Here is a 144,179-nt window from a genome sequence, read left to right on the forward strand (position 1 = left end):
AATGTGAGATTCTAATTTATCTCTCCAGGCATTAGTTTGTGGTCACTTCTCTGAATGTAAATGTTGCATGCTGTATACTGGAAAACACCAAAGCATGGTAATATTTTGGGGCGCAACTTTGAGATGGCATGCTTTAAAATGCGCTTGGAGAAATGGATGGATGCCATAATTGTAGGGCTTAATGGACTTTTCCATGGCTTCCTTTCCTGTAGCTTGGCCTCATAGAATCTGCCAATCCTCTGCTGCAGCTCTCTAGTTGCATTGATCTGTGTGGTAGAGAGTGAGCCCCAGTTTTACAGTACCTTCCCAGCCGATCAATCAGCCCTGCCCCATCATTCCCACACTCGGTGGGTTTCATAGAGAGACAGGGTGACATTGCGTGCTATCATAGACTCCATCCAGTGTGCACGTGTTTGTGTGAGTACATGCCGAGCGTTGTCTTTCAGAGTTACATTTCATGAAGAGAATATCATTTAGAAGCAGCCTTTACTGTATGGAAAAACTTACTGTTTTTGCCATGGATCCTAATGTGAAATGTGAAAATTCAAGTAGTTCATAAAACCCATTTCACTTTTAGTTTGCACATGCCAGGCAGACAGTTTATAACAAGGAAAGATTGTGTTAGCAGACTTGCCGCTTAGTATATTAGCATTAGCTCCACTGAGGCTACTTTTGTTCAGTTTTTACTTCAACTTACCAAATCCCCAGAGTGCAGATGGGTAAAAAAAGTGGCTTTCTGCCATTCTCTCTCTCTCTCTCTCTCTCTCACTCACACACACACACACACACACACACACACACACACACACACACACACACACACACCCTCTCTCTCTCTCTCTCTCTCCTGCTGAAACAGATGGCGATTTATGCTGAGCACAATCAGGACTATTCAGCGTGGGGCTGGCAGGCCCTCCCCACAGGAGCAGGGCCCAATCACAGCCCTAATGAACACATTGGGAGCTGTCAGATCCAAATGAGTCCCAGTAGGAGCTTGCCCACAGGTACCCCCTGCCCAATGGCACCGCCACCTGCAAACATACATACTCCACACACACACCCTGGCAGTGGTCTTTCCACCACTACCTAATTCAATCAAGATTTCTATCTCTATCCGTCAGCATTCCATCAATAGATAGTATAACAAAAAGCCTGTAAGTTACTCGCAGTAAGATATAGATTGACAGGCACGTGCAGGGTTCCGTGTGTGACTGAGACCGTATGTGCATTTAATGTAAGAACAGGTTTCATGTGGTGATGGGCGCTGTGTGTGTGTGATTGTGGTCCTTATTGACTTTGTGCGTATAAACCTCTTATTTGTCCATGGGTTCTGAAGCCTGGTTTTCTCAGTGACTTCTGACTTAGAAACAGCTGCCCTCAACTTAAACATTCTGGGTGATTTATTAGAACCCTGTTTATAACATTCCTCGCCTTAGCCTTACTGACATTGATATTACACTGAATGGTAAGACATTTCTTAATGTTGTTAATTTGTTATTTTTGATAATAGAAATGGTCCAAAAATACTTACATTAAAAAACTTGCATTAGAGCTATTACATGATGAAAATAATTTGTGATTACATTTGTCTTATTTGATTCATTTTAAAAGCAATGCATTTTGTTATAGCTTTATGAATCAAGGATGGATTACTGACTCGACAAATGGAGCTAGGGCACAGGGCCTCTGATAGCTTTGGGGGCTCTCAGAATACAGGGCCAGGGTTGCTCAAAGACTCAGGACATCTCAGCTAAAAATTTCTAAATAAATAATGAAATAAATACACAAAGTAAACATATATAAAACATACAATCACATCCAAAAGTTTGAACATTCTCCATTAAATAAGATGTTTTATTGATTTTAATAACACATTTTCTAGCTTAAGGGAGCAAACTTAAATATGGCTTTTTCTGCAGTTTTAATGCACAGTTTATATTTGTTTTCTCAAGTGTATTTTCACTTGGGAAAGGAACAAAACATGTCATTTGACAGAGATGCCCAAACTTTTGCATATGGCTGTATATATACAGTAATTTACAAAAGATGTTGAGGTTTACGCTCCTAAACACATTGTTTAAAATCTTTTATCTTGACAATATTAGAATAGATGTGAATAAACATAAATATAATAAACAGAAATAAGAATTATTTTTTGAAAAATGAGCTAGTTTATGTTGTTTAAATTTGCAGATATATTATTGTTATAGTGGGTGGGGGGCCTTGTAAGACTATCCTTAATATAAGTAGAAAAAATAAGCTGCATCTGACCTGAAAGACAAATATGTGGTTTTTATATGAAGAACAAGTTTCCAATCTTTATTGTCAGTGTGCAGTGACCACAGCAGCTGCTACATGTTCCAATGAATGAGGATATATCATATAAATAATTAATAATATAACCTATATCTTAGCACTGGTTCTAACTTTTCTACGAATATAGTCTTTCACTCTCACGCTCATTTAGGCAACTCTTGGATTCTTGTTACAGTAGAGGCCTTCGAGGGAACTTAGTAGTTGCCTACTTTGCTGTTGCTTTCAGCACTTCCCACAGTTTTGAAATACTTTGGTGCCTAGCCTGCGTTCATGTAGCAGTCAAAAGTGTGTGTTTTTTTTGTTGTTGTTGTTTTTTTTTTTGAAAACAGACTAATAAATAGGTCAAAAATGTGCTTGGTTGGGCTTCTAAAGTATAGCCTATATTGAGGTCTAAAGGCCTGAAAATCTGTGATATTTAGACCAGAAAGAGGGGTGTATTTTGAAAATGAAGAAAGGTTATGACAGTTAAATGAAATAAGAAATATTCAAGATTCTGCCATATTTCAAGATTGCTATTCATCCATCCATCCATCCATCCATTTTCCAAGCCGCTTCTCTGTCAGGTTCGCGGGGGGGGGGTGCTGTAGCCTATCCCAGCAATCATCGGGCCGAAGGCAGGATACACCCTGGACAGGTCACCAGTCCATGGCAGGGCAGATTGCTATTCAAATTTAAGCAAAATTGACATTGACAATGTTAAGGCTTTGTTCAAAATGCCTGTTTTTTTTTTTTAAGTGTTATCTGTTCCATTGAACCCCACGACCCTGAGGGAGAAGAGACTTAGAAAATGTGTGTGTGTGTGTGTTTGTGTTCCATTGAAGCTTGGGTTCAAATCACAGGTGGATTTCATCTACTGTTGAAAGGCTTGACTGGAATCCATGCTTGCTTAACTGCACACCGTCATTAAGGCAAATAGTAGACATACGAAATACTAAGAAATTATTCAATTGATGTAAACATTTCAAGATTATACTTTTTGTTCAAATTTTTCTGATATTTCGAGTACAGTGGTATAATAACCAGAATTGAATCAGAAACTTTGTATTACCAAAGAAAGCAAAATACAAGCCCTGGTGGTCTTAGACTTTTAGACCCCAGTGTATGTATGGGAATCACTGACGTTTGTTAGTTTGCTGCTTGCTCATTTTTGTAGGTCTTCTGCGAGCATCATGAAGCGTAGTCCACTGAAGGTATTGCCTTAGAAGCCATTTAAGAGCTGTATTTGAATGAGAGGGTTACAGTCAGTGAAGGAGTCAATGAGAGGGCTACAGTCAACACTTGCACAACAATGCTTCAGCCTCATGTTAATGGAGAACAAAACATTAGTGGCATTAATAACTTGTCATATTAATACATTATTAATGTGTTAACTTTGATAGGCCTAATTAACATACATTAAGGTTTCAAAGTTTTTCCTTTGCCTATTGTAGCACCGCTTGTGCTACCCCAGGCTCGAGGAGGACACTGGAGGCAGGGTTCAGGGTTGCAGCAGCCATTACTTTCACGTTCAAACAATACAAAACGAACCTAACCAAAGGTATGCTGGCTGCTTTTCCGTGGCTTAATTTCAACTAAACTTCTGTTCCCTCTCAGCTCTTTTTAAACAGCACCCAAGCTGAGAAGTAATGAGAGCTCACCGCTCCGCCTCCTCGTCACCGCCCCCAGCTGGCAGCTCAGCTGCCTGGGTCGAATGTGAGGTGTAGTGAAGCAGCCTCGCTGCATAACCAGGGGCGGGGACCAAACGGTGGAGCTCAGGACTCACTCCTTGTTCTGGTGCCGCTCATGGCCAGCACCAGTGTCCTCGTCCTCCTTCTCCCGTCGTCACTCCCGTGACTCGCGTCCGTCGGGGAAGCTTTGGCTTTGCTCTCAGCCCCTTCCACACTCATGGCTCTCTCCCTGCTATCCTCGCCAAGGTTCGTCGCCGGTAGGTGTTTTGGGCCCCACCTTCCTGCCGTCATCGTTGGTGCCCGGGGGGCGGGCGCGTGCCACACCTATGAAGTTACCTTTTTAAAGATGCCAAGTTTTTATTGCCACAGCAATGGTATACAAGAACACTGCGTAATGCACACAGTTCTCCTGGTGCTGTATTCAGATTCATGTATCGAGACTCCAGTTCCAACACATTTTTCCCATCTGTCAGTCTGTCTGTGTATGTGTGTGTCGACAGCTCATTCAACTGGCTAGTCAGTCGCCTTGTGCAGACAAAGCCCAACACATAGCAGCTCCCTCTAAACAACCTTGGTCACAAAGGTAGAAACCCCCTCACCCTTGCCTTGTCGGCAGCTCCCCCGCCTCTCCCTTCATTCCATCCGTTCATCAGAGAGCCTGACAGGAGCACAGCCCCTCATTCGCCCTAAAATCTGCACCTCAAGAGCTGGTGGCCAAAGTCCAGGGTCCTTCTGCTGCATGTCAAAAACCCACCCGGGCCAGTGGCCTCTGAGGAAGTGCAAATATCCTCTAATGGCCTGGATGCAGATGGATGCGCACATGACAATAGCCCCCGTGCCGGCACTTTTTGTCAGCGGCCAGCAGAAAAGGCCATCACAATTACTCAGCAGAATTATGCATGCAGGCAGGAGCCATTCTCATGCTAAGGGACTTTCTGATAATGGATGTGTGGCCCATTCCAGAGAAGTGGAGGGCCTTTTTTTGTTTTCCTTCGTAAGATGTTCTTAAAGGACAGACTTGGAAGGCCATAAGGTCTGCTCTAAGACAATGGAGGTGGGGGACATAATTAGATAGAGGGAACATCTTTCAGGACCTTCTTACCCATTGCATTAACATTAACATAGGTCATATATCTCCCCAGAGGCTGTGACAGACTGTGTGTTTGATGAAGTGTGCCACAAGTTCTTGCCCCTTGCTCTCCTTGCTTGAGATTGACAGTGTGCCACTAGAGAGCAGGACAGGTCAGGCAGGCTGGCGACTGCCTGTGTGTGGTATCTAGAGCATTCTCTAGCTCCCTGTGTTGTCCTTTGAAGTCAGGCAAATGTGAAGGTTTTTTGTGACCAAAGGTTATGGAATGAAAATCACACCTGCCTTCGTATGAGTCTTTTTGTCAAATAGCAGCGCAAATGGGTTCCTCCTGGATTCCCAGTTGAGTTTGAATGCTTGTGTCTTTGGCCAGCCTGGTCTTCTTAGTGTTTGGTGGAGAATGATCACAGTGAGCTGCATGTTTTCCCAGTAATCTAAAACCAGGAAGTCTTTGAAACCTAATGAAAGTCTCTGGAGGATGATGCTGGAGTTCTGCGTTGTTAAGACACTCAAAGCCTTCTGTTCGGGCACCCTGGGGCAGGCCACAGCCATGGCTTCTTGGTCCTTCTGCAGCTGCAGTTCTGATCTGACCACTGAAGACACTTACACCAGCCATCAAAAGTTTGGACACACTGAGCTTTACAGTGTTTCAATACATTACCAGTCAAAAAGAATTGCTCACATGAACATGTCATTTGGCAACTGTGTTTATCCTGTCTGTTCACTTAAAGGAGTAGGAAATCACAAAAATAAAGAAAAAATAGAATAAATAAAGATAAATTAAGACAACATGATGTGATACAGTACATTGTGAAATTCAGGCACGATTTAAAACCCATTAAGATTTTATGCGGCTACATGTGCTAAATGTGTGGAAAAGAAAACGCAGCATTTTGTAAGTCATCTAGTTTTGAACTACATCACACTGCTTTATCTTTCTCTATATGATTTAAAGGAACTACTTCCCACATATTTTTCGCTGTTGTCTACAGACCGTCCCTGGTGGGTTTTGCTCTCCACACATTTCTCTACAAAGCCCCATAAGGTGCCAGTGGATTTCAGATTGTGGCTGAAATTTATTTGGTTAACTGTGTGGCATCTTGTATTCTCTTGCTGGAATATGTCATTTGTTGTCATTTTTATTCTGTAATTGAACTGACAGGATAAAGACAACAAAACAGCTGCACATTTAACTCAACATATTGAATTAATTGATTTTCTAAGTGAAAGATTAGTGCTACTTCTAAAGAGAACAAACTTAATCTTGAATGTCTTTACAAATTTCAATGCACAATTTCTGTTTTTGCTGATTTTTACATGTTGAAATATAAACAATAACTTTTGCAAAGGCTACGTTGTATGTTTAGTTTTTTCCCAGTACATTTCAGCAAATAAACAGTAATTGTACATTGCATTATGAGAAATGTGCTCTCTTTAGCAGATGGGTAGCTTTTTTCACTTATAAGTTCAGTAAAAACAATTTATAGTGCCCCAACTTTTGCATACACATCTGTTCCAAGGGAGACACTTTGATGTACAAGCTAAGTTGCCAAAAATATTACTTTACTGTTTAACTTATTTAAATAAAAAGTAACAATGAAAATTACTTTCATAAAAGAAAACATTTTTGGAACATTTTTAAAACGTCTGAGTTTCCCCAAATGTTTGACAGCCAGAAGTTTCTAAAAAGTGTCTACAAAACCAAGGTCAGTTAATGAATTACATAATCAACAACCTAATATTTTTTTTTCCTGATGCACAGTATATCTTAAATTAACTGTATCATGAATTGCTGCAATTGCAGTGATATAAACACATAATTGAATCTGTAAAGATGAAAATTCCAGTCATCACTGCCTTTCATAGTAGGCACAGTCACAGCATTCTCCAGTACTTACTGTCTGGTTAGATGTAGCGGCCTGTTCTGATTCTGATTAGAGCTCCTGTTGTATAAAGCAGCTGTGGCAGACATAGCAGGAAGGAAAAATCCCAAAGTGCGGCAACAGCATTTTTAGATGGGCTCTTAGCATTTACGAGTTAACAAGATGGCTCTTACCACGGTGGCCACACTTGTAATTAGGATGCTGTTGTATTTGTCATAAAAATGTGAAGGGTGGGGATGTTGTGGAGGCAATTTTGACTTTGAACAGTGGAAAATCCAATCTGTCAAAACCTCAATGTGTTATTTTGACATAATTCCAAAGTTTATGGATTTTTCCTGTGTGTGGCAAAATTGGGTATAAAAGGTTTAAGTGCTGTATGTGTAGAGGAACAAAGGTTGCAATGTTTGCACAATGTAGATTTCCTCCTGGGAGGTCTGGCCTCAGGTGATAATTCAAGCAGACCACGTTGTTAAACCGCTGTAAATTAGAACCTGACTATTCTCCTTCCTGAATTAGTGTTTTTTTATTAAGACAAAATAATTTGTGAATGGACTTAATAATTCCCTTAAATAAAGGATTGCCTGATCTGTTTGCAATGACTAAATATTTGTTGACATGCAGCAGGATTGCAAATATACATCTATCAATAGTATAGAGACTCTAAAATGCTAGAATGATATCACATTTCAACAGAAACACATTTGCATCAACTCAAGGGTCAATATCATCATATGTAAGTAAATATGTATGGAAACCAAGCATAGTTTTTTAAGAGTTCGAATACCATACTCTCAGTACTCTGAGAGACCACAATCTCTTTGTTTCAAATCAATTATTCTGGGTGGGACATCTGTGTGTGCTCTATTTAACCATTTAAGAATCAATTTTTTGTCTGCAGAGCAACCATCCTACAGCTTTCCATAGTTATCTCTGCTCAACTCCAAACAATGGCCAGCTGCAGGCCCACAGGTATCTATGGAGATGAGGGATAATTCTGGTGATAGTCTGCTGGCTCTCTCCAGGTGTCCCCTCATCTCCCCATATCTATGCAGATATAGAGGTCAGCAGGTTGGTCGGTCGTCCAGCCTCGCTTATCTTACCATCTTATCATGCTCGGCGTGTGAGCATGGTTGGCAGCTGATGCCAGTCTCCTCCATTTTCTCCTGCCTCTTATCAGTCTCCTGCTGCTAACTTGTGGTCTCTCTTTTACTTCTTGCTCTCTTTCTCCTCCCCATCACCTAAAACACACATCTAAACGTGTTTTTAAAAGTACTCAGTAAGAAATTATTTTGGTGGCGAACTGAAGATGCTTTGTAGATGGACGCAATATCTGTTAAATTCATCTTAACCTCTTCCTAACCTCAAACCTAATGGTTGCTCTAACGCTAACATTAATCTCAACCCAAAAACATCTAAGGCTGACCAGATTCTAATGAGTTTCATCTGATAGTTTATATAAACTTGATTTTTTTTTTTGAGAAACTATAGGTTAGTGCTGGGCAATATGACAATACTGTCTTGTGATTACATCGCAGTATTGTGGATATTGTCAAAACATTGAACAACTGTGTTTCATTGAAAAGAGCATGATCCAGCCTGTTTAACTGGATTTAGTGTAGTGTAGTATGTAAAGAGTTGAATCAAAATAAAAAATAAAAAATTCTTGGTATTTTTAAGGGGGCACTGCTGTTGGTTCCAAACCTCAAAATTACATTTCATTATACATATACAGAAAATGTCATCAAGTATTGTGATCTTTTATTTTTTCCACAACAGGCAGATCAAATGTTCTGGAAGCCTAATAATGGCAAGGGGTCTCAAAAAAAGTTGCTGTGCCCTAACTCCATTCTAGCCCAGACCAAGGCTGTAGTCCAGACAGTAAATCCGAGGTTGACTTAGCCAGCCCCCCGACTTACCCCCTTAGCCTCTTTGTCTCCAGTGAGCCCTACTATCCCAGCATGATTATTTCTTATCATGTATTTATTTGTTTAATCCACCCCTCCCCCCAAGCAGCACTCGGCTGCCTGGTTCCCTTTGCACTAGGCATGGCTGTCTGGCATAGAGGGAGAACCAGCCCCCCTTCATCATCCCAGATACACCCCCACAGCAGCCCCCATTGCTGATACCTCAGCCGTGCCACACAATGGGCGGATATACCCTCCTCAGCCTGGGAATTCCGTCCAGGGGCAAACAGCCCTCCCTCCTTTCTTGTCTCTCGCATGCTGCAATTGCTAGCCTAGCCGTGTGTGCGCACTATAAATAATGGATGCATTAGCATGCATGAATCTCTTTTTTTTGGGTGGTGAGGGGGTGTAGAGGGGTTTAGTGGGTGGGGTTTAGATGCCTTAATTCATTATTAATCCCCTTCACAGGCAAAGAGGGGTCTGCCTGCTGCCTGGGCCTATAGTCCTCAGCTAAACCCTGCTTTAGGGGCTCTGCCTCAGACATCAGACTGACCCCCCCCCCAATCTACATCGTCCAGCTTTAACACAACTCATCATGCCCCTCCCAATCTCCATAGTCAGCCTTTGCACCCAAATTTAAGATCGAACACCACTTCACTTCTCGGCTGCTATTTTGTAATCTAGCCCCCCAAACATCTGGAAGTAGGGGATAATCTAAGGATTGTGAATGGGAAATTAAGAAAATCTCTGGGGCTACAGTGCACACATGAAGTGCACTCTTAAAAATAAGTTCCTTAATGGTTCCTGGCATAGTTCAAGGAAAAACCTATGCTGGTGAAGACCACATTTTCCTACAGTTTGATGCAATATGTAAACATTATAAAAGTTTTAGAACATACCAATCACTTCACAGTAAATATGTTTGATCAATACATGGAAACGAAACTGAAAATGTAGCCTGATTTAAATAATTTCCGTGATGTCACAAGTCAGCACATATCACATACAGCCTACAACAGTTTAGTGAGTCCATTGAAGTAGAATTTATGTGTTTCAGCTTAAATTGCTTTTTGAATGAAGCGCAATACAAGGCAACCAATCAGAACACAGATCATTTATATATATATATATACGTCTGAAACACAGAAATTAAGATAGGTGACAAACGGTAGTGACTATTTCTGATACATTAACCCCAACAAACATTACAATTAGATTTGAGGGAAGAAAATACAGTACAAGAAAATGCAGGATGCGGTCCCTTTGAACGATATAAAACTTCAGTGCCATGTGAAGCTTCTTTAAACTAGACAAGTCACACCCACACATCTTGTTTGGAAATATAGTTCTTTAAATAATCATTCATTCAAAAACTAATTGTGGTTCCTCTATAGCATTGCTTCAAATGCAATACTACACCCCCTACTGTGATTTATCTTTTAGTGGTTATTTTATGTTCATGGTGCAATGATGACCAAAAAAAGTCATTGACTTTGAAGATGCCATTAGTTATTTTTTGTGGTTCACAAACCCTGGTCTGCCCCAAGGAGCATGAGGTCTCCCATAGTGGGAGGATTCATTGAGTGTGATGTGGCTACTTGCTATTTTTAGAATCAAGCTTATACCATAAATATATACTGCATCATTGTGATGCCGAAGAGGGAGAGGGATGCGCAGTAGCCTGCAGTGTGTTTCAAACATAAAAGAGCGAGTGTATTGTGCTTTCATGACGTGGTTAAAGCTTCAATAGGATTAAGACATTCTGTCTGGCTCTCTAGAAATGTGTAAATGCATATATTCATTCTCATGACTAGATGTGTGAATGTACAAATGATACATGGAGCGCCAGAGACTCGTTGACTGTGTGCTTTATCATTTTCCTTTCAGATCAGTCAACCCCTTTGTAAAGGCTAATGTCTGTGCTGTCGTGACGTGAAGGATGATTTGACTGTTTATCTGTGCGTATTTGCAGGAAGCATTCAGACTGAGTGTGTCCTGTGAGTGTGTTTATGTCTTCTGTCCTCCTCTCCCACCACTAGGGTGCACTACATGCCATGAGCCCCCAAATTCACTACATCCAATCACAGTGTTCTAACCAAAAGCTTTGCTGCCCCGTCGCCCCCCTCTCCCATCTCTAATCTACAGTCACAAGAATAAAATGTGCTCAATCCCACACATACATACACATAGGCACGCACGCACACTTACAGGATATCATGCTGATTTTGTCACATAAAATGAACATGCATAATCGTATTTCTGAGTAGCACCATGATACTCATAAATATAACTGACCCAGATAACAATGTCAAAATATGAGATGTGTAGCACAGTGTGATCCATGACTTCATTCTTGCATGTATTTTTGTCTCCTTTTCCCCTCCCTTTTCTCTCTCTCTCTCTCTCTCTCTCTCTCTCTCTCTCTCTATGTTTGCCATATGTGCTTTGGGAGAGAGCACGTCACTGGAGAGACAGAATCCAAAGTAAAGCATGCTTTCTTGAAAAGCCTAGCTGCATATCTTTTGTGCTGGGGAATCTCTTTCAACTGATTTTCTTTTTGCCTAATGTGACACACTCACATGTTTGAGGGCCTTTTGATCTTCTGCTATTTTCTTTGAGTTAGTGTGGTCATGGCACTGTTAGATCGCTCATTGGATTATCACAGTTGATATGAGATATGAGATATTTGAGATAAAACAAAAAATAAATTTGTTAATACACAAGGCAAAAAGTACCCCTGGCATAAACTGTGACTAAAAAGGCCATAAAAAAGATAAACCCATTCATGTAATATGTAATAATGTAATAACAATGTTCATTTTAGTTACATTTATATATTGGTGTGTTAGCAATTCACATTTAAATTTCACTGTAATCAAAACTTTTTTTATAAAATTGGTACCCGAAAGAAAAAAAATCCACATATGGATAAACTGCTGACATCTTTTGTTACTTTTGTGTATTTTCCATAAAATATCAAGTTCATTTGAGCTATGCTGTTCACTCATACCATCAGCAGTGTTAGACTCTTTTTGCTGACACAGAGAGAGCCTGTGGAATGTGCTGGAACCCTGTGTTTGGGTCTGAGGGTCTCTACTGTGGGTACTAGTTCGGTTGGGGGGGGTAGCTAGCAGGCACCACACTGTGCTGCTGAACTCTGCTCAACCCCTGGAATACCTCGGCCCAGGCAGGAAATTGAAATATTGTGCCGTATTGGCAGGCTGATGGCCATCTATCATGGCCAACCGGCACAGGGGACGCCACTCTATAGATCGGAAATGGACTGCTGGGGCCACAGGTTCAAAGGTAAAGGAGGCAGAGAGAAAGCCACGCTTGAGAAAGGGGATACGGTGCCACACAGGGGTCCAATCCATAACCAGCTCTTCTGAAACCTTGTCCAACCACTCTACATCCATGAAAAAGAGGGCAGGCATGCAGGGAAATGGTGAACTGCACATAACATCCATTTCCTTTAATAAGGAATCATAATTAACGAAAGCATGCCTACCCAAAGTAGGAGAGCTATACAACACGTAACTGCAACAGCAGTTTTTTACTTCTTGATGCTGACATATCAACTGTTTATTCTTTCAGCAATGGTAGCTCCATGTCTGGGGTCCTATTGGTCACATGTCATGAAAAGAACACTTGGAAACTCATAGTTGTTTTAAAGCCCTTCACTGACAAAAGACAATAGCCCACAATCTACGTCACTACACATTAGATAATGACGTGTAGTTACTCCGGCTTTGCGTTAGACCTGAATTAAACATCAATCTTGCTAAGATAACTGAGTAAGAGAAACGAACTGACGGGGAAAATAAACAATTCCAACGTTTTTTCATTAATTTCACGGGATGAAGGCATTTTAAATCAATATATATATTTGTCAAACACATTTGGATTCCCTCCGCACTCATGTGGCTACTCAGTGCGGTGATGAACACGTTAAGTGCCTCGTTCTCAACCTGCGCCGCACTCCAACGTAAACATGCTGAACTCCGCCAACGTCATGATAAGGGAACGGATCAGATGATGATTATGTAAAAGTGGAAAAAAGCGCCTCAATGACACCGGATGGACGAAGCAGGATGTTGTATATCACTTTAGTTTTTTTTTCTTTTTTAATATTCCTCCAGGACGACAAAGGCTCCTCGTCACTTCTACGGGACTTCTCTTCTGACCTTGTGAACCTCCCTGAGGTAAAATGACTGGAAACAAAAGTGGCCGTTCGGGAGATGAAGTCGAACCCGTTGGCGTGGTACCCGCACAGGAAATGACATCAACGGGTCAAAAACTGAAAATATGTCGCCGGACGGACCGGTGGGATGAGGCGGCCCCGGCCGCGAGGACGGAGAGGGGATGCTTTACCTCAGGTTAGCCGGTTAGCATTGTTTTATGTTATGGCGCAGCGACTGATGAGGGGAGGCAGCTTGCGGGAGAGACTCGCGCGCTGACACGGCGCTTTTTTTCAGCCACGACTTCCATCCAGCTACATCAAGTTTTCTCTCCCTCCCTTTCCCTCACTCTCTCACACATACACTCTCTGACGCCGGTTATACGCGGCAATGTCGGTTCGCGTGTAAGACGACCAGAAGCTATTTTTAAACCCAGCAAGGTGCCGTTTATGTGTTGGATGACAGAGCGGGGCTTGTCAGAGTACAGTAGGGCGAGCGCGGCGAGGTTTGGACCTCAGCCGCCTGGCGGGGACGCGATGGGGGGTAACGAGAACAGAGACATCAGTGCCGGTGGAGACTGATGCGTTGACATTTTGTGGCGTATCGTCCCGCTTCGTGCCAAGGACTGTGCCATATCGACAGCCCTGTTTGTTCGCAGTTCTCTTGAGGAAGACCCGTGCGGGAATGTCTATATATAATATATAATTTCCCCCCCATTGTTTAGCTACAGCGCTGTTGCCGGTGGGCGCGTCCCAATCCGAGTTACAGCTGCTGAGCGGGGACGCCGAGTGTGTGTCTTTTTAAAAGCTGCGTGTGCCGGGTCACGTGTTGTTTGTTGTTGCTCGTCCAGTAGGATTGCGTGGAGATTACACAGGGGCGTGTTACGTAGATCGCCTGCGAATCTGAATTGTGTGCTGATGTGCTTAATGGTGGCAGTGAGACGCGTAGGCTGCGAGCACGCATAGGGATTAGTGGGTATATCAGTGTGGAACATATTGCGCGTTTTATGACATGTACACGCACGTATACTCGAGAATGCACTTATGTCACAGAGATTTATGAAAAATTACATTGTGTACGTTTTTTTTCACACCTCATTTTTGAAAAGATTTTTCTGTGGTGGTCTGCTTCAGTCACTGTATATTTGTGTGCATTCATTAATTTGTTTATTTGTCTTTTAAAATCTGCTGAGTATTTCACAGTAATCTGCATAATAACTTTGTCTTTCCAGACCAGTTCCATCTTCAGCAGCTGAGAGTTTCTATTTAAAGGCAGTGTCCTGCCGGGACTCCGGCACACAGCTCTGAGCCGCTGGGTAAAGCCTGTGTTGCCTGCCTGTCTAGAGTGATAACTCTATTATTCATGCTTGCGTGTAGACAGCACCGTTAATCTCTCGCCACACTGTAGTGCTTCCATCAGCTGCTCGTAAGCAGCCACGTGTGTGCAAGGTATGCGTGTGTGTGTGTGTGTGTGTGTGTGTGTGGGGAATGCTCAGGTCAGAGCAGGCACTCGCCAGAATGGTAGTGCTTTGGTGCGTGCAGCGCATCGCAGCCAGACCTTTGGGGCCAGTGGTAATTAGCTGGGTGGGGGCATTCAGCATGGCCATATATCCACCATGCTGAAAGGGTAGTGGGCAGGGGGTCTGTTGATGGGTGACAGGTGCAGTGTCGGAAGGCGTAGGTAGCTGGGGCAATCGCTACCAGAGCTGTGCCTCAGTGCCACTGTGTCTGGTCCCTGGGTCACTGCAGGGGCCCCTACTAAGGGTCAAAGTGGAATGCAAGTTCAAGACCCACTTCCCACCCAGCTTTGTTCAGTTTTCAGTGGCTAGCTGTGATCAGAATTGTCAGCAAATTTTTGTCACTCTCATTTTGTTTGAGTGGTTGCTTCCTGTACATTAATCACTAATCGATAGCACAATACAGACATGCCTGATTATTCTATAGCTAAAAGACACATTTATTCAGAAGACTGGGTTCATGCTGAACTGAAAATCGTGTGCGGAAAGTGTGTATTGTTGAGATGCCTTTCATTTCTGTTGCTTGGGCAATTTTGCTTGCACTGGCTAACTGGTTACAGCCATTACAAATCCTTATGTCTTGGTGAGTAAGAGCCAGACAGGAGGCCTTTTTTTCTTAAAACTTGCTTTTATTTAGCATTCCTCTAAAGTTTATGACCAGGTGTTTAAAATTAAGGGCAGGATATTTATTGGAAACTTCTGAAGGCAAAAAAAACTTTTTTTGCTTACTTTCTCAATTAAATGCACACACCCTAAACACACATACAATGGAGAGGCAGCACACACACATACTGTAACAGTGTAGATATACCTACCAGTAACTGCACCGTACCAGGATCACTGGACTGGCAGTTAAAAAAAAAATGTGGTCATTCCAACACTTCTACCATTACCTATGGTCAGTATGTGCAATAGGTAGAGGGCAAGAGAGTATTACTGACTTATAATTATCAGGGCTTAGCTGGACCAATGGTGCTTTGCACAAATGAAGGTACACTGGTGCCTTGCTTTAAGTTCTGATTGCAGGTTGCAGGGCTGGAGATGTCAAGTGGGAGGGGTAACGTGAAATCCCTGCTAAAGCCCAGAGCCCCTAAGAGCCATGAAGCTCCTGTAATGAGCAAAGTGATGGGGTTTGGGTGTGCTGAACTTGCAACCTCTGTGTGTGTGTGTGTGTGTGTGTGTGTGTGTGTGTGTGTGTGTGTGTGTGGGTGGGTGTGTGTGTAAGAGACAGACAGAAAGAATCTGAGTGTGATTGAGCAAACTTCTCTATAACTGTTGTCCTCCCTAATCCTGGATTTAGAGAAAGGGAGGACTCAAAAAATTTGGCAAGGTGAAATCAGTAGTTAGGTTAAGGTAGAGGAGCAGAAATAGGGAGCTTACCAAAAATTACTCATTTGATAGCCTAGACATTTTCCCACGTAATACTCAGAAACATCAAAATTTTTCTCAGAGCAGGATAGAATCACTAATGATTATAGTCAAAGTGGCTAATAAGTCAGTAATGCATCTGCCCTGGAAAAGCTGAATAATACCATTTATTAATGGAGTCAGATCCTGAATTATTCCCGGGCCAGCATGGCTGTTAAACGCATTCCAGGTTTTGTGGAGGCCATTATTCCTGCTTCTTAATCACCACCTCGGCTTTTATAACCCCCGAAGCCTCAGTGTGTGGCTTGCGGAAACCACATGTGGGCATAGGCCGGGAAATGTCGAGCAGACAAGGAAAAAAAGAAAGTCTCCCTTTGCCTTTAAAAGTAATGGCCTTAACCAAACGCTTAAGGCAGTCTACTCCTAACTAAACTTTGCTATGCCTGTACAGTAGTTTATGAGTTATTAGGTATGATTAGAAGGGACTTGATGGAAACTGAGGTGAGCAGTTTTAAGAATAGTTTTTTTAATGAATGAAGTTTTGGGATTTGGAGTCAAGACTGGACATGACAGTATTTTTGAGTGCTCTGTGCTGCTCCTGCTCTTCACAAATCATACCTGGAAGTTTTCAACATTACCTGAAAAAGATAATTTGGCATAAAATGCATTCAAGTTTTTCAAGAGCTATGAGGCCTATATATCTTACATGTAATGAAAAAATATATACAAGTCACCAATTAGCAATGTCTAAATCTTCTCACCGTATGATGTTAAGTGATCTCAAGTAAAAAGTCTTATGTGGTTTCTGACTTTGTACATCATACTGTCATCTATTAAAATAGACAAGTATTTTTTACTGAGGAAGTACGAAACTTCAGATACTAAACATGTCTTGGCTTATCGACTTTATTTAGGGGAATTTATTTTAAAAGAAATATCTCTTTAAGCTGAAGTAAACAGAAGAGTTTTATGTTTGCCTAATTTTGGCTCACGCTGGTATAGTCCTTCCAGTTTAGTACTTCAGTGGAGTTATTGCTCCTTGCAATTTTAAATTAAAACAAGTCTGTAAAGGTGTACCAGACAGTGCTAATGAAATTAAATATTTTCCACATTTGTCACAATATTTTCCCAACTTGTCACAGTATGTAAGTTGTAAGTGACTCTGGTACTAGTACAAACAATGTATCACCCATCAGTACCTGAGCCAGGCCCTTGTTTCACAAAGCAGGATATCTTGGTTAGCCAGCTAACTTTGAGCTTATTTTGATTTACCCTGGATTTTATGGAACACTTTTTGCCAAGATACATTGCAGCGGCAACTTACGCTACACGTTTAACCCTCTCCAGCCTAGATTAAATTCAGGATAATGGATTGGAGGCATATTTACATTGTTTGAATCATCTGATTTCTTACTTCTGGCTGCTTTACTTCTAGTTGTGTTTCATAAGATTAGCTGTAAACATCACTCTTTCATGTGTATGCTCATAGGAAATCTTCGCTCAACTATGTAAACCTGGATTAACAGAGTAAATTTTTAACAAGTTAACCGCAACTGCATTTCTTAGGATTTGTGAAGCTGAAGCACAATATTCCTGACTGAACAAGTTAAACATGCTTTGTGAGGCAGGCCCCAAGTGTTGTGCATTTAACATGGCTTTCATACTTATGATAATGAGAGAAGAAAAGCACACCTCCAGTTACCTATGGATGAATGAGAGCAGTCTTGTCATTGGCACTGTTCATCCATCAGCTTACACCAAGGACCTTTTTGTTAGGGTCCACTGTGTAGGGGGTGCAGATGATGATGGAAGGGAGTAATTAAGCTTTTGTGATGTTTTTGCTTTAAAATGAACCTTGTTTGAAGTTTTCAATAAATCTTCTTAGTATTGAGCGTGTTTGGAGGAGGCTAGCTGGAGGTGTGAAGTGGCTGTGCTGTTTACACTGGGCTTAACAGCTGCACACTTGAGAGAGCTTGACAAAAAAAAAAAAAAAAAACTGCCCCATGTCGGTGTGACTGGTGACATACACCGTCAGTTGATGCCGTAATTCACGTGTGTCAGCCACGCAGTGTGTATGTGTGTGAGTGTGGTTGAGTGTGGCTGTATGGAGGGTGGGGGTGGGCCTTATTCTCCTCCTGTTTACCCACTGCCTGATGGCCCCCTGTGGAGAGCAACAGCAATTATCACCTTGGAGGAATGTGGGACCCTCGTGTTAAATTCCCTTTGACCCCCCTGGAGGAGGAGGTCAGAAGGTGGTGCTCCCCCTGGGGGGCAGCATGCAGTCAGGGGTTTTGGTGGTGGTGGTTGGGGGTGCCATGGATGGGTGCGTTTGGGGATCTCTCCTCATGCTTATGAAAACCTTGAATCCAGAGCTACAGGCCAGCGAGGCTGGACTTCCAGTTCAGAAACTGCAGGTTTCATGGTGCATTTGCAATTCAAATAGGTGCTTGGCCTTCTTTATTTAATTCTGTATTGGCAGACTTCACGCATTGGATATTGGCCGGAGACATTTAATGCATCCACCGGAAAAGAGAGTGCTGCCATACGCACACGCACACACTCACACTCACACACACACTCAGACTTGTATTTGTACAATGTCAGAGAATGGCATCATATATAGGCCCAATCTGTACTCGGGTGCTTCAGGTAAAATGGGGTAACATAATAGGTAATATAGGGCACATGGGTAATAGACCTGAAAGATAATACCATTATTTTATTCTTTTAAATTAGCAAAATTTATTCTACTCATTTGCAAAGTGATAGCTCAGCCTTGAATTAACAGGAATTTCTTAAAGTCAACCAAAATACATGAATCTACTGTATATATACAATACTGGGCAAAAGTCAGAGACATCCCTTCATTTTCAAATTAAAAACACTTAAGTTGTTCATTTATCAGGCAATATTTCAGAAGAGATTAGATACAAGATATTCCACTTGTGTAAGGAAGGGGAAATTTTCCTAAACTTGAGTTAAAAAAATGTGAAAAGACATGGAGAAAATGGGGATCCCAGCAACTGTCCAAGATCTGGTAGACCATGAAAACTGTCACTGTCATATAAACAGGACTTAAAGCTTATATTTAATGTCAAGTTCCACTCTTGCTGCAGATCTGAAAAAATCCACAGGTGTTTCTGTACATCCTTCCATGGCGAGAAAACAGTTCAGTGCTATTCGCCTGAAAGGATGTGTGGCTGTGCTGAAGTTGTTACTGAGAAAAGTAATTTGCAAAAAATTGCAAATCAGACAAAGAAGCTGCTGGTGTTCTCAGAACAATGGATAAGACAACGGTTAGTCTAGACCTAGACATAGTCTAATGTCTCTGTAGTTACTTACATTGTGAGAAGCAGAAAACTGAGAATGAAAAATATCCTTACCGATTTCTTTGAAAAACTGAAGGCAAGTGAATTTTTAAAAAAATTTTGCTTGTTTTGACTGAAAATGAAATAAATGAAGGGTGGTTGCTGAATTTTGCATAGTACTTATCAGCATGTAATTAGAAATATCTAAGCCCTAATGTCAATTAAAGTATTCAGAATGCTAAATTATGTAGCATTTAGCAACCAAAAAATGTTATGAAATCAGAATCATTTTGTTGTTAGCCTAGTTTTTCTGCAAAGAAGGGGCATTTTTCTCTGAAAATGCATGTAAACAGACACAGATCTCTGCATATATCTGTGTGTTCACTTTAAATTTCTGCAGCAAATTATGTTTGCAAAAGTTTGGCCTTAAGTGGGCCTTAATAAATTCTGAGAAGTCTTTGCACTCTTTTGAAAGCTCTTACTTGGTTATGTTGTTTGTTTGTCTCAAGCTGTGTTTAGTGCACATATATAAATCACAGCTTCACAAGTAATAACTGCATCATAAAGACTGGTTTTCATGGGTGTTGTCTATAGATTGGTTCAGTTCACAATAAGACAAGGCCAAATGCTGTATAATTGGTGAACTGAAAGAAATTGAAATGCAGTTGTTTAACTGTGCAGTTTTAATTTTCAGTGCTTAAGTAAATGTTCCCATAAAAATAAACATGCCAAGTGTAGCCTTGCTTAGATGCCTTGTTTCAGTCAAATTTTTTTTTTGTGTATTAAAATGCCATCAAACGTTCAGTATTGTCTCTAGTGGCATCTATCAAAACTTGAAAGAGCTTTAATGGGAAGAAAACAGCAGATATTGACCATGTTGTGCAAGATTTCACTCAAGTACTAGAGATTCAACCAATCAATGATGAAAGTGAGGGAAGGATGTTTCAAGATACCTTTTCTTCTCCCTGCAACTAGCAGTGGCATGGGATTTAGCTTTCTTAGATTATACATTTCGTAGCACTCATGAATGATGGTCTAAAGGGAGTAGCTAACTCATAAGGTTGCAGAAGGCAGATCATATACTATTATTGTCAGATGTTGAAAGCTGATGGTCTTTTATGTTTTCTCTCGACAGTGGCTCACTGAACTGGCCCACGCAAGACAGGTATCAAATCTGGTGGAACTCCAGAAAAGGTAAGAGGCTGTATTGATCCATTCTATTGATGGAATCTGTTCTCTGTTTTTATGGCTCTGAGTCTGTTCACAGTTCTTGATTTTGTTTGTGTTTTTCCACAAAGGAAATTCTGAACACTCTATTGTGGTTGATTAGTGCTGTAATTTAGCTGTTTCAGAGATCTTTGGTGTTGACTGTAGTCTTGATATACTGTCCCTCACTTACACTGCGCACTACAAGACTGCAAGGGTTAACACTGGGGTTTAAACTTGGTCAGACTCTGTGACCCTCCTGTCCACCAGTTGGATTCTGTCCTCAGTAGTTTGCATTAAACGGTGCATTAATTACTGCTGCTGTGAGCGCAGCCATCCTTAAAAACGAGCGCCTTACGCATTGTGACAAAGTAGAGTATCCCTACAGTTTCATCAGATCACCTCGCCACTTCCAATTAGTGCCAGTCCAAGGCCACCTTCCTGTGGACACGAGGGGGCCCCAAACCGACCCGGCCACTCCCTGACCCCATCCCCCTGGGACCTCTGCTCCATGATTTATTTAATGACATCAGGCCTATACCCTGCCATCCAGGCCTAGTACACCCACACACACTCACTCGCATGCCCAAACCGCCCCCATCTTGTCCGCAACGAAAGCCTTAGCATTCTACTCCAGAGTTCTGCTAGTCAGCTCCTATAACCAAAAGGACTCCAAACCCACCCGCCAACTTGCCCAGGCTTCCTCCCATTTTCCAGGCCCTGTAGTTCATAACTTTGGGCAGGTACAGTTTTGGTGCTTGTAATAATTACTAGTTTAATAATGCCTGATTGTGTATTTGAGCAAAGAGAAAAAGGGACATATGATAGGTTTAAGAAGGTGAAATGCTCCAGTTATTGATTTGAAGTTTTTTTCAGAAATTTGAATATGCTAATGCACTTGATCAAGGTCCAGTAAACACCAGTAAATAGGTAACATGTGTTTCTTTTGTGTACCTGATAAGATACAAATAAAATTAATTTATTTGAGTAAACTTACCGAGTCACCTTCGTCAGCTCCTTTAACGTAATTTTAAGATAAAATGTATTCATACATTAAATAAATACCAGTATGAAGGTAGAGCAAAATGACATTGAAACTAAGTTTCGTTATGTTTCACTATTACTTTTAAATTGTTTACAATCACAAAAAATGTATAAAAAGCAGAATTATTGACAGAATGTCTAATTGCTATTCTAAATGTTCTATAATGCTATTCTATAATGTCAATAAGTGCTTGTTAATTTATAATTAGGGGTGGCAATACAGTGATATTTAATGTTATTGTGATAAATTACATCACTCGGATATTTCGTAGATATTGTTTATACTTAAATAACGCTGTTCTACTACACGTTTCATTACAAATTGAGCATAATCAGATCAGTTTAATTGTGCAGTGCAATATATGAAATGTTAAAAGAAAATCATTTGTATTCGTAGTTTTTGATTTTTTGTATTCATGTGTTTTTATTTATTTATTTAATGTAGCACTCATGGTTCCTGTTTGTAGTGTGAGGTCCATTACTGTGCAGTAGTCAGAAAACCTTCATTTGCTTAAATTCCAGTCAAAACGGCCATTAAGTAAATACAACTAAATACAATATAATTTTTTCAGTATTTATTGTGTCCACCCTTTGCCTTTATTACAGCGTCCATTCTTTTTGGAGACTTGCACCCAGTTTTTAATAGAAATCTACTAGGATATTTGTCCATACTTCCAAATCTCAGCCTTAGAAGTTTTCTGTTCTGCAAATTTTCTTTTCTCAGTAATGTCTTTTTGACAACTACACATTCTTTCAGATCCATAGCATTGAGATGTCTTCTAACACCGTGAGGACAGTGAAGCAACAGTCCAGCTTAATTTTCTTTCAAGACGAAAACTTTAAGTGCTGTCAATCTGATGGTGACAGTTTGGGTGATCTGCCAGGTCTTACAGGGCTGTTAGGAGTCCAGTTTTCTCTAAATCTTTCAATACGTTTTTGAACTATAGTCATGAAAAATGCTGATTTTTCACTTTCCGATTCCTTATGCATATGGATTATCTTACATCTAATCTCATCACTAATATCTCTTGAACAATGAATAATGTGCTTTGACTGGGAATTAAAGAAACGACATTTAAAGAATGCTATATGTAACCTAGAGTTTATGCTGAGGTGAAATGTCAAGACAGTGGCACTTTCAGTTACAGAAAGTACCAATTTTGAAGTTGACAGTCTGCCTGTTTAAGTAAAATAAAATAGCTTTATGTTGGTTTGGAAATTTACCAAGGTCTGATAACAGCTATATGGGCAGTTGAGTTACATACACCACGTGATAAGTCTATAGATGTGTTTGTGTGATCATAAATGTCTATGTTTATTAAATGACTTCAGTTACGCTTCAGAAGTGTCTACATTTTTTACCAAATGCTTTGCAATATATCCTTGGCTGCCATAACTCTTGATAAGTCTTGATGATGGACACTCTTCAGTCTTAAACATTTGAACTCTGAAATGTATGATTTGCATAATTGCACTTTCCTGCCTTGTGGAGGGATAGAAATGAAAAGGAATGGAGTGGCCAGACATCAAACTGTTATGAAAGATTCAAATCTTTTTCCTGCTCACTGCATTTTTATTATTGATGTCAGTTTCACTTACATCACGTGCTCCTCATCGTCGGCCATTTTTACAAGTGTTCATGTGGAAAATAACGTGTGGGGGAAAATTCAAACTGAGCTGAATGCTGTGGCATACTTCTCCATGGAGTCACTAGCTCAGGAGTCTGTGTGTGTCTGCTGTCTCTTTCTGCAACCAGGACTCTTCTGCACACACACGCACACACTTTCACACATGACCTCACATTCACACGGCACACTGTGCTGCTCGAGCCCTACACGCACACAAGCTCACGCACACTCGCACACTCAGGCTGCAGGGAAAACTCGGCCAGGGAGAGAGAGATAGACAGATACAGAGAATGAGTAGAGATTTCTGAATGAACTGTAGAGTAGCTGGATGTGTAGTATTTCTGCAGGCTTTTCAGACAGTGAAACAGGCTGGCCAGCGTAGCGGACAGATTTTTTTTTTTAACCACTCTACAGCCTGTCTACCACAAATCTGCTCTAGTGCCTAGAAACACCATGCAGTGTCTTTGGGGTTTTTTTTTTTGTTTTTTTTTTTAAACTAAAAGAATCTTTCTCCATGCTGGCGAAAGGCCTGTGCTATCTTTGTCCAGAGCCATCCCAAACTTTATTTGTTTTTAACCAAAGCCATGGAGTAGTCAAACAAAACCAGCCCATGTTCATGTTCAAAGCTCATGTTATTTACCCATTTTTGTCGTTCCACATTTTCTTTTACTGTGACCATAACCGCAAAACACACTCTGACGGCCCACTTCATTGGTTGCACCTATGTATTTACATCTCACCACTGCTACAAAAAAAACAGGCACATTAAAGTACAAACATTGTAAATATACCCTCAAAGGTACAGCATTGGGTTAAACCCCAAACTGTGTGCCTTACGTGAAGATGTACCCTTGAGGGTGCCACCCCAGAGACAGTTTAGTACTTTTTTCTTGAGAGTAACTGTCTTTTGTATCAGCGATATTCACCATATAGGTGCCCTTTTTAGTTCTACAATTACAGACTGTGTAATCCATCTGTTTCTCTGCATGATTTGTGTCACTCAGTTTCACTGCTGGACTGATAACAGCCCATAAATATCCAACCAGCAGCATCATATTGGCAGTGTCATGTGACCACTGATGGAGCACTAGAGGATGACCAACACAAACTGCAGCAACAGATCAGCTACTGTCTCTGACTTTAGATCAACAAGGTGGACCAAGAAGGTAGATGTGTCTAACAGACTGGACATAAAGAGGATAGTGTTTAAAAAAGCTTTTGACACACTGCTGTGTCTGATCCTCTCATACCAACGCAGCACACACCAATTTAGCCACCACAAGTCCGTGTCACTGCTGTGTTGAGAATGATCCACCACCCAAATCATACCTGCCCTGCTGTGGTCCTAACCATTGAGGAACAAGGTTCAACAAATTACAACAAATGACAAAGGGCTAACAAATGACAAAGGGCACGTATATGATAAAACGTACAGTGAGTGTGAAGCAAGGATGTGCGCTTTATAGATTTTGTGGAATTAAAGTGTCAGTTGGTGTTTGCATATCATCTTGCATTCCTCCATGTAGCTTAAAGCAATCTTTCAGCTAAAAATCAAATTTACAAATTTACAAAATGTGCTCGTTTTTCAAGTTATGTTTAGTTATTAGTTTTACACTGGAGCTAAAAAAAAGTTATGTTTAGCAAGTGCAAACTACATATATAAATCATCAAGCACTTGCCTCTGACTATACTGAGTTTATAGATAGCTAATCTCATTCTCAATGTATGTGGTTTCAATCATTGTGTGACATGTTACAAGAAGGACTGGATGAAAGTGCACTGCATGAAACATACTTTCTTTGGTTGAACTGGGGCTGAATGAATTGTGATTTTTCAGATTAATTTTGCAGCTGCCAAAAACTTATGTTAAAACCGCAATTGTAAAATCACAAATAATTTATCTTTCAGCCCTAGGTCAAACTTTCACTTCAGGAGTTCCTTCTACCTCTCAGTTTCATTGTGGCTCCAGAGTAGTTGTCCTCACTTTTTTAGACGATACCTTAAATGCACCCGGCGTACCAGATGGTGGAACATCACCCCTAGAGATGTGACAGGGATCCTGACATCAGCTCGATTAAGGAAAGGCAAAACAAACACATGCTGAGGAAGAGTGAGACAAAGGCTGTGGAGAGATGAGTCTTGCGAGTGCTTTGGCCTCTTCAGAAAACAGCTAGAGGCCTGGACTTTGTGGGTGCTTTTTTTGATTTTGCCATGATTTATGGGTGTTCCTTAAAACCGTTGCTTATTTAAAACAGTGTTAAAGTTAAACATGAGATAATACATCAGTGTTTAGTAAGTTATTGTTAATAATATCTTCTTCAAAGCATAATATTTTATCTGTAGGCTGTGTTTGCCAAGCAAGATGACGGGCAAAAATCATTTGATGAACAGCAAAATTAATTTTAGGGTAGAATTTAGTTTATGTATGCAGGCACATGTGTGCCTGTGTAGTTTTACAATGACTCAGGCAATCATTTAAAGCAAAAAATTACGAGTTACTTAAACTTGAAGTCATTAACCTGGTAAAGGTGTGTTAGTTGCTGTGAAATTGTGAAGTATTTTTGTTATCACTGGTTGCTTCCATACTTTTGGTCTGTTGTGTATGTGTGCCTAGCAAGCAGCCTTGGTGTGAGCAGGAACGCCCTGAAAAGAGAATCCAAACCCTTCCAATGCCAAGTTTTCCTTTCCTCACTCCTCCCTTTACTCTTCCCTCAATCCATGTCTTCCTGAGCATCTCCCCCAGGAGAATGGAAGCGGGCCGAGGAGGCGGTGAAGCCCCTGCTTTTGACGCGTTTGATGGGGGCCCTGCTGGACAAAGCCCTCTTTGCTGCTCGTCCATGTGGAAAATGGTGGCGATAGAGGAGGGAGGACAATTAGTGGGATCTGCTAATCACGCGGGCAACACTCATTTAATTGACATGTGAAATTTTGTTTAATCTAACATGTCGATAGGCAATATGACAATGGACCGGCAATCAGAAAAGCACTGGCCTTGAAGCAAAGGACTTGACAGCTGTTTATTGAAGGACAGCCATTGTGAGCCTGTGTGTGTGTGTGTGTTTGTGGCGCTAGACAGAGCGGAGGCAGACGTGGAAGGATTAAATGCCATTATGCGTGCAATGCTTTCGGACAAATAGCTATGCACGCTCTTTCGTAGATGTTTTGACGTTTGTTGTTTGTGTTTTTTGATGGCATAAAGTACTATTATTTCATTACCTTGTCACTGATGACATGGGAGGTTTAACAGGGAAGAAGGCGGCTGCAAAATGAGTTGTCTGTTTGACATTCGTAGAAATCAGTATGCCATTTATCTTCACAGAAAAAGTAGCACCCCTCATTGTTGTGTGGTGAAGGTTTTATAAGTGCAAAAATTTTTGTATACAGTTTGTTCCCTTCAGAGATGCAGTTCAAGTATGAAAAGCCATAACAAAAGAAATGACACTGAGAATTTGTACACATCATACCTGCCCTCAAGGTTAGGTAGTAGGTTCTTTCAAAGAAGGTACCCATTACACACCGTCTTTTATTTTCTCTCTTGTACAGCTTCTCTGCAGAATTACATTGGACAGTCAACCTTTGCTTTTAATTGGAAATAGTTTGCTGTGATTTGAAGTACTTTCACAGGTCAAAATATACAGTGTTGCATAATCTATGTAGTCAGGTATAGCTGTTTAGAGCCAAAGGATTTTTAAACCTCTGTTTCCTACAGTGAACACCTGCTGTCTGTAGATGAGTCTGAAGCTCAGCTGGAGCTGCCACACAGTTAGGATGATGAGAGGAGAGGAGGTAGGCCCAGCTGCTCTATTTGCTTGTTCATCAGTGGATATATTAAGGCCTGACTGATATCAATTGGCTGATATCAGCTGATATTGAGGTTTGGCAAATGTATCATTATCAGCAAAAAGCAAAGATGCCAGCATTTTGTGGCTGGTTTTATATTGTAAAGAAATCGACACTTCTTACTTGAAAACCTCTCACTTTGTAGAGGCTGCTAAGATGACGTTTGTGGTCTGATTATGTGCATTTTAAATTACAGGCTAAATTAATAAATCTGAACACTAAACAGAATCATGGTAAAATAACCCTAAGACATGTAAAATGCATTTGAATGTTTAGGAGAACACAGAGAACATTTTTATGAAGAGAGCAAATTGCAGTACTTTGCAGATTTCAGAGACCCACTGTTTGATTTGTGTAATTTCCAGTCAAACAGCCATTAAGTGCAAGTAATTCATCTTTCAACATCAGGAGAAAAGCAAAAAACATATTAAAAAAAACACAAAAGCCTCAACATCTAAATATTATCTCAAAAGTTTTACTCTTTAGTGTGTCCACACATTGCCTTTGCCTACAGCTTGCCTTTTTGGGGGATTTGCTTTCAGTTTTTCAGAGATCTGCAGGGATATTTTTCCACATCTCCAAAGTTCAGTCATAAAAATTGGCCTTAGAGATTTTCTGCTTCTAACCATCACAGTAACCATCCCAGTTACAGATTTAGTTGCAGCAGTCCCTAAAACCTTACTTCACATCTTTTTAACTTATTTTCCTTTGACTTTTCCTTCCATTATGCAAGTGGATTATTTTATATCTAATCTCAGGAATGTCTTCTTTAGCCATTTTGATGTATGTGAGAGAGAGATTTGCAAGCCAGCTAAGGTGCAGTTGCTTGTGTGAAAGTTATTGTCTCTTTGAAGAGGAACATAATGTCAGTGACTCCTTTGGGAACACTTCTTTCAGCCAGACACAGCTGTAAGTCATTGGTTTTAAGACTGGAAGGATAGAAGAGTTGAAGAGGTAGCAAGACACACAAAAGAAAAAAGTGGTCATATTAAATACTGATAGATCTGATATTGGCCTATGCAGGATGTATATTGCCTTCCCCCCAGTGACGGCTGGCCCCATGAACCAGAAGAATAAGCAGTTTAGAAAGTAAGTGTGTGTGTGTGTGTGTGTGTGTGTGTGGGTGTGGATTTGATATTATACGAGTGTTGTGTAATTTCATGTTAAATGTGTTCTGCTTACTTTCTTGACACTAAAAAATGAATGATTTGTACTTAATGGCTATTTTGACTGGAAATGGAATAAATGAAAGTATGGTCTCTGACTTGCACAGTACTATTTGTTCAGAATTACTAAGAATGTTGTGAAGCACCTCTCCTCACATTACATTATTAACATTATTTAAGTGTATGAGTTTCTACGATTTGAATTTAAGAAATATGATAACAGACAATCACATCAAGCACTAAAGCACAGTTTATATATAGCAGTTGGAGTCTGTTTAATATTTGGCCACATTAACTTTTATTATCAGCTGGTATTATTGGTTAATGGAGATTTTGGCTTCCTAAAATTAGTATTTGTGTCAACTCCAAAATGTTTTTATTGGTTTGGCCCTAGACTATAGAGGACTTACTGTAGCTAGGGCCATTATATAAGCTTGCTTGTGATGATTGTGATGTATGTGATTATTTCAGTCAGAAGAAGCACATCTGTCAAACCGTAACCTTAACACAATTACTCTGTTGTTGGTTCTGACCTTTGTGCTGTATTGTAACGTTACAAAGGATTGCAGTGAATCACTTGTTTTTTTTAAACAAAAGTTTTGCATCAGTGGGTCAGTTTTGTGGGGATGGAGATTGGGAGGGTTACAGAGGTTGCCCCTTTCTTTTTTTCTTTTTTTTTAAGAATGAATGGAATACCCACACAGTTTTCACATCATAATCACCATATTGTGGAATAGCTGTCTGAATGAACTTTGCTCTGGTCCACTGATTACTAGAGTTTATTTGGAGATTGGAGCCAAGCTGTAGATGGCTTGAATGCTCTGTGCTGTAGATGCCTGGCACAATCTGTGCTATTGTATTTGTTTCTGAGATTTCCGCTCTACTGTGCCAGACAGTTTGGCCTTTTGCCAAAGCTCACAGCTGGATTGGCCCATGCTTTTAATGTGTGAGCTGGGTGGGGGATTGTCGGGGGTTGTCTGGGATTTGAGATTGGGATGCACTGGTGAAGCTGATGGTGCCATGGACAGGGCATGGTGAGATATTTTGGTGGGGGCGGGGGTCAACAGTAGATAAGTCTGACAGTACTTTGGTTTTAAGCATGTGCGTACGTGGGTGTGTGTATGTGTGTCCCTGAAGTTCAGCTGTGCGAGACATCTTAATTCCTGTACAGTCTTCACAACTGAACAAAACGCCATGGCTGAGATTTCCCCAACGCGATTCCGGAATGCATTTACCTTGCTCAGACAGCAGATTAAATATTGATGACATATTTGATTTTCCTCACGATTGATTCAGCAGGGATCCTTACATCAGGTCTTGCTCCATCTCAAATAGAATCTCGACTGCAGTCCAAATAAGCAGTCCGTAGCCGTGATATAGGCGAATAAAGGCTTTTTCTTCTCTGAAGAATGCCCTAGGTTTTGAACCCCTTGAGCAGCTTATTCTATAGTGAACCTTCATTAGACACTCAAAATCCCATGTGGTATTTTCCATATGGAAATAGAATATACTATAAAATGTAGTCAATATATTTCAAAATACGGTATATGTTATAGTGTATATGTCATTGTCTTTTGGGAGTGCTCTCAGGATAATGGGGTTATTACCCCAATTTAAAATTTCACCACACCACTTTATTTGCTTTACACATTCTGTCCTAATGGTAGCTTGCAGCGACATTGCTTTTGCATATGCTCCATGTCATTTGAAACAAGGGCAGGAAACAGTTCCCTGTCAGTCCTGCTTTATTTTGACAATACTGATGCAGGGGTTCTTTATGTAGTAGCTCTTGCAGCTCAGAGCAGGGGGAGGCTGAGACTAGGTTGGCCTGCTGAGGATGAGCACAGGAGGAAGGTGGGTTTACCACATTTTGCACTCACTGCATCCCTCCCACTTCCCGTTCCCCTCCGCTTACACCCTTTCCACCCCCCCAGCGGAGGGGCCGCTCTGCCACTTTGCCCTGACAACTGACTGCTTGAGCGAGCGCACCAAAATAGGTGCCTTGCTGGTTTCCATGACAGGCCGCGCATAATCAGTGGCGGAGGTGTGTAATTACGGCTGTCAGGCCTATCCGCTGTAATTGATGCGAGTTGCGAGCGGACTTGGCCAGGGCAGCCCCGAATTGCACACATGGCAGCGCTGCTGTGCCACCACATTGGAAAGAGTTGGGAAGAAAAGAGGAAAAAACGTTACCTGTCAGGAAGCTCACCAGTAGTGCCATGTTAAGCTCTGCCACCTGCCTCAGTGATACCAGCACACTACTACATTTAAGAGTCTGTTTTTTAATTTTTTTTGTGCTTTTTTCCCTCCCCCTGTGCGTGTCAGCACGATGGATGGCGCTCTCGGTTTGTCTCCGGGCTCGGGATTTCTCAGGCTCGGTTTGATGCTGCCTGGGCGAATTCGCAGATGGCAAAGGGGGGTAAGCGGGCGTGATGAAAAACACTGTCGAAACCGTAGCTGCTTAAGTGTCTCCAAGGCGAGGTGGTCTGCCTGTGGGGTGTCTGCGTTTGGCTTATCGCTGCTGGCTTTTTTTTTCCTGGCTTCCTGGAGAACATGCAGTGTGGCTATGGAGGGAATGATCACTTAACTTCAGGGGTGTCACTTTACTTGACATTTTTATGCTAGTGCATACAAGAGGAAGAGGGGCAAGTGAAGGGGCAAACTCTTGGCATTTGAGAGCTCACCCAGAGACTTTGAACAAATGGCTGAGGGCATGTACTGTGTGCTGTGGCTTGTTATACTTTAGAGAGTGCATATATGAGTGGCCAAGTTAGGGCCTCAGGTGTTTTGGCCTCTGCTCAGCTGCTCTGCTATTGATCTGAAGAGGAATCACCTTTTTCAGAATTCTATAGAAATATTTCAATAGAAATATTTCAGGAACCTTAAAAATATACTGTACAGCTATATGAATGTATACTACTGAAACTATCATATTAGCAAACTCTGTTGCATGCGTTATTGTAGCTGACAGCCGTATTTACCCGCTTTTGCTGAAACTGGTCATTTGCTGCGACATCAGGGCTCCCATTTGCTAACATGTTTCACATTTACATTTTTGTCTTAGAACCAAAAATGGCATTTTTTAACTTGCGATGGGGACGGTGCTTCATCTGTCAAAAATGCAGACTGCCATTGTCCAAGCTGCACAGCCTTTTGATAAAGAGTTGAAATACAGGCTTATTTCAAAGATTGTGACAGTTAGCCTAGGTACTATATAGAGCCTAAGCCTCATACATGTATGTCTGTTTAATTGGTTAACACCATACACCACTCACCACTTGCATTGTCTTGTGCAGTTGCTGTTGGCATGCACAGCAGTTTTTCTACTGCTTGAATCTCCCACAGTAGCATATCCAGTACTAACCATAGGGAAAAGTGGTAATCCTTGGGATGACTGATTGGAGAAGTGGAAGTGAGATTGATGGCTGAGCCACTTCTCCCCATCAATCCTTCTCTCACCCCCATATGCTCAGCCTTACAGAAACAGACTGGGGAGAATTTCATCAGACATTCAAATTGACAGCAATTTCCCCCCATGTTGTGGGGAGGACGCTCTGCAGGGGATTATACAGTCATTTGATAGCAATTCTTCCCAAAAAAAAAAAGGTTAATTTTATTGTAATAATAGATTGAACCTAATTTGTATTTTTTTTTTGAGTGAAATTTGGTTGCACAGATATCTACAGAAACAAATACTTTAAATTGTGTTTTGTTGTGTAAACACCCATTAATGTAGTTTTCTTTTGTATGTTACTTTTTAATACTGCATTGAAGGGGAAACAAATATTTGGTTCTCTTTTGTTTTTGTTGTTTAATATATGTCCAATACATCTCTTTACAAATATCTACTAAATAGATGGAGGGGGAGGGGATTCAGATGCGACAGATTAAGAACATTAGTGTTTTGGGTTCCAGTTGTGGCCTATTTGTTTTAGGAAACTGTTTTCAGTTCCCCAAGGTTACAAGTGTTCATCTGATAAACTTTATCATTTTAAATCTTCCATAAATTTTCATTGGGCTTCAAGTCAGACGATTGGCTAGGCTATTCAGGCCCCTCATCTTCTCTTCAAATTAGGTTGTTTGTTTTTTTCTTTTTGGGCAAATTCTTCACTAATATGTACCAGTTCATCGCTCATTTCATGTGTCCTTTGGTGACGATTAATGCCCCAGAGCTGTTTGCAGAGAAGCAGCGCCATATCATGATTCTTCCAGCTCCGTACTTGACTCTTTTTCCAAGCAGGATAAACTTAGTTTTGTTTCGTCTGAATTGAGTACATTCTTTCATTAGAGTTCTGAGTATGTGCAAGTTTTCTACATACAACTTTGTGCTTCTTTTCTAGCAGAGGAGTTTTATGTGGAGTGTATGACCGGAGATGATTCCGGTGCAGTTCACTGGTTGTTGTTCCTGCTACTTTCAGGTTGTCCAGCAACTCTTTTTAAGTCACTGTTGGTTTCTCTCTTACCTTTCTTGTCACTAGTTTAAGCAACCTGTCTGGGGACCATGAACTTTTCACTTGCACATCATCAAGTTTTACTCTAAGAGATATTTAAGGTCTTTACTATGGCTCTGTAGCTTTTGATAAGTGATAAGTGATACTTTTTTTGATCCCACAACCAGGGAAATTCCACCTCTGCATTTAACCCATCCATGAAGTGAAACACCACATACACACTAGTGAACACACATACTAGGGGGCAGTGAGCACACTTGCCCGGAGCGGTGGGCAGCCCTATCCACGGCGCCCAGGGAGCAGTTAGGTGTCTTGCTCAAGGACACTTCAGTCATGGACTGTCGGTCCTGGGGATCGAACTGGCAACCTTCTGGTTACAGGGCCAGATCCCTAACCTCCAGCCCATGACTGCCCCCATTCAATTGCTATTTAATAATGTTCCTGAGAACTTTAATAACTTTACAAATCTTCGCAACCAGCAGGATGAAGGACTAGCTCATACAGTGCAGCAACAGATGACCAAATGAACGTTTGTCTCTGATTTTACATCAACAAGGTGCAGCAACAAAGTATGTGTCTAGTAGAATCGACTGTTAATAGATACAGTGGTTAAAAACTCTGATCTGATTCACATGTAAATGGGATATATCACTGTTGTTTGAAGAAAATCTTGTATCTCCAAAATGGTATCTTTACAGGAGAAGGGAAAAAAAAACAACTTTAGTTTTAATGTAAGTCAATGGAACCAGACGTTTTTCATGTTAAGTCATGTTAAGATGTTTTTTGGTCCATTCTTCATGAAATTTACACACCATGTAAAGGGCAACAGGCATTTTTAAATTGTCAAAAACTGAAAAATACACAAAGTAGCGTGTGTATAGTGTTTAAATACTTTATTTCTCCTCAGTATTGTCTTTCAAACATATTTTAGCTATGCTTATGAATACGTGCTTGTTTGTGCATATGTATAAATACAGAAGTGTCTGAATATGTGATTTCCCCCTACTGTATGCTTCTATTTGATTAAAAAAGATTATTTAGAAAGAAAAAGACTAAACATATACTGTGATTAGAACTGAATAGACTGTAGACTCTTGTATGATCTGTGTTGAGCTAGACAGTAGACATTCTTGCAGTGGTCTCCAGACTGACGGATGTTTTTTTTCTTTTTGTCTCTCAACACCTTGCTTGAGAGGAAGTAATGGCCCTCAATTGGATTAGCTAATTAAATATATATAAACGCACACACAGGTAGAATCAACAGTGAGAGGTGCCGCTTTGCACGTGTCTGGGGCCTGTCAGCGTTAACTCATGGGGTCTGTCACTCACGTTCCCAGGGCCTGCTGGTGCAGCAACACAAGGTGAAGTGTGAAAGTTTGGGCAACGCAAAAGCCAAATCATTGTGCAATTATACAAGCCAAAAGGGAGCCATTAGATAAGTGCTAACTGCTGATGGTGGATGTGCTTGCAGTGGGAGGAGACAAGACAGGCAAGGTTTTTGACAGTGCTTGAATAGGATTCCCAGGCCCTGTGATTTGGACCATCAGCTTCACTGTTCTACTGGCATTCATTAGCAGCATTGTTTAATGCACTGCAGTGACATAATCATGCCCAGATGTTATTAAACATGTCAAAACAGCATTAGAGAAATCGCCCTGGCTTTCTGGTAAGGGCAGAGCACTTGGTGAATGGCCTTTTTGTATATTGCGCAAGCCTTGGAATATAATGCTTATCCACTCTGGGGAAAATCTAGTCTGGATTTAATGCGTTTCTTAGCACCAATGGGTTTAGAGATTGAGGATCATTTTATGAGGATCTTTACGAGGATGCGTGGTATTATCTCCATAAATAGCTAAGCAGATGCTCTGAAAAGGCAGATGTGGAAGTTTGTATTATGCGAATTACTGGTCCAGCTGCTGCTCTGTGCTTACAGTGGTGAAACGTTTGGAAGTTTGTGTCATTAGAATTAATCTTTAATAGAGGCGATATGGAGAAAAAAATGCTGTCTGGATGATCATTATGGTATGTTTGTTATCTGTTAAATGCAAAATTCAGAGACCACCATTTTTTTTTTTTTTTTTTTGCATTTGCAATCTTCCTTCTGCTGGGAAACTTTTCTGCACTTTTAAAGTTCAGTCTTAGACATCATTTGCATTCTCTGGTTCTCACCGTCTAAGTAATCTTAAACATGTTCAGCGATTTTGTGGTCTACACTCTGGAGTGGTCAGTCTATTGTTCTGAGAATACCAGCAGCTTCTTTGATTGATTTGCAAACTTTCATGTTTTTTTTTTGTCTATTTCCATTTCTCAATAATGGCTTCTTGAAAGCTACACATTCTTGCAGACACATGGAGTTGAGTTGTTGTCTCACAGCAGAAAGATGGACACTTCTGGATTTTTGTCGATCTGAAACAGGAGTGGAGTTGATTTTTTTTTTTTTTTCTCCTGTTTTTCAAATAGTACTCTTTATCTGATGGTGAAAGCTTTGGTGAACTACTAGGTCTTGTTTGATTGGTAGGAGGCCAATTTTCTCAGTATATTTTAATGATTTTTTTGTATTTCATTAGCAGCTAGTTATATACTAGTTATCAGTTATAACTTCATTTAATGATTTAATGGCTATTCTGACTGAAAATGAAATAAAAGAAAAATGGTCTCAGATTTTTCCACAACACTGTGTGTCGTGTGTGTGTCGTGTGTGTGTCGTGTGTGTGTCGTGTGTGTGTCGTGTGTGTGTCGTGTGTGTGTCGTGTGTGTGTCGTGTGTGTGTGTGTCGTGTGTGTGTGTGTGTGTGTGTCTGCGCCTGTTTCAGTGTTAAAACATCTTCAGTTCTGTCACTCAGTGAGAGTGAGGCCCGAATTGCCTTCCTTAGCAACAGGCAGCATACTCCAAGCTATGACATTTCGTAGAGTTGTTATTTTGTGTTATATTTTTTTTTTTTTTTTACATATTCGTCATTTGCACAAGAGTGTAGCTGAAGTGCAGGGAGCAATCCTTTCTGACAGCAGGGTATCTTGATCATCAGAGTGTGTGTGCATGAGTGTGCATGTACGTGTGTGTGTGTGTGTGTGTGTGTGTGTGTGTGTGTGTGTGCGCGCGCTACAACAGAGATACTTCAGCTTCAGATTGAGCCCCTCAGCTGCCTCCATCAGAGTGTGATTCACCTAAAATGCATCATGTGATCTCTGACTACAATCACTCTCCCAGCTGAGCTCCGCCGCTGCTCCATTCCCTCTGGGCAAGAGTGTGCGAGTGAAACACTTCTGCCTGAAAAAGAGAGAGAAGGGGAGGGAGAGAGAGTGGATGGGGTAGTGTAATACAGTACAGAAATCGGCCTTGTGCATGTACATGTGTACATGACTAGGTGTTGGTTTGTTTGTTTGTCTTTTTTCCTGCTTGCACATACATTATTATTCCCTATGTATTCCTGGGTGATTGATGTATATATGTGAGTGTTACATGTATACATGTAAATGCATGTTATGAATGCAAGCATTTTCTTCAGTGAACAGCTTTATTTTCTCCTCTCAGCGTGTGTTCCTCACTCTCTCTGAGATCAGACTTTTGCCATGTGGCAGACACCAGTTACTCCTCAGCTCCTCTTGGCCGGCTTGTTGGCTGCAGATCGCAGCAGTGGACTGGCCTGTGGTCAGTGGGCTTTTATAAGAGAGCCAGACCAGGCTGGCCCGGGCAGAAAGACAGACAGAGAGAGGGAGAGAGAGGATGAGAACACCATGGCTGGTTTGCTTTGGACAAGCTGCTGGTAGGGTGGCTGATCTCTGGCCTCCTCCACGCCCAAGCTTTTGTCCTCTCTGGTTAATTGACCGATCTGACGGACCTTTTAGTAATGTGTCACTGTTAGGAGGGTCAGGGCCTTGGTGTCATGTGACATGGGCCCTGTGACCTGAGTTTGGCAGATGTGACTGCACCATATCTCAGCAGTCTGCTGGAGGAGAGGAGTGCATGCAGTGATCTCTGATTACAGATGTCACATTTAGTTGATTAAACTCAATTTCATTCTGTTAGTTGATTAAAAATAATTGATTACATTTTTTTCAACGAATTGAAAATGACTAGTTGTAATGTATATTAAGTTCAGTAAACACTGCCTGATGGACACGCCCATAAATGTGTATTTTTTTGCCAAATGGTGTTTTATATTCAAAGAGTTTTTTTTAAGGTGTATTGTTTTTTTTATTGTGTTTATATTAAAAAATCTTTGAAAGGCATTGTGTGGTTCGTTATTGTTCAGTTAAGTACATTTATTTAGCCTGTTTTAAAACTCTTTTATTACTGTGAATGAAATTTATGGAATGGTTAATAGATTTTTTTTTTTTCTTTTTTCACTGGAGTCCAGTTATATATGACTCATTGAGCTAAATGGTCAAATGCCTCTTACTACTGATGGAGGACCTTATATATATATATATATATATATATATATATATATATATATATATATATATATATATATATATATATGTATGTATGTATGTATGTATGTATGTATGTATGTATGTGTTATTTAAATTAGCAAATTTGAAATGGCAGTTTACAGAGCAAATAATACCATTTATATGGCAACTTCAGCTACAAGAAATATGCTAGTTTGTTTCATGTGTTTATTTAGCCCAGTGTGAGCTTTTATAGTAACAGCTCTATACATGCTTTTACTTTACATCAGATGACAGATTCACTGAGTATCTCTAGTAATAAGTGCAATTTATTAATGCAAATGGTTTTGAACTCAGTGGTGCGAAAGGGGTTCAGTTCTGGAGATTTTCTGGAATGACACATTGAAGAAATGATAATTATGATACTCCTTTTGTTTTCCATGTGCATCACTTATGCAAAATACGTCAGCTTTCTTTTATCGATTGCCAACCCGAAATATCTCTCCTTATTCAAGCAAGACATTCATGCCATGTTGCCTAGTGACATGATGACACTTGATCAGGAAGTCAAATGTCAGTCTGCTCTGAAATTTGCAGTTTATGTTTCAGTTGACTGCCATTGCATCAGTGTTCAATATATTTGAATTAATATGTACTTAAATATTTGATAAATATGTTTGATTTGAATATTCTTTTAAACTCATGTCTATTGCAGGAATCTGGAGGGAAATTAGACCAAATCCACTAAAACCTAATTTGCACAAACATATATAAAAGATGTTCAGAAACATGGAGAGGCCTGACTAGCATAACTATAAGGATGGCATGAGCAGTATATTCAGAAACAGTAACTATTTACTCTCATGACTGCAGAGACCAAATGCTCTTTTTTTTCTTTTCTATTTGAAGTATTTGCAACTGGTGGCAGATTGATTTCAGGTTCTATTGTTACCAACACGTTTCAACTTATTTTCTTCTCAAGGGGCATTGTAGTTTTGTGGTTCTGCATTCATGATCGATCAGTTGTAGGACACGTTCTTCACTTTTTAGAGCATGTTTTTTTTCTATTTGACACAAGCATTCCCTACATTTATGAGGATTGAGGTTCTTTTGAGGTTAATTGAAAACGCATTCTTTATTACCCCCTCATCTCAACCTGAGTTGATTTTTGATGCTTGGTTAACCCATAAAACTAGTAGACAGTGTTTATAGATGTGCTTAATTATGTCTTCTATTCTACTAAAAAAAATAAATGTGGAAAACCTAAAGCATTTTAAAAAGGTTTTTCTTGGTGCCAACCCAAGAACTGTTTAGAAACTATTAAGCAAACATGCATTTAACTGTTATTGAAATGTGTTCACACACACACACACACACACACACACACACACACACACACACACACACACACACACACACACACACCCCACCCTCGTATCTCCACTTTACAGGAGAAGGAAGAAACATACTTTCAGTGTTAGTCAATGGAATCAGAATTTTGGGCTGTTTCTTTTGGTCCATTCATCATCAAATTTACACACAATGTAAAGGGCATCAGGTATTTTCAAATTACAATAAAAACTGAAAAATGACAAAAATGGAGATATGAGATTTTGTTCCGACAGCAACGCGCGCTCTCTCTCTCTCTCTCTCTCTCTCTCTCTCTCTCTCTCTCTCTCTCTCTCTCTCTCTCTCTCTCTCTCTCTCTCTCTCTCATTCATATATATATATATATATATAATATTACACACAAACACATTTTTTACAAGACTTCTTTGCTGAGTAACCTGCTTTTAGCATACAATTAGAAAGTACACAAAATGTGGTGAACTAGCATGCATGCTATGATACAGGGACATTAAGGACATTTCAGTGATTTACATAAAAATCATTTTTTGATGAATAATTTAGTCATTCTATAAATTAGGTTTGTGGTGGATGTACTGTCAAAGTGGTGATGGTATCATTTTTTTAGGTCAGTATCATTGAAAGTAAAGAAAAAATTAGGGAACTGATTTTTCATCCTCTCATGATCCTCAGGAAATTCAAATGCAGCTTGTTATTGAACATTGTCATGTAAAATATTCCAGATATTTTATAGTGTAGAATGTGTGTAGATAAAAGGGTTGCGATGTCAAATGGATTCACACACTCAAAAATAGTGAGACTTTTGAATTACTGTAATGATTGTATTTCAAGGTGAAGTGTTGTTCTGGTTCTCTGGGACAGGCAGATAGATCATTTAGATTGTTTATCATTTTGCCATTTTCTCCCGGAGTTGGCTGACCCATGTTGCTTATCAAGGCCATGGCCAAGAAGCACCAAAAACTAGTTTGGGACTATCTGTGAAAAGGCTCCTCCTTAATCCGTTTTATTTGCTCTGCTACCTCCAAACCATTTGTCCACGCACACCCCGCTGGCCTGTTCCTCCTGCTTCTTCTAGGGATTTAGTGTGGAGGTGCAAGAGCCCACAGACAGTTAAAAAAAAAAAAAAAAAAAAAAAAAAAAAAAAAGCCATCTGGCTGGAGGGAGGGCGGGATCGAAAGGGGGGAGGGTGGGGGGAACGTGGTCGGTTGGGGTGGGTGAGTGCGGAGGGAGTCGTGCTGGGCAATCAAAATGACAGACAGCAGTGAAAAGTGTTTTGTGGGCTCCCACATATATGTGAAGTAGCCCAACTCATGAGCTTTCACAGCTCCCTCCGGTCAGCAGGTAAATACAGACCTAGCTGTGCTATGCTTTCCTCATGCTGTCTCATTCACAATTTGCGTATCCAGTGGGTGTGTGAATGGTGAATGGTGAATGTATCTATCTCAATTGCTGTAAGGACCTGTTTTTGTGTTTTTCTGTAATTTGGTGGTTATGGAAACACTTTAAGGATACAACTGATATGATCCCTTATACGTCACTAATGGAAGGCGAAATGCTGATAATGGTCATTTTTTTTTAGCAGGTGAAAAAAATGACCCTCCATCAAAAACCTTTTCTCATTCCAAATATTATAATCCCTCGTTTTTATGCATCCATTTTGCCCACCCCATCCCCCAACAGCAGCCCCCTTTTTCCCCCCCTTAAAAAAAAAAAATGTGTGGAGGCTTCATTTTTCACCCTCCCCGAGCGGCTCTGTTGTCAGAGAGGAGCCCTTAGGAAGTCTTTATTTCTGCCAGGCAGGGCCTCTCGCGTTCCTCCAGCCTTCTCCGGCCGTTCTCATGGCTGTCCCCCCACCTGCTGGGACCCTGATCCCAGGCCGAGCTGCGCTTCAGCGGGGGACAATTACTACCCCACTCTGCCTTTGATCATCTGACCACATGGAAGCACAACAGCTGACCACATGTTTCAGCAGACAAGAAGACTAAGGCAAAGGGAAGAAGAAAAAGAGCAGAAAGAAGAGAAGAAGAGGGGTGAAAAAGAAAAATAGCCCTAGCCTTCTTATTCTCTTCTTTTTTCTTTTTTGCGCTCTCTCTCTCTCTCTCTCTCTCTCTCTCTCTCTCTCTCTCTCTCTCTCTCTCTCTCTCTCTCTCTCTCTCTCTCTCTCTCTCTCTCTCTCTCTCTCTCTCTCTCTCTCTCTCTCTCTCTAGTGAAAGGGCCTGTTCCGGGAGTCGTTTGTATTTGCCTCGTATAATGCTCGCGATTGTTGGTGTGTCGTAAACAGTCAGGTTTTTTTATTCGCCACGATTGTCTTTGGAACTGAGAATAGGGGCTTGTTATGGGTATGGGCTGACCTCAAATAAAGTTGCTTTTTGAATTTGCTTGTTTCATTTAGTGAGAGTGGCTTAGAGAGTGGGTGAAAGTAATTTGAGGCTGGGCTAATAAAAGTGAGTGCTAATTATTCTGTCATTGTCAGCCAAATTGTCCCAGGGCCAGCTGGGCCTCTGCTCAAGCAGCCGCTCTGGTCAGCATTCAGAGAGCTCGTATACAAAGTCAAAACTACAGCAGAGTTGTTGGTTAGACCTTCAGTCACTGTACGGATATGTTAGGGCCTTTGACCTGCTGTACTTTAGAATTATGGTCATTAAAAATATAGTAACTAAAAACAGACAAAAGTTTAAAGTTTGTGTACAGTCTTTGAAGTTTAAACTTCTTCTTTTTATGAACTTGCAGTACACAAGCCCAGGAATTGTGCAGGTTGTCAAATATGAAATACTTCTGAAGAAATATGGGAAACAAAGTTGAATACATATGCATGCCATCTGAATGAATTCCGTATATATATATATATATATATATATATATAAATAAATAGCATTACCAAGAAATCTTTTGTTAAGTACATTACCAGTAATCGGTTACATTTATTGATAACAATGCTATGACGTCCAACTAGAGCTGTTGCAATTGTTGACTACAATTGTTGCGAGCAACAACAATGTAAATGAAGCAATTAGAGGTTCAATATGTCCTTTTAACAAGTTTTACTACTTAAGTTTCAACATTTCAACAGGTTTTTGCATATTTACGGTGCCTAACAATTCACATGCTCTGAGCCTATTTATTAAGAGGCTTGAATTGAACAATATAGCATGATGCATTGTATTGTTACACTCCTAGTACATACGCGCACGCGTGTGTGTGTGTGTGTGGGCAATACATGTGAGCATATTAAATTATGACACAATTCACTTTGAGTACTTTAGTACTTCTAGGCCCCTGAGCAAGTGATTGTATCAGCGCATAACTGAAGGGTTTTGTTCCAAATACATTGTAGACCACTTTCAAGATTTTATTTATTATTTTTACATTGTTGGGAGTTGTAATTACACAGATAATATAAGAAATATTAATGTTAATTATACATTATTAGAGAAATAAAAAACCTTGTTTTCACTGTACATCAGCTGATATTCTTCTCTAAAACTTCTAAATCTAAATAGTTATAAATAGATATTTTGGAATGAAGAAGTGCATAAACTGTATTGTAGCTGATTGGATTTATCCCATATATATATATATATATATATATATATATATATATATATATATATATATATATATATATATATATATATATATATATATATATATATCTCATGTTTTTCCATGGCCCACCCTTAAGTATGTGTATGCATGTAAACAGTGTGTACTGCCACATGTGAGTCCAGTGCAGCAGACCTGAGAGGTGGTGAGCTGTGCTGGCCGGAGTGAGTGGAGGGGCCTGGGGGAGCTGTTTGTTTTGGCCTGTTTGCTGGGGATGGCCTCCTTGAGTGTTCCTATTGTGCAGAAGATCACTTTACCACATTAAGGGTGCATGAAAAGAAGCTCTTCACCAGCACTTGGGCCCAGGCTGGAATAACAGGCAGTGTTTTGACTGGCTGCCACCACCTATTCTGACCGCTCTGCCGCCCAGCAGACGGCCTCTGCCTCAAAAGAGCCCAAGAGGGCAGACATAGACAAGACAAACGCAGATCCGAACATGGAGCTGTCCATACATATGGCTGTCACTAAAAAGTTAATTTATGTTCTAATTGTCTTTCAGATTTGTGTGCGTGTGATTTGTTGATGCAGTTACCAGGTTCTTGTGTATTTACACAATTTGTCTCTCTCCATAAAATAATTACTTCATAAGATTTTTACCTAATTGACAATTTATTTTCCTTTAGTGGTGTACAAATTAGATTGTAGCATGATTATCAAAGCTCTACTTTGATTAAATATGAGTTTCTTTGAGTTGATCAAATTGTAGATGTTGCTTTAATTGATGATTTTGAAAAGTAAGTCATGGAGCAGGTGTACTGACCATAAGATATAATTATTAAAATCTGTTCAGCCACTATTCATATAAAACATTATTAAACAGTCTTATTTCAAACAAGAGACAATATGCAAAACTCAGCAGATTACATTAAAGGTAAATGATACTGTTCTATGAACAGAGAGAAATAATGTCTTTAATTGTTGAATCTTACATTACTATGATTGTTTTGATTATTGTAATGTATTGAAACCTTTCATGTACATGTTTATTCAGATCAACTTTTTTTTGTCCACAAAAAAATGCCATGAGAATTCTTTTCTCACATGAGTCTTATTCTTGTTACTGGCCCTTTGTGTATTTTACTCAGTTCATAATCATTTTATCCGGCAGTTAAAAATAATTAACAAGTCATGCTCTTTTGTCATCCGCCAGTATGAGTCTTCTGTCTAGCAATGAAAGTCTTTTCCATAAGTATGCTCACATAATAGTGTCAAAATCTATTTTAAAGTGCAGTAATTTAGTGGTTTACAAGACTCCATAAAACCCCAACATGCCCCAGTAATGAGAAGCATGAGTGGAAACCTGGAGAGCTCCTGCCGGCCCCTGTGTGAGGAACACGACCAAATGCAGGACACTCGGCGCAAAGCGTTTGGCCAGAACAAAGGGGACCGGGCTGCACATATGGCAGAGATCGGACAGGGTGAATAAAAGAGGTTTAAACGCATTGCAGTACGAGCCATCCCTCTGCTGATGAGTGTTTTTTTGAGATGTTTAAATGTTTGGAATAGACTGTGAGAAGAGAGGCTCCTTTCTCCTTTTTCATGCAGTGATAACACGAGTTGATGCCAGGGGTCAGACAGAGCCCATAACTCTTCCCTTTCACATTTAGAATACTGGGCCATGCAATCATAACATGAGCAAATGGACTTTCATCCCTGTTACCTCACAAACCTTTCTTCAAGTCTCTCCTTCCAGCACTCGTTGTGCAACATGTGTCTGAAAACTTCAGTTAACAAGACTCAAAGGAACCCAAGGAAAAGCAACAGTTAAAATGTGACGGTGGGCCTTGCAGTAGTAGCACTGCCTCCTCGCCAAGTTCACACTTGTTGGAGAACTTGTAACTCCACATGCGGTCAGGGCAGGGATTAAATATAACCCTGTCATTCTGAGTAAAACTCAGGCTGTGTACACACATTTGGAAAAGTGAGCCAAGGTGCGAATGGTTTGGCCAATATTTTATGAATCTGTTTATGTTTCAAGACTGTTCCTTGCTGTTTAAACAGGACCAGGTTGAAATTGACGCTTTCTTGCTCAGTATGCTAATTTGGAGCGAAAGAAATTCTAGCTTTGCAAACAACAGTTAACATTTAGGATGTGACCAGTTTTTTGACTGGTTATCCTTTTTGCTATTGTTTTTTAGTGCGTGCTAATGCTCCATACAGTTTCTGCATCCTAAGAAACTGTCCTAAGAGCATGTGGGAGAACTAGGGAAGACAATGTGGTAACAGCAAAAGCAACAGCACAGCAAAGGAAGACCAGTTTTGGAAGTGCCCTCAGTGCAGTAAGGAATGGGAATTAAAATGAACAGGTTGTTAATAGCTGTGAAATTGCAGTAGAGGAACTGATTGGCAGCTTGTACAGTCAGATGTGCATAGACCACAACCATTTAACCTAATAAGTGTGCAGCAAGCATTAGGAGCCAACGTTTAATTTATTCAACGTGTAAATGCCAGGATTTCAACTCCCAGCCAAGTATACCAAGAGAATGTAACCAATCATATATCATTTGCTCAAAATGCTATTTCAGGAAACATCTCAAGTTGTTACTAAGGACTGTAAATGTTTTTTCTGTTAAAATATTTTTGCTGAAAAAAAGTATGATCCTGGCAGAGGCTTTCTTGACTGCCAACTGCCAATCCATAGGGCCAGAATCAGTGTAACAGCTATTTTACAGTAAGGAGCGTACTAAGCCTCATATAAGTCAAAAGCAGTAACAAAATGTTTCAATAAATGAGTTATTTCTATTATTTCTATTAAAGAGCCTGTAACATTTTTATTATTATACTTTTTTATTGCAGTGGAATATTATACTTTGTCTTCATATAATGTGTAAATTATCGCTACTGTTTTTTTATGTAATGCAGTAGTTTGATACTTTGAAATTTTTTGACAAATTAAATTTACACATTTACGATTGACGGATGTGGAAAATGTACCATTTTAGCTGTACTGGAAATTGTATGTGTCCAGCTGACGCCTCCAAAGGTTATAAATATTTTACTTACTGTACATGTGAAAGTAGTGATGACACAGCTGTCCGTTGTCTCCTTTTACAAGTCCCAGTGGGTTTGAATATAGTGCAAGTCATATTATATTAACAGGAATGAACTGACAATTCAAAATTTTCTTTCTAAGCTTAATCAAAGTACATCATTAGTGGAACTTTCTACGCTTGGATCATGATGCTTAAGTTATCCCTTGATGGATGTTTCCTGTGTTTCTTGTCCAGTATGTGGATTCAGGATGTAACAATACACATTTTCAGCTTTGATGTTACAGGTCAAGATTCAAAATGATTTTCGATATTTTATATTGGAAATGTCTTGATTCTACAGACCATAAATTAAATACTACACAGATTGGTTACACTCAGAATTGGTTTGACTGCAAATTTGACTTCAGAACAAAATGCTTGGAGACTATCGGAAGCGTAAGCTATACAGCTTTAAATTTCAGTGCACAAATATTTGGATTGAATGCTTCAATAGAATACTGCATTGAAATCTTTACCACCTTAACGTGGACACAGGGTATGCAGGGCAGCCCAGAAAAGACGGCCTCAGAGAAATATTGAGACGGACTTGGTTTTTTTTTTTTAATTTTCCTGCATCTGTCCATCGGTGCCAAACTTCCTCCTGGTGTGCTTGTAAGGGCAGGAGCAGTGGCTCTACCTAATCACAGTAATTTTCCATCCACTGTTCGAAATCAGGACACACCAACTTCCCGTGACATTAAAATAAATAAATAATTGATTAAATGAGCGACTGCACAACAGTTTCTTTTGTTCTGTCAATCCTCCGGCACTCACAAATCATTATATGAGTGGCCAGATGGAAATAAAAAAGGCAAAATTAAAAGCATAGACGGAGGGATGCTTTTTACTCATCATCCTTTGATTACTTTTAATTTGGGCGCAATTTTCTGCCACAAGAGCAAGAGTGTATGCAGTATGGGAGATGACAGGTCTAATGGCTGTCTGAAAGAAAAATGTGGCAAGGAGAAATGGAGAGATATGCACGGCCATCAGCGCAACTGAGATAGACATAATAAGATACAAGTATGTTAGGGGGGCCTTAATGTTTGGGCTCTCTGGGCTCATCTCTGCTGTCTACATAACCCATTAATTTGTTAGTCTGCAATGTATGTCCCAATCCAATCCAATCACATGCATGTTGGAGATATCCCAAAGTTTGGTGGTACTTTTTTTTTTTTTTTTTTTCCTTTTTCCAGGAGCAACACCTTTCAAGCACCCAAGCGCATGAAAGGGGAATAAACGAGGAACATTATACAGACTTTGGGATTTAGGTATTCATTCATCAGGCTGACACGACAGTTTGATTTCCTGAGGGATTCTAGCTGTTACTTAGTGCAACTGACATGCAGTACAGTGAAAAGTGAAGTCACATTGGCTGCAGCTGCTGCAAATGTATGTTATTAAAGGCCGCAGTCCTTTTCCTGGTGCTTGCATGAATGCAAGTTGGGAGTCACTTTCGGACCAATTTACTAGTCATGTGCACAATTTAGCAATTTCTGCAAAATCAGTAACACAATGTGGTTATCGGTTACACTGTTTAATGTTAATTTCTTTAGTAAACATATGCATTGGTTATGTCTGTACTATAAAACAATGACCTGTAAAATGTAAAGGTAAAGAGGTTCAAGCAAGGTGTTGTAATGCAGTTTGTCTTGGATTTATCACTACTTTACCATTATAGGTATTATGTATAAAAATTAATAAGACAAAGATGGTGATGGAGATGCATTAGTTGTTTCAAATAGTAAATAAAATGTCTTTATTTTCTGTATTTGACTTCAAGACCCCTTGTTTAAAAAAAAAAAGTGTAGATTTCTGAATACCATTTCACTTCATTAAATTATGCATACATTTTGAAAAATTGCAGTAATTCTCAGTAGCTTCTCCAGTATTGTGGAGTTCATTTACAGTATTGATACTATGCTTTTCAATTCTAGCACAAAACATCATGGTTGGAATAACAAAATGGGTTTAAATATATCTTAAGGGTAAGAATAACCTGTTAAACTAGCAACAGAAACTCATGTGAAAGGAGTTGAAGACATAAAAGCTAATTAACAAAACCACAAGGAATGCTGCAAAGCTTGACCCCTAGTGCTGTGGTATTCAGAGATGTGCAAAAAATGAACAGGCAACATTTTAACCTCTTTGAAAAAGATGCTTGACCTGGATCTACTAGAAAGCACCATTTTACAGCTGCTGTACTTAAGGAATAGAGGACTGCAGGATTCAACTGTGTTTTTTACAGTGTGTCAACTGGCTAGTTGTGCAGTGTTTTGCAATCTGTGCCAAACAAGTATGTGAATGATCAACCAATATGCACCATTGTTAAAATGTGCATTGCTTTAGTAATTGGCTGTTTCTCTTGCATGTTATATAAGTCCTATGCTGAGGCATCCTACAACCTCTCAAGTGGCAGGGTTAAAAAAAAAATGCAACTAAAAAAAAAACTTGAAGAACTTTCATATTTCATTCTCGGTAAAAAGTACAGCATATGACCTTCCATGAATGTTAATGCCTAATAAAAAGCACATAAAAGCACAACCCCCCCCCCCCTTATAAAAAAAAAAAAAAAAAAAAAAAAAAAAAAAAACACATCTCCCAAAAGAGAGTAATGAGGCTTTGCACTGTGTGGGTAAGGGGGGGGGGTGGGTAATGGAGTTTTCCTTTTTTTTTTTTTTTTTTTTAATCAGTGGTCTGCTGGAAGCATAGTGGACGGGGGCGAGCACACACCCCTTCCCTTCAGCTGGATCTCACAATGAATGCGCTGATTTTTCTGATAGGGTCCCTCTCTTGGGGGAGCCAGCTGGAATTAGAAGTGGATTAATAATTTTAAACAAGGTTAAACCTTCTTAATCTACACGTGCTGTCTGTCTGTCTGCACGCCCAGTGTGCTTAGACAAGACCCCGTCTGCTGGGAGCACTCATCACTATGGAGCAAAACAAAGAAAAGTAGTGTTGTGTTAGTTGTGCATAAGACTTCCACGACACTGACAAGAAAGCTCACAAGACCACGCCTTCCATCCAGGATCATCTTCATATCAGTTTCTGCCACCAAGATCATGTTTATAACAGTAGTTCTCTCTGTGGTTGTAACCAGATGTCCATTAACAGTGAGGTAGATGTTTCAACAAATGGTTCCTCAGTGTGTGCGTGCTTCACAATTTGCTTTAGTGGCCTTACTAATGCGTACAAGAAACACTATGGACTTGTTAACGTTTTGAAGTGGATTCTTAGTAGCCTGGGCCTTGTAAATATGCATGTGGGTCTTGTTGAAGGAAAAGTTCACTCCTTGACAGAAGCACTCGAGACTTAAGCAACCTGCAACCACTATTGATCTGCTCGGCTGTCATCTTGGAGGTGAGGCCTGCAGGGGGATGGGACGGGCTTAGTCAAAAACAGGGATACTCACAGTTATTAATTTAAATCGGTCCTTCCTTTGCTGACACGACAGGGAGCTTGTACGTGGTGGGGGGCTTCCAAAGGCCCAAATTACAAACCTCATGTATCTCCTCTACCCAGCCATACCCATTTGATTTCCGCTTTCTTTCTCTAACCATGGGCCCTTTTCCTTTCAATAAGCATCAGTCCATTACATGGGACCTTGCTGAAAGAAAAGGGCCAAATGGAGGGAATGAATGGGAATTTGAAACAAGAATGCAAAAATGAAACAATGAATTAAAAAGAAAACTGAGCCCAGAATAAATCTATATATTTTTTTCTTTTAATTTAGCCATTATAAAAATGTTCTGTGAATGTAGCAGGAACATTAGCCCCCTTCTGAGCTATTATGCTGCCTGTCTGGTGTTGCAATTTCACACTTCACTGAGTCCGACAACCAGTCTACTTGAGTCTGCCTGCCCCAGATTTCACCTTATTTAGGTAATGTAACAAAATCACTTAGGAGACAAGCTAAATTAAACAGAATACTCAACACACACACACACACACACACACACACACACACACTGGAGGAATCAACACGTTTGTTAAAGTAGGTAGGAAGACTTCAGACATACATCAGGGCAAAGAGTAATGTTCATTATCATAGGCTATGGGCTGTTTTTAACATGATATTTTATGGGTACTTACCTACACACAGTCACAGCTGGCTTTGCTAGTTTGTAGGCCATGTTGGGCGGCGGTTTACTGTGGAGCTTGTTGTTCCGTCAGCGCCATTTTGTGTATTTTTAGCAGCAGGTGCTAATTCATGTGTAACTGCTAACACGCTAAGTTTCGGTCGCTGCCTGTGTAAGTGAAGGAGTCCCCCACGTCCTCTGAGCCCAGCCTTATAATATCACTGCTACACGTCGAGCCACCAGTTCTTTTTAACTCTTTTCTAATGCTTGAACGAGTGCAGATGAAATGTGAGGCAGACTGGCGGCTGGTGTATTATTAATGCCTGGCGGGAGCAACAACAAACGCGACGCGTTCACACAGTAGAATCTGCAGCTTCGGGGCTTCGGGGTCGGTTCACTTTGTCGTTTTGAGTCTCGTCTTCAAGACTGACGTGTTTTTCTCCTCTGAAGGCGCGTATAAACTTGCTAAGCTATATGTAAGCATGGGTAAGCTAGCATGTAGTTTCATACAAAACGCCAATTTTAGCGCGGGAAGAGAATTTATCAGCAAACACGGCCTCAGTCTGGTTTTACAGAGCGCCGCTTTCCTTCACATGAGGTATTAAAAAATGAACAGTTAAATAAAAAAATATTATTCATACTAATAACATTAATGATAATAATAATGGTTGATTAATTTAAAGGGGGAAAACGCCCTCTTCAGTATAAATATACATTTCAGTATAAATGTAAATTGTCCAAGCGAAATTCCTCAATACTAATAATAATAATAAATCATTACATATTATTTGAAAGACGATATCATGTTTAAAAATAATAATAATATTTTTTTTTCTTGTGTTGTTTAGGCATTTCAGAAAATGTTTTTAAAGTTATGACACTTTCAGAACTCGTACTTGAATGCTTTGCTGACTATAGGTTTATAGACCTGCAGTAATCTTACCAGAATAAAATAACCTTTTTATGCATTATACAACCAGTGTGTCTCTGAAATGTTGCAATTGCATATTAATTCAAATGAAAAGTTATTTATGTAAGATGCCTGCTTGCATTGGTCACAGAATGGTTGTGAAGGAAACACAAGCACAGCAAGATCCAGACTCTGGAAATGGCATACAAACCTCATCTTTTCTCACACAGAAAAGCTGAGGGAAGACAAAGTGAATAATCCTTTGTCTTTTTTTCTGGAATGCCCATCGAAAAGAAGAGATGAAACAGAGGGAAAGCAATTACTCTGGAGATTGGCCCTCAGGCATTGAAAGGCTATCAGCATGTGGGTTGGGACTGACTCAGGAACACCTATGGACCTTGTATTATCCTGGCATGAGGTCGCTTTGGCAATAGTCTGACAATTTCCACTAGGCATCTACCTCACCCCCCCTCGCAATGGTCAGTCTACCTGTGCTTGCTTCCATACAATCTCTTCCCCTGCTCAGTGTCCCCTGTGATGCTTTGCTGACCTTTTGTTAATTTCACAAAGCAGCAAACATGAATAGCTAGCGAATAATTGCTATTCTTACAAAAAGCGAGTGAACTGATTGAATCAAGAAGTGCTGAACTTCCGTGGTCATGTAGTGATTTACAAGGACGCAATGTAATACAAAAGTAACAATATAGTCAACATACTCTTATTTTCACATTTTCAACAAGATTTACATTATAAAATGTTGATTGTTGGAACTGAGAACATTTTCCTTCTAGATTTGAATGACCGCCTGATATTCAAAGAGTTGAATCAATTGTGCATTTTGTGCAATGTGAATCACGTTCAAAGGAGATTTCTACAACATTGTTCGTTCTCTCATTAAGTAAGACGTACATTAAGCAAGGGGATACTTTGTTTTGAGGCGTAGGTGGACGAGCTGAAAAGACTGGAATAGGCTGGAAGTCTAGATGCTTTTGCAGGAGAACTCCTGGTGTGAATGTTGTGTCAGCTGCTGCAAGGACAAGGTGAAAACTCTCACTTTGTTAAGTGCTTCCATTTGTAGCGTAGTTGTATTCTCTGGCCTGAGTGTGTATGGAGGCTTCCACAACATTGAACCAATAGCACCTGCTCTTTCACTCACCCTGCTATTTATGTACAGGTGTTGTATTGATGGCTGAGTTTGGACCAGGCCAAGTAGATCTTCACTCCCTGGAGTGATATCAGTGACCCTGTCTGATGACATGTCACTGTCCCATAATGGTCTGCCTATTGACCTGCTCTGCCAACCACTGACCCTTTGGCCTGGATTAGCCCTTCATGTCCAGCGCTGGACTGTCCCTCTCTGACATTATCTCGTGGTGTTGTGACCCTTTGAGGTTGCACTACTTCAAAACCACTTCTTTTTCTGTAATCTTTCAAAGCCATTGTGTGATGTTAACTAGGAGTTTTAGAAGCTGAATCAAATTTCTTTGGAGTGGTGTTGGTAGGATCCAGAGGTCATGATCCTATCACATATATATTGCATTTATTATCCAAAGCATGATGTTGATAATGATGAAATAACAGTAAATAATAATAATAATAAAAAAAAAAGAGTTTAGGTACTAATTTGCCTTACAGCGTGCTTCATGTACCTCTCCGGTACATGAATGGATTAGAAAAATACAATTTTAAGCCAAAATCTTCATTTAAAACAGCATATAGCAATGTCTTAGGTATATTCATAGCTATTTCATTTGTGATTTTTTTTGTAATGTATCTTTTAGAGGCATTAAAATGTTCAGACGTCTGATTCCTATGCCCAAGTAAATGAATAGTTATATTTACTTTTTTGAGGGACCTGGTTTCCTAGATCAGCCTATCAAATTCTACATTGTGAACAATTTAGACTTGGCAAAATTACTGTAAAAAGCATTTCACAGCAAACCACTCTGATTGACTTTATTTTATCTTATTGATTCAGTTATGCAGAAAACTCAATAAAAATAAGTGAAAATCCTTTTTAATGATATACCCATGATAGTAGGTCTCCAACAAAGCAAAGTGGACTCAATGTCTAGTTTTTCAATATCTGTATGTCCACCTTTTCAATCTGGCGAATGAAGGTGGATGGAGAACAAGGGCTCTTGCGTTAGTAAACGGTCTTGAACATGTTCTTTCTACATTCTTTTCTTTCCCTTGGCTGGGAGGAATTCCACTGCAGACTGTTAAATGACTGCAGTGTCAGTGAAAACCATCCATACATGTTTTTAAAAAATCTTAAAGCCTATGAAATCATCTGATCAGTGTCCTAAGAATCACAACGATAACACCTTTAACTGGATTTGATGAAATGTGAGATACGCTGTGCATGGGCCCAAAGGTATTTATGATTTCTGTGCAGAGAAGGAAAATATTTCAAGTCACAACACCAGTGGCCAGGATTGTTTTTGTTATGTAGTTCTTAATAGTATGTATGAGAAAAGATTCCAGCTCAGTTCATACAGTGTGAAAGGCACTTTGGCAATGAACAGGGATATTCTTACCAAAGCCAGACATGACTGCAGCCCTTTGGATTTCTAAACATAAAGCAAATAAATGTATGATAATAAACATGACATGAATTGTACAGACACTGCATTGCTTAAAACACCCCTCTATATTGGATGAAAATGGCATTAACAGTGTAAACCTCAGCTAGGCTTACAGTCTATAACAGAAGAACGGATTTGTTTGACTTACAAATATGAAAATGTTGAAATATGAAAATATTTTAAATAAGTTGTATTTTATATTGAGGTCACAGAGTCTGTTCATGCTGACTGTTCTGTGTTTTATTGCATAAAAATGTGTTGCATGATTTAATTACATTCATACAATGATGTATTTATGTACATCTGAGTGTAGAGTCATGTAATTGATAGCATAGTTTGAATAGTTTGAAACAGACCGTTACATAACTCAAAGCTAGGATTATTACATGGATAGTCCATTTAATAAAGTGGTTTACTGTCATTATAAATTCAGTGATTCTGGTGAATGTGATTCTTCATACACATAAGGAGTCCATTGAGCATAGAAACTGAATATGACAATGAACTTATGTACTGTTTGAGCCCCTTAAAGGGGAGATTGACTGATGTTTCAGCATTTCTGCATAAATCATTAAGATGTAGTTAAAGTCATTCAGAATTATTTGATGTGTAATGTGCTTTTGCAGAGAACCAAGTCAGAATGTCCTCAGCCGTGGTGACTGGAACCAAACCTCTGAAGCATTACGTCACAAAGTTATTATGTTGCCTGTCTCCTGAGATGGTGTTTTCTTTCAGTTTAAGCTCATGTTTTGACATAAGCGTTTGGATGGAGCGTTATACATGCAGCGCTTGTAAGGCAAAATAAGCTTTTTTTTTTTTTTTTTACCAATTATTTTGCCAATATCGACAAATAACTCATTGTACATGAACAGATCATGTACATATAAAAACTCTGAAGACTGTCACCACCACTGTAAAGAAATCTGAACTGGAAAGTCTCTACAATGAACCATTTCACCTCAAAACTCTCTGATTGACTTTGTTTACATCTCAACGATTTCCTGTCTGCTTTACTGTCTTTAGTAAATCAGTAACTTAACGTTACCATGTGTCAGACAGTTTGGAAAGGTATGTGTTATAGATGACACGAGTCTATAAAAGGCTTCAGTAAAATATTTTCTTAATCTTTTTCAGTTGCATTAAAGAAATTAAGATCACATATGTGATCTTAGGAGTTTTGGTCCAGTCTGTTGGCCCCAGCCATTCCAGATTTATATGGTTTTGTGTCTAGTTACACCTGAGGTGGCTAATATGGAGCAGAATAAAAATGTGGATTGGCTACCCACCTCTAAAACCTCTCCTGATTTTTGCCTACATCACCATGCACAAGTGGGTTGGGAGCATAATGTCAGCAAATAATATCATGTTCTGCTCCCATCACCTCCACCTGTCACTGAGAGAAGAGTGCCAGCTTCCTGGTTCTGTTACAAAAGGAAAACTCATCATGATTCCAGAATTATTCACATTTACTTGAATACAGTCTTTAATCATACAGTAGCACAGCAGTGTTAGCATTAAATATACTCAGATTCAATGTATTTGGCTACATGCAATATAGCTGCATGGAAAATTAGTTTGGGGGGGGGCTCTTTGGGGACTATTTGGTCTTACAATATGCTGCATGTCCTTCTAACTTCTTAAAATTATGCTTTGGGCTAAAAACCTTTTAGCAGAACTACAATAAAACAGTGTCTTGAATCATTGATATGTTCAGTCAGTGATTGTGTACCTATTTTATGTGATAACTTTCTGTAACATAGCTTTTAGGAACAATAAACACGTCAGACATCTGGTTCCTATCACCACCACTGTGAACAACTCTGACTCTGTAAGTTTCTTTAGAATGGAGCACTTCACATCAAACTACTTTGAATGCTTTTGTTTACGTCCTAACGCTTGATTAAACTGAAATTTTGAAAAATGGGTGAAATTCCCCTTTAAGTTTTTGCAGACTAGGTCCGTTTAAGTCACCTTGTTCTTATAGCATTGCAGATCGTTTAGCTAGTAGTTAGTAGTAGGCTAGTGAAAAATATATATGCTATGCATTTGTTGTTTTTGTGGCAAATTACTTTAGGTGACTCATCACTTGTTCACATGTAGCTTCATGCATAAAGATTCGAACAGATGGACCCCAATGTTATTTTAGGCACATGGCAAATGGTAAACACGTTTCAAGACCACTTCTGCCTTTCAGCTTCCATGTGTGGGCCAGTCTTCATTTTTAATGAATCATTTAATCTTTTATGAACAGGATTTCTGAATATTTTTAGGCATATTCGTGTAACTAATTTGCTCCACAGCAGCCCATACGCTCACCTTAAATAAAAAAAAAGAGTTTTTTGCTTTATCTGTTGAAGAACATTAACAAGGCTTTGCATCCCGTCTGCATTCATTGTTTTCATTGTAAAGACTGCAGATCTGCGCCTTTTAACTGCTTTCCAGGAGGCGCATTGTTTCAGCGGGATGTCCTCTCTTCATTCTAGACACAGTCTATTCAGGTGCAAACTGTCTTTGACGTAAACGCAGGCTAACATTGGGATTTACACATCGGTCTCAGCCTCATGTTTAAAGCTAATTGTCAGAATTCATTATCGGATCTGACCAGTCAGGAGCAGAGAAATGGCGACTTGAGGCTACTTTCACCGGAAACGTGTGATTTGGTGTTGAAAAGCGTTTTTACGTTAAACTGTATTTAGCCATCAGTCTGTCTTTACACACCTCTCATTTGTGTTTGCGGTGAAGGTGTCAAAACAGCCACGCCGTAGCAGAACAGCTGCTGGAAAAAAAAATCACGTTGTCAATTCACGTTCACCCTGGAGACCCATTAACATCCACACAGTGAGGATTTGTCAAGGGAGAAAACTCCCAGATGTTAAAGCGTTAAAATTGACTGCCGTTGGACTTGGACTTGATAAACTTCTGTTTTCTCATTGCTGGATAATGACGCAATTGTTAAAGCATTACGTTTTCTATTATCGCGTTGTCATGAAGAAGCTGCGAGGGAGGTGAAGTGAGAACCTTCATTTTCAGGATCACGTAGCGAATGACAAAGAAGCGAATATCTGCCCGAACCGAGGTCCCAAACGAATAACGAGCACAGGTCTAGTACCGGTAAAATGAACATTTGTCTTCTAAGTGAGGCTAATTTCACCTGGAAGTATAATTATGTGCAGATTGTAGCTGCCACTGTTTTACTGTAACCCTACAATGTCAGAAAAATATAGATACATTTTAGTCCCCCAAGGTAGATGTAATGTAAAGGTACTGTCAAAGGTCCGACAGGTTCGTTTATAGGGTCTGATGAGGCGCATGTGTGTTCCTTTTCGTACATTTTGTAAGTAGAAGTTTTTTAAAAAGCCTCTAGTGAAGACAGTGATGAGGTCAGTGTAACTTTAAGAAACACAGCTGCAGCAGAATATGGCACAGAGTATGTTCTGAACACACTGAAGACGTAGCCTTGAGGGGCAAACTCGAGGGCATGTGTGCAGTAGTTTTAGTTAGGGAGAAAAGTACGTGTGTGCCTTTCGCTGAAAAAAAACTATATATAGATGATCTGATTTATTTTGTCAACGACTCTGTGATGTGTCCTGCTTGTAATTCCAAATGAGTCGAAGTGAAATGCAGATGGTCTTAAACGTTCAATTTACGAATGCCTGATGTGTCCTAAATAACAATACTGTTGTGAGCGTCATTTAACATTACAATGGTCTCGCATCGCGTCCTAAATAGACCTTGACGGGGTACATCCTGGATTACGCTCCTCACTCAGCACCTTTGCATATTCAGCACTTTTCCAGCAGGTGAATAAGCATCAATAGAAGGGTCCACTTCGCTCAGACTTACTGAAATCCCTTTAAAACGTACCTGGAAGAGCGCATGCACTTAAAAAAAACAGAAAACAAAAAAGACCATTTGGATCACAATATTTAAATATATTTTCCATATTAGTATTTATACAATATTGATATTTTTTTCCATATATCCCAAAGCAATTAGTCAGACCTTCATAGACGTTTTGAACAGGCTTAAGCTATTAGGATAGTTAAACTGTCGTCAGTAGCCTTAAGCCTTAAGCACCGTTAGTTTTCTGAACATAGTAAAGGAACTGTGACTAAAGACGCTGTGCGCTGCTGCACCAGTTCGGTTTGAAAAGTGCTGCCAACTCATGAGAGCACGAAACACCCTCATCTCAACATCACATGACTGACATCATTGTGTGTTGATATAATAGAGCCCAAGATGTGTATGCGCGCGCGTGTTTGTGTGCGCGCGCGTGAGTGTGTAAGAGGGGAGTCGTGGTGCTTCAAATATTTAAAAGGGGGAAAAGGAGAGCGGAGCAGTGGAAGAATGTAGGTTAGTGTATCGCAGACAGCGCGAGGGGGGAATGTCTCGCGGTGATGATGTTCCATATTCCGCGTCACGCGCGACGTAATTTAGCCACTGACTTTATTAAGATGGTAAATTGAGTTGCGTGACAAAAACAGCGCTCGGGCCGCGCCCGCAACGGTTTATCCTCTTAGACTGCGCTTCCCTGCTTAGACAGCAAAGCCGGGAGGTTGTGTGGGGCTTCGGGGAGGCTGTGGCTGCTAAACCGTCGGCCAGAGCGCAGCAAAGTCTCGCCCCCTTAAAAATCACCTCAGAGTGACTTGGCGACAAACACCAGGGAAACTTTCCCCGCCACGTTTGGTGTGAATGCGTTTGTGAAGGTGTTACTTCGATCTTACAAAGCAATTCTGACGAGAAAGCAGTTCAGTACTGAGTCGTTATTCTTTAACTGTGGCTTTTTTTACGTTGTAGTCAGTCCTGCGCCTCTGTAACAGCCACGGTTCTGCATCATCCCTGTGTAGCAGCCGCGATGCTAGTAAGCCTACAGAACTCCTCCCACGTGATCGCCAAGGCTGTCTAATCCTTTTGAGAATCCGCAGAAAAGCAGCCTTTCATGGTTTTTCTTTAGGTGGTATGATCCGAAGACCAGGCCTTTTCATGTCGCCGTCGATATAATTTCGTTCACACGCCGTTTTTTTTTCTTTTCTTTTTTTTTTAACCCGGAGTCCGCGCGCGCTCACTCCCGCCGCTCAAGTTCACTCGCTAGTCTACTTCGCTGTGACTCGCGAAGCCGCGCCATGTTGTGACGTCACCGCGCGTGTCAGGCGTTCGGAGAGACTCGGTAAGAACATAAAAACGCCGGGAGAAGTAAAAGACTGCGCGTGCGCGCGAGAGAGAAAAGATGCGGTTTAGATGAATTCTTAAAACTGTTTATATTCGAAGATGGGGGTGGGCTGAGGTAGGGGTGGGGTCTGTGGAGATGGCGCCGAAATACTGAACAACATAACTGCTACAACACCGAGCCGAATTCCTTTTACAATAACGAGCTAATTACAGTCTAGACATGTTTGAGTGTGAAGTGGGGAACCAGTGTGAAGAGCATTTTACATTATTCTTCTTTCACTAGAAAGAAAACTTGCCTCGTTTTTTTTTCTTTCTCTCTCTTTTGGCTCCCGCATTCCTTGTTTTGATATGTTAGGTGTGGAGTTCATCCAAATGTGTCCTGATACTGAGAGGAGAGGTGCTCTTTTGCGCCTACACGAATTCACTTAGATAATGCTGTGCTTGGAATTAAATTCCTTGAGTCAGCTTGTTCGGCGTGTTCTCGGACAAGCTCTCCGTCCAGAATAGCCGCAAACAGCGCAAATATGAGCACGTCCCAAACCGCATCCTGCCGTAGGCTAAATATAAGGCAAAACCAGTACCCCACCGTTAGCAGTACCTTCATGAGTGTGGTGTGTGGAGTGTAGTAGTGTGGAGTGTGTGGTTTGAGACGCTGCCCTTTCCTCCTCTGCTGTGATTTTAGGCTGAACTCGCTCCTCATAGACAACAGCGGCGAACATGCTAAAAAACTTGCTGCACCGTCTCAGGTTAGCTTATGGATTCCGCACTTAGTCGTGCTCAGGCAGACCTGCAAACCTTTCGCTTCATGGTATGTACAGACTACAGCTTTCTGCCCCTTTAAGAAACAAGATGCTAAAATGGCGTCTTATTCACTGTCAAGTTCAAGTTGTGTTAGTGACTGGTTGGCTAAGGACGGAGCAGAGGCTAGCAAGATGCACTGCAGCGGTCAGAGGAGGACAAATTGATAAAAGAAGAGATGGATTCGGGTCTCCATTGGTCACATTTCGTAACTTTTTTTAATTTCAGTCAAAACTTAGGTTCACATTTCATCATAAATAGTTTGTTCAACAAACAAACCGACAAACAATAGGCCTACTTTGAAAAGTACAAGGTTCTTCTGTTTTTCCTAAATTACGAATAGGCTCGTTGAAAAATGAAGCATCATTCACCCCGAATGTGGCACAGTGACACAGTTCGTCAGTTAAACTTCTGCTTTTCAGGAATAACTTGCTGCGTGACCCATTTCTCCCAGAAAGTGTTACAACATCACATTCAAGCTGCTCTTGCACCTCAGATTTACATCCGAGTCCACGGCTTATGATACAGTGAGGGTGGCTGAAATAAACGCTTATTTCTTTTAAATTAAGGTATAGAAAATAGCTTATAAAACATATATTCATTAAATTATTTAAATAAAAGTATTTGATATATCACTTAAGTTGCGAGGTACTGTATTTTTTTGTACATTGTTATTATTTGTTTTTCTTTTTTTTTTCTCAAAAGTAGTGCTGGTGGTCTGAAATCGTAAGCACAATATATCTGTGAATGCATAATATTTTCATTCTCAAAAATAGGTTACAATGCAATGCTGTAACTCTTTGTGCCACTGAACATTTTCCCCCCTCATGAAACATTTCTGTTACTCTCAAGACTAAAATTCCGTCCACACATAATTCATCTGGAAATGCTGTTCACATAAAAACAAGCAAATGCGTAATAAGACTCTTCTATATGCAACACCACAGTACCCATGACGAATAACACGCTTATATCCACATAAGAACTACATTTAAAACAATGCAAAGTGACAGACAAAAGAAAAGTTTTATTTGAGATTACTGTGTGGTGACAGTTCATTGTTCTGGTTGGAAACATTTAAACACATACTTGCATCCACAAGGACAGTACTGGAACCATCAAAATGGAGTACCATACTGACTCGAACGACCCCGAGAATCTGGTGTCTGTAACGCTGTCACACGAGTTAGAAGTTCGTGGATGAAAGCTATATGCTCTTGCATAACACAAATGAGAGTGTGATCGAAATGCGAGGAGTCAAATGCTGCCTAATGGGCCTCTCCAATTTTGTACCTAATAGCTGCTTATAGTAGTTCTACCCTCTCGCTAAGAGTAAAGAAAAAATGCACAAAAAGAAGTTAATTTTGGATCAAAAATCAAGAATACGTCGACAGCAAGGCTTCATATAGCTAATTTCTCTCTCAGAGTGGTTTGCTGCGTGTATCAATGCCCTTAAGAGCTTAAAGACCTCGAATAACCTATACAATACTCTAACCTTTAGAAAAAAAAGTCAATCCATTATATTCATAGGTGATATTTTGTGATCCAGGTAAGACACATTTATTGGTTAAAAAAAGATACAATCGCGTCAAGGAAGCTTTTAGAGTTGATGACCTTTCAATGTTAAGCTGGTTATTATGACTCAAAACTGTACAATCTTGTTAGAAAACATTTTCCATAAATATCATTTAAGATTCGACTCTCTAGCCGATAATTAAATTACAAATCGATAAATATGGCATCATGGATATGTATTTACATCGTTATTAACAAAAGGCAACGTTATATTCAAAGGTAACAATCGTGACCTACTAGCACATTTCTCCATCTGAAAGAAAACGGACGTGGACAACAGAATCGACTCCATCAAACAAGGAAATACATTCACGAGTAGGCTATATACTTATTTAGGATTTATTATTCTTTTTTCTGTCGTTGTTGTTCAAGTTCAAGACAAAGACTTTGGCACGTTTCTTAAGACTGTTCGAAGTTTTTAACAATCAATCCAAAGGTGACGTTGGAGCCACCGATATAAAAACACCGTGAAATATTATTCCTTTTTTTCCTTTATTTTTTTTTAAATAAACTTTTGAGAAAATACATAAAATGAAAAATAAAATAATCATCTGAAATCTGAAAAGTAAAACGGAAAACCATTTTATTTATTTCTTAGAAAGTGTAGTAGTTTTTTGTATTATTAATGTTTTTTTTCCATTCATTTTTTCGCACTCGGAATAAGAGTCTGATTTTGGAATCCTGAGAATGGACGAGGCCTGCTGGCGAACTCTCATCTCTCTTCACGTTCTTCCATTGCCATTTTGTTCACCGTGGTGTGAATGGTGGTGGTGATGGTGGTGGTTGTCGTTGCTGCTGCTGTTTATGTAGTTTATGTTGTTTTAAGGTTTCTTTAACCTTTTGGTCCGCAGTGAGAGTTCTGCACCTATAGCTTCAAACGTACCATTCGTTGAAGTTGGGCGCCAGTCCTTCGCTGTGTGTTGCTGCTGCGCTCTGTACGGCGGACGGGGGGGTTTTGGTGGGGTCCTCTGTGCTGGCTGACACCAGGACCGGTGGCGTGGAGGACTCGTAGCCCGAGCTGGCAGCTGGAGAAGACTCTGAACCTTGGGACTCGTGTACCTGTTTATTGACGACAGTTAAGAGCGTTTAAAGGTGATGGCAGACACAGCTGTACGATAGTTGAGATAATGCTCTGGTCTGACTTGTGGCACAGTCATCACAACCATACAGCTACAGCTACGTTTACTCAGCATTCAGATCTACTGCAAGAGTGACCAGCTGGGAGAAATACATGCAGCTTTCCAGAGAATGTGACAAACTCATCATCATCATCATCATTATTGACCAGCATGAAAACCTCCACAGCATCAGTGTTTTTATTTAGTTCTTCTTGTGTTAGACTAGTTGTTGTGAGGCGAGTGGTCACAGTAATGCCAGGTGTAATTACCTTCATGTGTTTCCTGAGAGAGCTTGGGTGCGTGTAGGACTTGTCGCACACTTTGCAGATGTATGGCTTGTCCGACGTGTGCACGTGCATGTGCTTTTTCCTGTCGCTGCTGTTTGCAAAGCGCCTGTCGCAGCCATCGAACTCGCACTTAAACGGCTTCTCGCCTAAAAAACAGAGAAGCAGAACGGGAGGGCATTTAAAAGCATGCATCCAACAGCAAACAGCAGAGTGCTGATGTACCGCCAAGGAGGTCTCGGCGTCCTATTATGTAATATGCAATTCGTTTCAACAGGCTAGTAGCCCACTACCCCACCAAAGTTACCCTGATATTGTGACTTGCAAATTAAGCTTGTTTTTTTTTCATCTGAAGCAACAGCGATGGTTTCTTAATTAACTTTGCACTACACATCAAGTACATGCAGTTCTACTTTCCTGCGAGACGAAATTCTGCTTTCTGCGAGCCACAGCAACCTAATTGCCAAACTGTAGCCATTTTCAACAGCTTGCTTTACATTGCGTGTGATTCTCAGAAGTAACGGGTCATCGATTTCCACACAGATCCATCAAGGGGCCATCAGACTAAAATGTAATTTGCCCACTTCACACTTCCACACAAACATTTAACGTTTTGTCGCTTTTTTTGTCATGGATTCGCGCAACTATGCAAACAAGGACACATTCTGTTGACAACTTTAAGGCCCAGTCGTGAGGAGTCGCTTTACAAATGGAAGAAGCAGACAGCCATTCACAAAAAAACAACATCAAAAACCAGACAGGCCGGCTTAAATGGTTCCCAACCCGGAACAGTAAAATGAAACCCACTTATGCGTCTTATTTCTACACTTGTGCTTCACACAATCTCATTGGTCACCACTTTTTAAACATTTGCTGAGCTTCTCGAGACGAAAACATGCGGCCTCAAAGGCCCCAACGCGCAGGTCAGTCTCACTTCATTTACACCTTTGCTTATCTCCAAATGCAGCAGAAAGAAAGCAGCAGACAAGTGGCCTACCTGTATGAGTTCTCTTATGAATTTTCAAATTTTCCGACCTCGCGAATATTTTCCCGCAGCCGGGGAACGGACAGGGGAAGGGTTTCTCTCCAGTGTGCACTCGGATGTGGTTCACGAGTTTGTATTTGGCCTTAAAGGATTTCCCCTCTCTCGGACAGTCCTCCCAGTAGCAGATGTGGTTGCTCTGCTCGGGTCCCCCGACGTGCTCCATGGACACGTGCGTGACCATTTCGTGCATGGTGCTGAAAGTCCTGTCGCACGTCTTTTTGGGCCTGCTCAGCTGGTTCTCGTCTATCCACTTGCAGGACAGCTCTTGCTTTATGGGCTGCCGCATGTAGCGGAAGAAGGCGCCCGGGCCGTGGTGCGCGGGCACGTTCATTCCCACGTTCACGTTGATGGCGTGGTTGTAGTTGTGCAGCGGCGCGGCGCCATACGGGTCGGCGCGCGGGCTCGCCACGGGCCGGTACGGGTCGGGCCGCCCGAAAAGGTCCCCCGGGCGCAAGCCCAAGTGCATCTGTCCGTTCACGACATGTCCGCCGGGCGACGCGTGCCCCACGCTCTGCTCGTGCAACCCAGGGAAGAGCAGATGGCCCGCATTGTCCGAGATCCCGGGCGGCGCGTGCAGACTGCCAGCCGACGCGGCGAAGATTCCGTGCTGCGCGCTCGTGGCCGCCGCCGCCGTCTCGCCGATGCCGGCGCCCCGGTTCCTGAACAGAAAGTCCCGCGTGGAGTTGAAGGCGGCGCCGCCGTACGAGCCCACCTGGCCGCCGGGGTGGTGGTGGTGATGGTGGTGGTGGCCGAGCGCGGCCGCGTAGCCGCTGGCCTGCGGCGTGAACGCGGACGTCTGGCTGGAGGCGATGTCGTGGGCCACGGGGCTGATCTTAAACGCCGCTGAGTGCGCCGAGGAGTCGCCGAAGGGGCCCAGCCCCAAGCCGGGGTCGCGGTTGCCCAGCTCATGGTGCCTCGGCGTGCCGAAGCCTCCCACTCCTAACGACGGGAACTGCGGACCGCTATCGAGGAGCATCGTCATTCGGGCTCGAGCGACAAAAGCAATGGAAGGAGAAAGAGGAGGAGAAGGAGGAGGAGGAAAGAGATTGGAAACCCCAGGTTAGCGGAATGAAGTTCAACAAACGCGAGCGACGAAAAGCGGGACTCAGCCTGAGCTCGGAACGCGAAGCTCTAATTCTTAGCCTAAACGGAAAAAGAGAAAAGTTTCAGGCGCAGATGAGTAGTCCCGGCTCAGCGAGCGGGGGAGACTAAACTCCCGATAGAGGGATCCGTGAGAACGAGGATCAAACTTCCCCCCCTCTCCGCGCGAATGATGTCCTTGGACTGATAAAGTCAATCACTCACTCCTTGCACATAAATGAGCTCGGGAGGCAGGTCCTCCACGGCCAATGGAAACCACGCTCCCTCCGCCTCACGTGACGGCGGCGAGAAGAGTTAATTGGCTGGATGGCGGCTGATTGGCAGCGTTTGGGATTGAAAATGGCAGTTCGCCTCAGCGGGTCACTTTGATTGGTCAGCGCTGGCATTATTGTGCAGGTGAGGCAGTCGGGACGCGTTTGCGCTGCAGTTTGGATGTGCCGCCCTCAGCGAGACAGCTGCTCCAAAAGAAAGTTACAGAAACATATTTCAGACACTGATCGCCGAGTCTTGCACTGTACTTTGCACACTGTCCCTGTCAGTCTCAAAACTGGGCAACGGAAACGCAGTTTACAAACAAGTTTTCATTAACAATAACTTTCACATTGCTAAAAAGTCACTGACGTGAATCCTCTAAGTTTGTGAAAAATAAAAAAACGTGCTTAATGTTAAGACCAGTCACCGTTCAGCATCAACAGGCGAATACAGACTACACTGCATTAAACAAGTTGACGATATAGAAAAGGTAACCAACGCAATTCAGTCGGTGGTGATGTGTGTTTTAGAAATATGTTTACATACATGCAATTGAAATGTCTGTCTGTCTGTCTGTCTGTCTATCTATCTATCTATCTATCTATCTATCTATCTATCTATCTATCTATCTATCTATCTATCTATCTATCTATCTATCTAATTAAACACATTCTCTTGTGAAATGTTGGCCTGTGGGCTGTTATTAAACGGCTGTTCTGGCTCAGTTCCGATTGTTCTCTGTCTTGGAGCCGTTGGGAAGGGGGCGGTTTGTAAAGCATTACAGGGCGTAGGACGCAGGAATAAAAGGCAGAAAGAAAGATGGCAGTAATTGTAATATCTTCGGAGTTCTTTGCCCCCCCTCCTCCTCTGCCAGGAGCCCGTGCTATTGAGCGCGTTTCTCGGGCTCGTCGCTGACTCCCTGCAGGACACGTAAAATCTGATCAAGTTCAGAGACTCGCTGCGCTTCAAGCAGCGCTTTAGAGCGCCGAGCCTTTCACACGCTCTCCCCCTCACTTCAGCATTTTACAAACCTGAAACGAGCAAAATCAGCCTCAGATCACTCTCTCACTCCGCCGTAGCCCCTCCGCCCATCCACACGCACCATACAGTGCTCAGGAAAACTCACTGTAGCCTTAATGTGATCTGAAGGTGAGTCTCTCTGCTCTGGTTGTGTTTTCTTTCTTAGTACTTTTAGAAAGTGTAGTTAACCTGTAGAGCTGTCTGTGTGTCTGTGTCCGTGTCTGTGTGTGTCTGTGTGTGTGTGTGTCTGTGTGTGTGTGTGTGTGTGTCTGTGTGTGTGTGTGTGTGTTTGTGTGTCTGTGTGTGTGTGTGTGTGTTTGTGTGTGCGTATTAGTTGCTTTGTAAAGGAAGTGGACGAATATTACTGTACACAGTCCTAAAGTACAGGAGCACCCAGAGGTTGCAAATGGGACATAGAATATTAGGGCGCGACTGGTTTATGTTCAGTGTTGCTGGTTTACGGTTTAAGTATTTAAGGTAAGTGCGCGAGACGTTGCGTTTGATAAAAATCACACCGTCCTCGGAGAAAAAAGTGTAAAATTTAAAGGGGAACAGTAACAAAATCAGAGATATTCTCTTTCTGTTCAGTTTTATCTATCTCCCCCAAACCCCTCCTCTCTCTCTCTCTCTCTCTCTCTCTCTCTCTCTCTCTCTCTCTCTCTCTCTCTCTTTCTCTCAGGCACACACACACACACACACACACACACACACACACACACACACACACACACACACACACACAGATTTATGGCGACCTTTTTGAAGTTTTACAAGTGACAGCGAGTAACTTTTCCTTCTCGTTATTTTACAGGCACCGTTCTGCTCTAAGACCGAATATACCGGCCGCTGTACTACAGGTAGCTTAGTGATTCACTCTTACATTTTAAGAGAACTTAAAAAAAAAAAAAAAACAAGGAAAGAAAAAAGAAAGAAAAACATAGCTTATTTTTTTCTGATAATTATCTGAACCAGTTATAATTTAGCATATTTCTTGTCAGCAAATGAAATCTTACAGCCTGGTCAACAAGTAGCATAAGATCTATTTTGACTGCTATAAATAGCTTAGTAAATAAAGTAAATAAAGGTTAATACTAGTTAATAACAATTGTATAATAATAATAATAACAATAGCACAAACATTATTATTAGTATTATTATTGTTGTTGTTATCTTATTTTTAAAAAAATGCTTACTGGACATTGCCCGCCACTCTGGTGGGCATATTTCTTATAGGCATGCGCGTGACAGCAGAGCTTATTAGGCAATGCATTAATTACTCGCTCAGCTCCTTCAACGAAAATAATGAAGTGAAATGAAAGTTGCAGGTAACTTTTTCTTCACTAATGAACTGTTGCGATTTAGGGACGTTCTGTAAGTTTTTAGGAGGTCCATTCTGAGCGCATGTATGAAGCAGGGTCGGCAGTGTTATTGCTCCCACTTAACTGGGATATGTTTCTCTGAAAACATCTGAGTTTGTCTTGGTCTGCCTCAGCCAGCCAGCCCGTTATGATTTTAGACCAGTTGCTTGTGGGAAGCAGTGCAGGCCATTCGCCCTTCAGTGCAGTGAAACATTCTCCTCAGCTATTAACCCAATAGGTCCTGGACACAAATCCAGTGCCTAATAGAAATGCATACCAACTGCTGCAGTTCAGCTGATTGTGGCAGGGAGCATTTCAGACCACATGCTGCCATCAAACAACAAGTCCTTCATTTCATTCTGCTCTTAATTTTTACAGTATGGATGAGTCTGTACTGGTTTATAGCACTCCCCTGCTTGTATTAAAAACACGACTCATATTTCTAAATCTGCAGGCAATATAGCAGGTGAGAGAGAGAAAGAAGGAGATGGAGAAAGCGAATGTAATGTTTTTCATTCTGGAAAAATCTGTGGCAAATATGAATATATAATGTCTCTATAAAATCAGTACATCTAATGATTGTGTGCCTTTATATAAATTATAATAGAGCTGAATATGCATACATTGATGGTTTGTGGTCAGACATTTCTCATGTTAATATGTTAAGGATAAATGCTATTGTAGTCAAATCATGGAACAGGTGGCACTTAACTTTTTTACACACACACACACACACACACACACACACACACACACACACACACACACACACACACACACACACACACACACACACACACACACACCTGTAACTGCATGTGCACTAAAGCCATTGGTGCTTCTAGTTTACAAAGTTATTTTTGCTTCTGATGTAGCTGTAATATCTGATGCTGGTAAGTAGATGAAGCTCTCAGCTTTACAGAAATAAGGCTTAAGTTTTGTGGTTATTTCACTAAAGCTTTCATTAAAGCTAAAGAATTCTGAGCGAGTTCACAAGTTCAGTAGGTGTCCATTTTCAGTTTGTGGCCATATTATATCATTGCTTTATTATGGTAAGAGTGAAAACGTTCTTAAAAATATTTTTTCAGTATGTTTAATGTCTGAAGGGGCTTCGCTTGAGCTCAGTTTCTTGTTTCCTAAGTGGAAAATTAGAACTCTATGACTTAGTCTGTATTTTGGCAGTGTTGCCGTGATCTCCGCCCAGGTGTACTTATTAATTTCTGTCAAAAAATATAGAGAAAGATATACAGTACTACAGGACTACACACACAGTCTTACTCTCTCTCTCATTCTGTTTTATATACATGCCTATAATAGAAATGTAATGCCAACATATGTACTAAGTGTACTAAACAGGTATGTGTACTAATGTAGGTAGACTTGGAAAGCTTTTTAGATGGAAACTGCAATGAAAAGCCTAGCATGGTATTATGAATGCTACAAATTATTTTTTTTTCTTATTTTCTAGACCCGAAGATCCCAAGAACATGAAAAAGCAGCACATAATGGAGAAGTAAGCTGCCCATCAGATGAGTGTAGGGAAGGTGGTGGGTGCCCAGGATCTTTTGGGTGGTATTTTCAGAGAGGATCATTTGCGGTTGACTCAACAGTGTTGAGCTCTACAGTGTTTGGATGCAGTAATAGGCAGCACTCTCACAGCCAGTTCTCTCAGAATTTGTTGATTGCAGCCATGTTGCATGGGGCTGATGTTCTGAGGTTAGGTGAACCTCTAGCTCTAGCGTTTGTAGTATCACTGTCATGACTCAATACATGTGAAATGCAAGGTCTATGTAATTTTTGCTGCCTTGATTTTATTTTTATACAAACAAGCAATGCCATGAAAGTGTCAGAAGGCAGAGAAGTTCAGCTTTATCAGCGTTATCAATTTTTTTTACTGTAAAAAAAAAATACCTGACACCAAAATGAATAGAAATTAATAGTTAGTCTGTAATGTTTAGTTAAATATTATTTTCAGAGAAAGTAAACCAGAGAAACAGTGTTAACCTCACTGAAGGCCAGCTCTTACTATAAAGAAATGTTATTATTTTATTATTATTATTATTATTATTATTGTTATTATTATTATTATTACATGTGTTGTATATATTATACAATAACTTGCAGAAAAAAAAAGCAAAATAAATTATTGCTGATGTAAAATGTACCATTTCTGTGGTGGCTTTGTGTGCACTGATATCCAGATCAAGCCCCTTGGGGGAAAAATGACTGACTTAGAACTTGTACTTTGTGCTTTTGGACTCATAAATTATTTAACTCAGGACAAAAAGGAATATATATATATATATATATATATATATATATATATATATATATATATATATATATATATATATATATATACATTTTTTTTTTTTAACAGACATTACATCTTCTGAACTCTGAGTTCATATGTAGCTTATAAATATACTTCAGTCCACTTTGCACCTGTGCAAAATGTCCTGTTCACAAGGTGAAAAAGTCCAGTTACATTCGGAAATATAACAGCTTACTAATTACATAGTAATTACTTCCCTTATTGGGCTGTAAACTGCATCACTGGAGTGCTAGAAATAAATCTCCATGGCCTGAGATGAACTGTAGTTGTTTATGGGCTATTACAGACTGTAATCATTTTATCTGTTCTTACACAAACACTCGAGCGCAGAGGGAGGGGGTGACGGTGATGGTTATGAAGCTGGTGTAGAGAGAACTATGAATAGACGTACAGTATATAGTTAGGTCTGTACGGACACTAATTTGGTTCGTTTATCAGTTCGTGATTGAGGCCAGGATGATATTTAAGGGCTTCAGATGAAATTGACACTCACTTACCCTGCTGACGCTTTTTGCAGCCAGAAGTACCTTTTTCTTTTTTTTTTCTTTTTTTTTTACACAGAATGAAAAATAAGTGCTATAAGCATGTAATTACACACGTTTGGACATTTAAAAGAAAATAATACAAATCAGTAAATAATGAAAATAAAAAGCAACGTAAGGTGAAATTTTAAATACATAGCTCACCTCAGATGACCAACAGCTACTGCTAGCTATTATACTGCTAATATAACGGAGATGTAACTAGATCAGATAAATGCTGCTGCTCAGTTTGTCAATGTATTTTACTGCAAACTCAGCTGTTTCATACTGAAGTGGGGAATTAGGCCATACTTGCCTATGCAGAGTCTTTTTTTTCTGAGGCATGAAACAGGCCCACCTTAAAGCTACAATATAATTCATTATGTTTTGTGTATATTTCTCTGTGGGTCTTTTCGGTGCCATTTTTTTGGTAACGTCACACTTGTGTTGGATCTGAAAAATAGCCAAGACTGCATAGCCAAACGGACTCCGTTAGAGTCTTGGTAGTGGCTACTCTATGGCTAAGAAGCACTTGGAAGTAAAATGACGGCGTCATTGTGCTGTCGGTTGTCATGAAATCGTTCCAAGCGTAGTTTACCTTCAAATATGTCTGTTGAATAAACGGAATGATTTTTGAAAGTGTAGTTTTGCCAAAGCACACATATTACGGAACGAAATAAGAGTGCTTTTTTCTTTAATGTCTATTTTTTTGTCCTAAACTCTTCAGCGTCGCACAGACAAGAATATATGCATGCAAGGAGCGAACAGACTCGCGTTTTGATTTTCGTGCCGATCTGGCAGATGATTTACTGCACATCCTAATTTCTTTTCAGACTCCAGCACAAATCTGCTGCATTATCCCTCTACGAGGCAACGTCTAGATGTTCCACCACGAGATATTTTGCAAGTTGTAATCTGACGCCTTGAAGTCAAAGAGGCGGCGATATTTGGCAGCGCATAAGCGGCACATATCAAAGCATTTTCACTGCGAGATTTGAAAACGGAGTCGTGTGGTGAACGCCTGCGTGTCCCTTTTAAAACAAACCCAGTCGCTGTCAATCACCGGGCATTCCAACCAATCCCCAAGCGCCCTTTTTTTAAACCCAGGTTTGCCTGCTGTGCTTTTATATTGCAGCCTGGCCTGGTTCGGAGCATTTTTTACTACCACGGTTATTGCCACAAATCAAGAGGGCAAAGTGAACGGCATGGGACTCGCACCGGCTTTAACGAACTCTGGTCCGATTCGTGCGTCCGCGACGTTCACGGCCGAGAGCTGCACGTGCAGATGATACACGGGCAGGGCCAATGGGGGACACGGTTTTGTAGGTAAACCTCGAGCGTGAAGAGGTTCGGTTGCTTTTGCAGACCCACAGCCAAACTTAGCACCAATAACAACAATGACAAGCCTGTCGAGGTTTAGTGGCTGCCCTCTTTCTTGCGTCAACCCTGGGGAGAGCAATACTGAACCCAGTGTGGTGCTGCCACCTTTGGCAGGGGAGCACATGGGGCACCCCACTGGCACTTCCTTAAAACTCTGCCCCTCGCACAGTCTGCGAGACTACCCCGAGACGAGGGCCACTGCGTATGTTGACCACTCCATCCCCCATTTTCCAGACACTGGATACACCAGCCACCGCTTAGAAGCCAGTCCTAGGGGCATTATCATTGGGACAGGTCTGTCAGGAGCAGGTATGCCACCCGTAGCCGATCAACTGGCGCCGAGACCCAACCAACATGGCGCTATTGGGAGGCACCGTGACTTCCACGGCTATAGAGATGGCAGAAGCCACGCGTTCTTCGCCACCTACCAAGAGCAGGCCCACGGCTCCGCGGACGCCGCGCGAGACCTCAGCAGCCAGGTCATGCTGGGTCTTCCAGGAGAGATCCTCTCGCGCGCGCACCCGTACGGCCAGGCGCACGGCGGCCCTCGGGCCAACGGCCAGCAACTGGTCACCCAGTTTTTGGGGCTCTACAAGCCGCTGAACATGGCCGTGCAGCGGGGAGGGGGCGACGCGTTCCTCAGGTGCTCCAGGCAGAACCTCGCGCACGAGCTGGTGTGCAAGTGGCGGGACGGCCAAGAAGGCGCTGGCAAGCCGCCATGTGCCAGGACCTTCGGGACCATGTACGAACTTGTCACACATGTGACGATCGAGCATGTCGGGGGACCAGAGCACTCCGACTACGTGTGCCACTGGGAGAACTGTCCCAGGGACAGGAAGCCCTTCAAAGCCAAATACAAGCTGGTCAACCACGTCAGAGTGCACACGGGGGAAAAGCCCTTCCCCTGCCCTTTCCACGGATGTGAGAAAGTTTTCGCCAGATCCGAAAACCTCAAGATTCACAAGAGAACGCACACAGGTTGGTCACATAATAATAATAATAATAATAATAATAATAATAATAATAATAATAACAATAAATTATTCTGCATTGTAGTATTTTAACAGTTCGTTTGTTAATACTTTTTATACTTTAAAATGACGTTGTGTTTTTATATATATATACTCACTTCAGACTGTAACTTCAAAAGGCTTTTACGAGCGCCATAATTTTACGACAAAATGTATTGGCTCTGTAAGAACTGTTCATGAAACATTTAGCTCAGCTTATAGAAGCAGCTTATCTTTTGAAGATGTAGAAAAATGTTTCATTCGCTCTGTGGCCGCTTCAGTCACGCGTTTTCGCCAACTAAAATCTACTCAGCACTTTCCGCGCAGCTGCGTGTCCTCCTTTAGCACCTTCACTTCTAATCAGACGGGCTTTGTCGGTAATAATCAGTAGCGTTCTGCTGGAGCCTAATAAGCACTGATGTTCTATCAGCTATCAGGTCAGTGGCTCTCGGATTGATAAAAACAGGAAAGCAGTCGCGGTGCTGAAAGGAGGCAGGTTCTCAGGGCAGTTGTTTGGGTGCCTCTCATTCATGCAGTGAAATAAATAAATAAAGCGCGGGACACCGGAGAGCTGTGACGTAGCATTGACGCTGCAACAGCTACGGCTGCGCGCTCCCGCGAGCTGCGCGCCCCCCACTCAGCGAGCACGCTGTCCTCACGTCATTCCTGAAAATAATAATCTTTGCTGAATAATGCACGAGACCATCGTTGCATTAATGTAATGCACATACATGATTTATAGACCGTAGGCTATAGGAATACGGAGAGAGTCCACATAGACTAGCTTGCTGTCATTACTCTGTAGAGCTGGGCTGTTGTCTTTCTCTCTGATCTGTGAAATGTCCTGCAGAAAGTTTGCTGAGCCACTTCAGCGAACTTTCAAACGATGGAGCGAAAAGTCAGAAGGCTTACAACGTTAAAAAAATAAAAATAAATAAATAAATAAGGTGTATGTGTATATATATATATATATATATATATATATATATATAGGTTTGGGTTGAAATGGTTTCTCTAATCTAGGCCTGATTCGTTAACCTCTGTCAAACTGTATGTAGTTATTACTCTTAATACTGATTACTTTTATTACTTACTATCAATTCAGTAATAAACGGTTCGCTACAAAACTAATATGTAAGTTATACAGTGTGGAACTGAAGTGGGAGCCCGCATAACGACCCGTGCAGTAAACTGATATGAGGGGTCCACACCACAGATAATTTGACCACCTACAATGAAATTGATTCACACAACTGGATTAGTGGTATTTCTTATTATTTCATGCAGTTTTGATACACAGCCTCATTTCATGATGATATCTGCCCTTTAAGCTGCTAACTTACAAACAATAGAAGGTTTGTTTTCTATAGAAGAGAACTGTGTTACGCTGCATTTGGTCCACTCTATTTGTTTCCAATGTTTCTTGAAGGCCCACCTTGGATTACCTAAACTACAAATTAGCAGAGCTGTATGGGGCTCCATGAATACAAGCCGAGATCCTTAAACGGGCCAGAACAGAAATGAGAAATGAAAAGCTTAATTTCTTTTTTGAAAATTGACGGGAAGCTGTGAACAGAGCAGAGTCCACAGTGTATGACTCCCAGTAACCGCCGTGTTTAAACTTTTGGAGAAAAGAGGCACCTAAACAATCCGCGTCCTCTTTACTTGTTGAATGCAGCAAGTGGGGCTTCTAAATTCTTTATATTAAAAAGCCACAGTGCCAGTGCTGCCCATCCCGTTGCGGGCTCAGAGCTGATGAGTGGAGGGCTATAGCTCAGGCTCCATCACCCGTAACCCGCCGGTCATTTTGTCTCCTCCTCTGCTCCCCGTTTAGGTGAGAAACCGTTTAAATGCGAGTTTGAGGGCTGCACTCGGAGGTTCGCGAACAGCAGTGACCGGAAGAAGCACTCGCACGTGCACTCCAGCGATAAGCCCTACACGTGCAAGGTCAGAGGCTGCGAGAAATGTTACACGCACCCCAGCTCCCTGAGAAAGCACATGAAACTCCATTGCAAGGCCTACGTTGGCAAAATGGGCGAGGACGGGGAGCACCTTGGCCGGGCCGGCTCTCCCGAGGTGACCGAACAGCAGGACGCGTCCTCCCTGCCACCCGTCTCCTCTCAAGAGCCCCCGTCCCCCGAGGCCCTGAGCGAGCCGGCCCTGAGGCCTCGCTTCCATCACACGTTTGACAACAGCTTGGACTACACGGCGCACAGGCCGCAGTCCCTTCTGGACCCTTTGCTGATACATCGGGGCAATTACAGACCCGAAACTGGCCAGTACCCGTGTAGCCAAGTGAGCCCCACTCTCGCCCCTAGCCACAGGACATTCTCACCCCACTCACCTTTCCAAAAGAGTCTCGTGAACGGTTGGTACACGTGCCATGGGGGTGTGGAGACTTTCTCATCCAAGCAGTGTAATAATGATGTATGATGTGCGGTCGTGAGAGTGGGGGGAGGGGGGAGGGGGGGGGGCATGTCATTTAAACTCGGATTCAAGGCAGCATGACAGTATGGAGAGACCTTTGGTGTCAAATTGTCATATAAGTCAGCTGGCTATATAGCACAGTGCAATTTGTTTGCTGTGAGCTTTATCTGTTGTACATGACAGTTATTCGTGTATTGGTGCTTGAATTGTGTTGGTGATGTTCTTTAACTGAAACTTGAGTACTTACTCCACCCTTCGCTGGACTTGAAATATTGTTAGAAATTAGTCTATACACACTCTGTCTCTTCCTATTCATAATATATAGTCTAAATATTTTATGAGACGAAGGATATATAATATGGTCGTAAGTTTACGTTTTTTTGTCTGTAAACGAGGATTTTAACCATGACGTGGTTAAAGGAGAGGCAGGTATCTTATGTGTCCCATTGAGAAGCTAAAGGGAGTTATTATTGAGGCTCACTCAACATCTCTAAAAAGAACTTTTTTTTTGTTTTGTTTTGTTTTTCAGTGGGAGGCTCGTGCATTAAAGCTTGACCCCACTTACAGTGCCGAGGCCCTCGGTTCATTTCACATGGGTCCAACTTCAAAAGAAAAATGTTAAAAGCTGTTTTGTTAATAACCCCCAAGTGGATGAGACTAGGCTCCATTGGAGAACTGTTTTTTAGGCCATGTTCATAGAGACCACTGCACCACAAAGTCCTCGCTCTCCTTTTGTATGTGTCGACACTATTTCCTACTTTTGTCAAATAAAGAATTTTATATATATATAATTTCTTTTCGACGAATAACATTTACAATCCCACTCTCAGTCTCTCATAAGAATTAAAATGTTTAATTAAATTCCACTGTATATATACTGTACCATTAATTATGCATTCGAGATTTCATTAAAGTGTCTCTATTCTCTTTGATCAGGCCTAGTGTGATTAAACTCAATGCATTCTTAAAGAAAACGTGCTGTAGTCGAGACTCACTCAACTCATGTGTTTATTTCTGCCTTACAAGATGGATCACTCAGATTCCTTGGATTTTCAATTAGCACGACACAAAGTCCAGGTAACGGCAGTGGTGGTCAGTGAGCACGGCGGGGTGCTCCAGAGCAGAAGGCTGGATTCCGGGCCCTTCTGTTTAAAAATTTCAGCATTTTGAATTCGTTCTAAACATACTAACGCAGACTAAAGCAGACGCGGACAAGTCTGAACTAATCGCCGACTGGGAATTCCGCAGTTTACACACTTACAGTCCTTTCTTTACTATTGCTGATTTTAGAAAGCAGCGCAAATATTAAAGCAAGCGCTGGTCATAATCTGAACGTGTCACGCTCATTAGACAGCAGTAGAGCTCTCAGTGTGAACTTTATATCTGTCACAGTATATCTGACCGCACGGTTACAGTCACCGTAGGAACGGTTTAGCCCACATGCCCACCTGGTGCTCACCGCCACACCACTTTACTACAACCTATACTGTTCTTATACAGTATATACTGTATATACCTATACTGACAGACACCCTGTACTTATAGATGGAGGTCTGAAAAAATCTATGAAATCAACATAAATATGCAGGCCTAGTCGTCAACGCTATTAGCCCATGAAGACGCTTGGACGACGAACCAATTAAAGGAGAACTCCGACAATCTTTCAAAAGTTTCACATAATTAAATGGTTGTGATGTGGGCGAAGCCGTCCAGAGTGGTTCGACGAGAAATGCTTTGTTCTAGAGAAACTTACCGAGCCAGAATTGTTCACACTGGTGCTGACGGGAACCAAAGGCCTGAAGAGTTTAATGCCTCTAAAAACTCCATCACAGAAAGTTAACTGCGCAAGTTGGTTATGAATTCTCCGCCTGATGCTGATACATCGCTTTAAGATAGTTTTGTGATAAAGTTTGGGCCTAAAAGTCTTAACCTCTTATTTTAATCCATTGATGGCGGAGAGGTACACGCAGCGGGTTATAAGGCAAAATAGTCCCCAAAGAAAACATTTTTTTCCCTATTTGCAACCATTTTAGCATCATCAACATATATAAAAACTTAGAAGACAAGTGCAGGTTCAGCGGTGGCTTTGGAGAAGTAGTAAAATGGCTCTACTTGTATCGTAGACATGCATGGCGACCCCTGGTTCCTGTATCTTTCTGTACGACGGACCATTTCTTATCAACCAAATGACTTTATGTAGCAAGGACGGAACTGTGCAGCAAAAAAAGGAAAAAAATAAATTCGGTGGAGTTCCCCTTTAAGTAATTGACAAACTAATTGAGTTGAATGTTCGCTGCTTTCAGCTTATTTGACTGACACGGGAAGCGACTCCTCACGAGCTGACGTCACGTGTCTGATTTATTGAAGAGTTTGGTCGGAGCTGCTTTCACGTCAACTTTCCTCGCGCACATAAAGGATGAGTTTGGAAACTTCTGACATTTGTCTTCTTGACGGATCCATTTGTTGTGGAAGTGGCCCAGTATGACTACGCTGTGGGAGGGGAGTAGCTGTAAGGTTGTTTTGTCTGCTTTTGACTTCTTTGTTGACTACGTTCTCCGAGTAACTGCCTCACTGTAGGTCTGTGCGAATCAGTCTTAGCATAAGTGGATGTTCCTTGTCTCATTTCAGGCACGTAGAGATTCAGTCCTGTCTCTGTGATTTTGCAGAGCCTGCTAGGCTAATGTTCGGGTAGGCCTTTTACATTACAGATGCTAATTTCTGCCTGGGATGGTTATTACAATAATGCTGCTCATTCATAGTTTACGAGCACAGTTCCCATTGTCGAGGACAGTGCCCCGGGCACCCGATCATTATAGTGTGCTTAAAAAGAGAAACTGCTGAAAAATCAGTGACTGTAGAATTTAGCACGCTAACTAGGCCAGCTAATTTTTTTTTTTCTGTTTGGAAGTGAGGCATGCAACACCACCAGTGTCTAAGTTAACTGTTTTTTGCAAGGGAAAAAAATGTTCCTCGGGCTTTTGACCACAGGGGACTTCCATCAAATATATACCGACCTGATTTTGAGTTTATTCATGCATTTATTTATGTATTGAGGCCTAAATATGATAGATTCATAAGTGCCCCTTTTGTGGACATTAACCTTAAATCTCACAAACACGAGGCCCTTCAAATTTAGGACAGAATTTTGGGGAATTATCCTTTATTCCAGTAACTGGTAGAAAATTAAGGGTGGTCATAGATACAGCAAAACTTTGGAACTTTCAAGCAACAGGACTTGAACTACATCATCATGTTGCATGAGGTGCTCCTCAGAGCATAAGTAAAGAGCCCACCTGTGGGAATGAATGTCAGTTTTTAAATCATACTTGCAGGCGTATTTTGAGTTGAGAGGGAACTTGCACCCTTTGCCAGGCATTATTAAGCATATTTGGTGTAATTATGCGTCAGTTGTATAATCGGAGTTCAATCAAGCCAAGTGGCATTGTACATTGTTATAAGGCTTCTGTGTGATTGTAAGCAGTGAACCCTGCTTACCTCTTATAATTGTCAACTGTTGTCTCATGTCATTTGTACATCTTTTCTCATCCAAGTTTGAATAGTACAAACATTATAGTCTCAGATGTATTGGGGCCATAAATCAGAGATTCCTTATTTACCAAAATCGTTTTCTCTGGAATATGAGTATGGTCATATGCCAGAAAATTGCATTAAGACATTAAGCAAATATCGCTCATCTCACAGCATCAAAATGCACAACGCATACAACCCTGAAATTCCTGAAGGTTTCCTTCACAAAATTACTGGTCGATTTTGCCAGTGCATCTCACTTTCACTAAGGCGTGTCTGCCTGTAAACGAAGAGAAGAAAAAAAAAGAGAAGAAAAGGCATTAAAAGGTTTAAACCATCTGTTTCAAGTTCTCTCTGTCAGTCAAACACAACGGGCACCTCCCTGTTCAGCAGTTAGTTACTTTGCCTGAAACCAGAAGTGTTATTAGAGGACGTAGAGTATATTGTACACTGCAGGCTTTGTATTTTGGTGGCCCATCTCCTCGCAATAATTAGCAGCTCCTGTTACCATGATGGTTGACATTAAATGACCTTAGACAATGTTGACATGATCTGACTCCCTGCTGGTCGGAAGGTCTCTTAACTAGCCACAATAAGCCTCGCTGTACACTAAATAGAAGTGGAAAATGGAATTTTCCTTTGAAAGTTGTAGGTGAGCGGACACTGTGGAAGGATGTACTGTTTTTTTGGATGGAGTGAAAAAAAAACAGAAAAGGAATTGTGTCTTTTTGACTGCTTTCTTTGTAATATACATTACATTTCAGAAGTCAGAGACCATTTTCCATTTATTTAATTTCCAGCCAAAGCGGCAAGTGAATGCAACTTATTCATATTTCTGTATATGAAAAAAAAACATTAAGCATGTATTTGACATAAAATTATACATAAGTTACACAATTAAATATAAAATGAATTTTTCAGTATTGAAAGTGTCTTTCTTTTGCCTTCATTACAGAATATCTTTTATTACACTTTTATACACACCTCTAAAGTTGAGTCTCAGAAGTTGGTTACATTTTTTGCTTCTCATAATCTAAGCCAGTTAGAAATTAAGACTCGTCAGTCGACTTGACTCTACATCTCAGATGTCCCGTGTTTTTGTGGAAATGTCCATGCAGGTTTTCTTCTTTTTTTGTGTAGAAACAGCCTGTAAATAGCTACACATCCTTTCAGACTCATATTTTTGTTGTTTTCTCACAGTGGAAAGATGGACGGAAACATCGAGATGTTTTTAGATCTGAAGCAGCAGTGGAGCTCGAGTTTCTCCTCTCTCAAAGATGAAAGCTTTATTGTTTTATCTTTTTGGTGACAGTTTTATGGTCTACCAAGTCTTGCATGGTTGTAATGAGTCCCATTTTCTTGATATCTTAAATTATTTTTGAACTCCAGGTTTTCAATTATTTCCCTGATACACTCCCCCTAACTTATGCAAGTGGATTATCTTTTATCTAGTCTAAGAAGTATCTTATTTAGCTGTTTTAGACGCCCATGATAAAGAAATTTGTGTGTAGCTTGTTTTGTGAATCTTTTTGAAGATCAATATAATGTCACTGACACTTATGGGAACAGCTTTTGTTGGCAGGATACAGCTGTAACTTGTTGGTTGGAGGGATGAAAGAGGAAAAATGGCAGAAGGATGCACACAAGTAAAAAAAAAAAAAAAAGTAAAATCTGGACTGCTTTTTCTGGACACCGGAAAATGAATAACTTTACTGGTTTTGATTGGAAATACATGACAGAGTAGCACCTGACTTTTGCACAGTACTGGACGTATTTAGCTATATAGTTCTTATCTTGACCATCATGTATAGTCATACAAAGATACACAGGTCTTTTTGCATGCACTCTACTTATAGCACAGGCATCTGGTCATTTTATCAGTTCAGTTCATCAAAATACAAAATCACTTTTTAAAAAACTTCACTACAGTGGCCTGCAAATCTGCTCCATTTTTCAAGCTGCATCCTGTCCCTTCAACATAGATTTGATTCCCAATTACTGTTTGTTTTTGTCCTCAAACATGGCTCATCTGCTCCCTGAAGTCTTTGGAGGACATTGATACTGTTGAATACATAATTGCCCTGGATAAATGTCTTTACTTGAGGGGAATAATCTAGCCTCCATTAGATTTGTTATGCAGGCGGAGTGGTGATGTATACAGTGAGTGTGCACACCCTGAAACGCGATTTGTCCCCCGCCTCATGCAGAGATCCTTTAATACCCACAGTTTATCTATTCTAAAAGCTTTCTCTTTGTATCTTCCAATTGGCAAGGCAATAGTGGTATTCCATAAATAGATGGCTAACCACACCCTTGGCCCATTTCTTCCTAATGTCATTGCTGATGAACATAGCATGGCGGAACCTCTCTCACCCAGCACATTGCTCTACATTTACTCGAGCAACACCGTCTGCCTAGCAACACCAGGCGGTGGCGTAGGTTTGGTTGCAGGTTTTCGGAAAGAATATGCAACTCTATGCCGCCTCCTGTGACTCAACCTATATATAAACCCATTCGTTCCCTCTATGCTAGCTTTATGAATCATTTGCCAGGCCATTGTTATGGGACAGGTTTGGTGTCATGGCCACTTTGGCCATGATATATCCTCACTGCCACGTAGGGCTCATGTGCAAGTGACGCCATGAGATCTCCACGTCCTCCGCTTTCACACTACTTCCGAATCACGCGTCCTGCAGAAGCCATGCGAGGTTGCGTCAGCCGGGTGAGGGGGCGGTGGCTGTGCAGGCCGATGGGGTGCGATTTTAATTGGATTCCTGCCTCTTTCCAGCATCCCCAGGTCAAGCCAGTAGTGCTGGTGCTCCCTGGCTGGAGCTTCTTTTCATCCATGGCTGCCCACCCCCTCCTCTCCAGCAGAGACCACATTCCCCTCTCTCATCTGCTACTCCGCTCGACGCTCCTGGCCACCCTCTTCTCCCATCCCTCCCTTCACGTTGGCCCCTTAATCTGCGTGCCTCTTCAGTGTGGTCCTGTGGCAGGTGGGAGTTCTGAGCTTTTCTGAAGCTTTGCTCCCCAAAAGCTCACCTCGTCAGATCCTGTTTTTTCCCCCCTTTCCTCTGGATCATTTGCAGCCTCGCTTTCTTGTGTACACACACACGCAAACACGAGGGCACTCACATGTGCATGCACAGTCCAAACTCTGGACCTCTGCTCCCTTTTGTGTAGCCGCAGTTCAGCCCTCTCCTTAGAGCAGTTCTCATTTATCTGTTTCCAAACGAGCCGTGCGCGAGGCTCAGTTGCGGGGTTTGGCACTCGTACGCTCCTGATGCTAACCATGTGTAATGAGAGTGATGCTAGCAATGCAGGCAAATTGATTTTAGAGGTGAGACTGTAATGAGCCTATCAAAGAGATGAGTTGTGGGAGAGCGGTGAGAAATGCGGCTCTACGAAACTGTCGTCTCATTGGATGTCATGTTTCCTGCAAATCTCGGCGAGCTAATTTGTCTCATATGTGCCTCCGGTTCCATCAGGGGAGGAAAAAAAAAACCAAAACACTAAAAGCAAAAGGGGAAAAATGAAAAAGGACTGTACATCAGCTTGACAATTAACACAGTTTTGAAAAATGCATCAGCTACGCGAGGATTCATACATAAGTCACTGTGAATTTTCGGACTGAATCAGTAATGTCTGTATATTATCTGCTGTCTCTTTGCTGGCAAAATGGAAAATGAGAGCTGTTTAGTGCCTCGGAGCCCAGTGCTGGCGACCGAGTCGGCTGATCCGTTGGATTTCTCTCTCATCTTCATCCACAGAGCAGTTTTCTTGTGTCAGTGGTGGTGCCAGTCCCCTGTGTAGCTCAGCTGGTACCAGATTATTAAATAGTACCCTATTCATTTGCTGGACATTCAGCTCTGCTGTCAAACCCTAAGCTCCCTCCAATGTGGGGTTCCTTTTTTCGCATTTTCCTCTCTGTTTTTCGGTATGGGGTAGCTCGATTCAACACAGCTTTGGTCTGCGAGAAGCCGACCCTTCCCATCTCAGAATCTGACGCATTTTTGTCGTTTGATGCATTTCGGGTTTTCTATTCACCCCCGTGGACATTTCTTAAAAAGATATTTTTTAACTCCCTTTCTTTTTTCATTCATTATCCATGCCTTACATAAGAGATATGTGACAGTGTCTGATGGTGAGTTCTCAGGGCAGTAAAGAAGACATTAAAGGTCTCTCCTCAATCGATTGGTTTATGCTCCTGCATCGCTGTTGACACAGCACAGGCTCATCTTCTAGCTGGACAACAGGTTGCGTCTGGACTTTTAGGAGGTCCGCAATCAACCCAGGGAACAAAGTCAGTCCATCGTGGGCTGAATCCATGTGCCTTAGATGCACCCCCTCTTTTGAAGGGTTGGAGGGGGTAACTTTGAGTATGCCCCTGACTCCGAGAGGCAGTGCCATGCCTTCAGAAGGGTGACCGCTGCCATCAGTCCATTTCTCTGATCTTCCCTCCAGATCCTTTTCATTAGAGATCAGCACTGTGTCCTCCACTTCTTGGCAAGGACATGCTGGCAGATCTCATGTATGTTAGAGGCCAGCTGAACATGCTAAAAAAAAAAAAAAGGGGGGGGGGGCACACTGGAGCCAAACGATCTGCTCTTAGAGTGCCACAGCCTCAGCAAAGAGATTCATCATGCTGTTTCTTTATCTAAATTACATGTCATTATTTAATGCCGCTAGTCAATGATTTACATGATACAGAATGCTTCTTGAATACTTGCAGAAAAATGTTAGTGTCTTTGATCAAGGCGCCCGAAGAGCAGCATCCTTTTCCGTTTGACAAACAGGCTAGCAAGAACCCTCAAGTGCTTATTGTCTTTTCTTCCCTCAGCACCATCACTTTTCATTAGCAACAATGCAGGGCTGTCGTGAGATATCGTATTTGAATTTTTTATGAAATACCCTCCCTTCTGAGATTGCGCTTTAAATCAGCGACCACATTGATCACGATCCAGGGCATTTCAAAGTAGTGTGTAATCGCGGGTGTTTAATTTTATCTGTAGCAGGATGCGTCGCGAGTGGGCTGTGTAATCAAGCCTGTGAACTCGACATCTAAAGGAAGGATGGCGTTTCTGATCACTTCCCCTATTGAAGTCCATCCATCCTCTGAGCATGCCACTGTCAACACATTCAAACATAGCACTCTCCCTGCACAGTGCCTGAATTAATGTATACTTGACACAGCCTTTAGACTGTTTGTGAGTGTGTATGTGTGTGTGTGTGTGCCTGAAGGCTAGTGGTTCTGGAAACAGTAAGTTAGCATTGCTGGAGTGATCTTGCTGTTAACCTCTCAGCATTACGCTAGCACCTTGAGGCCAGTCTGTACAGTGATGGATGGTAGTGTGGATATAGTGGGCTGAGGGTGGAAAGCGGAACCTTAGGATTTCTCCCCAGGCCCTTTCAATTACAGTCTGAGTGAGCTCACTCTCTGTGATGATATGTAGCTTAAAGGCCATGACATTAATGGTAGGGACAAATCGGATTTGGCTTGGTGCTGACCATCCACTCTGAGGAACACAGCTAGATTGAGACTGAAGCAGTGGGGCCAAGACTCTTCTACTTCTTCTATTCCTTCTAAGGCCAGCTTCGCTGCTAAATAATAACAACCGTTTAGGACAGTGTAGGGCAGTGCAATAAGGCTACATGATACCTACGTAAGCTTGTCCTGACATCTGGCATGAACCTCCATAAATATTTATGGTGATTCCTGTAGGCAATGTCTGTTGATGTCATAGCATCTATGTCAGGTGATTTTTTTTCAGACATTAGTTTGTGTCCCTCTCTGGGATAAAATGACACATAGCGCATCCAAAACTACTTACTACCATACTAAAAAATATGTTATATGTACGCCACTATTAGAAGTCCATTCATTAGTTTAAAATGTTTAGCATTGTCGTGTTGCGGTTGTGGACGCAGCTAAAGCCTTTGTGTCCCAGTTTATGCTACAGACCATATGACATCACTTACCCAGACAGGCTGGTTGATCAAAACTGAGCATTTTCTTTGGCGCTTAGGTAAAGTGAGTTATATATTGATTTTATTTGATCAGGGACCATGTCCAAAAACACATATATCTCAAAACAGCAAACAAACAAATACATCAATAAAACAATGCTTTGCTTTAGTGTTAGTAAACCTGTTAATTTTAATCTGCAGTTCCCAGGCAGGTAAACACATAATTAACACAAAAGACGCAATAGATACCGTAGAAATTACACAGACGGAATTCAGTTAAATCACACAATCTCAGTGATAATCTCTGCTATATCTGGGCATAAAACTAGCTCTCCCTCAGCTAACCACAAATACATATTAACGCTCATTGACCAAAAACTATACAACATGTAAAATGACAAGAGCTCAAATAATATTGAGTCCACTTTTAACATCACAAGAAAAATATCAAAGTCTGCATGTTTTCATATTTAAAATAAAAGAAATCTTTAAATTACATTTCAGGCTATGCAAAGGTAGTAGTTTGTTTAGGCAATTACCTTGTAGCCTTGTTCCTGTTTTCAGAGCTGAACAAAGCTCTACAGGGACATTATTAATTATCTTAAACACCAAACAGACATTTGAATACACAGCTTATGTAAATATCTAGAAAACTTGGTAACACTTTCTATGAATACCATGTCCATAAGAAACTATGAATACATTGTAGTTCATAAAGCTTCATAATCGTAGCTATAAATATTTAGAAAAATACATTACACTTCATAGCCATGTTAATTAAGCAGGATGAATTATGATGGATTATGAATGTTTCCATTATCTGTTATAATGTCAGTAGAAGTCAGCCTACATAGTGCATTATGACCTGCCTAGTCATAAATGCTAAGCAATGACATGGCTTCAGTAAACTTTCGTTTGGTCTAAAATATGTCTCACTTTACTTATAGCTCACAATTAAATTTCTTCTAATTAAGTTATTATGTCTTATGTCTGTCAATAATAATCTGTGCCCATAATGACAAGCCTATAAATGCTGTCAGCTTACAAAGACGCAATGTTACAATGCACTAATATTATTATAGACTAATACCTTATTCTGAATCCATAGTTATTCACAGAGATCATGATATCACTCAGAGTTGACAGATAGTAATGCATTATGTATTATCTCTGTTTTTTTGGCACTGACCGTATAACATGTTATGCACATTTATAATGCATTATGTTAACAGTTAATTGTGCGTTATAAACATGGCTATAAAGTGTGATGCACTTTAAAAAATATGTATAGTCATGTTTATAATAAATGTATTTTAACATGCAATGAAAGTGTTTATAGATTCTTATAGACATGGTATCCATCGAAAATGTTATTTTGAGTTTAACGGTGTTATTTATAATGCTTAAGATGTGTGACATCATCACTTATGTCACTGTAATGTACAGTAAGCTACAAAGTCAGTTGTTACAATGTTCTATAACATTGGGTCATGACGTAACACAAAACATCAGTATCACCTGACAGGTGTTATGCCAATTTGACATCAAAGGACAGATGTCACTAATTAGAATTAGCATTTAACAATGTTTATGCAGGTTTGTGTCAGTTGTCTTATGTAGTTGTCATGCAGCCTTATGAACACTGCCTACAGTAAAGTGTTACAAAAATATCTTTTATAAATAGCATATATGTCCTATAGTGATACTCATCTGGTCCAAAGGGAACGACAGTGGCACCTTGTGTATTGCAGTGTTTTCAGTCCGTTCTCAGTCTCAGGAGCACAGGTAGGAAGCTCTAGGACAGAAAGACAAATCAATAGATTTTACCTTTATCCCTCCATCAGTCGATGAGATAGATATCCCTCTGGAAAGTGACACTATTTGATGTTAAATCCCTACCCTTTCCTTAAATATCTGTCATAATTCTTTGTCAAATGTCGGCTTTTATCACATGGTGAGTCTCTCCGAATGACTTTTTGTGTGACTTTTTCAGCTTCTGTTAGTGCACGCCAGGTGCCCCTCATGCCCTGCCTTAGATAACAGTCTGCAGTGACATCTCTGCATATATAGAGGTCATTACAGCCGGAGCCAACAACTTTGAAACAGGCTGCGAAAGACACTAAGTCATAATCATTCAGCTCAGTGGAAAGAAATCCCTGTTTTAGATGTATTGATTAAGTGGTGGAACAAAAATCCATGCACATGAAAGAACAGAATGTATTTCCTGGAAATTCCTTTAGCCCATTATTAGAGGGGAATAGAGCTTGAGTAATTAGTGCCTCCATCCCTGGCTCAGCCCATCTATCTCCTGCATTACCATAAACCTGCATTACCGCGGCTGAGAATGTGACACATGATATTTTCACCATTACGCAAGTGACGGAGTTATGCAATTGCACCGTATAACTGAGAGGGGCTCAAATTTTTCAATCTGCCAAAGGAAGAAAAAAGAAAGAAAAGAGAAAGTCATGCCTCATGAAAATTTATGCCGTGAAGTGGTGCTGCTAAAATCCCCTTTGGCTTGACAGATATCAGGTCACTGCAGTCTCTCGTCGAGATTGGTGGAAGCGCTTTCTCGAGGGAGGAGCCCAGATGAAATGAAGGAGGGTTTAGGTGAACAGGCATTTTGTAAGCATGTCAGTGCACTGGGGCATGGGAATCCACTCACTGCATATTCAGATCAGTTGTTTGTGATTTTGTCTTATGATTTTTAGCACTGTGATTTCCAGCTAATTAGACTTCTGTGCCAACATGAAATATTCTGGGAAGCCAAGGTCAAAAGCACATTTAAATTCACTTTAACTGTTATTCTTATGTGGTACTGGTGCACAACATGTATATATTTCAAATCATAACACATGTTAGACTTAAGCCAATATATCTGGGTGGCCTTTCTGCATAAAATAACCAATCATTTTGGGAACAAAGCTTTTTGATAAACTTTTGTGATAAATTAATTGGTGCTTTTCACATTGCCTTTGAACATTTTTCAAGTCACTGGCACTTTTGTTTACAAAGCCTAATAAGACAAGTAAGGGTTGGATATAATTAGGCCTGCTTCAGCATGGACATATTTCCTTTCAATCAGTTAAAACCAACTATGTTAATTAATCTTCTGTGCCGTTATTCTCCCCAAATAATTTCCTTAATAGCAACTGGATTCCTTAGATCTTTAGTCAGCACTGCATATTTTATTTTGTTTTCTTTTTTTTCCTCCGGTTTTGTTCCCTCTCTCTTTTTTAGATTTCCCATTGACCTATATTTTGGATATGTGCTGTGAGACACAACATTTGTATTTCAATGCTTGCCTAAGGAATACAGTAGGAGGATCTATTATTAGTCACAGTGGAGGTATACGCCTCTTTTAGCGCTGGCTAAAGTGGGCTGTGTGTTCCCGTATTCCCCAAATGTAAACATTAGCATCTCATATTAGTCTGTGTGAGGGGAGGGGAGGGGGGGGGGGGACATTACCTCATGTAACTGGGATGTTTCATCACTCACTTCTATGCCACTGCAAGGCGAGTGCTGACTGCGCCTGCCTCTTCAGCAGTTAGCTGCTGGTGCAGCAGCATAGCCACACTAGCAGTCGCACATCTAGCATTGTCTTTTTATGGTTTTCTACACGCATCAATATTTCATTGATTGCAACCACCATTTGTGATTTCACGTCCTTTGCACATAGCCTGCCTCCAGCAGAGGGAGAAGTGTTAGCTTTTAGCTTTGCTTTCAACATGTTTAGCTTCTTTTACACATCAGTTAGACCCCTAAGCTACTCGAGAGGGGGCCTGTACCTTGTGAGCTTGATCCAAATCAATAACCCAAATAGGAACCTTCAGGTGAGAATTAATAAGAAACATCACTTCTTTAAAAAAAAAAAATTCTGATTAAAGGGCAAAGCCATGTGATGAGCTATCAAAAAAAGACTAAATAAAATTTCTTGGATTAAATTTCAGCCTTTAATTGGGTAGATGAAAGAAGCAATTAGTTGCACTTCAGTCACGAATATTTCTACTTCCACTAGTCAACCCTTCTTCCTATAATAGGGAGAGGAGAAAATAGTATGCTTTTAAAATGCTTTGATTTCCCTTCCTCGCACTTGCAAGTTTAATTGTATTTATTTCAATGCATGTCACTGTCTTTTGATCTTTGGATTTTTTTGTTGCACACTTCCAAGCACATGGCGATGAAAATAACTGTAGCACATTTTTACATGTGGAATATTGCAAGAAACCAGGCAGGGAACTGTGTGTCCACGTGTTGATTAAAAACCCCTCTGTAAAGCATGAAGACGTCACTCGTATTGTACTGTTGTACTATTGTATTGCGTTACTGCATTGTGAATGATGGTGGACAGTTCAGACTGACTGTACTGACATAACTTTTACAACAGCCCAGGAGGTCAGTGTGCTGTATTTACATGCATATTTAGCATTGATCAGTATTGCACATAAATTTAATAACCTCAGTAAGCTGTATCATGGCATTTTTGAGATTTTTAGTGTACAATAGCTCCCTAATGCACTTATGCTCTTTGAAAATACAGGTGGTTCTTCTAGCATTGTGCAAAGAACCATTTCTGGCTCATTTTTAAGAGTGTTTGTTTAGATACTGCCATCATATCAAGTTACACTTATTGTAAAATGAGACATTATTATGGAAGTTCTATGCAAAAGTCAGAGACCAGCCTTCATTTGTTTAATTTCCAGTCAAAACAGTCTATAAATGCAAGTTATTCATTTTTCAGCGTCAGAAAAATAAAAGCAAAAAAAACATGTATTTAACTGTTAAGTTCAGTCTTGGAAGTTGGTTGTTTTTTCTGCTTCTCAGGAAGTAAGCACAATTACAAAGTTAGACCAATCAGTACATAAAACCTTACTCTCACATGTCCAGTGTTGGTGTTCTGGTGAAAATTCTCTTTGTCAGTGAGGGCCTCTTGACAGCTACACATCCTTTCAGACTCCTAGTGATGAGTTGTCTTCTCACAGTGGACGGATGGACAGAAACACCTGTGGACATTTTCAGATCTGAAGCAAGAGTGGAGCTTCATTTTCTCCTCTCTCAAAAATGGAAGCTTTAAATTCTGTTTATCGGATTATGTTTTGGTGGTCTATCAGGTTTTGAATGGTTGTTACGATTCTGTATCTTTTCATGATTTTTTGAGGTGCAGTTTTGGAAACTCTTGTTTTTTAACTTATTTTCCTCTGATGTTCCCCTTCCTTGTACAGTATTGGATAAGAGGTACCTGCTGTTAGTATACAGTGATGCACACCAAATATCATGCTGGTGTCTGAATGCATGCAGTTTTCAGAGGAAACCTCTCAGTTCAGAAATGTTCCAATCAGTGTAAAATTGCACCAGATGTCCCAGATTTCCGTATGTTTATATGCATGACCCTCTGTTCCTTAAAAAGAGCAACAAATCCAAGTTAATTGACAGCAGTGCCAAGTTTATTTATATTACTTTTGGTTGTAAACGGCGTTTAAGGAGTTCTGCGCTCCTGTGGCTGAACAGTCAAACCTGTTTCTCACTGACTAAAGAGCACATTAATATGGGTCAGTGGGAAATGAACAGTGTCACTGTGTTTTCTTTGGAAGTAAGGTGGAACATTTTGAGAGATGATTCACTAAAGACACTATCCTGTAATCAGCCATTAGCTCAGTGATGTTGTTATGACATGCTTAAATTTGAGTTTTTGCTCGTTGTGTTGAAGATTGCCATGTTCAGATCTCTGCATATAGCCTATAGTTCACTTCTGTGTTACAACAACCGCAATACTTTACCGGCCAAAGCGTCAATAAAGAAATATCTTCTGCTGAGCGCACAAATTTAATTAGCATTGACGTTTATGTGTATAAGTGTATAAGATTGATGACTGTATATATAATCTACATATACTTTGACTACATATACTTTGTATATAGAGAAATTCCACAGATTGTTGAGATGCACACAAAGTCAGTCAGATGACTGAATTGTTGCACTGTAGAGCAACTTACCAACTCTGACCAAGGTTTCTCTTACCAATAGTTCTTTACAGTGTTGGTGACTGGAGTGTCTACACTTTATCCAAAATGACAAGTGGACTTGTATCTTCTAAGTTTTTATGTGTAATGTTGGTCTTGATAAAATAGTAGGAAGGTTTTCTTTGAGCACTATTTTGCCATACATCATGCTGCATGTTGCTTTCTGACATGAATGTATTGTGAACAATGAGTTTTAGGCCAAAAGCTAATCTCAAAACTTCCATAAAACATTGTCTCAGGTATCACACGGAGTATTCTGTATACTGCTTTCTTTATGTGAGGCAGTTTCTAGAGGCATTAAATGCTTGGACGTCTGCTTCCTTTCATCACCACTGAGAACTGAGCATTTCAAATCAAACCGCTTTGACTGACTTTTGGGTGCAGATACTGTGAAAAAACAGCAGAGTTCCTCTTTAACATTTAGCTGATACTCATTTGGGTTTAAATGGATTATGTTATGGTGGGGACAGTGTCTAAACTGCTTTGTGACTGGTCACATATCAGACTTTGCAGTTTTTATTTTAGACAAAGAATGCATTAAAAAAGAGAAGAACAGAGCTGCAGATAAATGCTGGGTGTTGTGAGAAGTTCCACTGCAGTTCTACACGTTAATGAGTAATTTAGTAATATTTTTTCACCTTCTACTTTTATATTTCTGCTCCAGTGGTTTTAAGGACAGCTATTTTTACTTCATCTTGAGTCATTGCTTCTTTGAAGTAACAGCACTTTTGCCTGTGTGAGTGGGTTTAGGCTTCTCTACTCACCTCTGGTTACACGTTTTCTTCAGCCTTCTCTACATGTTTATGAGCTGGCGGGCCATTGTGGCCACTCCTCTATTTATTTAATACAATTGCAGTGTGAAGAGAAGGCCAAAAATAAACAGAGTGACTAAACGTACGACTCTTCTTTTTTGCTGCTGAAAACTGTGTGTAGGGACACAAAAGGGGGACGTTTCTCTCCGGCGGAAAGTAAATTCTTTTGAAGTGGAACTAATCATCTGAGGGATGGTTCCCGTTGTCCCAACAACGCAGCTGAATCGGAATGAGCCTCTCTTTTGGGGGAATATATGTTTTCTTTCTCTCCTTCAGAACTGATGATGATAGTCGGTTTCACGCTCTGTCCACCCACACCGCGGGCCGAAACCCCTCTCTTTCTTTCTGAAGGGTTAAGTGTTTGGTTGGAGACGCCGTCCACACGGCGGGTGACTCGGGCTCGATGACGTCAGCGCCGCCCCTGTGTCCACACAGCTTTACGCCTCTTAACGCGGCTCTATAGGGAGAAAGAGACCCGTCCCCAACCAAAGCTTCTCCACACCGAGCCAGAGTGAGACAGCATGGCTGAAATGTGGAGCTCCTGGGAGCAACAGATTGAGGGGGAAGAGGAGCGTCCCGTCCTGGGAGCTCCGGCCTCCAGTGGAGGCGCACCAGCTCCAGAGAGCGCTCACTGCAGCTGGAGTTACTTATCAGTTCATACAGAGATCCGCAATTTCAGCACATTTCTTCAGCAGCCAGACTGATTCACTGACTGATCTTAGACTTCATCTTAGACTTCATCCATCGCGTTATCATATATATATATATATATATATATATATATATATATATATATATATATATATATATATAAACCGAAGGGTTAAATAGAAACAAAAAGCCCTCTAAACCAAATCAAACCCTGTAAAAACACGAACATCACGAAGGTCAAAACCTTCATAAATAAACAAACAAACAAACACATTCTAAAAAGGGTTCAGGAGAAACAAAAAGAGTTCTCTATACCAAAATAACCCTTCTAAAAGCGTGAACCTGAAAATCTAGATCTCAATAAAATAAATACCTTTTAATAAAAATATCTTTTAAAATGGTTTTATAGAAATAAAACAAAACAAAACAACAAATATTAACCGAAAATCTAGATAAAAAATATTTTAAATATTTAATTATGTTAAAAAGTTCTTTAAAAAAACAACTTAAAATAGAAACACATTTAAAATTCTAAACACCTTGAAATCTATACATACATATACATGCAAAAAAAACTCAGCTTAGTAAATATACACAATCTACATTTAAAAACGCAACCCCACAAATCTAGAACTAAAATTGTAAATAAATAAATACATTTTGAAAATGCGAGTATGAAAGTATAAAAACTGCGCTGTTAACTCTCAGCGCTTTCACACAGCAGCGAAACTGAGAGGGTTCATTCCGTTAAACCAGCTCTGTCATTAGCTGTCATTAACTAAGTTGGTATGAAAAGTCAGTAGCTGTTTTATCTCTTATTTAAATTGCTCAGTTCACAGAGACTCGTTCTTTAGCTTTCTGCGTGTAAAATGTGTAACTCTGTCCTCTGTGACCTTTCAGTCAAGAATCCCATCTCTTAATCACCATTACTAAATCTTTCGCTCCTCAACTACCTCTCCTCGCAGCGTTATAAACGCTTGAACCTTCATGGAACTGAGAAGAAGCGAAGCATTTTATAGTCACCACGGGGAAGCCTGGAGAGTTCAGAAAGCAGTCACAGGCGGAGAAAGTACACCATTACTGCTCTGGGCGAAAAAAAGCAGTTTTAGTGAGACAGAACAGGCCCGAGTGTTGTTCTAGGCCCCGAGCTCTGCAGGCCAGACTTTAGGGTTTGCATTAAAGTTTGCAAAGAGTTTGTTTTTGCAGCGGAGAGTACAGGCAAACACTTCCAACTGCTCCAAGATTTGGAAGCGTGAGTTGCACGAGTACACATTTCCTGTCAAAAGCTGCTCATCTATTAGATTTTTGACTGCTGCTTATTTCGCCATTTATCACTTTATACTATTAGTATATACTATTACTCTCCAGAAATCTATCTATCTATCTATCTATCTATCTATCTATCTATCTATCTATCTATCTATCTATCTATCTATCTATCTATCTATCTATCTGACTTTATTCTTGGCTACAGTTCTTTCCTCTCTCTGACTGTGTCTATGTGCTGTTGTGCTCCTCTGGGTTTATACGCGGTTTGCGGTGCACTGTGTGAACTGATTTAGTGAAGTGTGGGCAGATGATGTCACTCTTGGGAGGATCTATCCGCACCGTGTGTGTGTGTGTGTGTGTGATATCTCGCCGGGTGAAAAGAGCTCGTGATGGTGTAGAAATGGAGTAAACAAACGAAGCACGGCCTCTGCCTCCCTCTACTCTCGGACACTTTACTGCCCACCGCTCACAGTACTGGACAGGACAAAGACTAGAAACTACGCCCATCAGACCCGCTGCACAGCATCACTGCACTAAATACCAATGACTGTCAGTCAGCTGGAGCTACAGACTTGATATGACTGCTTAAACACATTACACCTACAAATCTCACAGTTCACAGTGGACACTAATCACATGTATTAAATAAGTAAAGTATGTATATCAATCAAATAATTAACGGATAATTAATACATGTATTTATGGATATATTAATTAATTGACACATATAGTGCAGGGGCTATATGTATATATAGCTAGATAAACAGATCTTAAATATATTAGATTGGTTAAAGGGCTAATAAGTTGTAATAAAAATCACATAAATACACCATTTAACGAAGTAATTGATGGATTAAACACAGATAGATAGATAGATAGATAGATAGATAGATAGATAGATAGATAGATAGATAGATAGATAGATAGACAGTTGTAAGTATAAATTAATAAATGATTGAATGAGTATATCTATCTATCTGCCTGCCTGCCTGCCTGCCTAGTCATCCATCCATCTGTTTGTCAGATGGATAAATAGACCAATAATAAGCTAAACCAAATAGACCGTTTTGTAAGTCAAAACGAAATGAATGAATGAACGAGCTGACAGCTACAGAGATAAATAGGCAGACTGACAGTAGGCTAAGCCGCTGCTGACTTAACTTGTAATTTAAAACTTCTGTGATGGATGACAGTGTAAACTATCACTGTGTCCAGCCGCGTTGCTTCATCTCTCTCAATCAGTTGCGTGATGTTTGCCTGGCCGGCACGGAAATCTCTTGGCGTGAGAGTATTTTTGTCATCTTTGCACACGCCATGCGGTGGCCACTCGGCAGACGGAGAGAGAGAGAGAGAGAGAGAGAGAGAGAGAGAGAGAGAGAGAGAGAGAAGGAGAGAGACAGACACAGAGAGAGAGGAGAGAGAGGAGAGAGAGAGAGAGAGAGAGAGAGAGAGAGAGAGAGAGAGAGAGAGAGACACAAAGAGAGAGGGGGGGGGGGTGTTCTCCGTGCCAGTTGGCTCTGCCTCCTCAAAACAAGAGGCAGACGCTGCACGGTTCTAATCTTAATCGCTCCAGACACGAAGGTCACTCTCGGTTGGACTCGCCATGTTTATTTGTTCCATTGAGGAAAAGCAACGATCTTCACCACCTTGAAGTACTTATTGAGTCAGTAACAGTAACAGTGAGGCACTGAGAGTAAGGCAGGGCCTGCCTCTTCCAACTCGCCCCACAGTAATTGATTTAATATAAGCGTGTTGTAGGCTAACCTCCGCCCTTTTGACTGCGGCCTTCTGCAGCAGCCAATGAGAACGCGCAGGAGCGCGTGGGTGTGACCCCAGGCTCGCAACGCGATTGGTGCTCTGGTTAGGACGTCACTGAAGAGCGAGCTCAGCTACTGACGCCAAGAGAAAGTCTGGACTCTGTAAGGTCACGTATTCAGGTTAAGTGGTTGAAAACCACGTTAAGTAATTGCGCGGATTAAAAAAGCTCGCGCTTACTTAGGCTATTTATTCTTCATGAGCCGTTCTGGTCCCTTAAATGTGTCTGAGCTCAGCACCACACAATCCAGTCGAGTCGACGTGGAGCGTCGCTTGCCCAAAAGCATGCTTTTCAGCAAAGTGTGAAAACGATGCACACGTATAGTGGGTGATGGCAGCCCAGCAGTCCACACTGGCCTTTATCTAACGTGACACGCAGCCTTAAATGAGCAGTCTTGATAATACCCAGGGCCCATTACCAGCGGCTCTTGCTCAGCACATTCTGACATTTATTGGAGTGTTAGACTAATAATGGCTAATGAGCTCCCAGTGACCCACTCTCAGAGCTCACTATTGAATTGTTGGTTAAGTGAAGGAAATGTACATGACCAAATAATTCATATCTCTCTCTCTGTCTCTCTCTCTCTGTCTCTGTCTCTCTCTGTCTCTCTCTCTCTCTCTCTCTCTCTCTCTCTCTCTCTCTCTGTCTCTGTCTCTCTCTGTCTCTGTCTCTCTGTCTCTCTCTCTCTCTCTCTCTCTCTCTCTCTCTCTCTCTCTCTCTCTCTCTCTTTCTCTCCCTGTCTCTGTCTCTCTGTCTCTCTCTCTGTCTCTCTCTCTCTCTGTCTCTGTCTCTCTCTCTGTCTCTCTCTCTCTCTCTCTCTCTGTCTCTCTGTCTCTCTCTCTCTGTCTCTGTCTCTCTGTCTCTCTGTCTCTCTCTCTCTGTCTCTGTCTCTCTCTCTCTCTCTCTCTCTCTCTCTCTCTCTCTCTCTGTCTCTCTCTGTGTGTGTGTGTCTCTCTGTATTTGTTTTGTATGCCACAGGCTAAGAGAAACTACCTTCTCATCCTGTCACCATTTTGTTTCTGTGGGCATTGTCTGATGGCCGCAGCATTAAGAGAAAATAGGCCTTTCTCTAATCAGTTGTGGTAGTATATAATCTACCTTGCTTGCTAAGAGAAAAAAAGGAAGAAAATCGATAAACCCTCACTCCAAACCATGACCAGCATCAGGATATAGAAAGATCATTATCCTTTGTGCTTCCTCAGTGAATCCACTGTAAATTGCAAGTCTAGGCCTCAAACATGGCAGTCTTCAAAATTTATATTTGAAATGTTTTTGATCTTCTAGCTTACTGAAAACACTTTCTGCTGGCTGTAAGTCTCCTAGCAACAGCAAACAAAGGCAGGGAACATTTCAAGTTTCCCGCGGTGCGGCCAGTCCATCGGCGTCTTTGATCTTGACTGGGAAAATAGCTGAGTGGGCACTACTGACATTTTCTTTTCATTCAGTCTCCTTTAGCCCCCCCTCCCTTTCCCCAAAAGCTCCCCAAAACACCCCAATCTTCTTCTGGCCCAAAAAAAAAAAAAAAAAAACCTCCAACACCCCTGTTAATCACCCATGGCCAAGCGCTTCATTAAGTCATTACTGTGCCTTTTCTAAGATTGCACATTATGTTTTAGAGCACAGACCCACAGACACATATTTGCTTTAGAAAAGTAGAAAGAAGAAAGGATGGAGTATCACCTTACAGATCCTAGCAGGCACTTATTATTTTATGATACATCACTTTAGACTTTAGTGTCAGTCATAGTGTTGCAATAATTCATTCTCATGTTCGTGCTATAGATTGCTTTCTGCTGGACCATTTCTTTCTCTTTTTTTCCTTCACCTCAGCACGTTAAGCTTTGTGTTCGTCGATAGAGCCAGAACTACTTATCTCCTAAGAAACTTGGGACGCCCGCAGCTTACTAGACAAATAGTGGAGCTGCAGTGGATTTTCAGGGTCATGGGGCACCCACAGAGCCGTCCTATTTGGAATTTCTGCATAAAGTGAAATGTGCATTGAAAACATTTTTTGAAGTTAATGCTCACAGGAAAAAAAAATACAATCATGTATCGCTAGTAGGCTGAGCTAAGCAGTATAAATAGCCCACTTCGACTATATGCATAAACACAAGAGGGGATAGCAAGAACAATATCTCTGGGCTATGGAGTCTTATCCCGATATGGAAATGAATTTACATCCAAAACAATTGTAATAGGTTCCCTGCATGGGAAATGATTTAAGTGAAGCTTTTACTCATTGTTTTGGTGTAATTCTGTGTAAACAATATTTCTGTCTACCACATTGTCTTGCCTACATGCTAACACTGGCATGCATAGAGGACCATTGTTCAGCACGGAGCATTAGCTTCTGCTAATGCTGCTGTTTTAGAATGCGTCAGCATTGTTCCATTTTCTTATTGACTGAATTCAGACAAAAACATGACTCTTTATATCATTGATCGCTATTTATATTACTGCATACATATTTGGCTGCTTAAGCCAGCAAGCTTCAAAATGTAAATATTACAGCAGCACTGCTTTCTAGAAGGATTTGATTCCACTAGGTGCCAGAATGGACTTCACAGTTAGATAATTTGACACTTCATGTTGAGCATTTCTCAGATAGAAAATAATCACAATGGAAGTATCTGCAGTGCTGATGTTTCCACTCAGCAGTGACCTTAAATGTCATGGCTTGAATGACATTTCTCCACCTAATGTGACTCCTAAATATTGCACAGTGCTGACTTTATTAGATACTGATTGATTACTAACTTTTCCATCTGTTACTTTTACTCCACATTGTGACTTAGCACAAGGTCAAAATTTCATACGTATTGTACATTCATGATTCAATACCTCCGCATATAGAGTGACTATATGTGACATTTCTAAAAACAATTATGCTACAGAAGGCATGGGGGTGGGGTGGCATTCGTCAATTCTCTCTTTTGGGTTCAAAGTGGGCTTTATTATGCTCATCTTTGTGTCTGTGCCACACATTTTATTTATAAAACTGTGAAATCTGTTCAGGGACCCCAACATTTTTTGAACCACCAAGGGTGTCATTTGCCAGTGGAAGCAAAGTGAGACAAAATTCCCACCCCCAATCCGTCTGTAAACATCTTGTTTCCAAGCCGCAAGGTGAATGCTACGCTATTGTCAATCAGCTGTCTCGTCCTGTTGAAAAAATGGCCTTTCTTTGTGGAGTGCAGGCCAGGCCAGAATTCACAGCAGCCCCCTGCTCCAGCCCCCTGCCACTGCCTTTCGGCAGGCTTTTTTGCTTATCGTGGAAAAATTCTGCCCATAATTCTGGAGCTAACTAAGCCTGATTATCCTCAGTGATTAAGACATCCTCTGTCAGAGCTGCCTTCAGTGTCGATCTGCTACTGCTGAAGCCCAGACAGACTAGCTATTAGTTCTCAATACAGATGGGGTCTGAGGTGGAGTAATAGGGAATGAGAGAAGGTTTTTTAACAAACTGATACAATAGTTCAGGCAATTCATCCTTATGTTAGTTGTTATTATTATTGCCTGTTAACACTGGTTGTTTTAAAAGGGAGTTTGTTTCAGACACATTTTAGACAATCAACCCAGAGAAACTCTTCTATGAGCCATTATATGAACTTTTGTGATTCTATTAATTACATACAATTACAGCAGAGGTGGGTAACAGCTAGTTATATTTACCCAGTTACATGTACTCAACTAAAAACCTGATGAATTTGAGTATTTTCAAATGATAACATTATCATCTGCTCACATTTATTTATAAGGAAATATAGTTTTACACAGTTACATATTTTAGTCATTAACATTTAGTTGCTAATTAATTTTTAATGTTTAACATTCTTGTTCCGTTGGAGAGGCATTGGACCGGCATTGGACTAGCATTGGACTCCTTTATGATCGGGCACCTCTGAGATTTAGGGTTGTTTTTAGACCAAAAGGAGCCCAATAAGAGCAGAAAGCATGCACCAACGTTTATTTCCTCTGCTGATTTATACACCTGTGGTGCTGGATGTACTAAACAGATCCAGTGCAGTTCTGCAGTCGTATGCAAAGTTTGAACACCCCAGTCAAATAAAATGTTTTGTTGATTTTCTAAGTGACAATAAGTTAACAAATCCTCTACAGGGAACATGCCTAAATGCAATTTCCAGTTATTTATTTAGAGTTTAACAATTAATGTTAAACTAAAAAAGAGTAATTGTGCAGTAGAATATGCAGAAGTGTTAACTTATTTTCTCTTAGAAAATCAACAACACATGCCATTTGACCAGGGTTGCCCAAACTTTGCACACAACTATATAGAGAACTCAGTATTTAAGTAGTTTTTTGGCCTGTTGCTTTTGTACTTCTGCTCAAGTTGTACTTTTACTCTACTTACTTTTGCCAGTGTAGACAAAAATGTCAGAAAATGTCTTATCAGATTAGTTAAGCAGATTACAAATTACTGAGTTTGAACCAGGTGAGATCTTTGAGGTTTCAATTAGAGATGGTGCTGATCCAGTATCAGTTATATATCTACTGTCCTTGATGGGGCAACAGGAGCAGACAATACTGTAACAAATAAAAACACATTTGACCTGTCACAAATGTAGACTGAAATATCATGGAATTACTTGTAATACAACACAATGTAAAGTGAGGAAGAGTAGATAACATAATACCAGTAGCCGCAAGTAACATGACGTTAAAATAACAATGAATAGGCAGCCAAGTATTAAGAGTTCTTTTGTTTTAAATAGTAATTTTTTCCTATTCTATAGTCATGTATTCGGTTATGAAGGAGAGTAAATGAATATTATATTTTGTGTAAGTCATGTTATCAGTTGTTTATTTCTTCCTGTAAGGTAGGAGGTAATAGAGTGTTTGAGCAGTTTGAGCAAGGACAGTGGTCATCTTAAGTGAAGTGTGAGAAAAATTGCTCATTTTAAATCTTTGCATTCTTTACAGATAAAATATATCCAATCATTATCGGTGCTCAAGGGTTCAGCATGACTATTGATAAAAAAAGTGGTATCATGCCATCTGTACTGTCTTTGCTAAAGGGAAGCTATACAGTACCAAAATGCTTGTGTGCTCATATGTGTCAAACTAGTTCTGCCAAACTAGTTCAAAGTCAAAGTTGAAAACACATTCCAGACTTTTAACTGACTTGAATTTTAGACTAAAGTCCTTTTGCTTTGAGTGACTCTTTACCTTAATTATGTTTATTTTATTCAGACAAATGATTGAACATTCCATTATTTTCACTACCAAAACATTTATAAGACAACCTTATCAAATGTTTCAATAATGACTATTTAAGTAAGCTTAAAAAAAATGCTAGCCAGTGTGTGACTAGCAAACACAGCTTAGAACAGTTATGTGTTTTGGTAGTGACAGTTCTTAAATTTACACACTGATTTTCAGACTTTGAGACTCATTTACGTCAAAACAGAAGGACTTCTCCATGTCTCACCATGTGGCCATGAGGGGCAGGGATGCAGTCTCACATCCTGCTCTAAAATGCCGGGGCGTGGTTAAAATAAGGCTCCAGCCATAGGCTAAAACTCTGTCTTTTGTTAGTGACATGAAAACATAGGACAGCGTTTTAATTTTTTAATGTAGACTTAAAAAATGTTTTATATTAAAAAAAAAATTGCAAAAAATGAAAGTATTGTTTTCACAAGTTGAAAAGGGTTAGGATTTGAAGCAGCCACATCCCAATAGAAAGTACTCTATAAATATATCATAACATAATTCTTTAAGTATCTGAATTTTTTTTTATTAAATAGCCTTTTTTTACTGTGTAGCTGTAGAACTAATTTGGTACAATGGCCCATAACCATTTTTAAATGGTTCTTTATCATATACAAAAGGTTCTCCATCATAGAGACATTAACCCATACTAAGAACCATTTGAGCATTCACATGGTTCTATGGGTTCTCATTGTTTTATACAAATAGTTGCCTTTGCTAAAGGGTGTATTTGAAAAAAATGAAGAGTCAGGTCACCACATCATTGTTCTTAAATCGTACTCAACCCTCAAAACCCTTTTTAAATAAAAAGTTAAGCTTCCCGTCTGCCAAACAATCGCTGCATCCAAGGAAACACATCCAGGTGCTGTTTGTGTAGTAGTGTTTTCCCCCATCAGTAAGCACCAAATATCCTCACTCGCCGATGCTTTGAAGAGCTTGTGAGGTCAGGTTGTAAATTATGGTCTGTGCCCAAGCCGCGTTTGCTCTCTCCATTCGCGCAAATCCATTCGCCACACAATGCATTTCAAATCAAAGCCACGTCACCATAACACGCCTTAGGAGACATTAAGCCATAGTATGTTACTTTCATGTGTGATAGCATGACTCCTGTGGGCTTTGAAGTGCTTACTTTTTTAATGCTTTATTAATAATAACACTCGGCGGCTTCCTCTGACTCTGTGGATGCTGCATCTCTCTTTACCCCCCACCCCTCCAACCCTACCGCCTCTCTCTCCCCTGGTCTCTAAAGCAGGTCTTCAGGGGTCTGTTTGTGGGCTTGTGATTAGAGAGCATATAGACACATAGATGATGCCAGAGTGGGACCTGGTGCAGGGAAAAGTGGCTGAAGAACTACAAATACCACAGCTGAGGAGCCTTATGCTATAAGGCACATCCTGTGCCTTCTTCTTCTCCCCCCCCCCCCCCCCCCCAAATCTGCTTTTCCTCCACATACTGGCACCAGCAGCAGGGGGAGCGGCAGGATTATGCACCCTACTCATTGTGTGTTAGTGTGTATTTGTGTGTATGTCTGTCTACATGTTTTTGTACATTGTCAGGACTTTGTAGTAAAACCAGAAGGCCTCACTATAGTGAAGAGCAGAATCAAAACATCTCTTGAGAGTGAAGATAAAGTTAAGCTTAGCTTTAGTCTGATTTTTGAATTTTTTAATTATTATATTATATTATATGTGTAAAGTTACATATTCATAGAATCCATACATTAATGTGCAAAAGTCAGAGACCACCTTGACAAAACAGCCATTAAGTTAGAAAGTTATTTGTTTTTAACTTCAGAAAAAAAACAATATATATATATGTATATATATATATATATATATATATATATATATATATATATATATACAGAACTGAAACTGACAATATGAACATTTTGAGTATTTACTTGAGTATTTACTTTATTTGGGTGTCCGCTTTCATTATTCCACATTTACTACAGTTTCTTTTCAGTTGACATACTTTCAGTTTTTCTAAGAATATTTTTTTTCCACACCTCTGAAGTTCATGCTTACAAGTTGGTCTGCCAAGTTTATAATCCAAGCCATTCCAGTCCCAAAAGTTTAGACTCATCAGTCCATAAAACCTTGTTACACATCAACACATATTTCCAGTTTCATTTCTAGTGCAAATGTTCTTCTTTTTTGTCTATTTCCTTTTCTCATTCACAGCTTCTTGTCAGAAATACCTGTGTGTTTTTTTCCAGATATGAATGAAGCAATTTTCTCCTTTCTCTCAAAGATGAAAGCTTTAAATTCTGTTTATCTGATGGTCACAGTTTAGGTGGTCTGCCGGGTCTTGCATGGTTGTTAGGAGGCCCATTTTCTCTGTGTCTTTTAAAACATTTTTAATTTTTGGGAAACTCCTGTTCTTTCTTCTTATTTTGCTTTAACTTTCCCCTCTCTAATGCAAGTGGATTATCTTCAACCTAATCTCTGCAGAAATATCTCCTTTTAGATGCTCATGAGTAAGAAATCTGCAGGGCAGCTGAGGCGTGTTTGGGTAAATGCTTATGTGAATGAATGAAGGAGAACATAATGTCAGTTTGAGCTTTAGGAACCACTTCTTTGGGAGGACACAGATGTAAGTGGTTGGTTTTAAGATAGGAAAGATGGAAGAGTTAAAGTGGAAGTAGAGGTGTGAAAGTGAATACTGCTATATTAGATACCAAGTTTAGTACTGGAAGCTTTTGAGCAATTTTCATGTTAAATATGTTTTATATTTCTTCCTTTTTCTGTTGCTGAAAAAAGAAAAATTTGTACTAAATGGCCATTTTGACTGGAAATTAAATAAACAAATGAGTAGTCTTTGACTTTTGCATAGTGCTGTGAGGGACAGTTGTTTGGACACTAATGTCATGATGCTCTATAACAACAAGTGTGGTCATTGTGTGTGGGAAAGTTATAGAAAAAAAATAACTTGAAATGATTTTGACACACATATTTATTCTTTCTGCATTCAAAATATTTATTTTTCCTGTTTCCACAAGTCAGTTAATATCATTACATAAAGGCCACTGGAGGACATTTATGATGTTTATCACAGCAGCTGTTCAGAAGTTTCTCCTCTGGCCCGTCTGTCATTAGGATCATAAAAGCACTGTGAAAATAGAATAAACAAAGTGTTTGCTACTGTAATAACGCCTATATGCAATCTACAACATTTTTCTTTGTATGTGTGAGAAATATTAAAGGTAAGTATGCTTAGCATTTATTTATGAATGTTTGATTCCTCTTTCTTTATGTTTTATATTCAGGGGCAATGCATGCAGTAAGCGCTACCATCTCATTTATTTAATGTTCTTTTTCTCATCATTTATACAAGACATTGTCTGTTGGCAGAAGCCAGCATTATGTGTACCCGAAAATATATTTATTTTAATATTTATTTATGAAGGTTTGATTGCCCTGTGTTTGTATTTCATATTCAGGGCAACAGAGGAGCGGGCAGTAAAAACTACCCACTTAATTTAATAAACATTTACAGACCTGCCAGACATCTATCGCTCATCTCATAATAAACCTTATGTTCTTCAATGTGGACATCCGTGTTAAGAGTTTAATGTCCTTTATTTTTATCAGTTTTTGGCTCAGGTCTATGGTTCTATGAAGCATGTAATTGGTATAGAACCTTTACATTATATGGTTCTTTAAACTTGGAAAAGATTCCACAAATGGTTCTTTAAAGGGAAATTCCACTGATTTTAAAATCATCCTGCAATATTAAATGGTTATGCTATAAAGAAGGTCATTCAGAGTGTTTTGATGTGAAATGCTCTGTTCTAGAGAAACTTAGACAATCAGAATTGTTCAAAGTGGTGGTGATAGGAACCAGACGTCCAAAGTATTTAATGCCTCTTAAGGCTCCCACACACAAAGTTATTACGTGAAAACTTTTTGCCACATTTTATTATTAACATTAGATGATGACATTACAAAAAATCAGGAGACACATGTCAGTTCACTGGCTGTTTTGGATAGCAAATAAACTATTTTGGCCTTCACCCTCCTGCATTTACCTCTGCCATGAATGTATTTTTTAAGGTTTTGAGCCAAAATCTTATCTCAAAGTTAGCATAAAACAATTTCTTAGGTATCATGCAATGCAGTTGAACCAGTTTGTGTAATAACTTTCTATGAGGTGGCTTTAAGAAGAATGAAATGCTTTGACTGCAGTGACTCAGTAAGTGTCTTTGCAATGCACCATTTCACAGCAAACCTCTTTGAATGTCCTTGTTTACATTTTACTGCTTTAATTATGTAGACATTTTGACAAATTGCTGAAATTTGCTTTTAAAGAACCAGTGAGGTTGCTTAGAGAATTAAAAATGTTTTTTAAAAATGGTCACTCCAAAGGACTACTTTTTTGGCACCTTTATTTGTAAGAGTGAATCAAACCCAGCACATGATGGCATTGTGTAACATAAGCAGCATCACTGGCTTCAGCTGAGGTTAGCTCTGTTGCCCTGCTGGCTCACTGGTCCACTCATGTCTGCCTGCCATGATCTGAGCGCTCCAGCCTGGCTTCTGCGTACTGGTCTGGCTGCTTGGAGAGGTCATGTGTCCTCCGCCCCTGCTTCCCCAGCCTGCGCTTCATCCCAGGCCACACCGGGGCACCTGGCTCCCCTCCCCGCTGCGGCAGGCCAGATCAATGGCAGGAGGCGTCCAAGCAGAATGACCAAGGGTCGCCATCAAAGGCCCCCTGCCCGCTGCCCGGCCACCTGGTGCTCAGTGCGGGTCATGGAACACCCGGCCCACCCGGACCACCGCCACCTCCTCTCCCCTTCAGCAGGTTGAGTGAGACCAGGGGAGGCGTGGGGTCCGCCACGGCCCTGGCGCAGTCAGCCCACATAGAGAGAGGGCCAGAGGTCAAGACCATCCATGCACTCAGCCTCATCTGATGAGGGGATCTGGTCTGGTTTTAATGAAGCGATGCTGATCCCACATGCTTAGACATGGGTGAGCAAGCAATTATTTCTTATGCTTATTACTTGTGTCACGTTCAATATAATAATGTGATTTTCTTTTACAGAAGCTACAGGACGTTTTCAGGCCACCTAATTTCCTCTGCGTTTGCATCATTTCAGAATGGATTCTCTGTATTTCTTGTATATGTTGTGTATTGAATGTTGCTTTCATTTTTGCATAATTGAATGGTTAAGAAGAAAATAAAGTCATTCAGAGTGGACTGATCTGAAATGCTCTGTTTTAGTCAGAATTGTTAACACATATGGTGAAATGAGCCAGACATCCAAAGCATTTAATATCTCTAAAAACGACAACATAGAAAGTTATTACATGAAATAATGATAATTATGTTCTTCGATGCCTAAAAATGTTTTGAGATAAGGTTATGGCCTGAAACATATCTCTGTTGTTGGGAGAAAACCTTGTATCTCCAAAATGGTAACTTCACAGGGGAAGGGAGAAACCTGTATTATGTTAACGTAAGTCAGTGGAACCAGACATCTTTCCAAGTCATTTTGGGACATTTCTATTGGTCCATGCATCATGGAATTTGCATACAATGTAAAGGGTAACAGGCATTTTCGAATTATGTCATAAACTGAAAAATGTCAAAAATGGAGATAAGAGGTTTTGTTCCGACAGCATGTAGCTATCCGCCATCAATGGATTTTTAGAAAACATGTTTCAGGACAAAACTTCATCCCAATACAATGTCTCAGTTATGCGAGGATTTTATAACCATTTTGTGTAATAACTTTCTGTGAGGTAATTTTATCTGCTTATTATATGCGTGAGGCTCAATGTAGTAATGCGATTTCATTTTGCAGAAACTTTGGGATCTTTTCAGGATGGATTCTCTGTATTTCTGTATGTTTTATATTGCTATATTTATGCTGTTTTATATCTGCTTCATGTTAAAGTCTACTTTTATTAACTCTATACATTTTCCTGTAATGCAAAATGAAATTACTCTTTACAAAAGAGAAAATAATCACCCAAAACCCCCCAAATTTTCCAGCTTTTTCATATTCATTTCATTTGTATTAAATGGCCAATTATTACAGAATAGCTAATTTAGCCATACAACATATCCCACATTAATACAGCAGTCCTGTTCTCCCAAATGTTGGTCATATGGTGAAAGGATAGGCAATTATTTTCATGCAGCTGTCAATACACTTAGCAGGCTAATGCAGTCTAATTAAACGTCATTTCTTGGGCCACTAATCAAAATGAACAACTCCAAGGGATTTCTCATGTCTCTATGAAACTCTTCAACTGCCCGAGCCCCCCAGTCTACGGCTTGATCCCTCTATGTCCCTTAGTCCTGTGAAGAGGGATGAAAGGGGGATGCAATGAGTGAGTGAAAGAGAGAGAGAGGGAGGGGAAAAAAAGGCAAGTTTGGCAAGTGGAGGAGTGAAGGGGGAGACAGATGGCATGAAGTCTGCGGCTCTCTGGCGCTGGGCTCATGGCGCTAAAATCCTCCCTCTCACACATTCCAACAAATCCAACCAGGAGGCTCAGGAGTGTGTTCCACCGCTCTCGCAACGAAGCATCTGACAAAGATAAGAACGCTAACACATACACTCTCTCTCTCTCTCTCTCTCTCTCTCTCTCTCTCTCTCTCACAGTCAGTAAGCTATAACCCATCCACAAGTTTACATTTTTATTAGCGTGTATGTGGCCCATAGCTGGCTTTATTGGCTTGTTAAGATAGGAGGCTCTGGGGGTTCAGGGTGGAGAGCAGTGGCCCACCGTAGGTAACATGATGGTGGCAAAAAAAACACAGTAAGTGCTACTCAAGTGTAAAATCTTATTGAATAAACACCAGGCCAAAGCATGCAGGCAAAAACTTTGCAATCCATTTATATCATATTAAAAAAAAAACATAAGGTGTTTTCTGTTTAGTCTCACTAGCCTCAACATTAGCCTTTAGTCCTGAAAAGAGATTCTAAAAGCCAGGAATAAAGTAAAAAGCCTTTTACTTTATTTATCTTACTGTTCTGATTTAAATGTTTCTGTGCATGTATCTATAGAAGTCCAATGAATTGAAAATGAGGGTGCTTAAAGAGTTAGAACCACTAAAATCCCACTTTAGGTTTCCTAAAGAACCTTTCAATGAATGATTCTTTAAAGAACTTTTCTGATAAATGAGATGAAGTCATAATGTCAAGGTTCTACATCTTCTGAGCCGCTTATCCTTCTGGGTCTTGGGTGGGCTGGAGCCTATCCCAGCTCACTGGGTGGAAGGCTGGTGAAACAGCAGTAAATCTGAAGAATAAATGTTTCCATTTGGTACAGTTTGCATGTGCCTCTCCTGTGTAAATGCCTTTTATAAAAAAATGTTTAAGGTCCGAACCTTATCTGAAAACTATGTCTCGGGCATCAGGAAGCACTTTGGGCGTCTGGTTCCTTTCATCTCCTCTGTGAGCCATTCTGACTTTGTAAGTTTCTCTGCAATGCAACATTACTTTGTTTAAACTTAAAGGATTTCATTAGTCAGATTGTTTTAAATTGGTTGAATTTCTCTTTGCAGCGTTTCCTAGAACCATATGTCCAAGCCAAGAAGGATTTAGAAGCCTTCATTGTCTACGTCTTCACGCACATAAATACAAGATATTCCAGTCCCAATCTCTGTGGTTGATTGTCTCTATGTGCTTTTCTCTGATGCACTCTATGTGTTTCATTAAGCCTAAATGTGCTGCTAATAGCTGTTGACATATAAAAGGGCCATGCCTTCCTCCTGTCATCCAGATGTGAGAGACACATGTGAGGCTTTTTTTTTGCAAGGGAAGATCTTGATAGCAGATAAGAATTAATATACCTTTGATTGCGCTCTGCAGTAATATGCCATTGATTCCTGAAAGCGTATTTATCGAAAGCACAGGATCAGCCACACATGACTCTTGTCAGATGTGCCAAATAACGCATGAAATGCTTCAGCAGCGCTGCCTCCGACCTCCGGGGGCTTGGTGCTCCCGTGTGACACACTGGCTGGGTGCGCTTAACACACGCACACTCTCACACTCTCCGGATGGATGGCTGCGCTCAGCCTTCTGTTTGTGCTGCCATACTAATGAATGACTCAGCTGGGAATATGTAATACTGTTAAAAGGTCACCAGAGGCATGTGTATCACATTACTGTTAATGATAATAAAAAGAACAATCTGTGCAAATCCATCTTTGAAGTCATTTTTCTCCCCCTCTTCTTCCCACTGCAAATGATTTTATCTGCCATTAACTCCTCTTGTTTTATTCACAGGCTTGTGGGTTTTGGAGAAACATGAACGAATGCTATCTAATCAATCTGAGTTTCAGGGCTTTCCTCCCTCACCTGTCTTGATAAAAGGTTCCATCATGCATCATCAAGAGCGCTCAAGCTGAACCACTGCAGAGCTGCAGAGCTGCAGCACCACAGCATCTCCACAAAGCTTCTCACCCATGTAGCTTCAGTGGTCAAAGGGGTTTGTTCTAATGGGAAACGTCAACCTAAAAGTTTGACTGAAGCAAGTTCTCCAGAAGAGATCTTAACTGATAGAGAGAGCGCTCAAATATTGTTTCTAGGCCTTAGCTACTTAGAACTAGCTTAGTTCTCCGGTTCAGTCTGGAAATCCACACTGTTCAGTTTGAATTCCACTCCCAGAATTTGTTAAAAGTAGTTCTCTAAAGAACAAGCTCAACTTTCTTGAAATATTTTTCATTTACCATAGAGATCCATTTCACTCTTGAGACTGGCTGTCCTGTCTCATCAGAGGCCAATTTGAGATCCAGAAAGCCAAATCATTGCTATCAGACAGTGGTGAGGTATCTGCTGCATTTTCCATATGGACAGTTATAATTCGGTGCTCATCAGGCCAACCGGCCATCCAAAAGCTGAGCTCTGGGGTTTAGTACCAGACTGGGTTTGGTGAAAGGATGCTGCTGTCTGCAAGCAGATCAGACAGATTTCTGTCACCGATGGCCTTGTCAGTCAACTGTCTTTTCCCTGGATGTCACTGGTGAAACCAACACATGAAACCAACCCACCAACCAGCCTCCGTTTTCCCTACCGCTTCCCATTTGTACCTCTTGTCAGGAAAGGAAATATGAATAATAACACAAAGCTTTCTTCATCTCTGCTTTTGTACGGCAGTCAGGATTCATTTGTAATAGCTGCCTTTTTATTATTGGCGGTGACAGAACGGTAATTGTGTTAAATTGCTTGGCTTGAAGGCGTTTGATATCCAGCTGATTCTGGAATGCCATGTTGCATATGTGTCATACATTTAAGCAGCTGGCCAGTGAATGAGGGGTAATTGTAGTGCTACATATTGCAGTCGATGCACATACAGTGTGGGCTGGGGCTGCGTCTGTGCCTCTCAGACTCTTTTACCTCTGCTCATATTCTCTCTCACCCACCTACACACAAGCAATGATGATTGTCTCTTGCCTCTGTCAGGTTATGGTGCTTTTTCCCCCCTGCCACAGTGGCTTCATCCTGGGAAATTGAGCAATTTCTGATTGAAAACAGTGCCTGTAATTAGAGCACTCACTATTTGTAACCACTTGGCATTACATTAGCATGCAAAGCTGCCAGCCGTCTAATCTGGGGAAAAACGTTTGTTTCCTTAATTGCCCTCTTAGGACAAAAGTGTGGGAGGGGGGAAGAAAATGCTAACGTGCCTACGTGCTGGAGGAGGAATGAAGCCTGGTGTGAGCAGCAAATATGCCTCCCTGAACATAGGGGTTAAACCTTTAAACCCCACTAATGGGACTAGAGAAAACATGTGCACACACACAAACATAGGGTTGTATTACATTTAAAACAAGATGGCTGCAATTCCCGGTATTGCGGGAACAAACAAAGCAATATTAATAACATGTAATATTATCTCTACTATAGAATATGAAGCCCTCTTCGGGTGAGTATGCACCCTATACAGTGGCAGTTTATCATGCTAGGGCCTGTAGGCCTTTAAATATCTTTATTGGACCCTGTACAGTGCTAAAGTCACACCAATGACTCATAGATAACTACAGTAACTTGGCAAAACTTAGCCACTAGCTAAAGTGGTTGAGACATAGCCATAGTGAGTACTAAAAAATTGAGTAGTTAATAGTTTAATAGTTATTTTTATTCATTGATGGGTTTTCATCAAGTATCGTTTTCAAGTATCGTTTTTCATAAAATCCTATTTACACCACTGACCCTGTAGAGATTTAGGGGACTCTATAGCAGTTCCAACAATAGCAGTGAGTGTTATTCATTCACTCTCCTTCAAATGTCAAGCAACTCACCTTCGTTTTTATGCCAGCCAATTAGGAAAGTTGAAGATGGAATGATTTTTGGAATGGGAAATGTTTATTGTCCCTTCAGGAACTGGAACACAGAGTCCCTTTGAAAAACTATTCAACCTGGAGTCAACTCTGTAAAGCTGCAGTAGTAGGATGATTCTAATCTGTATTGGGAGGGATCTACGATATTACAATATTATGATATTACAACCTCTTCCATTTTTTGCTTCTTAAATGATGCAACAACTTTCCATGCATATGAATATTCACCCTGTTCACCACTGACATTGATGAAATCTCATTTTCTAATAGCTAAGACATTATAATGTGCACAAATAATGCTTGAAATCTGATTGTATGGGTGGATTTCAGTATACAAATGCTGTTTGAAAAGGGAACAACATGAAAATTAATTAAAAGTCAGAAGGCTGAAGACAAGCATCATGATATATATCTATGTAATGATTCATTCATCAGAAAACACGTGAAGAGTCTCATATAAACATGATACATGACTCTATGATATGCACATTTTTGAAAGCAAGCCTCGTGAAGTTCTGAATATTGCTTTTTTTAATGTTCATCTTGTCATGGATCTGCTGAAAGAAAAAAGCGTTCGGAACTCCCACGTGTTTACCAAGATTTGGTTCTATTGACCAAACTCGTGAAAATGCATCATCTGGTGGGTCTAAAAATGGATCCTATTGGCTGTTTAATTTCAAAGCCAGGAAATGAAGTGTTTTCCATTATAGAAAGCATGGTGCAGTCCAATAAGCTATCAGTGACAGACAGGGCAAAGATGAAATGTAATTTCATTAGGTAAAATTCACTTTGATTTGCAGGCAAAATGCTCTGCTGGTTGACTTAATAGGAGCAGTGTAAGAACTGGCCTTTCAGGCTCTGCATGTTTGAAGAGATTCAGATGATGAAGTTATGAGAAAAAGAGAAAGGAATATACAATAATGCACAAAAATCAGGCCAGCCTTGATTTATTTAATGTCCAGTTAAAAATTAAAACTCAAGTTATTTATTTTTCAAGAGATATTCCTGCATAAGGAAGCGGAACGTCGAAGGAAAATCTGTGAAAAACAGGAATGCCCAAAACTGTAGTTCAAAGAATTATTACTAGTTCTATAGAGAGATTCCTAATAAATGTGCAAGTCCTGGTAGACCACCATAACTGTCACCATCAGATAAAAGCTTTCATCTTTGAGAGACAGGAGGAAATCGATCTCCACTCTTGCTTCAGACTTCAGGTGTTTCTGTCCATCCTTCCACTCTGAGAAGACAACTCAACACTATGGGTCTGAAAGAATGTGTTACTATGGAAAAAAAGGAAGACTAATAGATCGAAGGCACGGTTGGTGTTCTCTAAACAATAGCCTGGCCACCCCAGAGTCCAGACCTCAACATCACTGAATGTTTGGGATTAGTTGGATTATGAGAAGCAGAAAATGCAACCAACTTCTAACACTGAATTTTAGAGGTGTGGAAAAATATCCAGGCAGATTTCTTTAAAAAAAAAAAGCAAGAAAGCAATTCTCCCGAAAATGAATATTAAGCTGGAATAAAGGCAAAGGGGGACACATAAATAATGAAACAGATGTCATACTTAGTTGTTGAGGCTTTGCTTTCAAAGATTGTGGCTTTACACATACAAGGAATGACAATGCTACACCAGTATTTTGGAATTAAACTCTTTCTGTTTTTTCCCTGATGCTGAAGAAAGTGGCACAGTGCTGTATTAATCAACTTTCATTCATTAATTTCACTTTTTTTAGGCTACATGACAAGCCATATCACAGGAGTACAGCTTCTTTATAACCACTGACGAGACTTGGTCAGTGCACAGAAAGGTAGGATGGCAGATGGTGTTATAACAGTTGATCACAGGGGCAACATGAGTCTTCATTAGTGTAGGAGTGCCAGATGATGTACAGGTCTGTTGAGTTGTTATAGCATCTGCTAAAATTTTGGCATGTGGAGCAGTAATGGGCAAGAAAACTTTTATTCAGCATATGGAATAAAATCCCCCTTGAGCTTCTTGAGTAATGGGCTAGAAGTTGTACATTTTACATGACACAACTGTACAATCGACCTTGTTGAAGGAATATTTCTCTATTTTTCAGCCAAATCTCAAGCTGTATACAGCTTGCAATCGATTACCATGGTGAATAATTTCCCTGTTTCCATGCACTTAGTAGAAGAACAGAGAACACATTGATTTGGTGCTGAAAAAGCTGCCCATTGGCTTCTATTATAAATGTGTTCAGAGTCAATGGGTTTTCTGTTCTTATGAACAGAGAAAGGTGTCCAAGTTTTTGTCTGGAGTAATCGACCCAGTGATACACATAGAGGCCTTAAATGAACTCTGAAGGTACTCCTTTAACACTGGATTAACAATAGAAACTATTGTGTTATTATAATATGGCTAGATAATAAATAGAAACTCATATCTGACCTTTCAATCCAGAATGTCACATTTCACACAATATAGCATACACTTGCAGGTGTACAACATGAGTAATGACTGCAGTGAGTGGGACATTTTCAGTGTTTGTGTTTGTGTTCACAGCTGGCAAATTCCTGCTGTCTGCAGTCCAGCGCAGCTCTCTAGAGTTTCTCCTGGCACGTCCTCGGCCGCTGACACACAGAGCAGTGCCTCGCATTTAGTGTTTGATAAATGCATCATTCTCTCATCATAACAGCCACATTAACTCATTTATGAGAAATGGCATCCAGAATAATCTCCCTTATCCAAAATATCCAGACCACACCGGAGACCTCCGCACTCATCGCGGAGAACAATTGGTGGAGACTTGTGAGGCGTGGAGCACAGCAGACAGAAGAACAGCTCGGTTCTGCAGGGACAGGAGCTGAAACACTGGAGCAAACAGCAAGCTTAGGACTAAACTCAGATTTAACTGAAAAAAAAAATGATTTAAACTTTGAGTAAATTATGAGTAGAGGTAGCTGTAATTTCTATGTTATTATAGTGAGTGATTACTTCAAGGTAGGAGAATATACAATATGTACAATACTGTGCAAAAGCCTAAGGGACCCAGGCATATTTTTAAAATTGTTTATTTTATGTGTGTTTCAGTGAAAACACTACAACAAATCAACCTGAATGACATGATGAAGGACTGCCTAGATAAACCAGGTGGATGATAACTACTGAACACTATCAGGGTGCCACAAGGAGAGAGATAGATGTGGTTAAGCTGATACTGTGATATAAATAACATCACTACTTTCTGAATCATTAGGGGTCATATTTATTCCAACATTAATGTTTTTCAGAGCGAATAATTCACTGCCCAGTTCAATGACTTTTGCATCGGGCGCCTGCAAGTGAACAACATTTCCTCAGTAAATACACTTATGCACTTTTCAGTGCATGATTACTATTTGTTTGCTGAATTTAACACATTGGAAATGAAATAAAACATAAATAATGGCCTGTACAAAAGCATATTTTATACTGAACTAAAACATAAATGCAGAACCTGGTTTTGCTCCCATTTTGCAGCAGTTTCATTTTAGAAATTCAGGATTTTTTTGCCCTAGTAATATGTCACACTGCTACGGGCAAATGGAAGTCACATCAGAAACTATGGGAATTCCGTTTCATGAACCACCTTGAAAAAGTGTTTATATATTTTTTTCTTTCAGTATATTTTACATTTAATTTTACAATACATATTGTTCAAATTTGCTGTTAAACTGTAAAAATGCCAAAGTTTTTTTTCTTATAAAGAATGGGTTAACATTTAGAAAATCAACCAATCAGTCTTTTGCATTTGATTGCATATAAAAATGTTACACACTACACACCATAAGGTCAAGGTTTTTGGTAAAAGCAAGAAGTTATTTGAATTATTATTATAATGAGTATTATAAGAAGTAATTATTTATTTAATATTTCTTGATAAATTGTCTGTTTTGTTTTGGAATTTGCACTCTATACACACACACACACACACACACACACACACACACACACACACATATACATATATATATATATATATATATATATATATATATATATATATAGATATAGATATATATATATACATATATATATATATATATAGATATATATAGATATCTCTAACCATCTGAACACCTTAGACATTACATATAAAACATAATAAAATTATAGCACAAGATTCTGGAGAGTGTCTGCTTTCATTCAGTTTGTACAGTTAATCATCATTTAGGGTTTCTTTTTCCTCTTCTTCTCCCTTTTTTTTTTTTAGTAACATTCCAGAAAGTGGTGAAGAACATTTGAAGAACATTTGAAGAACATTTGCATTTTGCAGTCGCACAGTTCACTTTGCCTGGACACTGTGTGTGTATAACAGTATGAATGAGGGAGACTAGCAGGACTGCCTGTATGGCTGTGATCTGTGAGAGTGCAGGTGCAGAAGGGGAAGTCTTGGGGGGCACTTACACACGGTTTAATGGATGCTGTACATCAAAGTGTGAATGTAAGCAGCCCTGAAAGAAGCAAAACAAAAGCATTATTTCCAAAATGGAGGCACTTCAGGCAGGACACACCTATCTTGGGTGCATGCAGTCTGAGCCCAGCTGACATGAAGCAGGAGCAGTAATGCAAACACCTGCACACATCAAAGTGACAGAGCTCTCTCAAAAAACTACTTTTTTTACAGACACATACACTGAAAAATACAACTATAAAATGTAAATCTCTCTCTCTCTTTTTTTTCTCTCTTTCTCTCTCTACCCCCCCCCCCCCCCCTCGCCCCATCCAAATCAATCAAGGTATTTTGTCTCACAGCGAAAGTGAAACTTCCTTCATCACCTGTTTTATTCATCTATTTTATAATACTTTCCTCTGTTTGAATGGTATTATTTATTCGAAATTAAACACTAAATCCACTGTTCTAAGTGTGTTATCGTATTTATTGTAGCTGTGATCGGGACTTAATACTGCTAACACCCAATTTTGTGCACAATAAACAGACATGGACGTTCTTTGTAATGTCTTTGTAACTTTTATCCACATTAATGGGTAACAATTAGAGCGTCTCTTTCCCCCCAAAGCTGCAGAATGTGCAGTGTGTGTGTGTGTGTGTGTGTGTGTGTGTGTGTGTGTGTGTGTGTGTGTGTGTGTGGTGTGTGACTCAGTAACAGAGTGCAGACTTTTGGCAACGAACAACGTGTAAAAACTGAATTGGGAAAGGCTACTCATTAGCAGACCCCAGCCCATCCCCGAACGGGTCATATAACACATCTATAACACAGATGGGCTCACTTTACCTCTACAGCTCCATCACTCTGCCGCTCTGCATGTCCACACAGCAGCGCGTCATCTCCGTCCCTCAGCGCCGTATATCAGAGAAGTTCGTTCGTCCACTCAGTGATTCGTCCTTTTCAGAGGAAAAGAGCGAAAACGTCCATCGATACTCAACTGTAATGTAGTTCCGCCTGCGGTGAGGTCGGCACGCACAGCCACACACGAAAAAAACAAACCCTGTCTTCACATTTAAACTGTATAGAATCCAAAACAGATAGATAAATAAATAAACACATAAACAAAAACACAACAAAACAAATAAAGTCTCCTGAACAGTGAATTTACAGGCGAGGGCAACGTAGTCTTAACCTTGATGTCTTTACTGGAAAATTACTGCAAGGAAGTTTTATTCAAGGTGACTGTCTGTTCATGATTTTACCACAATGTGAAGGAAAGCTGGACAGCTGGCATCTTCAAACTGTGTATTAATATAAAATGGAGATACAGGGTTTTTCGTCAGCGACGATATGATTTTTGAATCAAGCTAAAGTCCATGTGTGTATACTCTATTTATATAGTGCCTGTGTCAGCAGATGAGCTGTAGAGAACACGTATATAAAGAAAAGCAAATAAACTGTAGAGAGCACACGTGTGTGTGTGTGTGTGTGTGTGTGTGTGTGTGCTCTCTCCAGGTTCTTTGCTGAGTCATTTCTACCAACAGGTGTCATTTTTTTAACTGACAGCGATTGAAATGGATTAAAAATAGCAAGATGTTCAATTATTCAATTCATATTCATCAGTGAAAAATTACGTGTGGAAAATGAAAGGTGCTTTAACAACGTGACAAGAACCCCTCAGACATTTCCCTCAGTCAGATTTCAATCCGATTTTATTAAAAATGCAAGCGTCACTTACAGAACTGATTCTCAAATGGATTAAGAACATGCCTGCGATTTTGCGCAGTGACCCATTTAAAAGAACTGAACATTCATTCTCTCCGAGTCTGTAAAAGTCCCTCGCTCGATTGCAATCTTTAATGTAAGCTGTAAAACCTTTTGCTTGATTTTTATTAAACAGAAAAAGGGGAATAAACGGTGGCACCTTCACTTCCAGCTCGCTAAAAAGATGTAACATCGGAATAGTGAACAACGACGGATTTTTCCTGCACTAAGTCTCTATAGTCACTGTGCTCTGTTTGAGGGGAGAGCAGGACTAACTGCTGAGTTTATGCAGTCCGAGTCTAAACACGTAAATATGGATTATTTGTGCTTGGACGTTCGGGTTCGTTTAAGGTCCGTATTGGATCAGTGCTGCTTTTAAACCTCTTTATCTACAGCGTCTAAATTAAAAGTCAAGTCAAGTTTAACTTGTAAGGCAGTTTACTTCACAGCTTTTTTGTAGTTGAAGGGGAATTCCACCAATTTTACAAAAAACTGCATAATTCAGTGGAGGGGTAAACAAAGTCCTTCAGAGTGGTTTGATGTAAAATGGTTCACTGCAGAGAAACTTACTGACTCGGATTTCTTGACAGTGGTGGGGATAGGAACCAGACATCTCAGTGTCCAAAACTGTAACACAAACAGGCTTTTTATTTACTACCCAACATGTGAACCGACAAGAATCTTCTAAACGTTCAAATGTAATGTTACTGGTAAAGTAGTCGTAAATCTTAAAAACAAAATTTAGGGGTATTATTTTGCCTTATATTACCCTGCATGCACCTCTCCGCCTGGAAGCACGATTCAGGCAGCATAGCCATATTTATTTCATGTTATAACTTTCTGTGAAGAGCTTTTAGAGGCAATAAACTCTTCAAACTGGCTCCCATCACCACCACTGTGAACAACTCTGATTTGATCAATTTCTCTAGAACGAAGAATTTCACACTAAACCCTATGAATAACTTTTTACATCAACTTTTCACATTAAAAATCAGTCAGTTCCCTTCAAAGTTTGGTTAATTAGAAGAAGAAGAAAAAAAACAACTCCGAGTTGCTTCACAATGCTCAGTTGACCTGACTTCAATATTGTATGTGTTGTTGTGTAAGTGTATTCAAAACGTCCACCTCAACACCTGGACCACTGAAACCCCCTAGTCAGTACACAGAGTGCACAATCTCCAGCCTGAAGCTGAACAGTGTGGTCAGGCCGGGCTGTCATTAGCAGGACACAAAAGTTAGGGCAGCAGCGCTGTCCGCGGGATGAATGGCTGTAACACTTCCTTAAATTTGGCTTTGCAAGTTAAGGCCAAATGGCTTTGGAGAAGGCTTGAATTGGGGCTTGTGTGTACATTGAGAGTCCAGTGTTCTAGCAACAAAAGCGAGCTAATCCAAGTAATTTCCACAATGCAAAGAGCCGTGTTTACATGGTCTAAAGGAGGGCCTTGCCTTTGCTCCACTGCTCAAGTGGCGCGTCGCGAGGTGAAAAGGGGCCCTCCCTTTCTCCCCTGATTCACAGAGGACACTTCGGGATGCTCTTAATCAGTGGAGCAGAGCGTTTCCTCTGACCTGCTGAGCAGCCTGTGGCTTCTTCCTCCTCCTCCTCTTCTTCAGGTCGTGTGAGGAGCTCCGTTCATTTTGCACATTGTGTTGATTTTTCCTCTGTCGCTGTTCAGTGTGATGGAGGCAGTAGTGATAGTGACTGAGGCGATTATTCAATGAAGTTCGCTGAGACGCGCTCTTTACTTCATTCATCCATTAATCAATTAATTAAACTCCTTCAGGACTAGAGTGAACTGTCCTTTATACACTCTTCAAAAAGACGGTTCTTTGGTCAAAGGTTCTGTATAGAACTCAGACCTTCTTTGGGTGTTCAGACTGAGGATGTGATAAGCTTTTGAAAAAAGTTCTATATAGCACCAAAAGGCGTCGGCGACTTCTACAAGTTTGACGTTGTAACAATAGCAGAACCCCTTTTGGCGCTATCTAGAACCCTTGAAGAACCACCTGTTTTAAGAGCAGCAATACAGACCCAGATCATATTAATAAAACCTCTACATGCATCTTCCACACAGCTCCATTGGAAGAGTAAACTGCTCTGTAGGCTCCAGTCATAGTTAACCGTCAGTAACACACTCATGTAATACAAAACAATTCCTGTTAAATGCATTTCCCGATCTTGACACTAAGACTCCTGGAATAACTAAATGTTTGATTAAATTATCCTAAATCATGCAGTCATTTCTATCCAGTTGCGTGAAGCATTTTCACGCTATCACTGCGTCTTTGCGGCTGTAATCGTCATAAAATCTTCAGCAGTCGACAAACAAAATTGGAAAATTGGATCATGAGGAAATATAAAAGCTGGAATAATTGACTATCGACAGGATTACAGAGATTCTAAAGCAAAATCAGCCCTTTCCCCATTTAAGCTGGAAGGTGGGACGCACTGCGCCGCTGTCTTCCTATCAGGAATCTCCTCCTCTGAAGGCTCAAGTGCGCTTTAGCTTCAGGAGGGCAATCAGGTGAGGAAAAGTCACAAAATACGGCTTTAGGACGGCGTCTCGTGTTTTTTTTTTTTTTTTGGCTTTATTATATTTATTTATTTATTTATTTGTGGATCCTTTTTTCTAGTTACTGTTAACGCTGTGGCGGATTAAGGCCTATATGGATCAGCGATTGATTAAGGGCATCCTAAACCTCAGAGTGCAGCGCTCCCTCACCTCTCCCCTCCTGTCCTGTCATATCCGGTACTGCCCACCGCGCTCAGCCCCACAATCTCCATCAGAAGGAGATCAGACCCCCCCCCCCCCCCCCGACCCCCCAGCGGAGAAAAAAAGAAAAGAAACACGTGCTGCTAGGAAAATGTGCTCATGTAGGTTTTAATTGGTTAGAATTAAACTGTCCGATCTGTGTTTTCAGCTGTTAGTTATTTCGATCCGCTCGGTTTAGACATTGAAGGACAGACCCGTCAGAGGCGTGAGAGACAGAATGATGACAAAACAGACAACTTGTCTTATTTCCATATTTCAAACAGTCATTATTCGTTCCTTCTAGTACCAATAACAATATATATTATGCCGACAGAAGACTAAAAACACAACAATATGTTAATTTAGGATTAATAAATGAACAATAAATAAATAAATAAATAAGAAAGCTGACGATCAGACGGTTGTCTACTTGCAGAAACAGCCAAATAAGTGTCATATAAATAATGTACTGCACCTCATATTTAAAAAAAAAGGCTGCCAGCGTTTAACAATGATGTTCAATTGCGCAGTGAAGCCTTCACACTTTAAGCTGTCGGTCATAGTGGATTTGTTTTTTCTTGAATGATTGTCCAGTTTGGAAAAATATATAATAATTTTTCATATTATTATGGAAGAGCCATCATGTAGCTCATCTCCTCATTACTGACACCTGCATAAACCACTTGACGTTGCTCTTTTCCTAGTGATGGTTATAGTTTTCATTAGGAACACTTTAACCTTTAGATGAACTGCCGTCACTGAATCTGGTAATGAACGTGTCCCTGACGGTTGGACTCTTTCAGTGGTCTTCTTGTGCGCTGAATTCTGGGAGATAAGCTCTTTTGACAAGTGTCCACCATATTAACTTTATTAATAATAGCACTCAGTTGTTTGGATGACTTAGAATATCAATAATAGATTTGGATCCGTCTATAACTGTTAACTAGTATTATGGGTTATTATTAACTTGCAAATTAACAAAAAACGTGAGAAATATATGGATATATATATATATATATATATATATATATATATATATATATATATATATATATATATATATATATTTGTATGTATTCATTAAAAATCATTTCTGAGGGCTTATACAAAGCAGTTGCACCAGCAAACGCAGCCAGAGTCATGCTGTCTTCATTGTAACTTTGTTATAACTTAGTTATAACTAGTGACACGAAAGCGATATAAAGCACTTGCAACGTCACTTCAACGGTTTTTTTTCAGTGAAATAGGCTTCTTACTCTAAAATCATCCTGTGTTTCCAAATAAAAAAAAACTTTGGTTTCAACTCCCAAATGTGTTTCCTCCCATGTTTATTTCCATTAGTGAGTGTCTATAATTAGCTTTCTATACCAGTTCAAGACTTTTATTAGGGTTTTTCTTTCATTTCTGATTTCAGGTATTTTTACTATTGGTAAATGTTATTTACTTCCTCTGCACTACGACAATGGAACACAAGAAATAACAGAATAGTGTTATTAATAATAATAGAAATGAAGATGTTCCCTTCTCTGAAGCAGATTTAGAATTTTGGCCTTAATAACTTTTATTTTAAAAACTTTAGTTCTCTCTTTTTTTCTTTTCAGGTTTTACACACCTCTGCAAGAACTCTAACTAACTTCTGGTCTAGAAAGTTATAGGAATTACTTTGCTCTGGGATTTATTTTGCACATGCTCTGTGGATGCAGATGGATGTTTTTGCCACTCCTTGCATGTAATTGTTACTTTAAGGTCTAGGAAGTCTTTAGAAGTATGGAATTGCATACAAACACCACTTGCCAAAACCTGTAAACTCTGAAGTATCTCAGGTCAACCTGATGTTTTTAAATGCCGTCCATGCAGCTCAACATGTTTGGAGGAGAGCAATAACTCTACACACATTACTTACAGCAGCATCTCAAACAAGCTAAGACATCACAAATATCAACTTAGATGAATTTAAGGAGTGCACAGCCAGCTGCCCTCTTATAGATTCCCGCTCAGGGTGATAAGAGGCAGTGCTTGGACTTAAGTTTGATTAGATCAATATATCAGCTACAACTATTTATGCCTGAGGGTATGATGATATACATCAGCTTTAATTTTAAAAGTTTAAGAGTAACATTACTACTTTTGGCCATGCCCTGTAGCACGCTAACTTTACCCAGAATCCCCACTGAATCAACACAAATCTGGAGAGGGCTGTCGGTCTACCATCTATGAACAGGCTGAGAACTTGACAAATTGACAGGATTTTGTGCTCGCAAAACTTTCGTACTTTCACTTTGGGGCCTTTTGACTTCCGACTCAATATAATATTGAGTTACTTCTTTGTGCGCCTGCACCACGTTTCAAAGACTCATTCCTGCTGTTGATTTGACAGCATCCCAAAGTCTTACCTGAGCTGGTCACTTTCTCTGATTGTGACAAATTTGAACAACTTCCCGAAGTCAAAAGCTTTATTCCTCTCAGAATTGCCAAAAGTGCTTGGCCCCCTTTGCTGCTATTGCGTGCAACAACATTTCTAAATAGTCACTTCAGCTATAGCCTTATAGCCCAGGCCTAATTAGTCTAGTCTTTTAACTTGTTGTTGTAACCCTAGTCGAGTAAAATATTCGAACTCATTTGCATTCAAAACAGTAAAAAAATACATCAACCTGATTTTATTGTTGGGCTCTGACAGTCTATGAACCCTGTCGTATTGCCTGCGACGTGAAGCTGTCAATGAGCGCAAACTGCAGCATGACCTGCTTCTTGGTAAGACGTCGTCGGAACGAAGCGCGCGATCGAAGGAATGCCCAAAACGAGAAATTATAACGATGCATTATCAGACTGAAACTGTTATTTAAAGCTAATAACAATAGCTCGACGGTGATAAAAGCTCGAAACTCTTCACGACGACGGGATGAGACGTCACTCAGAAGAGTTCATTATAGCAGCCGGAGAGGAATAAAGCGCTCTTTTCAGTACTGTCATAACGCCAGGCAGGGGGGGTTAGGTGGAGCAGCTGACGTGGAGAAACCGCTGAAGCCGGTCCTCTGGGGAGCTGCGCATCAAAGTCGGCGAAATCACGTTCTCAGAGCACTTTTTAAACAAGCGCGACACTCGCAACAGAGCTCTTGAAGGCTGAGTGTCATTTTGTCAAACCAAACTGAGCATTGACACGAAGCAGCGCAGCGCTGTTAAAACAGGGGGATATCCTGGCGCATATCAATGCTAAGGAACAGAAGTGATGGACCAGGTTGCAGCAGGTGGAGCATTTAGACTAACTTTAAGCCGAGAACGCTAAACTGGACCTGATGACCGAAATTAATTATAGGGCGTATCGCGAGGCTGAAATGAAGCCTAGACTTTTTCAACGAATGTTTCTATGATTAAAGTTTATTTATTTACATATATGTATTCACTGTTTCACCGACTCCATAAACAGACTGTGTTGAGTCTGCAATAAGAGCAGTCAAGGTTTTCTACTCCTTTTACTGCTCTATACATTTACTCAAACTGTGGAGTCACTTTCTCGCCTGATTTTAAAAGCAAATGTCAAAGATCCGTTAAGTGATGAATTTTTCATGAGAGATAATAAATTCAGGGATGTCTATCGATATGGGCTTTTATATCTCTCACTGCTCCATCCCTAACAAAATCTAATTGCTTCTCTTCCACTTTTTTCTCTCCGTGATTCCCAGACCGTAATTTTCCTATTTCATGATTTCATGCAAATATGATACGCTATGGTATGCGAACTGTACATGTTGTATATGTATTGTACAAGTTTTTAATTATTAACTCATATAGGTTCCCTCGCCATTCGCTGCCTACTTAAATGAATGAATGAAGCCCAGTTTTCCTAGCCTAATTTATCAACAGGTCCACTTCGCGTAGTTATGTCAGGCTAAATCAGACGCGAAATCCAATAGTTGCCCTTTTCAACGCATTCCCCTCTTCAAAGCTGGATCCTGTCGTGCTGTGTGACATTTTGTCAGATTTTTTTTTACTTTCTGAAAAAGACATAATTGTGTTGGATTTGAGCTTTAGTTACTGCTTTAAAAGAAAAAAATAATTATGCATATTTTAATAAGGAGTTCAGCGCCACAACAACCAGCCATTTATTTATGACTGCTGAATTCTGAAAGGCTGAAAAGGAGTGTCAGTGGAGGACCTTAAACTGCTCCTCAGTATCTGAGCAATACCTACATCCTGGAGCTCTGAGCCAGACCACATTCAAAGTTAGGCACAAGCGCTTAGCCGTTTTGTTAATTTGAGGAAACTTTGAGGAAAATTTGACGATGAATGAATTTGCTGTTTTTCTTAGTTGCACAAACAGGTTTACTTGAACAGAAGCGCTGTGTTCTTCACGGTTCGAAAAAGCGGCCTTTCTGCGCTGCTCTGAGATCAGCCTGAGGATTCTCTCGTGGTGCTTACAGTACAGGCGTTTGTTGCGGAAGCTGCTCCTGAACCTGCGAACACGCAGAACGCCCCTTTGGCGCCTACAGTGACGTCATGTCGGCCTCGCGGTTTTCTGAGCGTTGTTAGCTTAGCATAGCATTCACGCTGATGCTGCAGCTGTTCTTTTCAGGTAGCTTAAGTCTGTCTGTTTAGCCCATTTGTCCACTTTGTGAGGAACGCTTGAGGAGACAGACCGGACACGAAGCCTGCCTAAAGTAAGAATTATGTCTTACTCACCGACACGACTTACAACAAGACATTCTGATCCACCTCAGCGAAGTAAGAATGGGTTGAATCGTCGCAAGTGTGATAAAAATCGGCAGACCACTGAATGACAGAAATAAAAGACACAAAGAGGGCCGTTCCAATAAACTTGTCATTCAATTTTACAAGCTTCAGTCATATTTTTTGAGGCGTTTTGCATGACTATGAACCCACATTTTTAATCCTCAAAGGGTCTCTGTGGTACTTGGCTTTGCACTAGTGTAGTCATTCAAGGTCGCAACCCTGCAGGAAGTACGGGCTACCATAGCAACACAAAGATGGCTTCTAAAGGCTTAGCATAATTCAGCCCTAATAGAAAAATAACAGCGCCAAATCCTATCCTTAGTGAGCTAGCTTATTCGATGGAGACAGACTCCCCACCTGTGATCCACATAGTTGCCACACCACTGTGCAAAGCTCTCTGCAAAGGGAAAGAGAAAAAAGCCCGCTTTTAAAAAAAGAGTAGTGGGGGTGGGGGCCTCGTTTCTGACCAGACCAGATCCTCGCTGCTGCTGAAAACCCATAATGTGCTCCAAAATAACTGGAGGTTGTAAGTGCAGTTCAATGATTCTTGTCTCCAAAAGAACCAGAAATTATGTACAGAGACAGAAATTTTGGAGAGCTCCTGTATCCTTGTATGTTCACATATATACTTGTATCAGAATATAGTATATTCAGTACAGTGTAAGGCTATATATCATTATCAACAGTCAGTCAACCTATGAAGTCTATTATATAAATGGTGTACAAGCCACAGTTCATATATACATAATTGTGTCTTTTTGTCTTTGTTGATAGATACTGGAGACAAATTTTGTCCATCTTGCCGCCACAATGGTGGAAGTAAGTGAGACGGAAAAGCACTGGCTGTTATTAAAGCCTGTAAGTACATACACCATGACTGTGCACTTTCATTTAATACATCAAAATTATTTCAGTTTTTCAAAACCTGAAGTAGACATTCTCTCAAAATGGCTATATAACGAACTGAAATTACATTTTACAGACAGACACAAATTGGAACAATCTGTTTTTGTTGCATGTTGATAAAAACACTGTCTCACTCAAATATCAAAAATGAGCTCAATATATATTGAAACACAGCATCTTGTAAAGGATGAAAATGGAGCTGTAATGCATCTTGAGCTATTTAGAGTAAAAAGCCTTTAAAACCTTTTTTAGAATTTTAATGGATGATATCATTTGTTTCAAACAGCACTGCCCAGCATTCCTTCCTCTGTCCAAAACTGTGCCATTTCAACCCATCATAGCACATGGGTATCTTATTAGTGTTCAAAAAAGCACTATTGTTATGGAAATGAAGGCTTCCCGGATTTTGTCTGCGGTCATCAAACACATATTTTTGAAGATACTGGGCCCCATGTAAACAGTATTTGTTTAGCATTCTTTTGAAATGATATATCATAGCTGTCTGTGTAGATATGTTGTATTTTAGTATCAGTTATTGTTGAAAAAAAAAAAAAATACAGTAGCAAAACACTGTTGCCTTGGATCTCCTGTCATATTTGGAGCTTCCACTTTTGTTATTATTTATAGAAGACTCTCTTTAGTTCTAGCTGGGTTATTGATGTTCAGCACACATTTTTGCCTATAGCAGCTTTTGGTGTCCCAAAGTTGATGACGTGTCCCAAAGGATGACATGTCAGTCATGTTAGTAGTGAACAGTATCGTTGACAGTACAGTTTGGTCCAAGTGATGGAGATTTGCTTGATGCAGGCAGTGGTCTAATTAAATTCTTATAGTATGCTTGATTGACCAGTGAAAAGACAGCTTCACCCACTGATCACTAATGGGAATCCCACCGAATCTCCCCCAAAACCTCCAGTTACTGAGCCTTAAACTGGACACCTTTTCCACTTCAAAGCACTGCCAAGAAGCTGCTTCTCAAGGACTCACATCTTCAGGAAAGAATGGCCTCTACTGAGAAGCGGACACCGCTGGTCTAATTTGCCTTGCATGGCCCTCCCCATCCCCCAGTGCCTGCACAGCTCAGGCCTGATCTGATGCAGCACCGGTTATCTGATGAGATCACATGGAGCGGTGCAGGAACTTAAAGGCAAGGAGTTACTGTGCATCCTACCAGGAGCCTCAAAAGGGTTGTATTAAAATGCGCTCGATATGCTGGTCAGGGCTTTCAAAGTACTGCACGCCCTCTAGCCCCAGCAAACTCAAAGGGCAATGGTGCATGCTCAGTAAGGGGAATCTGGCCCCCATTAATTTAATGAGTTAAGGGTATTAGTATGCCTAAGCTGACTGTGAAGTCTCCCTTTTTTCATCAACGGGTAGAGTTTTACCAACTGATCCACTATCTCAGGAGTGACAAAGGTGAGTGGAGAAAGAGGTGGATGCTCGTAATTTGAGATTAATTTCCAGCTGCCAGTCCTCAGAGAGCAATTTCCCTCAGTTTGAACATCTTTACACGAATCAGAGCTGCTTCAAATGGCTACATTTCTTAATCATAAAAATCTCTGCCTGCAATTTGAGTTCCAGATTCAGACCTGGTAGTGTTTTTCTAAAAGCATGACCAAAAAAATGGGCAAACATCTTCAGCAAATGTCAGGAGATGGGAGACATACTTTTGCATAATTTGACACCCTCTTGGCTGAAAGCTGGGAACACTCTGGTCGTAGAGATGGAACTGTGAATCACAGCAGTGTTTCTGCTAGCCACACTGCAACTGGCCTGTGTTAGCGCAGCGTCAATGCATCTGCCATGTTTAGCCAAAAGGAGCCAGTAAGTGACGTAGCTGTCTCCCTTAAAGATTGAAATACCTGAGAGCTAAAGTGAACCCCTCCTGACTTTGATGTGTTGCTGACAATCACCTGCAAGAGATTAGCCAGATAGTGGAGTGTGGCGGCGTTCTTGGACCAGGAAGTGGCAGCTGCTGGAGCTAATTAAAGGCACAGTAACAGAGCCTCTCTCACCGTGACATCAAACGTCTCAGAGCATGGCATTCTGCAGACCCATCTCAGGGGTGCTGGGACCTAATGTGACCAGGAGCAGTTGCATGCTGAGCCTTAGGCCTGACCCTTGGACCATGGCTGAGCTGGAGTAGGGTAGAAGCACGGTGGGGAGCATGGAGGGCAAGGCTCACCTGTGCCCGAGAGTCTGCATGCTAGATTGGGACGATGCTTCTGCATCTGTGTTTGCACACAGACTCCAACCTAGAGAGCAGTGACACAGAGAGCAAGGGGTCAGAGGTCAGCAGGAGAGGGCGAACTTAAGAAGATCACACATGGGGCACATTTACGAAATACTGTCTGAAGGTAACATGCATTCTCAACTGTTGTGGCTGCTCATGAAAACATGAAATGTTCGTGCCGCTTTTATTCTTACCCTTCTGACCTCAGGAAGGCAAAAGCTGCTACTCTGACTAAACACATGCTGATGAGGTGTGATGGTTGATTAAGTAGTTCAGCAGTTACCCAAACTGAAGGCTTTCAAATTTTGAAAGAAAAAATTCCTGATTTGATTAGAAAGAACACGTGCTTTGACCCCAAAAGTACTGGTGCAAAGGTGTAGTCTTGTACCTGGTTTGAAATAGGTTTGAAGTCAGATAATCTATGCCAGGGAGATATTGCAAATGCGTTGAAGAAAGTATCAAGTATTATTTTGAGACATGCAGGCGATAAAAAAGAAACTTTGAATCTCCTGGCTCTCCCGATGTCTTTTAATGTGTCTATCCATCATTCGATCCCTGAATTTATCTGTCGGGGGAAATATATGGAGTTAAAGCCGTTATGCAGTTATCCATCACTCTAGCATTATACCGCAGTGATGATATACAAATCAAAGGTGTAGTAAGTCAGTGTTCTCTCACAGTGATGTAAATAGTTTGACATTCTTTGCAACCCTCTAACTTCACGGCTTTACTGTTGTCAAAAATCATGAGTGGTTTTCCCCAGATTCTGTATTTCACCACATTTTCAAGGCTTTTGATTTTAGTAATGCATGTTGGAGTCTCTTAACGTAGCATGTAATGCTGCTGGATTGTACCTTATTCTTTAGGCCTGATAGTGATGGAGATATTTACATCTCTTTATTAAATTGTGAGAATTGAAGGATTATTAAATTATTATATATGGAAAGATTACAGGAATAATATGTTAATATGTCATTTATTTGTGTAACACACAGTGGCTAATCTAAAAAAAAAAACAAGATAACACTAATGTGTTTGTTCATTATGGTTCAAAAGCCCATTTTTTATTCTTTATACATACAGCTGAAATATTAAGGCTTGACTTGCAACTAAACCCCTTTGCCTTAGCCATTATTGTGGGTGTTCCACATTGTGCTTTGCACTCGCCTCATTATAGTGTGAGACAGTGAGTGTTAACAGGGGTATAGTAGCTGTTCATAAATTATCTGGCAATGTTATGTTTGGCAAAGAAGAGCCACAATGCTGTGATGCAGCAGATTAGTGTGGGTGGTGGCTCTTTGTGGCAACCTGCCTCATGTAGAATGGACTGTTTAAGCCCTGGCGAAGGGCCTGCTGCTCTGCCTGGTACACCTTTGCCTCCTGCCACCCCACTGGGAGTCTGTAGGGTGCATGCCACCTGAAGCAAACCCTGCAATTACACAGGCTGATACTCAGATAGCAATATGTGCCAGCAACTCAGTCACATGACTAAAATAGACCTGTCTTTATGCATGTCAGTTTTTTCACTACCTCCTCAGCCCTAGAGGCAGGAAGAGAAGAAGTTTCACCTTAAGCGATCAAAAAAGCAGTAGAAAATCATATATTCTTTTGATTTTGGACAATGGTAGAGCAGATAATTCAATTCGGACCACAGTGGAGTGGATATTGTGTGGGCCTGCCGAGCTGATGGATGCCTGAGTGGAAATAGAGATAGCATGTTGACTGGATTTCAGGCCTTAATGGTATTCTGCCACCCTGGCTGTCTGGGCTGTGTAGTTGCAGAATAGGGCGAGGACATGTTTGTGGCAGGCCCAGGCGGCTTTGTGGCATCCCGCTCGGCGGCAGGTTGTGTGGGAGCCTGCGTCAGGCTCCTTCAGCAGGCAGTCGTGTGGCTCAATCTCGTTAGAGCGATTTCTCTGCCAGCCTCCGCATGAGCAGGCCTCCCCAAAGTGTGTCATCAGCAGATGTCTTTATAGAGGAGCCCAGTGCTGAGCGGAGATGGAGACTGCTTTGGCAATTTTGGTTTGGTTTTCCTTTTTTTCTCCATATTCTCAGTCTATCAGGCCTAGCAGCCGTTTTTGATTTGGGTTTTAATGTGCCCCGAAGTCACAAATACCACTTGCCTCAGCAGGGTAGACCTGAGGATATAGTCCAAGAGTGAGACTCACACTGCCTGGGTTTTCACAATGCTATCAGCTCACACCTCTCATGTGGATGTGTAATAAATAATTCATTAAGGTCCTTAACCCCATGTGAAAGGGCAAGTTTAGACACAGACACTGATTTTCTAATATTCGTAGTAATAGTGGTTGAATTTATCATCATGCAGTTAATTAACCTCGTATTAGAAACAGATTAATGAGTTAACCTAAAACATTAGTACAACAGACACACCAGTGATTTATGATAACATACAAAATACAGGAACTGCATGCAGCTTAATGCTAATAGGATAGGCATGTAATGAAGCCACACAGTATTTGTCCATCACATTTACCTCAGTACCTTTAGACCACATGTTAGCATTTGTTTCAAATTTTAAAATATTTTAAATTCATAGTCATGATAACATCAGTATTTTTTATTATCCAAAATTAGGTTAGAGTTTGTAAACTGCCTTTTGTACTCATCTTTTTGTGTATGCAAATAATCTTCCACGGGTTCATCACTCAAACTAAAAGTTGCAAAATTATTCTTTGTGTTTTATATTACAACATCATATTTGTATATACTAATACACATTATGTAGTATACACAGTATATTTAACACAGGGTTCGTGAAGGGCTTGAATTTAGTACAGTTTGGTGATATCTTTGCAGTGTATCCCACAGGTCAGAAATATACCTAGGGTGAGTATCTGGTGGGTAGGTTTGGGTATTGGTGACTATCCAGTGTGGAGGTTGGTGGGAGATGCTGATTTAAAATGATTTAACATGTCAGTTCATTCATGTCAATATTCTTTTTACTTAATTGAGTCTTCAAATAAGGCATGCATGGTTTGCAATAAAAAAAAAGAAATTATGATTCTTAAGATATATAAGATATATAAGATAAGAAGTTATCTTATAACTTCATAATGCAAGTTTTTTTACCAAACAGTTTTTATTATGATTCATGTTGTGTGAAATGTGCTCTTGTTTATTTCTAACATTATTTAATATTTTGGAAATTGCTAAATGGCTGTCAATGTGCTTTGAGGGGCACTGGGAAACATGTCTTTGCCCTAATATACTAAACCTAACGATTAATTTATTGACTTCAATTGGGTACATTTGAGCAGGGACATTAACAAACTGTGCTTGTTCCAGCCCTCTGGGATTAAAGTTAAATAACACTGTATTAAAACACATTCTTTCTGTTCTTAGCCAAGATTTTTACTGCAGTTTATAACCCCATTCCAAGTTGATGATAAATGAAGGTAGGATAAAACAGCATCTTTTAAAAGATGCAGCAACACCGCTGTAAATAATGCTTTGTTTTCCTTTCTGGTTGAAAAGTCACTGTCTGCGATTGTGCCTGGGTCTTTAGCATCGTCACACGTCTAACTAAGCATTTTAATCAGTTATTACACTACTTAGAGAGCTTATCACATTCAGGAAGAAATTAATGTTCATTAATCCGCCAGCCTGTTTGCTAAAAGTGCAAAATGATCCATGTATGTAATATTTTCACCCCGCACAGTTTTCTGACAGGGTGGTATCATTTTGATTCTCAGCTGAAGGATTAGGGTTTTTAATAAAGTGATATTTTCACAGTTATGACTTGTAGACTGTGATGTGTTGATGTTGAGGTTATGCTTGGTTCTCCAGATGAGGAGGACATGAAAGCAGGTCTCGAGACTGCCATTTGTTAACAAGTCCTGTTAGAATTGACCAAGGAGTCTTTGAAACCTCAGGGCTAAACTAGAAAAAACCCCAAGCAGCAAATATCAAGGGTCTCCAATACAAATAATGTTATAAAAAAGTTTGTGATAGAAGTGACCTGAAACAGCATGCCTCACTAATATCCTCGAGACTCACACCATGGCACAGATATTTTCTCTGGAAAATATCAAAACAAACATGGAATACATAAATGTGATGAAATAAGACAACAACAGTAGAGCAACACAGCCATAGTGTCTCCACAGTGAATTAAGGTCTGTGCCACCAGTTTCACGATGAAGGAGAAGTGATAATAAGCAAGAACAACTCTTCTAATGTGGATGTGCTTTCACACCTTTACTGAAACACCTGAAAGTGGCACTTTGCATTGTGCTTCACATTGCACATTGTACTGCACATTTGCTGGGCCTCATGGGTAGGAGCCACATGTATTTGATATCATTGGTATAGACTCTCAGTGCTCATTCAATGTTAATATTGCATTAATGTGCATGAGCCACTAGTAATGTAGTGCTAACCCTTCCCCCCTCATCATCCATGTTTGTTTTTGCTGCTGCTTCATTATCAGAAGGCTAACTGCTTTACAGCGCCTCCTGCTGCTCCCCCAGGAGGAAACTTGGGTGCTTTCAGAATTCAGCCTTCAGATTAAAAGGTAATCAGAACGGCCGGTCTCAGCATGTTTAAAAATTTGATAATTTGCTGTTCTATTATTTAGTAAAATAGGCTGTGGTCATCTCACCTCATGATATTGAAAATATAATTTAATATTTTGTAATTTGCAGAGATTTTTACAATACTCAGTCAAATAGCTTGTATGTCTATGAGAGAATGTCTTGCTCTTTTTATTTTTCTTGGGAGATCTGGTGGCTGATCTCAAGCCATTTTCAGACCTGATTAATGGCAGAATTTTCGGATTTTTATACACACTTTGACAATGAACTGCACAAACTCGAAACCTCTAGCCTCCATGGCAATAATTGTGAAACGATTCATTGTCATTTAATGACTCTAAATGGAATTATTACAGCAATCTGTTTACATGTAAATTGACTGAATAAGGGCTTTGACAGTTGTTTTGTACTTGGTTTCAAGCGTGTTCTTGTCCTTTCTATTGAAGAAAGTCCAAAACCCGTGTTGGTGAGTGGCTGTCAGGAGTGGCTGTCCATGCCAGTTGAAGGTGTGAGGTGAGAGTGCGATTGCCCTTCGCAGACTGGCCGTGGTATATCGTAGCATGAGGTGACTCGAGCAGAGTGCCCCTTTCGGCCATGCGTGACCACTAATGAAGACGCTCTCGGGCAGGACCCCATTTCCCTGGCAACAAGATGTCACTGTAAACAAGGTACAGGATGTTGGCAGGGCACTTCCTGGTTATATAATGGTGACCTGCTTTCTGCACAGGCTAGTCATAGGCCTGACTCAGGGGATATGAACAAATTTAAGTGCCAGATAAAAAACGTAAAAAGAAAAAAAGCAAATATTTATTAAATATAATAATATAATCCACTTGTGCTACACTACAAAGCAGATTAGAAATCACACCCTCCTCACTTTTGTCCCCGTTCTTCCTCACTCTTGCTTCTCGACACTCAGTTAAAATCATTAGTACCCTTAAGCCTATAGAAAACATGACTCTTTACAGTATATCCACAAACTGACCTCCATGTCAGCAGCCCACACAGTTCTCCATTGCAGGTTTTAGCTTAGACTGTAACTTCCACTTTCCTCAGCTTCTTCATATCCAAACATGTCATCTATTACACATACCGTGGTCTTCCTCAGCGAACACTGAAAAATCTGTTCCTGAAAAATCTGACTGAGGCATCATGGCGTCTGCGGTGGAGGAATATGGAAATGGAGTCAAAATGGCTGAATAGGCAACTCCTTTTCTAACACATCTTCCCCTTGAACAAAACAGGAAACAGGAAATCATCATAGTGGATTGAGATCGCGTTTTGTTTTGAGGTATTACTCTTGATCTTTTAGATTTTGTAATGTTTGTGTGTGTTTTGAGACAGGTTCTGTGCGAATGCCGATCAACCCTTATGTTCTGCAGCAATAGGGAGCATGTCGCACAGATACACTGTCGTGGCTCACCACAATATTTATCACCATATTTTTGTTTTTGCTTGGTTTATAAAGCCTTTTAAACAAAGCCAAAATAGGTTAACTTTATATTTTTTTCTGTAGTCTTTAAGTAGTGTTTTAACCCTTTAAATTTTTTTTACTGTAATTATGTGAATGTGCATATTTAGATGTAACATTTATAAAAAAGAATACATTTTTTTACATAGCAATGACCACAAAATAAAATTAAACTGATAATTAAAAGTACACAGAAGTTTTATTTTTCGTAAGGCATATTTCTGCATAGCAGTAAAATAAGTTTGTCATTTTGTATAATAATGAAATACAGCCTTCCAGCCGTCTCCTTATTATCTGACTGATTTTAAAAACAAAGCATAGCCTTAAAACTTAACAAGCCTAATGGCAATAATCGGTGCAATACAGTGTCTCTTGTCTTACACTAGCAATAACCCAGTCAGTGTTTTTGTCAGACTTCATGAATAATCTAAATGAGAATTCTGTAGTAAATAATCATAGTATTACAGCATTATATAATAATAATAATAATAATAATAATAATAATAATAGTGATGTTTCTACACAGGCAGGACAAACATGACTAAAACTAAGTACAAAGGGCTATATTTGATAGAAACGACACAATGCAAAATGTTACCAAAAAGAAGTTCACAGGAGCACTTTGTCACTGTGAAATAAAAGACATTTTCTTAACTACATAAATTACACATGAAATACAGTGGCCCCGCATTGTCCTTAAACTAAAATAAAAATGGACATTCACACTATATTTGGATGAAAACACATGTAATATTTCATTTAGTAAAAATATTTTGAATTAAGTTAATGTTCTAAAAATCTGTGTTTTTCATACGTAATGTATAAACAATGCATTTGTTTTCCTCCTGACAGTTATATACCGTTAGAATAATATCCTTGGTTAAAATATTATTGACTTGTGCCTGACCTTATATGATTTCACAAAAGCATTCATTTAAGTAAACCAACTTTTTACCTAATTTTGATTAATCATAATATATGGGTATTAGCAAAATCTAAATATATCCCAAAATAGGTATCTGCACCAATGGAAACTAATCGGGACTACAGTGAATATAAAAAGTAAATGCGTCTTATAATCAACAGAGCTAGCAGTGAATAGAAGTAAAATTTAAACAAATTATTGTATGGTAGGAAAACCATGACAGACCCAACACCTGCTGAATTAATGTTCTGTGTAACACTAATTATAAACATTTAAAGAAAAATGTTCTTGAAGTGAAAGTAGTAAATAAAGATTTTACATATAATTTTTTGAGTTAATTAACTAAATTGTCAGTATTTTTACATGTTATTTTAAACTTGTTTAAACTGCGACTGCTTTTTATTTTCTGCTGGTGAAAATATATGAACTTCATGTTGTTGCATTACAGAGAAATGAAGCTGGTGAAATACATTGAAGAACTTTTGATTCAAGCAAGTTTTATTCCTTACAATGAACAAATAGCTCAAAACAATTGCAATGACAACAGATGAGCAATTAATACATACTCTGTTTATTTGTTTGTTTGTTTTAGTTTTTGATCTCCATCTGTTTACAAGGACCTTCTTGCATGATTTTCAGTCTTTGTTTGCGGAAGTTTTTGTAGATCTTCAAAAGACAGAAATTCATTAGGTATTTCATCTCAAGAGATAATTGGCAGAAGTTTCTTTTAAGCCCAATGAGGCCTTTTTACTTCTTCAAGGAGAGTGGTCATGAATGCTTTATATTGAGTCATAAAGTAATAATACTTAATGATAGAGGGAAAGGCTGATCAAAACTGCTGTCTTATTCAGATGGTCCCTGTGAGTGAGAGTAGAGAGGCAGAGTATGCTGAATGAAAGTACGCCATCTGTTTTTCACATGTTTCTTAGTACTAGGGACATCAAACTCTACCATTAACTCATTTTACCCTTTCTACTGACTTGAACTGAAAACCACTCTCTCTTAATGGTTTTTTGCTATCATCTGTTCTTTTGTATTATTCTATTAGTTTCAAGTGTGTTGCCATAACAGTGCAGCGATGCACCATTAAGTGTTTGAAAAACCTGATATATTTAAAGAGAAATATTTCAGCGTTTTCCCCAGGTTGTATGTTACATGATTTTTCAGCTGCTCATGCACAGGTGTGCATGATTATAAATTTCCTGTGAATTACATGGAACAAGAAAGTGTCTTATGATAAAGAAGGGATGCAGGTTACACAATTCCGTATCAAGTGCATATGCCGTTTGTAGTTCTGTGTGAAAAGGAAACAGCGAGTTCTAACTGTGCTGGAGATCCCGTCTCTCTTGTCAAGTCCTCCCAACCTGAGAGAGCTGTGAAAGCGGTAGAGAGAAAGTTACCTTCCTCACCCTTTTCATTCCCAATTACAAAGAAAAACGACTCTCACATGATTTCCCAAAGTTAACCTTACTTGCTGCGAGTAAAGGAGGGAATGATGAGGGGGAAAATAGAGCCACCCCTCGATACTATAAAAGCTTTCAAGAACAAAGGCTCAAAGAGACTTTTATATGAAGCTGTCATATTTTACAAATAAATAGACCTTAATGATAGGAGTGACTTTTTTTAAGGGCGAGATATGGATTACTCCTCAGTGTCCTCAGAGCCGCAAAGAAGACGACCGGTGTCTTTCTATGCTATTTTATGTTTGTCCGCTCTTGTTTATGAACACTCATTGGAAACAGTGGTCTCGAGGGTGATGACTTAGATTTATGGATAAAAGCTACTTACATATTCTCATCCTGCATTGTGCCCTAATTTATCTCCTTAAATGTTAGACTTTTAAGCATGTCCCTAACAATGACAAAACGTAATATAAAATGTTTTTAGAACCACGTTGTTGAGGAGCCCCAAGAATTTGCAGTGTTATCTAACAAGCCTGTCTGAGTTACGGTTCTAAAATGGGGCTGGCTAATATGGTAAAGCATTACATCACCAAATCCTTCCTCTGAACAAAACAACATGCCTAAAATGTGGGTGGAGATGTTCGTGTCTCTGTGAAATAACTTGGCGACTATGGATAAAAACGGACAAAACTCGGATATGAGTGTCACTGTTATAGGCTCCCACACTCCATTCAAATCTGCCTGCTTCTAACCACAATGGGAAGAATGGGAATGGGAAGGAAATGTATTATAATGCAAGTTTTTGTTTACAGCTATGTACAGCTATATGCAAGCAGCAGCCATATTGTTTAGCTCCTTGTTAAAGTATCTACTTCAGTATGCCAAAATATGAAGCTTTTAATTGTACGCAAATGAAAATATTAAATCCAAACAACATGCGGCACATGCCCATAACATGTTTTGATTGCTTGCATTTGGAATTGAAATAATAAGGAACATTCAGGACATGTGCAGAACAATGCTTGTACATCTTCTCTTCTCCTTCCCTTCTGAATGTTCCAGACACGTTTGAGTAATAGCTCACCACATGCCTGACACACACACACACACACACACACACACACACACACACACGTCAAAACACACAACATGGGTTAAGATGAGCCTTGGTGAAGAGACACCTGCTCCCCCACACGTCCACACACAAACATGTACATGTTAGTGTCCACACACGCACGTTCTGCAAGAAATGTAGAGTGTGTAATCCAGAGGTGACCTTGGTTTGTTAACTCTACAAGGAATGGTGTCAACTGAAAGATGACAGTTTAGGCCAGATGCAAACTGGTAAAATGAAGAACTCATATACAACTGACATCTTACTGCAAAGCTGATAGTATTGATAGTAAGTCTGTATTTAGATGTGCAAGATTTCCCACCCACATTTATAGACAGCGACAAAAAAAATGCTTTTTTCGTGTCTGCTGATTTGTAGGGAAAGAATATTTTACTTCTATTTTTTTGTAATTAAAGGCTTCAAATCCCTTTGAAAATGTATGATATTCTTAATTAATTATAGATCTGCCAAATTGCATAGCCTTTTTTCACGTCTTCTCATCTCTAGAATATTTGAAAGGAAATCGATACATTTTTTATTGGTTTTCTGATGCGGTAGGCTGACTCTGAAGTTTCAAGAGAGTAAGAGAATATCAAATTCATATGACCACCCATTTTGTAAGATAAATTTATGGCTAAAATAGAATTAATAGTGTGTCTTCTTAAAAGTGATTTGAAGCATCTTTAAATCCTTACTTTAGATACCGTAATCTTGAGGTCTCTGCCAGCATTAGTATTCTTGGACGACACTGTTTGAATGTAGCAGTGAAGTGATGCATTGCCAGCAAATTTCCCTGTAGCCTCACCACTACACTAATCCACAGCTACACATGCTGTCCAGTAAGGCAAGCCTGTTACCCCTGATAGAAATGCATATGTGTGTTCTTCACACACAGACACACACACCCCCAGAACCCACCCCCTCCACACGTTCACAGACACATTTGCTTAGCTGCCCAACTTGACCCAACTTCGGAGACCTGCACAGCCAGGCCTACAGAGACATAGCAGTGACATACATACACACTCATGGACACAGCACTTTACTCAACAAACACAATGCGCACGTAGAGACTCACCTTGGCCATGCGTTGTCACATACTCTCCATATATGCTGTCATTTTATAGTAGGGTATGGCATCCAGTGTTAATGTAAATAACTTGTATACAAGAAGAGCAGGATTCTGTTGCCCTCCATGCAGCCTGCTGCAATTCGTAGTAGCCTGACTGAAAATTGTTGCACTAAATCCCTTTCAGCTGGCAAGTAAGGCAAAGGCACTAAACTGAATGCCATAAACATACCCAGGCTGGACCAGCACCGGTGGGGAACAACGTGAGAGTGGCAGCAAGCTCTTCTCTGGGTTTTTGGGGCAGGATTATGGATTGAGACGTACAGCTGAGAGGCTAAAGTTACACTTTTCATTCCCACTTCGAGGGGGTCTCACTGCTTCCTGGAAGCCACTCAGATTGGAGACTTTTATTTCCACCACACAAAATTCCAAACTTAACTTGCACAGTTCCACTAAGGACACTTGTATATCAGCTGTTTCAGCTAATAATTAGACTTTCTGGTTGAAGAAATAGGAGAAACCGCAGTTGCTTTTTTGCTTGTTTTTATTTTTTTCATAAAGAATGAGAGAAAAGAAGGAAGAAGAAAGGAGAGGACACACTGAGAAGTCCTCATTCACCAAAGCTCCAAGGAAAGAGAGAGCAGTATGCCCCCTTCTGGCTCTTTTCTTTTCTCCCCTCTCTTCCCCCTCTGTCCCTCCCCACCCTCCTCTGTCTGGAGATGTGAAGAAATATCTTTTGATCTGCTCTGACAAAGCAAGGGCTCTTAGGAGTGGCGAGTGCGACTCTGCCAACTGATTTGGACAGACCGGGAGGGAAAAAAATGTGCCTAATAAGACGTTAGCAGCAAATGAGGGTCTAATAAACACTGCATGTCTGCTTGGTGTCGCTGACATGATCTCTCCTCCCCTAAAACCCAAGATCCTCTGTGCTGCATTGTGATCTAGGAGATCTTCCTGCTTTTCTGCCTTTGAAAAGCCTGTGGTATAGTGACAGTGCAATTCAAGAGGCCACCTCAATATTGATATGGCCCTCTAATCTGCCAGCTGAATGGAAATGAAGACTTTTCTCAAAGGAACTGTTTGATCTTGCCCTAAATCTGGGGCAGAAACTCACAGTTTGTCTGCAGTGAACAATCATGAAGGAAGATAAAATCTTTTGTAAGACACCAAATATCTGTGTCAAAACACCAAACACGAGTGTTTAAGCACAGGGCATTAAATCACTTCTTCATTATTAACTATGCTAGTCAATCATATCAGTCAGTATGGCATTCCTGGAAGGCATGCTGACGCAGTCCTCACCATATTTTTTTGCTTTGTTGCTGCAACTTAGTTGGCTCTTGCAGCTGAGCCTTTCTAGTTGTGCCACATCACTAGGCGAAATAAACTCATCATCCCTGGTGTGGTGTGAGTTTTGTTTTGGTTTTTTTTGTTTTTTTGGCAGGGGGGTGGGAGGGGTCGGGGGACTCTAAGGGGAGGGGGGCGGTAGTGGGGGATGGGTTTAGAGGGGATGGCATGCCTGGCTTTCTCCAGGCACTGCCCCAGCCTAGCTGCCTAGTGTTCCAGGTTAGGCCCATCCGAAGTTGGGTGTCTCCAGGAGCTGGTGCCAGGTCAGGGCGCACCAATGCCAGTGCTGGTAAGGGGACTTGAACTGCCGTTTGTACCAAAAAGAGTAAGGGGGCAGCGCGGCTGCATCAAGCCCAGGCACGGGTAATTACGGCAGGGAGAAGCCGATTAGCCCGTGCCTGAGCAACACAGCAAGGGGGACGGGCCCACGCCCAGCAGGGAGGGGAGTCCTGCCACAGCGGCGGCCAATCAAGTGTGAAGCCCAGTGCGTACCCCCAGCCCCACTGATTCAGTGGGAAAAGGTTTGGCCGGCTGTTCAGAGCACTGCAACTTTCACGGATTAGTTGAGACACTATTCTGGCGGCTGAAAGGGGAACACAGCACGGGAGCAAAGCTTCAATGTGCGCTTGGGCTCTTACAAACACATTCACACACACATACACATACGCACACACACACACACTCACAAAAACCTCCCAACAGCTGGGAAGAGGGCCGGAGCCTGTACCCTGTCACCATGGTAACGGCATATCTCACAATTGAGTCAAAATGAAGACACTTTGGCCTAAAATCGGGATATTTACAGATCTTCCACTGCTAATGTGGTTCTTTTCAATTGTATTTTCTACCATAATTTCATAATAAAACAGTCAGTTTTTCCTCAGACTGATAAATCATAAAAGTGTGTTATTTTCAAACACACAAATTGGTAGATATTCCAAAAGGTTTTTGTAGTTTTGCCATTTTTGCCTGAGCCATTATACTAAATGACAAGAGAACCAATAAAAAAAGGTTTAAAGGATTAAATTTATCACAGTTTAATCTTGTTGTATGTTTTATATATTTTTATATCTTCATTTATATGTGTATATATATATATATATATATATATATTTTTTTTTTTTTTACTTATCATTTCACAATTACACTTGGAAAATATACTCACTCAAGTGCAATATAGTCTTTTGTGTGATGATATTGCTTTTTACTTAACAGTGACTGAGGGCGCACACAGGACACTTTCACAGAACACCCACAATCATTTCATTATGCGTCTGCTAGGTTCAAATTGAAGCAAGCGCTGCACACTTTATTTCTCTTAGCTGAAATTGTTGACATGAGTGTCTTTTGTTGGCATGTTTGAAATTCTTCATGAATAATTTTACTGCTTGGCTTGATTCACTGTCTGCCTGCTCTCATTGTAAAGATAAAGTAGGAGAATGTAATAGATGTTTGTCTGGACATTGGTTGTAGCTGTTATCAAGGAATTTGTCATATACAGTTATATCAGCTTCTAGACTAGAGAGAGACCATTGATTTTCAAACTTTTTATCTTATTTTTAAGTTTGTGTTTTTTGGGAATACAGTTAGCTCACATCATCCATGCGTGTGCTTGGTATGTTTGCAACAGCAGCACATGAGCAGGTGGTGTTACTAGTATGTTTAAGTGTCGAGTGAGAGTGCGCCTGTTCTCACTCCACTTTATAGCGTGTAATGGTGGCTTTTCATTGGACTGCTGATTGAAATTTTGCATTTTGTGAGATGAAATGAGGAGAGAGGCCGCAAGCTTTCAGGGGGCTATCCTCACTCTCTGTCCTATCATCATGTGCACTGCTGTCTGTGTGCATTGCTTATTGCACCCAGACTTTGAAGTGACATTCCTATCTCTCTCTCTCTCTCTCTCTCTCTCTCTCTCGCTCTCTCTCTCTCTCTCGCTCTCTAACTCTCTAACTCTCTGTTCTGTTCTGCGTCGCTTTGATGCGCTTACGTTCTATGAATAGTTTTCTTTAATGCTTGCTTTCTTGTGCCTCCCTCTCTCCCTCCTCTCCCTGTAAAACAGTGAATCTCTCTCCTTTGAAATACCGTCCATAAATTACAAGTTGTCAAGTGTCATTTCCCTTGTTTACTGCCATTTTGGGCATTTCCCCCCTCGCGTTCTTCCCAGTGTTTCACGTTTAATTGCACCAATAATGTTCACTGGGTTCACCAGCGCAGCACATGCAGCTTGTTGCTGCTGTGGAGGACGGAAACTATTAAAATATTTTCCAGACTTCACGAGGTTGTGTGCGTATGTGTGTATATGTGTAATTTGTGTGGATGTATCCCACTGTGTTACCACCAACTACGAGTGTACTACATTGTATGCTAAAGCCTCTAACCCAGTAGAAAAAGAGGGAGTGAGAGAAAGAGAAGTTAGGGAGTACAGGAAATTAGCCATAGAGGGTTTCTAAAAAGCCCATGTTGTACCTCTCCAATGCAAACAGTCTAATTTATAGCATGTCAGCAGAAGCCAACAACCTTTTATTACCCTACAGTAATTTCCCATATGTTGAGTGTATATTATCATTATGGGAATAGAGGAGTAGGAAGCTTTAAAGTGTTGGTGGCTCCATGCTGAAAAGTGGTTGTGCAAAGCTTTACATAAAGACATGTCGGATTAATAAAGATCACATCACTGTAGACAGTAAGTTGTGTTGATATTCTTGGACCTATATTTTATATATATATACTATATAAAACTATATATAGTTTTGACCTATATTTAAACAAATATCATCCACAGACAAATACTTTATTAACATAGTTGTTTGAAAATATAGGCTTATTCTGAAATTTTTCCAAAAAAAAAAGTTTTTTTTATAAAAGGAGCATTTAGGAAAGGCCTAGTCCTTTAGAGACAAGAATAGGTCAAGGCTTGCCACTTTGCCAAACAAATTATCAGACAATAATCAAACAGTTAAAGAACAACATTTATTAACAGTGATTGCAAGAACTTTAGGTACTTAACCCTATTGGTGTATTAATAACATCATTAGAACATTCAGGAAGTCTGGAGAAATCTCTGTGCTTAAAGGGCAAGTCTGAAAATCACAATGTCCATGACCTTGAAACTTTTAGACAATACTGTGTTTAAAACCATCATGCTTCTGTAATAGATATCACCACGCAGGCTTGGGAATACTTTGACAAATCTTTGTCAATTTATAGTAGGATTGGATTTGAAAATGTTCAATTAAATGTTGTTAAAAGTAAATATGCACATTTTTTGGAATGTGTTGCTAGCATCAAAAATTTTAATGTTCTTGAGGTAAAATACCAAATGTGGTGTTTTCAATGATGCTTATCAAACTGAATGTTTTTTTTTTATCAGCAGTTGTCCCACCTTTTTTTGAATTGAGGTTTGTACAAATGATGTAGAAATGTATTATTTCCAACAGTTTATATAATAAATATACATAGAAATATAAATGCTACATTTTTAAAAACAAAGATGGAAAAAAATGGGTTGTTTTGTTTGGTTTTTTGGAGCAATATCATAGAAGAACCATTTTTGGAAAGAACTTTTCACAGGATAGTTCTCCACTGAATCGTACAGCCAAGCAAAGAACCATTTAGAGTGTCTTGGAGGCCCTGTTGGACATTTTTGGCTTTTTCTGGCATGGTTGCTTCTAACACCAAACTTCCAATTTCTCTTTAAAATCCTAGTTGGTCCTTGTCAATAGCGATGTGTGAGGATGAGCTGGGTGATTCGTGGGAGGTAAGAATTGGGAAACATTTGAGTCAGCCACTATCTGGTGGAATACACAGGTCTAACGGAAGTGCACTAAGACTAGCCATGGCCGGTGGTCTGTGGCTCTGCTTTTGGGTTAGCGTGTGTGAGACAGAACCAGAGGGGGTTTGATAGAGTGGGACGTGACCTTCATCCACACTGGGAGGAAGCAGGGACCAGGCCTTGGCTATTGGAGGGGAATCCTACTGAGCTGATCGATCAGTCAGCAGCAGGTGGGCAGTCTGTAGAACATTGCCGTGCACTCCTGAACCTGAACTGACTGCCAAACACTCCTGATATGTCGGAGCCCAAATGGGTTAGCGCATTTTTAGATCAACCTGCACAGCTATAAAGCTAATAAAAACAGTAGTGCACACACACAAACAGGTCAGTTTGCTGAGTACTAACATGCATGCAAATATGAATCGCAGGTGCATGTTAAATATAATTCATTTAAGAAGAAGTAGAAACTCAGGCGATTCTGCTGTGTAAGCTACTTAATTTGCTACCTCGTTAGGCTCCAAAAAAGTCTCATCTCTGGCCATCATGCTCACAGCACCCAGCAGCAACAAATCTGTGATATTCAACTTTACAGACCATTTCACCCAGATCCCCCTCTTGTGCTGAAAATTATGTTCTCTCTCCATCACCAGGCACATACAGTATTTGCTGTTGGATGTGTGCCAACTGTGTTTCATCAGTTGTTACATGGCATGGCAAATGCAAAACCATTAAGACTTCTGATCTTATGCATGTGGATATGTGGAAGTTTGAATCATCAGGTTCAGCTTGGTGCTCGGCTCTAGCCCAGCAACTCCTTATTCATAAAGAAATAGGTTAAGCCTTGATGTTTAAATCAGAGGCAGAGAGTAAATCTCCTAAAATCCTTTTATGCTTGTTAGACAAAAGAATCCAGCTACAGCAACACATCTTTTAGTTTGTCATGGCAGAGTCCAATGATTTTCTCTCTCTCTCTCTCTCTCTCTCTCTCTCTCTCTCTCTCTCTCTCTCTCTCTCTCTGTAGCTTTCAACAGCTTTTTTCAAGGAACTTTATGTAAAGGTAATTTGTTTAAAGCGTGGGGTGATGTAACCAGTTTGGTTTCCAAATACATGGATAATTTTATTATCGTTCTTCTCCAGACTTTACATTGAATGATATCACTGAGAGCACATTGATAGGCGATCTTAAAGAATCTGGTTTGAAGATGTCTCAATATGGATACCACATATATAGTCTCAGCCCAAGCTGGGAGCTTACCATATATCTATGCCCTAGTAATACCTCACTCAATTGGTAATCTTAATTTATGAATTTACACTTAAACACTGTGCCTGATGTTTATGTCACTAGCTTTTAAGATTTTTCGTTTTTTTCTTATGTGCCTCTGTCCTTTGTACTTCAACAATACTCTGTTATCTCAGGTCTGTGATGGAGCAATGTGCAGAGGAGTTGGAGCCTGGGCAGGGGCATGGGGGAGTTTTACTAGCCCCCCAAAATGAAACAAACAGGCATTTTTGGCCTTTCCTGCTGGGACACAGGGAAATTATTATCCACGAAGTGCCCAATAAAGACTTGATTTTCCAGGCCTGATGAATTCAGCATGTTCCAGCTGAGGCTGTTCCTCCTGGCCAGTAGAGGTCTAGTTTATAGGCAGAGTGAGTACAAGAGTGAAAGGAAATTGGAGCCTTGAAGAAGCTCTACCACTCGCTGCAGGCTTGATGTCAGTAACCTCACCATATATTGATGTTAATGGTCTCTAAAGTGGATGTAAAGATAGCATATAGATAAGAAGGTGTTTAGCTGGACTGAGGAGGTGTTGAGAATATAAAACACATGCTGCCTGTTCTGTTGAATGCATACATTGTGTGCTTTAAATGATGAACAGACAGGAATGACTTGAAACTACAATGGGGAGGTGTTTCTTAGAGAATGGAGAAGATGGACAGAGCTAAGCGCTAATCTTAGTGATGCCATTTGTCATTCAGAGACGAAACAAATACTTAAAAAACTTAAAATGAAAAAGATAAAGCCTTACACTGTATAAACATTGCATCATTGTAGCTAAGCTTGCGAGAAGTGATGAAGTAGAGAGGCCCCTAAAGACAATGCTTATTTTATGCCCCACACTAGTTTTAAAGTCTCCAGCTTACACTGTTTTTTAAACAGCCTTGCTGTTCAGAAGCTCTTTTTAACTAGCTGGCAAGTTACAACAATTCATA

General features: G+C 40.4%; 3 protein-coding genes and 1 long non-coding RNA gene across 9 annotated transcripts; 2 read left to right on the top strand and 2 right to left on the bottom strand.

The window, feature by feature from the left end:
• The first annotated feature begins 12,900 nt into the window (after nucleotides 1-12,900).
• LOC108432946 (caskin-1-like) lies at nucleotides 12,901-107,374 on the top strand. Of its 6 annotated transcripts, none has more exons than XR_005130608.1 (4): nucleotides 12,901-13,233; nucleotides 20,363-20,421; nucleotides 103,824-104,197; nucleotides 104,271-107,374. XR_005130608.1 is itself a non-coding variant. In XM_037540766.1 (4 exons), the coding sequence occupies exons 1-4, from the start codon at nucleotides 13,186-13,188 to the stop codon at nucleotides 68,016-68,018; spliced, it is 447 nt and encodes a 148-aa protein (XP_037396663.1). In that variant the 5' UTR covers nucleotides 12,910-13,185; the 3' UTR covers nucleotides 68,019-68,253. The 6 variants fall into 6 exon arrangements, 2 of the variants coding, with proteins under 2 accessions (XP_037396664.1, XP_037396663.1); XR_005130609.1 differs by having other exon boundaries at nucleotides 104,274-107,374; XR_005130610.1 differs by having other exon boundaries at nucleotides 106,743-107,374.
• zic3 (zic family member 3 heterotaxy 1 (odd-paired homolog, Drosophila)) lies at nucleotides 58,703-63,826 on the bottom strand. The gene is made up of 3 exons (XM_017707110.2): nucleotides 62,478-63,826; nucleotides 61,466-61,629; nucleotides 58,703-61,137 (listed from the first exon to the last, which is right to left on the bottom strand). Exons 1-3 carry the CDS (start codon nucleotides 63,505-63,507, stop codon nucleotides 60,952-60,954), a joined length of 1,380 nt encoding a protein of 459 aa, XP_017562599.1. The 5' UTR covers nucleotides 63,508-63,826; the 3' UTR covers nucleotides 58,703-60,951.
• Nucleotides 70,256-73,974, top strand: zic6 (zic family member 6). The gene is made up of 2 exons (XM_017707028.2): nucleotides 70,256-71,470; nucleotides 73,337-73,974. Exons 1-2 carry the CDS (start codon nucleotides 70,510-70,512, stop codon nucleotides 73,933-73,935), a joined length of 1,560 nt encoding a protein of 519 aa, XP_017562517.1. The 5' UTR covers nucleotides 70,256-70,509; the 3' UTR covers nucleotides 73,936-73,974.
• Nucleotides 107,375-110,012: 2,638 nt separating the features above from the next.
• On the bottom strand, nucleotides 110,013-137,196 carry LOC119263897. Its single transcript, XR_005130616.1, has 5 exons — nucleotides 136,853-137,196; nucleotides 125,986-126,327; nucleotides 114,771-114,880; nucleotides 113,941-113,987; nucleotides 110,013-112,365 (listed from the first exon to the last, which is right to left on the bottom strand). It is a non-coding gene; the product is annotated as an uncharacterized LOC119263897 (long non-coding RNA).
• Between the last annotated feature and the right edge of the window lie 6,983 nt (nucleotides 137,197-144,179).

Source organism: Pygocentrus nattereri, chromosome 8, assembly GCF_015220715.1.
Source record: "Pygocentrus nattereri isolate fPygNat1 chromosome 8, fPygNat1.pri, whole genome shotgun sequence".
NCBI lineage: Eukaryota > Metazoa > Chordata > Actinopteri > Characiformes > Serrasalmidae > Pygocentrus > Pygocentrus nattereri.

Coding starts and splice junctions, on each gene's coding strand:
- LOC108432946 (XM_037540766.1), top strand. CDS start 13,186: ATGAGGCGGCCCCGGCCGCGAGGACGGAGAGGGGATGCTTTACCTCAG. Junction 20,422..65,709: donor CTGGTGGAACTCCAGAAAAG/GTAAGAGGCTGT, acceptor GTTATTTTACAG/GCACCGTTCTGCTCTAAGAC. Junction 65,756..67,724: donor TACCGGCCGCTGTACTACAG/GTAGCTTAGTGA, acceptor CTTATTTTCTAG/ACCCGAAGATCCCAAGAACA.
- zic3 (XM_017707110.2), bottom strand. CDS start 63,507: ATGACGATGCTCCTCGATAGCGGTCCGCAGTTCCCGTCGTTAGGAGTG. Junction 61,630..62,477: donor TCATAAGAGAACTCATACAG/GTAGGCCACTTG, acceptor TCTGTTTTTTAG/GCGAGAAGCCGTTTAAGTGC. Junction 61,138..61,465: donor CTCTCAGGAAACACATGAAG/GTAATTACACCT, acceptor GTCAATAAACAG/GTACACGAGTCCCAAGGTTC.
- zic6 (XM_017707028.2), top strand. CDS start 70,510: ATGACAAGCCTGTCGAGGTTTAGTGGCTGCCCTCTTTCTTGCGTCAAC. Junction 71,471..73,336: donor TCACAAGAGAACGCACACAG/GTTGGTCACATA, acceptor CTCCCCGTTTAG/GTGAGAAACCGTTTAAATGC.